We start from the raw sequence: 111,008 nt of genomic DNA on the forward strand, positions 1-111,008 counted from the left end.
CTTGAGAACCCGCCTTGTCTCTCTCGGTCTTACTGGTCGCGAGTGTGTGAACGGCGACTTTACGCACAAAGGGATGTCACGCGCGTAATGCAGTGCCCACGCACACATACTTCAAAGAAAGCGTACAAGCTTATGGCTGTCGGCATTTTTGTGTTTCCGCCAGTGTTTATATACAATGTCAGAAAAGGCCTTTCCATCGGACCAGGTTGCCAGGTTGGCCGCGTGCTCCGGGATTTATATCTTAATTATGCGGCCGAGCCAATCCGCGAGGCTAAAACGCAACAAAGACCAAAGAACTTACTATCTGCTTCTCCTTGCCGAGCCTATACCCGAGTTACCTTGAACGTGATATAAACACGGAACTCTTAAACCGGCCAAGTGAGGAAACGTTCTCGCAAGAGCGTAAAAATGTGGGACACGTATCAGCCCCCCCCCCCCCCCCTCTTTACACGCACACACACATACAGACACTGCGCGTACCTCTGTATAATTTAGCAATCGAAAGATCAAGAAATGACGGCGTTTTAAAGGAAAGAAGTAAAAAAAAAAATATTTTTAGAGGTATATAATATCTAGTCTCCGCGCGTATGGGTCGTAAATGCTGTGTTTGGACAACTGACGTCACCGCTCGGTTTCGGCAACAATTAGAATAACAACCGTTTAAACTTTGTTTCTTTTTGTCTCTTTTGGTGCGAATTGCGCGAGTGCGTGTCTCGGAAAGCAACTTGGAAATAATATCAAGGGACGTCGCCCACGGGCGTAAACGGTGGAGGCCACACTGGCGCCATCCGTCGGGTAGTCCTGGAACGATTCCGATCTGCGTATAGCTAGACTGAGGGTTCAGCAGTATCTGCGAGATCGAGTCTACGGACTACGTATGAGAAATTGTCTCTTATAGGTTTCTTGCACGAGACCATGATGAAACGCTACTTCCGGTTCGGAAATCTGGTCGGAACCTACCGGAATCCATGTTGGAGGCACTCGTCGCTGTTATTCTATGTTTTGTCTGCTTTGGAGCCGTGTTCGCGCTTTGGTTGTCCGCTCATGCACTCGAGGTTTTAAGTGGTCAGTTGTGCCGTAATTAACTGTTCCAGCAGTACAAGTCGGCGTCATGAATGGCTCCGACGGATTAATCTAGTAACGTTGGTATCAAGTAAAGTCGTGGTGTCACGTGACCGGGGTTCGTATGAGATGGTCACGTGGCATCAATTTTCTCGCTAAATTTAGCTGGTAAATAGACGTCACGGTGTCAATTCGTGGTGCCACGTGACATCAACGTCCCCCGCTAAGTTTAGCGGGCAGATTGACGTCACATGATCTGGCGTGACGTGACGTGATGCGTAATGTGATGTCTGACATTACGATAAATGTATCGTAATGTGAGACATTGCCTGACATTACGGTAAATGTATCGTAATATCAGGCAATGTTACTAGATTACCTCAGTTGTGGAACTCCCGCAGGGGGGGGGCACCCCACCTCACTTCAGTCTGCCTCCCGTCGTTTGAAGAGCCATCTAGATTTTCGTTTCAAAACTGTGTGTTCCATAGAGTACGGTGGAACGCCATCTAGACGCTGTGCTTCGAAACGTGCGTGCTCTATAGAACACACTGCAACAGCCGTGTGTCGAGTCCAACCAACACCTCCTCGATAAGAAAGCCGATTGGACACGACTACGGCGTCAAGGAGTCATGCCAAATCAGCGAGAACACGACTCCTAGCCGAACGCTGACACCGTAGTCGGGTCCAGTTTGTGGCCTACGGGAACCTTCTTTAGTGACGCAGGAAAATTCAGCACTTGTGCTTTCTTATCTGGTGTTGCTCGAACGACGGAGGCGTACCGTGGTGAGAGAGAGGGTGCTGCTCGTGCAAGCAGCGCCTATGAGCAGTTCCGTAAATGAGCTGATCTAATAACGTTGGTGTCAGCTGACTTCACGTGATGCCCATTTCGCCGCTGTATTTAGCGAGTGAATTCACGGACGCGAACGGACATATTTATGGGATTAGGGGGTTCGGGTAAGAAATCATTCGATTTTTAATATACTCCGACGAGAATGTGCGAACTGCAGTGAATACGCATCAACACGCTGGTACAATGCCCACCCGTACCGTAACCACCTGGCCGTAAAACAACACACGTGTGGACAACATGTACTGCGAAAGCCAGGCTCCAGTCGCCAAACAGCTGACTCAGTTTCCGGCGAAATGTCGGTGTTTGTCAAGCTAGGGGGAATAGAAAAGTCGCCAGCGTTGACTGATTGCGGTCCGTGGCACGATATAGTGGACTCGGAAGTCGACCGTAGAAAGGGAGTCATAAGCCGAGATAGGGTATCCTTCTCCTCGAAAGAACAACCGGAAGTTACAGCACAAACAGAGCACGACTTATACGAGCTTTATATATATTTTTTTTCTTCAATAACCGAGAAAAATAAAGGAGCGAGACAGAGAGAGAGAGAAACAGGTTGCCGTTTTCGGCGGTGCCAGCTACTCATTTGCACCTGACAATTTGTGTACTTTCACTTAGAAGTTAGTTCACAGCCGTTACAGAAACCAAGCGCCCAGTGACATGCTCCGGAGTATAAAATGACACTACTTCCATTAGGGTGCAACAATGTATTACGCTTTTTGCATACAGTAGTATTTACATACAATATTGTACCAGCTAAAGACAAAAAAGAAATGCATCCATATAGATCGACAATCCACAAATCCAACCTTAGACCGACACACGACCCACCCAAGGAACCTTTACTGTCGGAATTGAAATTCCGACTGAAAAGGAAGGGGAGGATGGAGGAGAGGACGGTACGGAGGAGGAGGGGCACACCCTCCTCTCCGTGCCCTCCCTTCCTCCTCCTCAAGAGCTGCGCTCTAATTTGGCATTAAAAAAAAATTAAAACGCCTCTTTTTTTTTTTACTGGATGGCGTTGTTTTGAAGATAGAGTGAGCAGGCGAGCTGGTTGATGTTACACATTTTTGAAAAACCAGAGATGATGGACGAAAAAGAGGATAACACACAAAATGTCTCAACTCAATTGAGACGTTTTGTGTGTTGTCCCCTTTTCCATCCGTAGTCTCCGCTTTTTCAAAAAATGCGTTGTTTTCTATGGAGTTGCGAGTATTACAATAGAAGTGTTGGAACTCCCTCATTTCACCGAGGCACTTGCTAGACGCGTCGCATATAAAACGAAAAGTGGCCCCACCTCCCGCGCCCGCTTGCGAATAGACGTTCATTCGACGAATTCCCAACAATAAGCACGCCGCGAAGTCCAAGGAGACTTTAGCGCTCTCTACGCTCAACAACGAGCACGCACCACGATCATTCCCCGCGGAGAGCAGTATTTTGGCATCTCACCGGGAAGCTTGACACTCGAAAACGCATCGCCATAATGATGTAACGGATTCTTACATATATAAACAGAGCGACGACAGAGACGCCACTTCTCCCACGCGCGAAGCCTTTCGTGTGAACCGGCTCCGTTATAAAACACGTAAGCCGCATCAGTTCAAATTTGTGGCAGTTACCGTTGGCCTGTCAAAACTGAAGATGAATTACGAATAACGTATATACTGTTAAATAGTAATTCTCACAGCCCAGTAAGTACTAGCGTGGCCATAACAAGCCGCGCTCCTCAACCATTAAAAGATACTTTGAGCAGATCGTACTCTAGGGGTACCTTAGCTAGCATGGATTGAGCACGCGCACGCTGGGGGCTGCACCCTCTTTCCGCAGCGTACGGTCTACTAAAACTCTCTACTTAATTGACCGAGAGCGCGCTCGCGTCTCTTTGAGACGTTACAAATTTCACACCAGGTAATCGTCTTAACAAATTAAAGGAAACAACAAAAAAAAAAAAAGCGGGCGAAAGGTTTTAGCTTTACATCCATACATATGAAAAAAAAAAAAAAAAAAAAGAAGAAGGAGTGCACCGCACGCCCAAACCTGATGAACAAGAAACCTATACGATCCGCGCATGCTGGCGATAGGGGGTCGAAACTTTCTTTGTATTTTATTTCTTTGTTCTGTCCCAAACCAAAAAGCGACCGCCGCCAACCAATTCCGCCCCCGGCTTAAAAAAAAAGAAAAAAAAAAAAAAAGGAAATGAAAGAAGGCAAAACGAAGTATGGAGGAGGACACAGAGCGGGGTCGTTTCGGGGATGGGCGGAACGGCGCGTGCCAGCTGCACGAGCCGGCTGCTTTGTCGGCGCGGCGGCCTTTACTTGGCCGGTTCTTGTTTGGACTTGCGAGGACAGATGGGCTGCTACAGCGAGACCCGTAGGTCTGCGCAGAGGCCATTCTGTCGTTGCGGGCTTCCTCCTTCTTGTGAAGAGAATATCACCGTAGAAAGGTCAACGGGCAGCGACTCCGTCGGGGCAGTGAGATGCGGAGCTCGACCTATCATGGGCAATCCATGACGTGAAAATTTGATTAAAAAAATCATAGCGGGCGTTACAGGCCGATAACTGTCAACATCGTACACTGCTTCAAACTGGAACGAATCACGCAAAGAGCGCCCGTGAGGTTGATCCCTCCGCTCTGCGCCTGTGTTGCTTCGCGACGCTGACGTCAGCTCCGGTACAGACATCTAGGTCGTGGAGACAAGGGGCGCAGAGATCGACGTCACGTGTGTGCGCTCTTTGCTCGATTAGCTTAATTCGCTGATTAACCCGTTTCGCCTCTTCTGTACAAGGCACTCATGGCCACCACGCTAGACCCAGTGCTGAAAGAACTCTAACGAAAGTTTTTTTACAATCCCAAAACTCGCTTATAAGAACAAAACAAAAAACACCCTGTATATAAGCTGTGGAGGCTTAAAACACCATTAGGTGACGCAATACGCTCCCAGGTTTAAAGGGTTCAGTCAGGTTCAGTCGTCATACGGAGTACCCGCAGTTGGTTGCTCTGGTTGACTCTTCCAAAACGTTCCTGTGTATGCACTGAGCACACCTTCGGTGGGCGGACGCGCTTGTTTATAAACAAGTTACACAGTCGTTTACACACTTGCAACCGAGTACGACCGTGAGAGACAAGAAGCCTCTTGCGACGGTGGAGGACCGGATGCGCTGACGCGAAGCAGGTCTTACGCCGTCGCAAGCTTAAAAAATGGTATTGTCTCTCTCGGCCGTACTCGGTTGCAAGTGTGTGAACCCAGAGCTCACGCTGACGTCCATTCCCTCAACGCCGAAGTGGTCTCGTTGGCCGAAGTGGAGGCGGAGACGAAATAACAGGACGGAAGAAACTATTTTTTATTTTTTTTTACATTAATGGCAAATAGAGCATTCACAACGGGGCAGCGGACAGGACGTGCCGTTGGTCGGTTAGTCCCGCATTCCGAAGCTGGCCTTGACGTCAGCAACCCCCTCTCGGCGTTCATGCTCGGTTGTTGTTCTTGGGGATTGTCTTACATGAAGTCGATGCAGACTAAACACGCTGCACATCCGTTCAGGATCAGATATTGTCTGGCGTTCCCTTGGAATGCAGACCTCTCCGTCGTCAACGTTGGCGCCCATGCACTTGAACCGAGGCTGGAGAGAAACGCTTCTTCGGTTACAAGTCAGACAGGTCGAACGTGCGCAAAGGGTTCGGATAGCACGCCAACCGTCTCGACGTTCTCTTGGTCGCCATCCGCACAGGAGTACAACGTGAATCTCAGCAATGGCTAGACGCGAAGCTAGCAGTCTTTGTCTCCATCTACTCACTTTTCGAACGCGAACGCTGAACGCCGGCATTCGAAGAGTGAGTAGAAACAAAGACAGATAGCTTCGCATCTACCCACCAAACATTCCAGTCGAAGTCCGGCTCTCTGGCGTCTCGTCCCCGCAGGCTCTAGTCACCTCCTCCTCGCTGTCAGTGTCTGCCCGTATATTGCTAGAAGGGGAGATGTGACGATCACGCGGCCATGAGCGGTCCCGCGATTTGATCCCACAGAGCGGGCGAGAGCGCGTTGTGGAGAGCGGAAGGGCGATAGTATCATGCGGAGTGCAGCAATGGCGCTGTTGTCGACAGACAGATTGCACTCTACCGGACCCTGGAGGATGAATAGATATCTTGCATATCATGCAGCGCCGTCCGCGGCGCCGAAAGGAATGCCGGGAACACTAGGTATAACCGGCAAGCTTGCATGCTACATAGCCTTAAAGGGATTGTCCGGTCAGGTTTTGTATTCGAGAAAACAATTGAATATCATTGTTATTGCCTCGAGACACATCGTACGTGCAATATTTGAATTTTATATGCCCCTCTGAGTGAGTAATTGAATTTATACTGCTCCAATCGCATTCTAGCGTAAACGCTGCTTTCGTTGGCAACATTGAAGCTCTGACGTCACAAAACACAAAGCGAGCATTCCCGTCTCGTCGTTTGCCCAAGGTATATGTACATATGGTAGCGAAGCTTCCATAGAACCCCACGTGTCGAAAAAATGGCGGCTCATGGGGCTTCGCTAGCGCCATCTATGTGTCGTGATAGCATTTCCGGCGGAACAAAAAATAAACAGGAAGTTACGTCACTTCCGAAAAAAAAACCAAAAACGTGACGTCACTTTGATGTATTGTTTGGCGCGAAAATTAAATATAACAAGAAACCGAGACTGCAGGCTGCAGGCAAAAAGGACGATCGTCCTTTTTGCCTGCAATCCCGATTTCTAAAAAAAGCCTCAAAGCTTTCTGGTACTAAAAGATCTCAAACAAAGCTGTGCCAAGCTATGCTTGACTTCTTTTAGTGTGTTGCCCTTCTTGCCTGCAGTCTCGGTTTTTTTTATGTTGAATTTACCCCACCCCGTTTGGACTCAAATCTGCGCGAAAAAAATTTAATTTTTGTATGCGGCCGCCTTTTTTTAGGCAGCTCACTACGAGAATATTTTTTTTTCATCCCACAGAACTACTTTTGCTTTTTTCTTCAGCTTTTCAGAAATGTGGGAGCGGCTTTAAGGTGATTGACCTCACAAACAAAGTGAATAACAATAACGTTTCTCGAGTGTGTTAGCGTTGAAGATACGCAACAGTAACTCAAATGCAGTCCAATGTTGCACTAACATTTTATTCACTTAAAACTGCTTACAATCACTCAACCAGAACGCTCGTCAGAAGCATACAATCATACCTAGTTTTAAGGTGGAAGAAAACTAGATCAATACACAAGGTACATTATGACAGGATAGCACGTAACACACTGTACAATTGGTTGCCTGTTGTGTGGACATTGTCAATTTATAGACAGCCATCAATATAAAAAAAATTCAAAGTGTTTGGAGGAAAGCTGTGTTCAACAAAAATAACAGCCGATTTTGCCGTTCTTTGGCAAGGTACCATAATCCAGAAAACTTTCTAACATGAGTATGATGGTGCTGTGTACTCTGTAACCTCCCTTGTACGCGTAAATAATTTTGGTGCCCTCCAGTACGCTGCAGGTAATAGGCCAGTGTTTCGTCGGACCCTAAAACCACAGGTTTAATTCAGTGACAAAACGACATGAGCAGTCAGTAACCCAAAGCACAGCAAGCACCTTGACTTTCGCGATGACCTAATATTTAATAATTTCACAAGTTGAAAAACCTCGCGAAAAATGACTCAGTCCAATGATATGAAAGCAATAAATATTGTTCTAGATCGCGAAATTGTGCGCCCGCCAGATTTTTTCGAGACACGTTGCAAAATATCGAGCAAACAAAAATAGTCTTTTATACCGTACGAAAGGCTAGGAAAGCACATATACTACTTTTAAAATGTACGCTGTGTAGTCTCAAGAGCTTAGCCTTTGCACGTGCTGCCTAGTTTTACACCTTGCTGATGCATCAACAAGTTCAGTGTTTTTTTTTTTCGTGCAAACCAGTGTAGCCTGACTCTTGCAAACAGAGAAAACAAGTCGTCATACACATTGTTGTCACACACAACAAGAGACTTTTGGACCTCCTGATGAAAAAGTACACAAAGAGTGCGCCCTATGCCCTCCTTTGAAATAAGGTTGTTGATCCTCGCCTCGAAAACACGCTCACATGCCTCAACGAATGATGTGAAGGAAGGGGAGGGAACTGACAGGTTTCCAAAGTCCGAGTCAGCAGTGCCTTTCACACTCAAGTACAGTAAAACTTGGTTTCCTTCAGAAAAACATGCATTTTCTTTCTTCAGCTCACATCGCTGAGATGTCCCGACACAAGAATGACCCTTCAAAAATCTTGTCGCAAGCCACCCAGCAAAATAAAACATGTTGTTCGCTACCATGGCCGAAGGGTAGTTTAAGGGCGACTCGTCTGCTGCGCTAAGGAAAACTGAGCTTCCCAAGGGTAGAGAAGCAGAGGGTGCCGATAGGCCTACCGGAAGAGTAGCAAGGAGGGACATCATGTCCTCAGCACAGTTTGATTTTTCAGTCAGCTTGAACAAGTTGCTTACCAAAAGATGTCTGAACGCTGCCTGAAACTGACGAGAAGTAGAGTTTGCGTTTGCTCCAGACTTCGAACGTATAATAGCAAAGGTGTTTTCAAGCGTATCCTGGTTTAAGTGGCGGGTTAAAATGTAGGTGAAACCAAAATTAACTCTGAGGTGATTGCAGAGCATCATCAGAGACCTCATTGTTAAGCAAAAGCCACGAATGCAGTTTGGCTCCCGTCTACATCCGAGTACTTGCAGGGTTTCAAAAACTTCAATGCACTCTTTGAAAAACTCTTCATGGACAGAGCCATTATGCATCGCAGAGGCGAAGGGCGTTTTTGCCGATTTGTGGGAGCTATTAAGGCTGTCAAAGAGACGGTCGATTCTTTCAACGAATCTCGCTGTGTGAATAGCTGCAGCTGGCAATTGCTGGAACGTTACGAAGGCATACATTGCAGCAGCACAATGGTTGCTAAAAACTTGGGCCGCTAGTTTCACCGACATCTTTGAGCAGAACGTCAAATCAAAGTGCTTTGCGTTCAGCTTGGGCATCGAACGGATCTCAAGTTTCCGGTCCTTTTCATAAGCTTCCTTTATGTACGAGCTTTTTACTACTTGATCACAAACCTTGAAGTCATACTTAAATAGCATGTTTTTGAGGCACTTCAGGAGGTGCGGAGCATCAAAAAGGAAAAAAAGAGGTTTGCCGTTGACATCTATGTAAGGCTTCTCGGGGGTTATAAGGCTTGAAAAAAGGGAGATGTTTTGGCTCCCCTGATCACATACCACAGCTACTGGCTCCAGGCCAGCATCCACAAGGAGGCTGTAGCACTGGAAAAGAAGATCTTGTAGGACATTCGTAGGTGTGCCTTTATGAGCGAAAAAGTAGCCAAGTGGCTGCTTCCATGGTGTTCGAATTCCTTTTGCCATAAACACGAGAGCCTTGTTTGATAGGTTCGCACCTTGCACACCATTACTATACTCTTCAAGTCCTTCAAACCTGTCAGATGAGGGGTTGTATGAGAGCTCTTTTTTAATATGCATCTCATCAAACACTATGCTGCAGGCTCGATCGGCTCGTGAAAAAGAAGTCGCTCGCCTCTTTACCAGCTCGAAAATTTCGGGGTAAAATCCAACTCTCAGTGAAACACGCTGAAGCCACAGCTGCAGTGATCGGACTGATGGCAACCGAAGCAGTCGTCTACAATACTTATAGCCTTTTGGGCTATGAAAGTAGAGGCCCAAAGCCAAAGCCTTGTTCTGGCTGCACCACCGTCGACCAAACCGGCTCACATCCCTCATCCTAAGCTGGGCCTCAACGAGTGCAGCGACAGCTGGAGAAACATGAATGCGGACACTCTCAACAACTTCAGCAACAGTCCTCATCTGACGCTGTCGTTGCAGCCTTCTTTGCAGCCTCTTGTTTTGTTCTCGGACCTGTCGTACCTTGGACCTCAGTGCGTCCATCTTTCTCTTGTCAGTGCTGCGGGCCTTGCTTGATGCTGCAAGGTGACAAATCACCCAGATCAGTAAACTGTAAAAATGTTTATATATATGTAAATGGTGGCCAATAAGAACTTGCATTCCTTGTCAAGTTGCACAATTTTTTTTTAAAAACCAGGTACAGTGAAAAGTTTAATAACGTACTACATATGTGCAAATCAAATTTAAATAAGGTTAGCATCATGCACGTATGGCCCAGGCAGTTTTTAGCTAGCTATAATAAATGCTGCCTTACATGAGGCTTTGCGAAAAGATTATTGCGTTACCATTCAGTGAAACCCATTCAGGTGTTTTGGTGGTTCGTCTGTGAAAATTTATGAACATTTTGTATACATTGCTTTAAATATAATAATGTGAAGCACAAATAAATGGTGGATTTTCAACTGACTCCAGTTTGTAGCTGGCTGCCATCCGGCCTTGTGTTCTGTGACATAGTGCTATATGTACCCTTGTATGTACCGCCAACTTTCAGAATAAATTTTAGTATCTTCAAGTCATCTGATACCTATAACTAGCCTTGGTTGTTTATGTTCGGCGACTAATTTGTGCACTTTAACAATACAAAACAAAAAGGTGCAAGAGGTAAAATGAAAGAGCACTTACTTCTGTGAGAAAGTACACCGGCACTGCTAGAGAGAGAGAGTCCTCAGGTGACGGTCCATAAATCGACGGCGCCATGTCAGCCATGTCTCCGCTGGACTCGTGAGCAGGAACAGCATTTTGAGGAAGGGCGTAGCTATGATCAGCTTCAAAATAAATAGAAAAAATAGAAAGTGCTGTTACAATAACTGTAGTAAGAGCAAAAAACACAAAAAAGTCAGAGCAACAAGGCGCGCAGAAACGCCCTGCTCTCCCATCACTTACCATGAGCCTCCAGTGGACTGTTCTCTAGTGGGAGACAGGAATATGTGTGGTCCCATGAAGCTGACGAACATCCCTCTGCGAAGGTAATGTGAAAACAGTGAATTAGTGGTTGAATTTCAGATTCATTCTACTTCTTTAACATCTGAAAATGAAAAAAAAAAATTACCTTCTTCCAGGGACAGCCTGATTTCGGAAGACTGGTCGTCAGGAATGCCACAGGAACTCTGCGGGTCTGGGCGGCTGGAGTATGTGCAGGTCGATGAAGTTGGAGAACTCCTCCCTGCAAATTTAACACAAAGTTATTGAAGGAGTAGCGGTTGAATTTTTGGTTGATTCTCCTATTTTAAAATCTGAAAATAAAAATCACCTTCTTCTAAGGACAGTTCCATTTCGGAAGACTGGTCGTCAGGAATGCCACAGGAACTCTGGGAGTCCGAGCGGCCCGGGTATCGGTAGGTCGGTGGGGCTGGAGAACTCCTTCCTGCAAATTTAATATGAAATTAGTGAAAGAGTAGCGGTTGAATTTCTCCCCAATTCGCTTATATTTAACATCGGAAAAGGGAAATAACCTTATTTCAAGGACAGCTTCATTTCCGAAAGCTGCTTGTCAACGTGGACAATGCAGGTCTGTGGGCCCATATTGGAGTCGCTTACTCACCTGAGGTTAAAAATGTAGTAAATGGGGCCTGGAATAAGACTCAATCAATGACTCCTATCTGATTCCCCACATTTGTCCAAGCACACTTTATTCTATAGCAAAATGCTCAAGTGATGAAGAACATGAACTAACGCAGTGGTGACGGCATTTGCTGCCTCTTTATGGTAGGTACAGCGAAAAAGCTCACCATTTGCCACTGCAGAAACTGTACAGCTCTCGCTTGAAACTTCGCCACGTGTCGTTTCTGTGAAATTGCATAAATGTTATAAGTCCACAAAAGCAATTTTTCGGGCCCATGTGCTAACTATTTCCCTAATCAGTGGGCCTTGACATGGTTATACTCAAAGCGCGTCGGAAGGTCTCGTGGTCTGGTCACCTTCAGGGGCAAGCACAGTCGGCACTGCATTGTGGCGTAGGTATCCAGGCCGCAGGAAAGCTGACGCCTTGAAATGTAAAGAGCAAACAACCATGTTTCGTAGCTGCCATGGAGTCTTCCCCTGTAGGCCCCGGTTGTTGGAGAACCGAACCCATGCTTCACGCCTGCGGATAAAGCGCGGTGCTATCTAAGTGTCTTGCGTACTTGCAAAGAGCAAATGTAGCCAATATGTGCACACACCAAAGCAAATCGGAGCGAGGACATTCACAGATTAGTGAGCAAAACTCTCTGTATGAACCACAAAAAGATAAACATGAGCCTTTAGTGCAGAGGCTTTTAAATGTATCTATGTCGTGTTGCATCCTTGATTAGAGCGTCGATGAGTATGACCCCATACTCCTGAGGGGCAAATCGGTTCAGGTAAATTCAAATATCCTGGGCGCTTTCGTAATGAGCGCGAACAACGCTGCAAAGTCAGCGAAAACTAACAACAGTTAAGAGAACATTTTACAAGGGGGGCATGGCCACAACACAGCAGGCACCTCACTGACAGGAACAAAATCTCACCTTCGAGTGTCGACAGGATACCGGTGCAGCGAGACGCCAGCCGTGCGGTTGTCACTTCGGCATTCTTCCACGGAGCAACGCCTCGTTTGCATAACGTGTTGAGCTCATTGTCACGAAGGACGTTGAGCCCGTCGGACGCAGTAGCGTCATACCGCACGAAGGTGACTGTTCCTATATCACGCTGATATTACGCTCCTGCGCACGTAACTTGCGTAATCAGGCTGAGCGAACGAAACTTTTCAAACTATTTGAAGTGACGGTAGAACGATTCAAAAAGCACGTGGAGACCTAAAAGAAGCAAGCGGACGGACAACAAGAACCTGCCTCTTCGTGCAGCACGATGCCTCTGCAATTTATCGCTATTAAAAGCCAGCCTTGTTGCTTGTGCAGTACAGAGGGCGCTAAGGGCAAGTTAGAATATCAGTAGTAATAAAAGCTATTTCAGCTTTCTCGAGCGTAATAAACCTTATTTAAAACCACTAATAACAACATACAAAGTTTAAAAATACAATTTAGTATAATTTAAATTAAAGTTATTTTATTTGTATATAGTTTGCCATAACGTCTCCTAGTCGCGCTTCAAACGCACCGTAACCACGTGACCCTCCTGGTTGATGTCGCTGGCAATTTGTTTTGTACCGTGTTTTGGCCCAAGTTTCGCTACCATCTGTACATATACCTTGGTTTGCCTGCGAGTGAATGCCTCAGCGTGCTTCGTTTTTGTTGTTGTGCTTGACTTGTTTCGTGGTTGGGTGAGATTTTTGTTGCGCGGTTGGGTGCCACAACCACCGGGCAGCACATGCGAGCCAAGACATGACAGTCCACGCTTTTCCGCGAGACGTGCTGTGACGAGCAAAATGGATCGTCGCCGTGTGTAGGCATGTGGGTTCCCGTCGAGATCGAGATCCCGCTTATGCAGCAATCATCTCACAGAAGGGAGCTACGAGCTGAGCTCTAGGCAGACAGAAGGCTCGTAAGCTGAGGTGTGATGCTGTGCCGACGATATTAAACTACGTCCACCCAGTCCTCGCCCAAATCGGATCAGTCAATTTGGGACAACTTTTGTTGGCAATGCAGTGGAAGGTACAGGCCCGCGTTTCCTCTCCCATTTTGAGTGTGCGCGGGCTCTCCTCCTCTCCCCGGAAATGGGGGAGGAGGAGAGCCTGCGTACACTCAAAATGGGAGAGGGGACGCGGGCCTGTACCTTCCACTGCATTGCCAAGAAAAGTTGTCGCGGAGTATAGTTCAGCAGTGCAGGAACTGGTGCATTCGATTCAACCGGCAGTTGCACGACTGCTGCACTGGCGCGTTCGATTCATCCCAGTTCTGAACGAGTTCTGGTCTCAGACCCAGTTTCTCAAAATCTTGCACCGGCTCCGCTGTTCAGCGTCCGTGCAGAAGCACACAAGAGCAGACGGCGATAGCAGACGACACTCCTCGTCCGTCTCTGCTCGCGGTGCCATTTTTCGCAGCTCTTGCTCAAATGTCTGCGATGTTTAACAATAACGCCGATACGGAGGTTGCATTTCCTCTCATTTATGATAATAACGTACCCGCGATGGACGCGGAATTAAGATCATAACCGAGGGTAGGAGTTTGCTTGATTATGATATTCTGAAAGCGTTTTAGGCACCTGCTCGCGTAGGTTTGGCTCCATGTGTTGAGTGTTGAAATATTGGCTCACGTAAATGTTTTCTTTTTGATGCTATGTGGGGATCCACAGTGTTGATATTCTTACTTACAGACACGAGAAAGGTATTGCCCTCTTGATAGTCCCCGCCTTCAGTTGCTCTTGGATGCATACTGACGACTCCGATACATTGCAGAGGTCTTGGATTTAGTGCATTGGCACTCGCATGTCTCCGTAGCTGAGCATAATACTGCATGCTTTGTCCACTGGTATCTGTGGACGCCCACTAACGGGCCTGGGAAAAACGCCAAGAATCGGCATTTTTGCCGATTCTCGCTTCAAGTTGACGCCAAAGTTATGGTCGATAACTGTCTTGGCCAAGACTATCGTCAGGCCTTCATCTTCGAGGTGACCGGTATACCGACCGCGCGCTGTCGCCAGTGACTCCCGACGCAAAATCATCCTGATGCCGCGAACCTATCGTCGAAATACAAAGATTCCCTTTGAGGGGCATTTCCCGCTACGTTCTTGACTTGTAACCGACTATCGTTCAGCCTGGCCGAATCGAACAGACCTTGATTATGCAGCGAAACCGAAACCAACAGCTAGGCCATCTCGAAATGATACCAGAAGTTGTATTTAGCACGCGTGCAGTCCGATATCTGTTTGACCCGCGTGGGAAAATGAAGCGTGACTACGATTCACCAAGTTCGCCCAAGTCAAGTGACGACATGCATTTGAGCGGTTCGCCGTTTGCCATCGACTCGCGGACATCGCAGGGATTGACCCGCAGCCTCATCACCGATCCAGTGGATCCGCCGAAATGTGTACCCAGCTGCCGCTTCGTGTATAGGTGCCGCTTCAGAGGCGAAATCTGCATCCTGTGCTTTGCAAGCGCCCCTAGTTTGATCGGCGTCCTTCGCAGTTGTGTTTGCACGAAACGGCATACGTTTGCTCGAAGCTTATGGCTGTCTGCGAGTAATATCCTGCTACAAGGCGTGACTTTTTTTTTTGCACGTGCTTGGGAACTGCATTAAAATAACCGTATTTCAGTAGGGTACTGCCTAGGAGACTATATAATTCGCAACAAAATACAAGACGTCCGTCGACCAACGCTTGTTATCCCGACCATCCGACAAAATCTTTGCGTTTTGTGACGTCACGCAGCACCTACGGGTGTCAGCCATTGACACTGGCGGAATTCGGGGTGCAGTTTCGTACATAGGCTCATGAAAGGTTTAATTAATAACGAGAGATCATATATCAAAATAAAAATGACGTTTGTCTATATGAAGGCTCCCTCGACGTAACGAGCGCAAGTACTTCCGGTTTCAACCGGACAATCCCTTTAACCCCTTCATTTCGAGCATGAACACTCCATTTTTACTTGGTTCGTGCTGTCCCTTCATAGGGACACCATGAAACAGTGCATATCAATGTTCTACGCTCACCTTCAAGTTTGGCTACACTGCAAAGCCTATACAGTTGCAAAAAAAAAAAAAAAAGAAAAAACAGGCTCAAAGGGCAAACACAGAAATGACAAGGGCATCGTTGTGTCAAGCCAACACCAGACATTGTACCAGCTATCAGGGTATGCTATTCTGCGAGGCGCTCTCTGTGACACCAGAAAAATCGAGACACATACCGTATTTCCGGTCTATAAGTCGCACCTTTGTATAAAAGTGGTCGTTTTCATGAAAAAAGTACAGGTCGCACCTTTGTATAAGTCACACTTTTTGTACAGTCGGTGCGGCATTCCTAATCCCGTGTCACCTGTATTGTGATCGCGACACATACGGAAGCGGGAGCCGATTTCGCCAATGAATCAAACGAGAAAAATAACTGGCGCGACAAACGCGGTTCGATACGCCGGCGCTCGCGTCTACAAGCCACCGATATTGCCGGACGCGGATAATGAGGGAAAGCCGACCCTCGGTAACCGAAGGCTACCCCGGACGGATTCAGACCTGTTACGATGAAGCAAACAATAAATATACTATCGAAAATAAGACGCGAGTAGATGCATGTTAAAAAAATTAAGAACAGACCCACCTGTGGTCGAACTATGCGATGTCAACTGAGCTCCAGCCTATTGTATCCATTCCGTTCATTACGGTGAAACAAAACCATCAAAGTCCTCTTCCTCCGCGTCGGTAAGGAATAGTTCAGCGATCTCGGGGTCTAGCATCGTTGGTGTGTCTTCAGCGTCGTCCTTAGACTCACTGCTGATGCTTGCTTCGTCGGCGTCGCTCCCAGGCACAGACTCAATGAGGCCGGCTTTCTTGAAGCCGGCTACCACCGTGCCCACCCATTTGGCCACCTCGCCAAAAGACGCGTGTCTCATGCGTCCCGTTTTGGTGAAGCTATGGTCTTCGTCGGTAATCCACGTCTCCCATATACGTCTCAGAACAGCTTTGAAACTGCGGTTGACGGAAATGTCCAGTGGCTGAAGCATCTTGGTCATACCGCCTGGGATTATCGTTGGAACGCAGCTTTTGGATTTGATCTTTTTCTTAATCAAATCGGTTAAATAGGCCATGCTGTCCATTACCAAAAGGCCCTTGTGTGTGTGAAAAAATCCACCAGGTCGCTGGGAAAAGCATCTATCTAGCCACACACCCATCATTTTTTCATCCATCCACCCTTTGATGTTGCACTGTACGATGACTGGGCGGAAACGGATCCTTTGGCACTGTTCTTCTTTTGAATATTAGCATTGGCGGGAGTTTCGTCCCGTCGGCGCAGCAAGCCAGTACCACAGTAAAATGGGACTTCTCACGGCCGGTCGTCCGGACCGTAACGGTCTTCTCGCCTTTTTCGTTCACGCTCCTTCCCATAGGGATGTCAAATGTCAATGGAACTTCATCCATGTTCACAATGTTGCAAGCAGCTACATCGTGCTCCTGAATTTCCTTCAGCACAAATTCCCGAAAGCTGTCGAGCTTCTGCTGAAAATCATCCAGCAGTTCTTGGCACATTGTTGCTGGGGCCTTGATGGATAGGTGGTTGCGTCTCATGAAACGAAAACACCAAGACGGGCCGCCTGTAAAGTTGACCACGTTCATGTCTTTCGCAACTGTCACGGCTTTTAGGCGCACTTGCACTGTCGAAAGTCCTCGGCCTTCAGCTCGCTTTCCAATATCCACATACGAAGACAATCCTCAAGCTGCAGCCAGCGCACCTTTTTACCATGATGAGCTTTCTTGGTTCCTTTCATTGAATGCAGCAAGTTCCCAGCTTTCCGCCAGTCCCCGACGATTTTTTTACTCACATTGAATTCTTGCCCGGCAGCCTGGTTTCCATCTTCGGTGGTGTATGCAACAACGCTAAGCTTGAACTTTGCTGTGTAGCTTTATCACGTCCTGGACGGTGCTCGACACAGGTGAAAACACAGTAGGCACGTTCCGGGATGGCAGGGCACAAAGAAAAAAAACAGATATGGCGACTGGAAGTTGACGCCGGAAACGCCGGGACGCCAGGAACTGCGTGGCCCCCAATGGTGGCTGCACTCCCTCCGAACCCGTGCGAACTCCGAAACGCTTGGCCTGCCGGAACTGAGAAAAGTTGTACGTCGAGGGTAGCGTTTCCTGATCCTTTTTGTTTAAAAAGAGTCGCGCGTCAGCACTTGAGATGCAAGAGATTCCACCGCCGATGTCGGAGGAATCTCGTCCGTCGACGTCCATTGTCGACGTCGACGGACGAGATGCACGAGATTGCATTGTCGACGCATATAAGTCGCACCACTGTATAAAACGCACCGCCAGAAATTTTTGAAAAAAAACCGCGACTTACTCCAGAAAATACGGTAATGGAAATACCCAAATAGCAAGAGCGTTGTTGTGTCACACCAAAATCAGACATTACACCAGCTATTTAAAGAACTTAGTTTTAATCATCTTAACGTCGGTATGTACAGAGCACAGCCTTTGACCCAGGGGCTGCTGTCAGTGTATTTGTGACTTCTAACTGCCTAGAAATCAAGTGGTCGATATAAAAAGCAGAGGCTCCTGACCCAGCCACTCAAAGTAAAGCCCAAGAATTGTGTTTGTGTGCCTGCATACCCCCTGCCACTCATCACAAGCTTACTTCTCAGTTCTCACTGTGTGTAGAGGTCTGAATGAACTAAAAATAATCATGGCATAGATACAAAAAAGGAAATAGGAGGGAAGGGAGGCTAGAATTATTTATCAAACACAACAAGGTAAGTATGTTTCTGTGGCATATAAATTAAAACTGCATCATCCTTCCTGTGCCAAGGTTAAACAAATGGACCTCACTGAGGCTGTTGTGTAGAAGCTATGCCAGTGCTAGTTGCGTGTGAATGTCCGGCCCCTGCAATAGAGATAAAGGAAGAGGACATGAAATAGGGAAGACATTTGATTTATGCTGGGAATGATAGGTTCATGTACAACAAAGACTGATGTCACCAGAAGCCTTACCAAATGCTGGGCAGGCAACACGCTGTATAAATTGTTAAGAATTTTTTTGCATGTCCTCAAAATGTGCACTCAAGTATTGCATGAGAACCTAGTTGAGCGATAAACATTTTTAGACGAATTGCAGGAATCACAAGAAACAGTGGCCAGAGAAATTATGATATGACGATGTCATGCATGCTCATCGCTATTAGTTGAACATGTTTGTTGTAGGTATGTCACCTGGGTCACCCTTAGAATCAGCGCACCCCAGGTGACATTTTTTCTATCATTATCTAAACGATACCAAATGTCCCAAGTCAAGAACTCGTGTCATTTCAGGAACCAATGACTTGGGATTCCCAATTATAAAACTGCTTGGTCCAATCTGATCTTCCTTTATTTCACTATGTGTACGAAGACTGCACAACTTTGAAGAGTGATACTCATAAGGCCATTTTTTTCTTCTCGTCATTCACTTTTCCATTTTCGGAGGAGTAAGCACCATTGGTGATGCGGAGAATGTGCTCGGTGCTAGCCAGTTACGGTTTCATAAATGGTAGGCTTGCCTCTCATCACACATTTATTGGGTCTGCTGTTTGTTTGACATTAAGCTTTTGGCCGATTTCTCCACTGCAACACTAGGACTGCAGAGCCTAGGATGCCCTACTATACTCCCTTCCACAATAACTTGGCGAACTGTGGAGGATGCGGCTCCCGCGACCCGATAAGTGCGTCGGAGAAAGGCACGTGATAACACTCCATGGCCGAGACAACCGGGGCCTCGTTACCGCCACAGCAACAGAGCCCTCCACGACAAAAAGTAGTCCTAAACTTCTTTTTCATCTAATAATTGAACTCGCATAATTCCATCTATAACGAAAAGATATGAAAAATAAAGATTAAATAATCCCAAATTTATGAGTTTCAATTATATATACAGTAAAACCTCGTTATAACAAAATGGGATATAACAAACTGATGGATGTAACAAAGCAATCATAATTCCCCTTGCTTGCTAATAGTGGGAAGAAATGGACATTGGCTATAACAAACTAATGGTTATAACGAAATAATTACGACCGCTCCTTCAACTTTGTTATAACGAGGTTTTACTGTAAACCAAAAAAGTGACACCACATCCGTATCCGCTCGATTTTTTTCGCTTTCTAGCATCGTGGCTGTTGGCAATCGCCAGCGATCGCAGCCGTGTAATCGGCAGTTTCTGCTCAAAACATTGCACTGTGCCCTGGCATTAGCACCCATCACAGATATGCAGCTAAATTGAGCATCTGGTTGTCTCATGAACTGTTCCCGAAGTGCTCGCTATTCTAGCGGACGGACATGTAGCTGTGGTGGATGTCCATCCAAAGTTAGTTGGTTTCGGAGCAGATGACTCTTGACTAGCAGACAACAGCCGTTGTTGGGTGTTGTCTGCTAATGACAAAAATGCTCCGAGACATCGGGTCACTTGCCTTGCTCCAACGCTCTTATTGGGTCGCAGGGCCCTAGCCTCTACAGTTCGCCAAGTTATCGTGAAACAGAGTATAATGATGGGTGCCATCTTGCTTCAAAAGTCATTGACGTGACGTGAGTGACTTTTGCAAAAGCGGTTGGGAGGAGTGAGTCCCAAAGCAATTGGCAAAAATGCGGCTCAACCAAGTGATCCCAGCCGCTTTGCAGATGAAAATGTTCAGATCCTGTGGTTGTGGAACCACTTCTAGTGTGAATTTGCCATAAGACATTTTTTGGCTCTCAATTTACAACTGCCGAGACAATAATATGAACTTGTAGCACATTTTAATCCTTGCCACCAAGCCAGCAGCGAACCTCTGTACCACTTGTATTGTTTCATAAAAAAAAATAAGGTTAATCTCTTTTGATTGACATATTATAATATCAAAATTTATACCGCATGAAAAAAAACAAAACAGTCATGTCTCACATAAACCTCAACCGTATGAAACTAAGAAAAAGGCACTGAACTCACGTGATTGTCTTTTTCTCTACGGATTTCAGTTCGGGTCGAGCCCGGTTGAGCACCTTCAGGAAGTCCGAGGTCTTGGCTCGCATCCGAGAGTGGATGTATGCCTGAAAGCATGACGTATGCCAGATGTGAGAAATTAACATTAAACTGCTGTTTCACACCCAACTTTGAGAGAAGAGACAAGAAATGCTGGTTGCTCAACCGTAATTCCTTCTCAAAAGCCCACAAACCGAGACTTGCACCTCAAGATCCCAAGCACACCAAGCCACATGCTACTACAATGCTTTCCCCGACACAGATGCCCCACCACAAAAGAAGGCCATGTTGACCAGTGTAGTGATCAGTTGAACGTTGACAGGGACTGAAGAAGTTTGATACGGTTGGTGTGTACAATCTGTGGACCACGATCGGGTGAAGGGGCGATCGATGATTGAGCAAAAGCATGGTCAGTTCAACGACATAGTTAACAGAAGTCTGCCAGACAATTCAGCATGGCCCCTTCTTTATTGGAAATTTTTCACACAATCCAACTTGGCAGAGCGAGGTACGTACGGGGACAAGTCACTGCACCAGAAGGAAGTGTCTCTGTGGTGGGCGTCGCAACGAAGTTTAGAGGCTGTTGGTGCGCCGCGGTACGGGCACGCTAATCGTCGGAAAGCTTCCAAAAGTGCTGCGTGTTCAGCCACGTTGGCATCCTCATCATATTCATTAGGAGAGGGAACAATGGTGTCCAAGGTGGAAAATGCACGATAGAGGAGGGTCATCCAACGTCCTTGGCATTGCAGGTGCATATTGGAAGCGTGTGTGTGACGAGACAGTGTGGCGCCACAGTGTGGCTCCCAGCAGAAGCGTTTGCAAAAACATTGTGCGTAGCAGTCGAGCTTAGTTTCTAATCAATGTCGGCTTACCCGAGCACACGTTACAAAACGTCCGGAGTCACAGTTGGCGCAAACTTCTTTTACGCTAGAAATCGAAGCTGACCACACAGATCCCCTCCATGCGCCGGCATAGACAGCCACGTTCACTTCAATCCCAGTATGTCAACTCGATCGGCCGGCAAGTCAAAAGCAATCCGATATTACGAGGGGCGATAAATACTTCTCGTGTAGACTTGGTCAGTCACCGACACCGGTGAATGTCGCCCCGTAGCGATTTCTAGACCCCCGAGCACACAAGCGCTTCGCAGAAGCGCATTCCGGCGTGGATAACCAAAAACCATGGTGGTGTGTTGCCGTCATTGCTGCTTACGACAACGGGCGACATAATGCCCCTGGGCCCTGAGGGTATTGAAATAAATAAATAAATAAACTGTACCCGAGCTCCGAGCAACTCCTGCGAGTCGAATGACGCAAGAGCATGTACAGAGCAACGCTGGACACGGGTAGGTTTTCAAATAAATAAATAAATAAATAAACTGTACCCGAGCTCCGAGCAACTCCTGCGAGTCGAATGACGCGAGAGCACGTACAGAGCAATGCTGGACGCGGGTAGGTTTTCAAATGTCAAGGTGCAAAACCTTTGCTGCGCAGCCACATTGAAAAACACGGCCGCAGGAAGGCACAGATGCAGTCAAGACGCTGCAGGCACATTAAAAGAGGGGGGAGTGGGCAGCGCTTCACTATGCAACGCAGCGCAGACGCCGTCATTGGTGGCGCTGCCAACCAGCTCCCAACGCGGTTCGAACAATAGAACCTCCGCAGTTCGAGTTAAAAAATGATGTCCGCATTCACTCATGAGGACTCGCCGGGCTCCATGACGTAGAACTAGGTTATAGGGTAGAAATAACGCAATTGGTCAAGCTATCGCATCTTGGAGAGGAGCAGTTTTGACGTAGGAAGTAGCGTGTATGATGGCATCAATTATCTATCGCAGTTATGGATAAAACAATGATCTATCGCAACCACCGATGGTTTGGGGACCCCTTCTAGATCAGCGGAAGTTATGGGGGACCCCGAAGGTCCGCGGACCTCCATTTGAGAACCACTGATCTACCCAGTGGACACAGGAAGGGGCCCAAGGGTGTCTGCACTGATCACCTCTAAAGGCTTTGGTGGTGGGGTAAGGAGTTAACATAAATCCCCATGGAGGGATGACGAGTGCTTGCGGCACTGGCACTACAGGCATGACCAAAGGCTTTTGCAAACACTGCGATACACGCCGGGCCAGAAGAAGCAGTGACGAATTCCGGCGTAGGGCCTGAAAGAGATCTACCATAATATTCCGAGAAATAGCTTACCTGAAATCGAGAGCAAATTGGGTGAAAATTAAGGGTGTGCTAACTTTCGGCGTGCAATCAAGAAAAGTTTAATAAATGCTATTTGTAGGTTATCTGTCCCTGCCAAACTTCTTATTGCAGCAAAAGACAATGAAGCAAAGAGGATTGTACTTTCCAGACAGTAATGTTCGCTTATATCTCACCATAGCTAACTCGTCACATTTACGCCGAGGCCATCATTGTGAATACTAGTATGATAAGTAGAAGTGGGCTATCTTTCGATGTTAAAAAAATGATAGCAAATCAAGCCAAAAATAGGGGAGGGTTATTTTTCGGGGTGTGGGGCATTTCTCGGGATATTACGGTAGGTGACCCGCAGTCAAGATCGCGAGTGCAACTGGAACGTCCTGCCGCATACTGCCATGATGCTTTCCTCACCGCAGTATTCAGTGCCGTTCACAACGACCGAGTAGCAGGATTGCAGTAAATGCATTTGCCACTGTTTATGAACAAGTGTCGCACATATTTTACACAAAGAATGATTACAGTCAACCTCAACCACCCTTGAAATAAGACTTAAAAATGTTTGTTTCCAAAAATTGAATTGCAATAGCTTCTAAGCTGAGCGGTGCAGCGGCTACCTCGACAGCAACTCACACAGACGCATTGCCGCAACACTCTTTCTGGCACAATGCCTTTGTGTAATTTGTACACGCTTTCCAAAATTATCTTGGAAGTTTTAAATACTAATGTCTAAATTACAAGACTAATCTTACATTGAGAATATGGAGCACGGTTTCTATGGGAGAACACAGTCTTTCAATGCAACCAAACCGAAGGTCGCAGGAAAGCCCGCTTACCTTGGAACACTTGATGTGGTAGTGTAGATAGTCCCTAAAGATGTGGATCAGGTTTATCGTGTTGTCCCTCGCCTGGCGGTTGGTGTGCCTCGGGAAGAGCACTGCGAGACGGGGGTAACGGACACCACTCAGATTGCACCTCGGGTCACGGCAAGAACAAGAGCCACTGTAAGTGTGCCCAACAGTGTTTCAAATCTGGGAGAGAATTTTTTTTTTTTTCTGCTTCTTTATTTTTGTCGTGTGATTTCACATTTATATTTCACAGAAATCTTGTGGAGGCGAAAATTTGAGTCCTTTTCACGACAGGGCCCGTTATGTTTGAATAAGAACAATCGAGATGACCTAAGACGTGTTCTCAGCTACACAGTCTGATCAGATAAAATGCATACTCGAAGAAACCATCAAACAATTCTGAGACAGTGTGGGACTTGAAGTGCATCTTGCATTAAGTGAATAAAGAACACTAAAACCTGATAGCCTGTGCTTTATTGTGGCTTTTTCACCGCCGGCGTTGCCGGCTGTGGTTGCCGGCGTCCCAGCTTCCTTTCTCGCTCAAAACTTTGTTCAGGCCACATAGTCCCGCAAATGAGGCGAGTGTACTTTCTGACCCAACAACTCTTCTGGTGCATCTGATGCTTAGAGCAACAATACTTTGTTTCATACATAGTGTCCAACACTGTTAAAGCTACTGGTATAAGCATGTGTCTCATTTGCATACGCTTCCATACAAAGGATATACTAGACGAAGTCAAGCCCTCACACCAGTAGTTTTGACAGTGCTGTAGACTACCGAAAGATATAGATTCAATAATCTCCCCCAACCCCGCCTGGAATTTGTGAAAAAAGCAGGATGGATGATATTTTAGTGTCCGAGCGTAAACAGTGTAGAAAAAGTCAGAAAACATAATTTTCTGCAAGGACATCAGCACGGATAGACAGAGGACACACTGACTCAAAGACTATGCTATTTTTTTACCTGAAGCATTCATGGAATGAAGTGCTACTGTTGGGAAAACTACACTGTCGTCTGTCACTTGCATACATATGAAAAAGAGTGGCAGCCTTTCTCATACCGTAACGATTGGTGACGGCCCAAAAATGGCTGTCACTGAAAGCTGGACAGCTGCTGAATTGTGCATTTATGCATCGATTGCCATGGCACTCTTGTAGTAGTGCTTATATTTGCAGTCCCACTTATGTACACACTTCAATTTACAACAAAGCAATGTGTATGCGCACTCTTTCGATTTATGCTATCAGTGCCGTTCAACCGCCTCACCTTCCTTGTTCACTGTGTTTTTAGACCTCATCATGTTCAGACATCTAGCAGCAGTAGTGAGTGACAGGCAGACAGTGAGTAACAAATCGCAATTGGGAATCGAAGCCTAAAAAGGTGCTGATTGGATGAGCATATCTGAAACTATGGAGGTGAATACAATTGTTTGTTAGCAAAACAAGTATTTTTGCAGTTATAGCCTTTGCTTATCTTTCCGACGGACACAGTCCCACCTAGCAACTCGTGGTCATGACATTCCGGAAAAATGGGCCTTTACTATCTACGTGATTCGTGGATGAAGGTGTTGTAGAGGTTGCCAATATTTCTATTCCGCAAGCAGAGAGGGACTTCCCTTTGTTTCTGGACAGAAGAAAGATTTTTTTTTTTAGAGTGCAGCTCTTAGGCACCCGTTAGCCCCCACCCCCCCCCCCCTCCAAGGACCTCGGGAGGACCTCGGGTACCTTCAATGGCCCCCGACACCCCCCCCCCCCCCCCCCTCAGTACCCTTCCCTCCTCCTCCTCAAGAGCTGCGCTTTAATTCGGCGTTACAGGGAGTTGTAAACGGCTTTCACATTTTTCTCCTGATTTTACGCTTCTACTTTTTTTCCGTCCTCTGACGTTGTGTGCCACAATTGCAACATTCAGGCAGAAAGCATGTTCACTCAACTCACAGTCTACAATTGGAATGTTTGAGAAAAGGGCCATCTGCCAATGCCTTCCAGGAAAAAGAATATTTCCTAAAAACAAACAGCACAGGTTTGATAAGGGAGCTGAATCTAGATATTACAGTAAATGTGGTAAAAGTCCAATCATCACTCCCACAATCATGCTACTGACAATGATGCAAAGTGTCAGGCACGTAGCCAGGATTTTGTTTCGGGGGGGGGGGGGGGGGGGGGGGGGGGGGGGGGGGCCCATGACAAAATGCTGTATGAGGGGGAGAAGGAGGTCCCAGCAAAACGGAAGATTTTGGGACGGGGCCCGGGCCCCATGGGCCACTCCCCTGCTTACGTGCCTGCAGAGTGCACTTGTAAGCCTGTCGGTGAAACGCCGGCGACCATTCCAAGGTTCGCCACCTGACACTCTTCTCGAACGTGACAGGAAAGTCCCACAGGACGGACACGGTGCAAGGTTACTCACCAAAGGTGATGTAGCCAATGTTGTTCCCCACACGTGCATCCGTGTTCTCCAGCTCCTTGGGGGGTTCGCGGTGGCTGAACAACACCTGCGGAGAGGTGTGGCTCGCTTTCCTTCCCTCCTTGAACTCCTAAACGGGGAAAATCAAAGGAGAGCAAGATCAACAACCTGCTCCAACATTTTTGTAGATGCAGCTTTTACGGGTGAACACGCGGTCACCAGGGGCCCAAGCTGAGGCAAATCGGCAATGAGCACAAGCTGGAGTCCAGGCATTCAGAAGAGATGCCCTGTCGTTCTCATCCTGTCGACAACTACCGTATTTACTCGCATAATGAACGCACCCCCCACAACGGCAATCAATACCTCAACTTTTTTTTCTTTCTTGCGTCATGAATACACTTTTTTATTTTCAGCTCCGAGAGCCTTGAACTGCGTCCAACTTGGCTAGCCACCAAGCCCGCCAATCTTCTTTTGCTGCCAAGAGGCCAGGCCAAGTCAAGCAAAGCAAGGCCAAGCAAAGCCAAGCCGCTCTCGTAATGCTGCAATTGCGTGGCTAAGGAAGTGATCAACCATGAAACCAAGCAGCGTGCACGCCTAGCGAAGCTGGGGTGGAGGGATTGCCCAGACCCGGACGTGCTTCGTCCGTCGGATGCATTGATGTCAACAAACACATTGCCGTCTGTGATCCGATTTCGAACAGTGATATTGTGAAAGCGGTTAGGCCTAAGAACGGTAGCGTCGCTCTCCGTGCTAAATGAGCTTTGCTGGGCGCTTTTTCTTTGGCAAAAGGCATGCCAAAAGCACCCTACAAAAGTTTTGCCATTTATAGAGCATGATTACTGTGGTGCGCCCACAACCAGCCATGGGTGCACCTCCATCAGTGGAAACGTGCTACAGTACCCTGCCATGTCATATTGGCACCTAAAATGACATTTGCACAAAATGTGTAACTGCAAAAATCTCCCCCAAATATGGGTCAATTTTTCGGAAAAAAAAGTGTGTTCATTATGCAAGTAAATACAGTATATTAAAGGGGCGGTGCAACAATATTCAATTAGAATGTTTTTCACTTTACACGAGCTCACTGGCACTAGTGGCCGGGACTCAAGAATACTCCCACGCAACGCCACTGACCAAGAAACTCCTTTGTTGCGCTGTAATTTTGAGGACAAAACAGAGTATTTTCATTCAACCTCTCCTTCGCAAAACCTGATGACATAGGGTAGCAGTACCGCCCAGTGACGATATTTGAATACGGCTCATAGATTGGACCCGAGCATGGCGTGGACACTCGATTTGGGCTTGTGATAATCGATAGCTCGACAAGCATTGGGGTAGTGTCCTGTGTCCAATCGCTGCAATGACGATAACAGCCAAACCCTAACAATGCCTAGAACTCAGCGCGTGTCCTGCGCCTAGCCAACCCCAGCGCATGGCTATGATCAACGTTGGCGGCATATAATCGGCTCCAAATCACGTGGCCGTTTGTTCTGGCTGCGAGTTGAGGGGGTGAACTCTGCTCGTTTTTCTTTGTTTTTTTCTGCGACTTCGATGCGACGTCAGGAATTCATTCTCAGCGGTATTTGCACAAAATACAATAATCGTTGCATCGCCCCTTTAAAGATGACTAACCCGCGCTACCAGATGTCAACAATAGATTTACAATAACAATCAAAATAATAAACAACCAAAAATGCACAAACACAGAGGTGTGTTTATGCAAAGAACTACCATATTTTCAAGACAGTAGATGTCCAAGGTCGACAGTTAACTGAAGCAGGACACATATAGTGTATTTTCTTGAGTAATAGCCGCACTTCTTATGAACAAGGCCTACGGGTCTGCTTTCCTGCAGAGCACGGGTATAGCAGATCACAGTGGTTGACAGAAAAATGGCAACAATTTACGGGACAGAGATAACGTCTTTGCACGAAATTGCTATCTGCTCGGATCGCGCTTTTACAAAGAAGCGTGTTCTCGGCCTCAACATTCGTTGCAATTTGTATGCAAAACACAATGATTGGCTGTATGTCTGCTCTGCAGGAAAGTAGATGCAAGGGCCTTGTTCGCAAGAAGTGCGGCTATTACTCGAGCAAATACAGCAGAACATATTCAAGGATTGCACCAGTGATCATGCTCCTAAGCAGACAAGCCTGTATACATGCATGTCTAAAATCTGCACAAAGTACCAATGTCATTAGGTGTACCACGAGACGATGTTGTTGACAAAGTGAGAAGCTAAATCTTCTCAACTCTACTAGTTTTATTTTGTGTAGAGCTCAGAGTTAGCATTACGGCGCTGTGCACGAGTCAAGCTTTGCTATTTTGCACCGGTGTGCACATTCTGAGCTCTGTTGCTTTACACCAGTGTGTTGGGAGCAGCAACTGGGCTGGCTTCTTGGGCTCTGAAATTTTGCACACTGTTATAGGTAGACATTCCTTGGTTACAATCATAGTCAGACCTCTAATACTAAAAAAAAGTAAAAAAAAAAAAAGAGAAAAGTAGCCTCTATTTGAATAAATATGATAGATCTCCACAGCCGCAAAAGTCTACGCAAAATAAATTTGAATGGAAGTTGCTTTCTTTTCTACAGGCCCTCAAAAGCGCTATCAATTGTTACATTACCCTGGATTACACATTTTTTTTCTGGCTGTCCCCTGAAAAACATATCAATGAGGTTCTATTGTACTTGCTTCCTTGTACTGTAGTGGGAAGCGGTTCTGTGATGTAAAGGGGGCACTGTTTTTACACCAGACCAATGACCATGCTTGCTTTCCAACCAAAGCTAGACACTAACACCCGTATTCACCAGGCGCGACTAACCAGCACCGTTTTAAGGTTAGTAGCACGACTAAGTAGTCGCGAGCTAAACGAGAAATCCATGACTAACGAGCGATTATGTTCTGCGGTATTCACGAGCATGAAGCGAGCGGGTGACTATCTAGTCAGAACTAACAAGCGGAAGTGACGTAAAAAGATAGGTCACGCATATGCATACTTAAACGCCACTGCATAAATGGGTATTTTTTCGTATAAAAACTAAACTTTAAATGTTTATCGGGAAGAAAGTTACAACGAGAGACATATTGTTCGAGACAGTTTTACAAAAAAAAAAAAGTTTAAAACAATGCCAGGCAGAAACACGGAAGCCGCATTGCCAGCAACATAAACAAAAATGGAAGCGCCCGTAAATGCATTTTTTCGCGCCGTCCACCGCCCTGCTGAGATTGCTTTAGCAATATCTCTGGCCGTTGAACATGGCTATTGACACAATATTTGCTCCTCCGATTCTTTCTAGATATGTCCCCCAGCGTTCCGAGACAGTAAGTGCTTTGTTATAGCGATGGCGGTCAGCGGTGATACGAGTCGGCCATAGCGCTGAGCCGCTAATCCCCCGCTGAACACCGGCTAAACTAGCCCTACCCCATGACTAAGATTTGTTAGTCGACTTCTTAGTTGCACGGGGCGATTAGGCCCTAAACATGCCCGGTGAATACCAAGCCCTCACTTAGCGGCGACTATCGCTTGCCACGTGATCATTTTAGTCGATGACGCCGCTAGTCAGTGGTTAAACAGTCGCTACTCGCGCCTGGTGAATACGGGTGTAAAGCTTGGAGGACAGCACAACATGTTGGCTGTCATCATACTATCCAATTATCAATAGCTAGAGCACTTCAAGCAATCTTTTAACCAAAAATTATCTATTGCTAGATGACAAGTAAGTAAAACACACTTTCTTAGTGGCAAATGTGTATCAGCAACCATATGCCGGTTAATTAGCAACGTCCACTTTCACTATAGCTGTTTACGTCTTCTTCAATTTGGCCACCATAGGACAATAAATCAGTGTAGTAAAACATTTTTGGAACTTCTAGGCAGCCCTGTACCAATGCAGTTTTTCTTTATTTCTGTGTCTTTTTCTTAAACAGTCAATACTCGAATCCACGTTAAAATCCACTTGCAATTGCAAAGGGTATTTACCTGCATAAAGACCTTTCCCAGGACAACGTCTCCCTCATCCTTGAAGATAGTGCTGAAAACGACTGTGACTCTGTCTGGCTTGGCTTCGACATACCTGGAAGACACCACACCCCTAACGATCAAGCATAGAGCATGCGTGACAACAATGCAGACAACACCAACCGATCTTCCACTTTTTACCTCATGTACTAAAATATGGGTGAACTTTTCAAAATCAAAGTGTGTGCTTTTACCCTCTTGCACTTTGCAGGAGTCCAACAAAAGATAAAACCATGACAATGTTTAGACCCATTCGTTTCTAGTGGAAGGTAGGCAAAGCCATGTGCTCCTTTCTTCGTCTCTTCTGCAAGACAGAAGATACAAGCAGATCTTCTGCGTCATAGGAGAGGAACTGCAAGTCTTTTGCAGTGCAGATCTGCTTGCCTCTTCTGGTTTTGCAGATCTTCTGCAAACTACGAGACTTGCAAATCTCTTTCTGCGAGGCAGAATACTTGCAGATCTTCGTCTGCAAGGCAGATTGTCTCCTGCCTTGCAGAGCATCGGTGTTATATATCAGCTTTCAAGAGTACCTTCGACCGCTCGAGCAGGGCACAAATGAAGGGCTGAGAAACTGACATCTTGCCATTGCCGCCTGATGAGCGGGCAAAAAGAAGAAAAGTCCCTCACATGGTCTCGTCATCCCTGTAGTGGATCACAGCCCGCTTGTCCCCGACCTCTCCGCGCTCTTGGAAGTCGAAGTACTTCTCAAAGACGGATGCGAAGCAGTTCCTCTTGAGGTGGCTCGCCTTGCGGATGATTTCGTCCACGTTGTCAGGGATGTCCTCCAGGTCAAAGAGCAGCGACACATTGTAGCCTGCGAGAGGTCACCACATAAGAGAAAACGAAATGAAGTGGAATGAATGCAAAGGTCCCTTAAAGACCGATGTACAGCCTTGGTTGTCTGTAGGGAAGATAATCCTCTTAGTGCTCCCTTCTCCTAAGCTGCGAGGGAAGCCAAGTTGGGGCAAGGTAAAAAGTGGAGAGGATATAGGAAAATTGGGAGACAGGCAAAAAGTGAAAAGCACAAAGTGTATGTCAACCTTTAAAGGGCCAAATGACATGCAAAAACTGAATGTTTTCATAGGCAAATTAGAATGATAATGCAAGTGAAGTTTTGAAAACAACCCAATACTTACGTTGTAAGAGCCAGCTTAAATTTGACACCCCCCACTGCTGTGAATGACAATTTCCAAAAATCCCCACTTACAAGAGTAGCACTGCAGGCATTCCATTGGCTTATTAGAAACATCGCCTGCAACGTTACTGACAGAAGTAACATTGCAGGCAGTCATTCGAATGATTGAAGCGAGCCAGAGAGATACATTTAAAGATGCTTTCAGGCCGCTGTGCATGGGTGCCGCCATAACAGACCTTCAGTTTTTGTTCCCTCTTATTCCGTTCGCTCCACTTCATCATTGCCGGAGCAGGGCAGGTTACTCCCATCTTAAAATTCTATTGTGTCCTTCTCTCCAGCATAGGCCCTTGTGAAGACTCGTCAACGCCCGCTTCAGTGGCTCGGCATTTCGTTAAGACAAGACAAGGTCGGCAATGGCGACTCAATTTGGCGAGCGCTGAAAGCGTCTATAGTGCCTTGATGACTTTCAGTGCCAATTAATCAATCTCTCCTGTAGCCAACGACAGGCCTGCAAATTCTTATTCTCGAGACTCCGGAATCGCCATTCTCAATGGTGGGCAGGTATATCAGTTTGCTCTCACAACAAAAATATTTAGTTATTTTGAACTGTTTATGCCATATTTTTTTTCCTATAAAGATTTTATAGAGCAAGTTAAAGAAAAAGGGTTATATTTTTTTCCCATCAGTGGTCTTTTAATAAAACCCATGCATGGCCAGCTGTGATTCCCAGAATAAAGTCATCTGCTCAAACGACGAGTAATTGAGTGCCAGAGCACTAGGTAATGTGAGCCTGCATTTTCTCCATGCAGTATGCCAAGCAGTGTAACACTGACCGTATCTGATCCACTTTAAGTATTTTTCCTGGCTGACCTAAGAGTTTCTTCATCATGATAGCAGATTCTAGAGAACAATATGTTTGGATAGCATTTTGCACCTGGTTGGAGAAAATGGCAGCTGAGTAATGCCCAACCAGGTTTTAAAAGTCCAGGCTATGGGGAAACACATGCCGACATGTAATTTTCACACTTCGAGAGGTGAAAAACAAATTGGACCAGGAGTGCTTACAAATACTATCACTGTCACGCACAGCCCCAGCTACACTTAGGAATATCCAAAACCGCACTTAAAGGCCGACAAGCAGCCAGAAAAGAAGAAACTCCTCCCTCAATTCCTCCTCTCCATTCGAGAAAGAGGGACACCCTCCTGCTTTCTGCGGTAGGCTGCTCAGAGGCCCACACCAGGGGGGAGACGAGGAGAGCAGTGTGCAGAAGGGAGTGGAGAAAAGGACACTGGGAACTGGTTTTCTTCCCGGCAGCAGACAATTTTGTAGGTCGGCCCTTAAGCACCCCTTGCAAAACGTTTCTTCCACCCACAAACGAGAGGCACCTCAAAAGTGGCGCCTCTTGTTTGCTTACATCCAGAACTTCCGAGAAGCAACCAACATGCCCGTCCAACACATCGGTTCACGGTAACGGCTTTGCACTGCTGCGGCTCCGGTTCAGTGCTATAAAAGAATACCCATTTCTTTCTAAAAGCGGCACCCTTATTTGAACGAGCACCCGAAAAAGAACTCCGCCTGGCAGCAAACCCGTGCCGCTTTTGACTCAACAGGTATGTACTGCAGCACAGTAGCTGAGCGAGAGCACGCCCCTGTAGCGATCGTGCTTCATGATGGGGAATCAGCGTCAGCATTTATTGCCCCGGTGCATGCAGCTGTCTTTAGTTTGGATGGTCGCGGTTCGGACTGGACTGGGTTGGACTGGTTTTGTGAGGCCGCGGCATGGTTCCCGCCATGCTCTTTCGCTTCGTTTGCTCGCTTGTCACGTCCCTTTTTCCTCTTACGTAAGAGGGAAAGAATATTCTCACACGCTGTCAATGACGCGCCGCAGGAGCAAGAGAGGAGGAGATCGAGCGGCTGTGGCACAACTTACATGACAATGTGAAACTGAGGCACAGCGACACCGTTTCCGCGGAACCACCGACACCCGGGAAGAAATATTGGCTCTTCGAAAACAACCGTGTGCGAACCATAGGCGGTGATCGAGGGAAGCTGTGGTGGCTGCATCGGAAATCACCAAAGCTCAGGAGGATAGACTGGCTCTCCAAAGACAATAGTATGCAACCCGTTGCGAGGTTGGAACCCTCTTCTTCGCTGAGTCTAAACCCTTGCACTAAATCCTGATGAATTTCGTCAAAATCAGCGGAGTGACAGCAGCGATTTCAGCATGTATTTTTTTCATACGGCAACGACGACGCGTATGTAGCTGCGGGACAACGAAAATGGGAAAGCGGTGAAACACGAACCCGAGCTGTAGCAGGAAATACGGAATTGACAACGGCACCCAAGAGCTTTCGAGGAGCGACTCGTCGAGCACCGGCAGTGTGAACGTCTGTGGTCGCTTGTCGCATGTCGGCTCAACTGCTGCCACTCGCATGTGTGAACGCGCCTTTACTGCATCAACATAAGTTCAAGCCGGGCGCTGATGAAGCACTCACATCCAGTCTGTGACTTATGAGGACCTCCGATGGGGCAGAAAATCCAGCACTACTGCCTAGTTATGTAGTAGGTGTTGAGCATACTAACTAGGCCTTGGACCATGCCATTTGCACCTGTAAACCTTCTCTACTTAACTGTCATCTCTACTGGTACCCTTGTCAGACTCCCAGCTTCTCATAAACACACTACCACCCTGCTATTTATTATTGTGTCAAGACACTACGAATCAATATTTTGCTGCAAAATCACACACTACCTTTTTGAAAAAGTAAAAAGCTCAACTACTCCGAAACCAAAACAGGAGCACAGAGACTCATGGCTGACTAGCTGAGCAAAGAGGAGGGGGAAATGTAAAGGAGAGAGTTGCCAGAAGTCACATGGCTGTCGTTCCCTACCCGACTGTAAATTTTTTTTCTTCAGTCCTCCACCTCCCCGGCACAGGAAGCAGACGACGATGTTGCGAGCACCGTTGTCGTGCGATCGCTTTGCACTTATATCCATTCCGCTCGTCGTTCTGCACTTGGAGGATTGATTGGCTGGTACCGCAAACCAGTTCTGAAGCAGCGATCCTACGTCCGTAGCGACGTTGGTCTGTCTTCGCCGCCATTGTGTCATCCAGCCCACGATACGTTGCCACATTGAGAAGGACATAGTACTGTCGAGACCGGTTATAACAAAGTCAACGGCAATCGGAAATCACTTCGCTGTACGTATCCGCTTCATTATATCTAAACCTGAAAAAGTAACATGCAAAAAAAAAAAAAGAACATGCAGGTTGTTACAGGCACATGTTTATTGTGCCTGCAGAAAGCGGTGGAGGCTTTCCTGCACGCGTCTCTGCTAGATCGGAGTCGTCTCTCACCAACCGCGAGAAGCTCCGATCGAAAAAAGATCCTGCGAGCTACGTATGGAATGTGTTGACAGCTGCAACGGCCGCAGCAGAGGACACGGCGGTGGACGGCGATCTTTACGTTTATATGCACTTCGTCAAGGATGGCACGCTTTGGTTTCAAAGAGATTGTCTTCGCCTTCTTCGTCAAGGTGCCAGCAGTGTCGGAACTCTCCATCATTGAGTACGATGATTCGACGAGCGACCACACCGACCAGCGACGTTGACACAGAACATGAGACGGAAAAAGAAGCGCGTAGGGCCCCGAGTACAGAGTTCGCGCTCAAGCTCATCTTTTGTCGGTATAGGGAGCCTAGATTTAAGAGACGGGGCAACTGGTCGATCAGTCACGTGGTTTGTGAGCCGCATCTGCAAAATGAGCTGCAGCATGCAAGAAGTCAAAACTCAAAAGCGTTCATATTTTGCAAATGTGTGTGCCTCTCTGCTCAGTTTCCTCGCCACACCGGCCAAGCGACAACCAAATGTAGGCATACTTGCGCCAATCTGCCCAGGAGGCGTCTGCCATTAAATTCCAAATGCTCTCAGTGGTTGGAGTTGCTTCCCCTTAAAGGGGCACTGACACATCAAAATCATATTTTTTTTCATTATCCGAAACGATTGAAAACGATGCCGGGACATTAACCTTAAAATTTGAAACCTGGGAATTCAGTATTTGTGAAGTAAAAAAACAATTTCGAAATGCCGAATTCGAAGTTCCCGCGCGATCTGCGCCGGTGCGTTGATGTCAAGTATAGCGGAGTCCTGAGAGTCCACTTTTTTTTCACAACTCCGTGCTGTTGCCATCGCGACCCAAAGCGAGGAGGAAAGGAGCAAGCGCCAGCGAATTGGTTTTGAGCGGCGTCACCTGTTTTCCGTGGGAGGATACAAATCCAGGAGGTGGCACCACAACGGACTCCGATTTTTGGTAATACAAAAAGAAAAGCCGTAGTGCGTTCGCAATTGCAATAAAAAACATGTTTTACGATTGCCGTTATTAAATGTTATAGAAATGTCGCCTACAAAGCTTCTAAATTTCATGATTCTTAGTGTCACAAATCAAAAGAAGCGAGGAGGCGAAAAGTAGGAGGGGAGGGTGCCAAAAATAAAAAAATGCATGCACGTGGGAAATTTTTTTTTTTTTCAATGCGTTGTTTTTGCGTGTTTATGACTACAATGTGCATCGTTTCAGACAAAAAAAAAAATAAAAAATACGACCCTTGGGGTGTCAGTGCCCCTTTAAATATAGGCTCCCTCCATTACCTCTGCCGGTACACTGTCACGACGGCTTCTCCGTGTGTGATGTGGAAAAGCCGCTCCCCAGATAGGGAGAGGGGAGCGGATGACGGTGCAGAGGCTGCCGGCGGCGGCATTTATAGCATTGTCTGCAGGCCGCTCTGGGTGGCTGCTCGGCTGCGGCAGCTCAGTGCGGCCACCTGAGACTTGGTAATCTTTCCGAATATCGTTTTTAAATTATCACAAACTTTCTCTTGCACCCGCGGGAGCCGCCCAATTTTTTTTGCTAAAATCAGACACAAATGCATTGAAAGAGTGCAAATGGGAATGGGAAATCGTGATCGCTTCGCTGTAGCCGCTATTTAGTTATAACCAACTTCGTTATAGCCAGTCTCTACAGTGCATGTATTTCCAGTAATATGTGCAACATTTTTTTTTTTTTTTAATCAATGTTGCATCTTTTTGGAAGCCACGAAAGATGGGTTTGATATTTGGTTTTATTTTTAACGTATGTGTGCCTGGGGTGACTTACAACTTTTAATATATTTGGTATGCTAGTGTTATTGGCACGTGACCATGAAAAAAAGAGGGAGCACGCCTCGAACCGGCCGATTCTCAACCGACAATATCAGACAAAAAAAAAAAAAAGATGTTTTTGAGCTTCAAATTGTATCATGAGTAGCTGGGCTCTCAATAAAAGCCTCTGAGAGCATGAATACTGTCGGTGTCCCCTTATAATAAATTACTGAGTCAGAGTGAGGAGTATATGTCTAATATGAATCATGGAAAATTTGTGTGCAGTGGTGCTAAAAGGCTGCATGCAATCATTTAGTTTTGCCATCAGTCTATGATGGCACCAGCAAAAATCACTCGTAAAACATTTAGAACTCTTGTTCTTCAGTAAATGCTTAGTGACTTGACCCCAACCACATCAACTATTTTTATGAAAATCCTTCTGCACAAGCATGAGTCACTTGTCGGCCATCATCAGACGTCACTGACACAAAAACAACAAACCGTGCAATAATATTGAGACTAACTCACCAGGTTCAGGTGTGGTCAGCAAGGCACCATATTCTCTCTTTAAAAGCTGCGAAATAGTAAAACAAGAAAAAAGAGGTTGATACTGTAAGACCAGCCTAGGAAAATTTTTATGTCAATCATACAAGATTTAGAAGAACCCAATATAGGTGAACAGCCACTGTTTTCTCTACGACATGCCCTTTCCCTGAAAAACGTCCAAATACAACACATTGACACATTTTATGCAGCAATCAGTTGTACTTGGACCTCTTTGGGGAAGGGCAAGTTTGATTACTACATTTCATTACGATTAAAAGTTGACAATAGAAACACATCTAATGCACATAAAGTACAAAATTATTTAACACAATGAGCAAAAACTTGGTGAAATAAAACTGAAAACCTTTCATGGATCAGTTACTACCATAAGCTACTACATGGATAGTTCATGTTGCATTCTTAACCCCTGAATTCAGAGTTTTTTCAACATAGAAAAACAGCGTCATACAAGAAAAGACTAACACAACTAGGGACATAAAGTGGCATGAAAGAGACGTCATCAGTGTCACATGACCACGTGACTCGGTCCACATGACGTCAGACTCATGCTGCATCACGTCATCTGATGAGATGGAGCAGGAGTCAACAAGGTTACTATAAACATGGTCCAAATGACGTTAACGACCCCAGAACATGTCGTATGTGCAAGAATTTTCTCAGGGATGACCAAACTAGGCTGCAGATTTTCTTCAAAAAGTCAATAAAACTCCCCAAGCAGCTCGCCCTCGTTTTTACATTCTTTGCAGTTGCACAAGGAACGAGAATACGCTCTTCTCAAAAGTGGCTTCATCAACCCTGCCTGGGGGTAAACTTGACAAACTAATGTCACAGATTCTTCACACCAGTGGGACTGCACGTCTGTAAAAGCATAGAGTAGGCGGCGAGAACCGACTTCCACAAATTCAAGGTGTTGGGTGAAGCACTTCTAAAAAAGTACTTAAAGTACAAAGTAAACGAGAGGTCATGTACTTCAAGTAAACTAGGAAGTACACCAGGCACAATGTACTTGAAATAAAGTACTAAAAGTACAATGTACTTCTAAAATAAAAGTACTTTCCTTCGAAGTACAATCTTTCATGATGCCCTTTCATCCCCCTATACCATAATATCCCGAGGGATAGCCCACCAAAAATTGAAAGCAAATCGGGTGAAAATAAGGACTAATAAAACTTTCAATGTGCAATACAAGAAAAAGTGGAAAAAATGCTAGTTTTAGATTTTATGGCCTGCAAAACTTGTGATTGCAGTGAGGGGCGATGAACCAAAAACAACTGTCCTTCCCAGCCAGCAAGGTGTGCTTATCCCTCGCCGTGGCTAAGTGATACCATTTCTGCCGAGGTCAATTGGCCAGGGCACCGCAATTATTAAGTGGGATATCTTTCGGTGTTTCCGAAAAAAAATGGCAAATTACACCAAGCACTGAGGTGGGTTATCTTTTAGGGGTAGGGCATCTATCAGGATATCATGGTAGGTAGTTTTTAACTAATATGCTGCCAGTTAAAACCGGTGCAACCCCAGGGGTAGTCGGGGGTGCATCAGTTATTTTCAGAAATGGCGGCGAATATTAGATAAAGTCACGTGGCCATAGAGTAGTTGTTTTACCCTCGCTGACAAACTATCTGACACAACCAACTTGTAAGGCATTTATTTGTTGACAGAGCATCATTTTGTGATATAAATTTAGCAAGATCAAGTTGGGGAAATTTACTTTGAACATGGGAGTTGTACGTTCCTTGGAATGTACCAGAAAAAAATACTTTAAAGGCCGACGACCAGACTCGAGATTCTGCAAGGCAGAAGATCCTCCTCACCCTGGGAGAGGAGGAAACAGGCACCGGTGGACAGGGTAGAAAGGGGGAGAGGAGGAAGCGGGGAAAGTGCGAACTGGTCGTCGGTCTTTAAGTAAAGTACAAGTACACACGCGGAGAGTACATACTTATAGGCTGTACTTCAAGTAAAGTACAAGTTTTCTAAATCTATTAGTAGTGCCTTAAAGGCTGACATACACTCCACACTTTCCATTTTTTCCCACCTCCTCCCTTCCTATATCCTCTCCACTTTTTACCTTACCCCAACTTGGCTTCCCTCGCAGCTTACAAGAGGGGAACGCTAAGAGGACTATCTTTCCTGTAGAAAACCAAGGTTGTATGTCTGCCTTTAAGTACAATGTACTTTAAGTAGTTCCCAGCATTGCAAATCCACACATCTGTATCGTCCTTGATTAAAGAAGCTGTAAGAACATTTAGATAACTCTTCTTCTTCTATTACAGCCACTAAAGCAGAAATGTGGCAGCTTTCGTGACTGTCACCAGATGGCAGTGACCTCTGAAGAGGGTCTACTGAATGTGTGTCCCCTTAAACCAATATGGGATGCATCGTAAAACTTGAGAGAGTGATCTTATGTGCCAGGCTCTGTCAGGTAGTTTAGCTAAGCATTAACTAGCAGCCTAGCTAAGTGTTGCAGGTGCCCCCCAGACTACTTAAGGGACTGTGACACAAGGCCTACCTCATCCGCTCCGTGTTCCTGGAGGTCCTTGTAGAACTTCAAGGAAATGCTCACCTGCAGTTCAAAGTGAAAACACTGCTCTCAGCAATCACGAAGACTTTTTTTTTTTTTTCTTTTTTTTGGGGGGGGTGTCTTTTAGTACATTTTTGCCAGTGTATTTCCTGGCACTGAACAGATTGGAAAATATTTCGACGCAACTTATCAGAAATTTCAAGTCATTTATACCGTAAAATTTCCTAGCTTTAAACATTATCACTGGTGGTAACATGGAGACCCCCCCCAACCAATTCTTTGAGGCCAGGGAACTTAAACAAAGTTCAATCCATGGAACACAACCAAAGTTAGTGAATTTGATATGTGTAACCTCTCAAGTCAAAGATCTCTTTCGGCCAGACAGAACTTCATAAAAATGACAAACTAACTCACCCTTATTTTTGTTTTATCGTTGTTGGGGTTTGAGATGTGGTACAGAACACCATCAAAGTCAGCAATTGTGATCTCCAGGGCCTCGGGTTTATTCCTGAAAAAGCGTGAAATAGAAACCCACCTTAAAGAAGACCCAAGAGGAGTGACTTCTTTTCTCATGTCTTCCAGTACTGTTGCTCCACAAACCAATGCAGATGCCAAAAAACTTAATGGAATACTTAATGGACCATTTCTTAAGGCAGGGGTTCTCAAACTGTGTTCCGGGGAACACAGGGGTTCCACTAGCTGGTCTCGGGTTCTGCGAACACCCAAATTGCGACCCCCCCCCCCATGCCACAGGCGGCGTGGCAGGACCATGCAAAGCACCCTCATCTAACTTTGTACTGACATTGCGATTGATATGGTGGGGATATATGGGAAGCAACATAAGCAAAAATGCCTACAATTGTGCATCTGTTGTTTCTCAGTCGGCAAATATGGAGGGTTGGGGGGGAGGGTTCCGCGGCAGTTTTTGAGGCTTACTGGGGTTCCGTGAGGCCCAAAAGTTTGAGAACCCCTGTTTTAAGGCATTGCTTGGTTTAAAGGATATGACCAACCACTGTCTTGTAATCTATATCCCTGGAAAGTCTAGTTACATGCAACAATTTGGAATTAACACATTCTGTTCAAGAAATAGCTTGTGACCCGGACAGATTTTTTTTTTTTTTTTTTTATGTTTGTAGGGAGAAAGATTACCCAATCTTTTTCGGAGTTTGTTCAGTTTAGCAAGATTGGTAGATTTCTGTTGCTTGGCTAAGAAGAATGAAAAGTATTAGTGCAAAATATATTTGAGACAACTTGAGAATACAATAAAACAAGACAATTTCCTGCACTATGTAAAGTCTCATATTTATGGTACCACACAACTCAGAATGGTGCATAACAGCATATACGCACCGAAGACAGCTATATTGTCGACTGTTCCTACTTGGCGGCAAGCAGAAGAAATCTAACGCATTGCGATTTAGAACTACTTTATAGCTCCACCAGGAAATGCTTATTGACATGCTTCAGTTCAAATCAAAATGCCTGCCGCCTGTTCATAACACTATCCTAGCAGCAAAAATTACTGCAACTACAAAATAGTCGTAATGACACTTACTATATGCATGAGCGGCATTTGCAACATTTGCTCACTGTTGTGGAAAGGAAAATTTTGCCAGTGAAGCAGGATTGGACACCCAGAACAACAAAAGCTGTCCAGTAGGACACTCGTCCAAACTGGAGCAGCGAGGGGTGCAATTCTATATTGCTGCTTTCAGGCCTGCAGTACGAGCCACATTTGGGTTGCATTACCTCCACGCACCGAAACAGTGTCCTCACTCTTTACAATGGCATGCAAAGTTGTGACGAGTCAACGTGCCACCCATTTTATGTTTCTCCTAACTTCTCCTCTCCCCCAAGTAAAGGAAATGCAACGTCACGGGTCTGGGCGTGTCAATTCTTGCAAAGTACGCTTCAATGAACCCTATTTATGCAAGGGACCCGCAATCTTCTACCTGTACTTGTGGACAAAGAACTGTTAGTTACAAGCAGCCTCGCGAACGATGAAGTTTCCATTGATCCCGATGACCCCCCAGTGTGCGAGAAGCTTTGCACGAGCAATTCTACGCTCTGAATAGCTCGCGTTGAAATGAATTCTCGACGGTTTGCTTTACCAGCGTCTGTACGCCGAACGTGCTCTATCCTTTGAGCAGCACATTTTGTGGCAGCACCGCTGGTCCGCGCAGCTTAGGACGATAAAGTCTTCGATACATCGCGGTCAACTGAACCCTGCTAGTTAGAATATCCGCCGCTGCGGCAAGTGTGGTTTGTTAAGCCACCCATTTTAGTTCTAACGTTTTGGTGACTGGCATTGGACTGCATAGGGCTGACCAGCACAGATATAGAAAGAGAAACCAAGTAAAACAAAGTAACTCTGACTCTCTCACTTTCTCGTCGGAAACAAATCGATTTGTGCCAAGAATGGTTTGGTGAGTAACTAAATGATGCCATGATTCACACCTTGAGCGTAGTGGGTAGGGCAGGAAATGGACAAATGCACGGCTCTGAAACACAAACTACCCCCTTGAACATAGGTCCACGACTACGCTCCGGGACCGTGTAAGTGGTTTTAGTTGCAACAAGCGGAGGTAGAGTTGAACCGAATCATCTCACGGTGGGTATTATTTTTATTTTTATTTTAAGAAACCGTTCAACGCAGGCACCGACCGACAATCTCTTATCAGCAATGGACGATCACCGATGCAGTGGACTACCTTTCGAGGTAAATCGGTAGACCACTCGGAAAGAATATGAGAACACTCACCCCGCCTGCGCATTCTTGAACTTCAATTTGAGCGTTTCTTCGATTATTCGGTTGTTTATTTCCAATAATATCATTTTAACCGGCAAAAAATAAACTTCAGAGAAGAGCCCGAACTACTACACCGGAAGCCCACTGGGCGGACGCGAGTTCGTGTAAATAAAGCCGCGAAAGCGTGAGTAGTTTCGTAGAAGCGCAAGGTGCGCAAGATACCGCGATGAATAATATACACAGTAGTAATACAAATCTTTTGTAACAATTTAACTACAGTTAACTTAACTTTACCATTTTGTTTTACAGCGGCTTGAATAAAACGGCAGCAGCTATGCAGCTAATATATAAATGTGACCCTTACCTACTCCGGCTCACTCTAGTTACTCAAAAATATAACGTGGTCACACCTTACAATCTGTGACGTCAGACAATGTTCTCAGTCACAAAAGGTTTGCATTCTTCATTCTAAAGTTTGGAGTGAAAAGCTGAACGAACGCACCCTTTGTATCAGCTTGTTTCCGTCGCTTCTGCGGGCCTTCGTGTGTTGTGTAGAGGTAGGAGATTTGCACAAGGCTAAAAAGATTCTAAAAGAAATAACATATCGAAACCGGCGCTCTGCCTTCTTGTTTACCATCAACGGGGGCAGGTCCAATACATCAGAGCAGTCGTTCACACTGTCCTGACCTCGGTAAGTGGTCAATTTGTGTTTGAATAAGTGGGCGTCAGTTAGTTCGTGTTTTCATCTCTTGAGCGGGTTCGGTGATACTGCTGACGTGTAGCTTTTCTCGACTTAACTAATCATCTTCTATTCCTACAATCGCAGATGTCCGGAAACTGGTAAGCGCAAACAAAAACGGACACGAAGAACGCTGGTCTGGGTCCCCTTTTTCGTGTTCGTCTTTGTTTGCGCTTACAAATTTCTTGAGCAACGTGCACCGATTCGCCCAAGAAGTCTCGTTAAATCACAGACGTGTAGAGGTTTTGTATACGCGATTATTGACATCGTAGGCCCCGGCTTCAAGGGCCTCAAATTTCTATCGTTACAGGCGCCAGTCATGGAAACCTCAACACAGGACCTCTACTCCCACATCAAAACGAACTCGTCGCGCGTGCTCATCTACGAGAGGGTAGACCTACAGCGCAAAGCGCTAGATTGCATACCCGTGTCGGAACTCTACCTCAAAGCACAGCTCGCATTGACCGACTACTCCGATCAGAACACAAACCGTGACGAGAGCCACCCCGGCCCAAGCCTCCATGACTTTCTCCTCCTCGAGCTGCTTCATTGGTTCAAGAAGTCCTTCTTCCACTGGGTAGACACACTCGACTGCAGCTACTGTCACGCACCTACCAAGATGGCCGGCCGCGCGGAGCCGACGCCAGAGGAACGCCAAGGTGACGCTTCCCGCGTGGAACTGCACGCCTGCTCGCGCTGTCCAAACCAAGAGAGATTTCCGAGGTACAACCATCCTGGAAAGCTCCTGGAGACCCGGCGAGGCCGCTGCGGCGAATGGGCCAACTGCTTCACCCTCTGCTGCCGAGCGCTGGACTTTGACGCGCGCTACGTGCTCGACTGGACCGACCACGTCTGGACCGAGGTGTTTTCATACTCGCAGAAGCGCTGGCTCCACTGTGACCCCTGCGAGGCGGTTTGCGACGTGCCACTCATCTACGAAGCCGGCTGGGGCAAGAAGCTCTCGTACGTCATCGCCTTCTCCAAGGACGAGGTGCAAGACGTCACGTGGAGGTACACGTCCAGGTTTGCAGAGACGCTGAGTCGGAGGACGCTCTACGCCGAGGGAGAGCTCATTCGGGTGCTGCTGACGGTCACCAGACAGTTGCAGGCACACCTGCCGGAGGGACTCAGGAACAGAATGATGCTGAAGAGAATACTGGAGCTGTCGGAATTTCTGATCCCGGCAAAGGCCACCGACAGCGAACATCACGGGAGGACTTCGGGTTCGCTGCAGTGGAGGCTGCAACGTGGGGAGATGGGAGCTTCCTCGAGCAGTGTTGAGCCCTTTGTTTACAGACTTACAAACTCGAGGTGCAGGAACGTGGTGTTCAGGTACTCTGCGTCGAGGGACGAGTACTTTATACTTGAAGACGGAGTGCAAATGATGCACTTTTCGGGCTGGGCAAAAGGTGCCTTTAGCGCATTCAGGATGTTTCGAAAGGTTGGCAAATTTTTTCTGCTTTGAGGGGTTGGCATCCTGCTGATTGTCAGGACAAGGGTTAAGTAGGTGAAAGACAGTTGCACTATTCGGTACTGTTAGTGCAAACATTACATTGGCATTTTTTAACATTTTAATTTCAAAGGACATGGCAAGCACCAATTCTTTTTGCCGAGGTTATGTCTCTAATGAGCACTTCCCATGACACAAGTAGTTTTGGTGACAGCCTTTGGATTCTAAAAGCAAAACAGAGGAAATATGCTGATTGCTTTTTTGCACTATTACTGTCTCGCTATGAACATGGCACTATAGCAACATGGCACTTGCTATGAACAAGGAAAAGTTAACCGCACATAATAATCATATAAGGGGTCATCTGAAAACTGCTTATTCAAGCTGACTCTGAGGCAGCAAAATAGCAAGTATTGACTTAAAGCTGATCTACGAAATATAGGGACCTACTTTTCCGCAGGGTGGGAAAATCTTCCCCACCCTTTCCATTTCCCCTCTTCCACTGCTATTTGGGTGGGACTCTTTTTGTCACTGCATCTTGGGGCTGGATGATTCACTGCTTATCCAACCCCAAGATGCAGCAACAAAAGGAGTGTCCCCACTGTCAAGAGGGCAGTGGGAGGGGGGAAATGGGGAAGAGTATTTTCTACCCTGAGAAAATGGTTTTGTTGGTTGGGCTTAAAAATTTAAGGCCTAGGAGAAAGCATGGCAATCAACAGACCATGCCACATTATAAAGACACTTGTAGCATTGTTGATTATATAAAAAAGAGCAATGAACACCGTTGGTAGCATCTACTAATCGCAATATTATTTTGGGATAAAAAAAACAATGTTACTCGCTGTGTACTTAGCAGGGGCACCTTAAAATAGAGATGTAATGCCTAAAAAACAAGTTTACAAGAAGGCAACATTTTTTTTTTAGTAATTTAAAACGAAGCTTTCAAAATTTTCAGGCATATTTTTTCTCTGCTGTTTTGCAGTTTTGGTCTTGGTTTAGTTTTCTGAAGACAAACTATTGCAGGGCTTTCCTATTGCCACAGACCTTACTGAGGCATCTGTTGTCCCTAAGCAAGCGTGCACCAAAAAGCACAACCAAGAAAAAAAAAAAAAAAAGGCTTCCAGAAAGAAGCTGATCTTTTTTTCTGGACATTTAAAATCTCCCAAGAATTTTACGTCCCTACTTGGAACGTGGATAACCTAGTGCATCTGAACTTAGACGTGTCCTGCTAATGTTAATTTCCTCCCATTTAAACAAGTAATCATCCTTGTGTCATTTTCTGGTATCTCAGAAAGGTAAAGCAGAACTGCAAGGTCACCTCAAATGTAAAGTGATGTAAAATTCCCAGAAATTTAACATTTTTCCAGATGTGTAAGATATTACAATTTTCCTGAAACTTTGCTTTTCTCCAGAAATACACAATTTTGCATTTTACAAGAGCTGTCAGTTTTTACAATTTTTGAGAAATGTACAGTTCCACAATTTTTTAGAGATGTAAAACCTTGCAATTTTCCCTATATCGAAGTTCCAGTAATCTTACATTTTTCAAGCTCTGCAAGATTTCAGTTTTCTAGAGATGCAATATTTCCTGAAGTACAACAATCTTCCAGACAAAAGCAGACAACCTAGCGCGTCTTGCAAACTGGGACATGTCCTGCTAATATTGATTTCTTCCCGACTAGAGAGGTGATAATCCTTGTATCCTTCTCTGGAATCTCTGTGGCAGGAAGAGCAGGACTGGAAGATGACGTACCTGGCGAGGAGGGAAGACGCCGCGGAAGGCTCCATCTCCTGGAAGCTGGACTTCTCCCCCGGGAATGCCGTCAAGAAGCTGGAGGTGAAGTGCGAGAGCACAACCTACGAGGACGGCAAGGTGGAGTGGCACCTGGCGAGCGAGAGCAAAACCATTCTCCTCGATGATGGTATGTTTCCTGATAAATTCTTTTTGCCTGCCGTCTACAAAATCCAAACCAAATTTGACCTTCGTGTTTATACCGCATAAGGTTGCGCGTCTGCCTTCGAGGTGCGGTGATGCTGGTTTACGTCGTAGATGAGAAATTGAGGCAGCGCAGTATGACTGCTCGCCTGGTGTCTTTAACGTGCTTACGCAATAGTGATACGCGACCGCACGCTGATACAATCCTCATCCGGATTGAACCGGGCAGGGGTGGAGACTAAACTTGGGTTCTGCAGCCGGAGCTACAAACCCTTTTTTCTGCTTGCAAACGCAAGTCATCTCTTGGCTCCCAAGAGACTCCCAGAAGCTCCGTTTCAGCAGGCCTTCCAAGCCTGTTGATGGGAAAGTTCCTGGGACGACGAAGCTCTGTGGAAATCATGAAGTTGGGAATTTAGCGAGGTCCTCGTGTTGTGCTATTCAACATGTAAGAGGAGATCGGTCCTCTTACAGGTGTAGTAAAAAAATCTCGTGACAAATGTCCCGCCAACCGGTCCTTTAACCACTCGGAGAACCGGGCGTAAAGTATTCCATGAATGTTAAAGAAGCGGTGCTATGGTGGAGATTGTTCTCCCTCTGATTTGGCTGGAAGTTTGCGGGGAGCTAAACTGCCAAAAATGCATCTTTCCGGCGCTTTTTTTAAAAAAACGGTCTACAGTGACTGACGGGATGAGAACAGCAGGGAGTTCCTTCGGGGCACTAATCTACACGGCGGGACGAACAGACCAGGACATTGCCGCCTGCTGCGATTGGCCAGCTCCGCACCGCTGATTAATCGCAGCAGGCGGCAATGACTCGGTCCCGCTGCATAGGCTACGGCCACTGTTGTGCCGCATCCAGTGCAAGCTTCCTACATTCGATAATGCTTTGGCATTTTGCACGATTGTTGAGTGCGCATGCACAGCCAAAGCACAATGGGAGGCGACAAGCGTGTGCTGGAAGCCGGGCATTTGAAAGAGACGCCCTGCTGTTCTCGTTTTGTCAGTTACTATGCGGAGCGCAAGGTCCCCTGCTTCCTTTGCAAGGGCTGCGGTGACATCAGAATGCCGAGCTCTACTTGAATCAGATTGAAGGATAGTGGGTCGACCTCAGGCAGCCTACTTTGAGGTCTGCCCACTATCATTCAATCTAACCCAGTCAGAGCTCGGTGTTCTGAAGTCACCACAAACCTTGCAAAAGAAGCAGACGAACTTGCTCTTTGCATATCTCACGGTTTGATCTTGCAGTACAAATTTCTGGGGTACAAGAAAACAGCAGACTTCAAGTCACATTTGTTTGTTTGCATCTAAGTTTCAGTTACCCTCACAGGTATTTGTATAAAACACATTGAGGAGTGTAGGGGAGTTACATACCTTTGCTTCCGGGAACCAGTGCTCAAAGGGAACCCAATGCCCGTCCCACCACGCAGCCAACGGCTACCAGCAAGGACGGTCCCCACGCTGAGTTTGCCAACGCCATACCAACAATGATGATCCTGGTATCCAACAGTGTTTATTGGGAAACGGGAGTCCCCAACGAGACACCGCGGTCAAGCAAGCTGTGGACTGGATCCACAGCGCCCGCCGACTTGAGAGCCAAAGGGGATCGCGAGCGGAGTCATCACCAGTGGGCCGAGCTCATGCCGCTACCCGTCGTCGCAGGAGTTTTGGTCATATATCTCAGCAGACGGGCGTCCACTCGCAGGAAGGGACGCCGACCGTAAGGGCCATGGGAAACACTAGCGTTCAGTCATCACCGATCGGACGAGCTTGCGCCTCAACTCGACCCATCGCTCGGAGCAGGCACGTAGCCAGGGCCCGGCCCCCCCTCCCCGAAATCTTCCATTTTGCTGGGACCTCATCTCCCCCCTCCCCCTCATAAAGCATTTTGTCACGGGCAGCCCCCCCCCCCCTCCCCCCCGAAACAAAATCCTGGCTACGTGCCTGGCTCGGAGTCCAATCCAGGACTCCACGACCAGTCGGGCGTTCCTTCCTCTGAGTGAACGGCCGTCTGCCGGAAGCTCTGGCCCAAACTCCTGCGGCGACTGGTAGCGGTGTGAGCTCGGCACACCGGCGATGACTCAGCTCGCTGTTGGAAACCGGGATCATCACTGTTGGCAAACCCAGCACGGCAACCGCCCTTGCTGGCAGCCGTCGGTATGTAATTCCCACAGGAGATGAAGGGTGCAGAACAGGACGTGGATGTGATATCCTTAGTATGGATTTTAGTTGAGCTAGTTGGTACATACTGCTGGCAATCGGGTCAGCTGAACACTGAAATACAACACAGAGAAAAGGACTGGACAAACACACTGCTGACTAACAACTGACTTTTACTTGATCCTCTTCCCAGCCTAGGCATTTTCTTCTTCCTCCGACGGCACATTAAACACAATCCAAAAATCTTTGGCCTACCACTCAAAGGGGTATGGCAAACCGCAGATATTGTCGGTCTTTTTTGTGAGCCGTAATCGACGAGGTGCTCACGCAATCTTCTGTTTCTTCACTGGCCAAGGCCTCCAGTACTTCATGTGCGAAGGAGTTCTTGTTCCTATGAAGGACGGTTATGCTGGTGAGCTCTGCATCAAATCCATAGGTCCGGCATTGAGCTGACTGATGTCTTGCTGACGTACTCTTTACAGACACTGCATGCTCTCTTGCTCTTTCGTTTATACATCAGCCAGTTTGGCTGATGTAGCCCCTTCTGCAAGAGAGGGGAATATGATACACGACCCTTGTTTCGCATGGTGCATAATGTGTTCTATGGGCTGTGTCAGATATCTTGCTGGTCACATCCTTTGTTGACCCTGCGGCACACGGAGAGCGTCACATGGACAAAATCTTTCATTTTTAATTTTTTTTATTTTTTGTGTTTGTCAACAGACCAATGGTGCTTTTTCCCAATTGACCTTTTTCAAGAGTCAATCTATCCACCCTGTCCAGAGCCAAACCTGATGCTCTAATGGCCAACATTACTAGATCAGAGTTAGTTTACAAGCTTCCTAGAATGCCTGATGTCGTTTCGTGGCCATCTACTCGGTGGTGCTCACTAAGCTATCAGCCCGCCCTACGGACAGAAGTGGCAGAAATGGTGGAAAGTTGGCTTCACATTACCTGTGGCGGAAAGTAATTTTATTGTGGTTTTTATGGTTAATGTAAAGTTTGTGCAAAAAAAGCCATGCGTAAACTCCTCCTTTGCCCGTGGAGGCATTGTCGCTAAGGGCGCTATAAGGCCATACCGTATCGCGTGCAGGCAGCAGAGAAGAACCGTTTTCGAATGTCACTCTTCTGTGGAGCTTTTCAACTGATAGATCTAGAAATGTGGCTGATGGCAGCATTACACAGCCTCTGTACACCGGGCAAGGTGAACGTCTTTGAAAGCATAATGCCAAAAGAGGAAATTTATTCTAACTTGGTCCTTATCGTCCCCTAAGATTCACGAAGTCAAGGGTGCTTGATTTGGGTGATCTTAAAAATATTAGAGCTTTTGAGACTGAAATTTAGGGATAATGAATGATTTCACATTAGAAACCACTAATAAATGGCACTGCATCATTTTCTTTGCGAAAAATGGGATGTATATATTGTTAAATCTTACTTTAAACATGAGCAGAAATCAAAATTGAAACTCGGGCTCCGTTTGGAAAGATTGGCCTCGGGCCGCCAAGAACATGGCCGTCATGTTATACGAGATGTCACGTGATCCTCTGTGCAATGACGGGCGGGATTGGGGCGGGCACGTGCCAGGCGCAAGTGTCTTCTGCACCACACTCTTCACCAAGTTTTGGTGTCTACGACATTCGACGACGTCTGCACAACTGCCGCATCAGTTTGCTCGCATAAGGTGAACAAAACTCCGAGAGACAATATAATCACAAACGGTGAGGCGACGATGGCAGTTCTGATGCAGAAAACGGCGGTAACTGCCGGACGGCTCCCAAGAAGCACGCTGAGCAGGCACATTACGCTGAGCGCCAAGAGGAAGCGTTGCTGACGTCACCCGTCGCGCTTGCCCGGAAAAATAAAAACAAACAAAAAGGGGAAATGGTGATGACGCTTAGCTCAATGTTGACTACGCCAACGCATTAGCCTTGACCGCGCTGTAGGTTGCGCCTCAATTCGTCCGATAGCGTCAGCCAACTTTGGCAACTTGGCGCATTCCAAAGCTTGCCGGATTGTTTAAGAAACATTTAGAAAGAAAAGAACTAGGTCATAATATTTGACGTGTGGCTTTGCTAGGTGATACGGAAGAGGTCTGCATTGTATTTTAAGAACAAAATGAAGTGGAGTTGCCCTTTAACTGGGGACTTCCATGATCAGAAAATATTGGCAAAACGGGGATTTTTTTTGGTCCCCATTTTGCCAATGTTTTTTGGTATCGTACGCTTTTGCCCGTGTGATAAAAAGAGTATGCGTTTGAAGACGCGCTCCCAAAGACCAACTGAAGAGCGACGCGTCTGTGGATGCGCGCCTTCCAAGCTGCTGCGAACATTGATGTGTTCTAAAGGTGTGCTCCCCAGTCAATGTGTTACGAAGGGTCAATTCAGTTTAATCAAGTAAAGGGTTTATACACTTTGGTGAAACCATAACTTGGCTGATGATGAGGATAATTTAATATATGCCTGTTTAGATCATGCTCATTGCCTTCTCTTTTCCAGGAAAGAAGACGCATACCGTGACATGCCTGAAAGGGGCCCAGGCACTCTGCCTCAAGGCACGGGTTAGCGGCGGACGAGGTTCCAACGCCTGGCAGCATGCACAGCTCTTTAGGCAGCCATTGGATGGCCAGCAGTTTGCCTTGGAGTTGGCTGTCACACTCACAAGTGAACACCTGCACTTAGAAGAGTGAACTCTTGTTAGGATGTGGCGAATTTCTGGGTGTCATCTATCAAAGAACTTTAGATTGTCTTATGATATGATCGTCAAAAGTGGCAGTATGTCTGTGAGTTGTCATAGCTTCTTTGGCATGCAACATCAGTGGTGGCCAAAAAAAGAATTTTAAGCATTGGCCACCATTTCTTTTTTTTTCATACTATCTTCCTGTTAATCTTAAGAGCCATCACAAGCATCTTACATGACTAAAAATTTTGGATAGATGGTGTCATATCTAAGTAGTAAGGTGTATTGCTCAAAGCAAGCTATGCTTTTTTACGCACTCATTATTTTGTGAAGGTGATGAAAATGGAACTTTTTATAAGAAAACAAATATGGAGGGGACTCCAAAGCAAGCCTGTGCCTTTTCACAGCTATTTGACCCCCTTGGTGCTGTAAAAAGCCACATTTGTACATGTTCCAATCAGCAGCTTGCGAAAGCTCTGAATTCAAGCTGAAAAGTCTCGAAGATTAAACCAATGGGCCTGCGTTCGCTTGTTCAATAACAGTTGCTGTGAAAACGACATGCTGGTGGTTGCAACTTTTGGAGAAACTCCAAAGTGCCTATGTGCAGGAATGAACCAAGCTTTTTTATGGCACTAAGAGTGTTGCTTTCCTCTCAGGTTTTGATGTCCTAATAATGATACTGATATAATAATTTATATGGGAAGTCCCCTGCTTTTTGAGTTTTTGGGTGAATGAGTCAAACTCATGGTGAAAATGTTACTGTAGTATTTTTCTTAGGTTGCACGAAGTGGTTTGTCTAAAACTAAGGGGTCAACCACTGACGCAGATTATTCTTACTCATTTGTAGTATTTTTAAATACTTGCTTTCCTTTGTCATGTTTTTATTACATTTAGAGTTGACACACTGCACTTTCGTCAACGAGCACAGATGCAGATTGCTTTGCTGAGACAAATTGCTCTCCAAGGTCAATCCTGTCCTGCTCACATGCATGATTTGGTTTCAATCAGTACTTCTAGATTGGTCTGCAAAAGTGATTAATCAAAGTAGTACTGCTTTTTTTAAAATCTTCCATTAACTTTTATGCACATATGCCAGTTTTTGTGATTATTTGGAAGCAACCCATGTGTAAACAGGGCAATTATAGTATTGAACTACTGCAGCATTCAGGTTATTGCAGAGACCATTTTGCATTTCTAAGTTGTACTTTCCCTTTGTTTCGTACATATTCATTTACTCTTTTTTTTTTTACATTGGGCTTTCACAAATTTATTACTATGGAGTAACAAAACCACAATCACCTGAAGCCTGATGCATGACAGTCAGACATGATAAGTTTTTCTGAGCTCTTAAAATCCTAGCACCCGAATGAGCTTTCGAATTCAACTCCAAGAAACAAAACAAAAAACTAAAAGCATTTTTTAGCTTATTAAATTAGACAAAGAATTAAGGCCTTGAAAAAGTGGAAATCTACAGAATGATAAATTATTGTACTGTGCTTGGAATATAATCCGCTTTCAGTTGCAAACATGGTGCTCTTGGCCGTCATTCACTGACAAGCAGCTTTCTGATTATTCAGGACATGTTGAGCAGCATGCATATTTGTGCCGAGAAGTGGCAGCATGTGGCCAATTCATTTCGATGTGAACGCTAATATAGAAGCTTGGAAGTCTGCATACTCTGCAAGTGTCTTGCAATTCTGGGATGAGCCAAATAGCAGATGCTTAGTAGAAAACATTCTGCTGATTGTTTGCTACAAACACTGCAATACCCTCATGGTGTAATACGCCAAAACAACAGGGACAGACAAAACGAAGGTAGAACTAGACAGGACGCGGCGTAACTTTCAACTGAATTGTTTATTTAGAAGACAGAATTTAGGAAAAATATAATATAAAAGCAGGCACACGTGGCAGAACAACAGATAAGGTCCAAAAACACACCCCCCTCAAATGCCAGTGTCATTGGTTCTTCAAATAGTAGAATTCTTTATCAGTCAATGACAAAGAGGGAGCGCTTATGCAAGTATTGTCGTGGTGGGACCTAATCCGGAAAGCTTCATGAATTTCTCTTGCCGTTTTTGTTTTATAATGGCCCATGACACAGGTGTCACCAAAGATGGGGCTGCACTTTTCAGAGTTGGGCCCGCAATCGCAACGGTCACAATGAACCGCTAAGTGGCCAGACGGGGACTGTCTGATCGCCAACGCATGCTCTCTGACCCTATCATTAATGCATCTCCCCGTCTGGCCCACGTACACCTTACCACATGACAAGGGGATTTTATATGTGACACTGGTAGCGCACTCGCGGAACTTGGTGACATGTCGTTTTTTGCATGACTCTCGTGTCACATCCGATTCGTCTCCTAATCGGCTTATCCTCTTACAGAGCGAAGAAAGTTTGTTCGGTGCTGAAAAAACGACTGGTACGTCAAAGCGATGGGCCACCTTCTTCAGATTGTGGGACATCTTATGTATGTACGGTAGGACAACAGGCCTACCTACTCTCTTAGGAGCCCTTTCGCACACTGCTTCCTTCGAGGGAGAGCTGTTTGTGCAGAAACGTGGTATCTGCATCGGTTCCGCTGTAGCACCGGTACTGTGTGACATTTTTCTTGCAAATTGCGACAAGCGTATCTCTGAAAAAATTCAGCAAAAGGAACATGTAAAATTTTTTCGTTACGTAGACGATTATTTGGTGTGTGTTTCCCGCCCTGTAATTGCGGATGATCAAGCAATCACCGGTTTCTTAAAATTGTTCGCAAGCTGCGCTTTCGGCTTAAAATTCACCCACGAGACGTCGGTCTGTGGTCGGCTGCAGTTTTTGGATCTTGGGATATATTTCGGAGCGGAGCACACCTGCTGGGCGTATGAGCCCCGTTCCAAGAAAGGAATGCTTCCATTCAGCTCGGCGCATTCCAAGTTAGTGAAGAGGGGCATTGCTTCATCTTGCCTAAGGGCTGCGCTATAGAAATCATGCCCCCACAGGATGAACAACAGTTTTCATTCTCAACTCAGCAGACTTGAAGCGGCAGGGTACCCCCGTCATGTTCTTCGAGATGTTTCAGAGACCTTAGCAAAAAAGATGAGAAAAGACAACAGCGCAGTGTGCGAAAGGGCTCCTAAGAGAGTAGGTAGGCCTGTTGTCCTACCGTACATACATAAGATGTCCCACAATCTGAAGAAGGTGGCCCATCGCTTTGACGTACCAGTCGTTTTTTCAGCACCGAACAAACTTTCTTCGCTCTGTAAGAGGATAAGCCGATTAGGAGACGAATCGGATGTGACACGAGAGTCATGCAAAAAACGACATGTCACCAAGTTCCGCGAGTGCGCTACCAGTGTCACGTATAAAATCCCCTTGTCATGTGGTAAGGTGTACGTGGGCCAGACGGGGAGATGCATTAATGATAGGGTCAGAGAGCATGCGTTGGCGATCAGACAGTCCCCGTCTGGCCACTTAGCGGTTCATTGTGACCGTTGCGATTGCGGGCCCAACTCTGAAAAGTGCAGCCCCATCTTTGGTGACACCTGTGTCATGGGCCATTATAAAACAAAAACGGCAAGAGAAATTCATGAAGCTTTCCGGATTAGGTCCCACCACGACAATACTTGCATAAGCGCTCCCTCTTTGTCATTGACTGATAAAGAATTCTACTATTTGAAGAACCAATGACACTGGCATTTGAGGGGGGTGTGTTTTTGGACCTTATCTGTTGTTCTGCCACGTGTGCCTGCTTTTATATTATATTTTTCCTAAATTCTGTCTTCTAAATAAACAATTCAGTTGAAAGTTACGCCGCGTCCTGTCTAGTTCTACCTTCGTTGTGTCTGTCCCTGTTGTTTTGGCGTATTACACCATGATGCAAAACCAACTAGCCCAACTAGCCATCCTCATGCAATACCCTGTTGAATAAAGGGGGCACTTAGTGATAATCTTGCAAGCCTTCTGTATCGGAGTTTGCCATCAAAAGGCTTCCAATAAAAGGGGTGCATGCTTCTGAAGTAATGAAATGTGTGGAATTTACATGTGATTGTTGCCTTATAAATTACCATTTTATAAGGACGACTTTCTGGGGTGCTCCCCAATAGAGGAGGGCACCTGCCGGTGTTTTTTCGGTGCTCAAGATGTGCGCATGCACACGCTGCTGTACCTTTGATTGCATCGCCATGGAAGTTTTCGAGTAGCATACCCAGACATTGGTATCTGTTGTTCCTTCCAAGATCCAAAACAATTTTTATGGAACTTAATTAAATGAATGTTATAATAAAGTGCAGAAATTGCCTCTGGAAGCTAGGTTGTTCCTCATTCAAAAGTTCAAAATGCTGAACCAAGAGGGTAGACATTCCCTTGGCACTCCCCCGGTCATCTTTCCTGTATTAAAACTATGCTTTAGAAGATATTTTTACTTGAATAAAAGACTTTGATCGAAAACGAAACCAAAATAAATGACTGGTATCGCTTTATTGGCACGAAATATGATCCCAGCCGAAATATTATTGTCAAAGTGAAGCCGCTTACTCCATTAAAACTGATTTTAAAGATACAACCAGCTGCTCTTTAGTGGGCAACAAGCGGGTTAGCTTTTAATCAAGCAACACTGGCGTAGCACCCCTGTGACGTCACGTCGCAGTGGGGCTGCGGTTGATTGGTTGTACCGTGTACCGCAGCACCAAGTAGACATCACGTCGCGGCTGCACGGCTGATGATCAGTGTTCCCATCCCTCTAGCAGATAATTTCGGTTTTGCCGTAGACGCCTGAAACCAAACTTTCAAGCCGTGATATTTATAAAAACTATGCACAGTATCAAAAAAAAAAAAAAAAGTTATACATTGTAATTCAGGGACACTGCTTCAGCAGTGAAAACAGTTGTAATCCCAAACTAAAAAAATATTACCGGAGTCGCCCTTTAAGGAACTGAGTCCGTTACAAAATGTTGAAACAAGATAATATTGTAAGGAAAAAAAAAGAAAGGTATCCAGTGGGCCTCTGGGGCACTCTGGCATCCGAGCGCAATTCCTGCAAGATTTAAACAAATGAGACAGCTTGTGACGAGTCGATGTCACTTTGCAGTGTGACAAAAATCTAGCAGAGTAAAAACTGTGTTGATACTACTCTTTGAAAGTTAGCTTGCATTCTGTATCTTTCTCAAATGTGGCAAACAAACATTACTTGAGCCTCTGAACTGTTGAATTTATGCAAAGCACTGATGCATACAGGAACACAGGAAAAGGGCACCAACAAAACGTTTTAGATGTCTGCGAGTGCCGAGCTTGTTATACTAATATAACTCGGCACTTGCTCCAATTTAAAACATATTTGGCTGTTTCTGTTGAGGTCTGACTAGGGCTAGGGTGGTTTGGCTGGTGGTCAGATTGAAATTATGCGACTTGCTAGATTCCAAGCCTTAAGGCCCAATCACACACTTGCAACCTCTTAGAACCGAGTGCCTTGGAACCTCTTAATGTCTCTTACGACGAGAGGACACACTGGTGCCATCCATTGGGTAGCAGTGTAAACTTGGCAGTATGGGATATTTTCTATTTCTCTTGGGCATCCTTCTTTCTTTTTTGGCTCAAAAAACTTTTGTCTACGTTATAAACGAGCCTTTCTCATAGGTATTATGCACATTTGACCTCGGAAATCCCGTTAAACCTTTGCTCTTGTGAAATGCAGTTCCAGGGCTACCACATGAATGGTGCCAGCGTGCCAATGTGTTCTCTCGTCCTAAGAAATTTTAAGAGGTTTCAATAGATTTTGTCTCTCTCTGTCGTACTCAGTTACCAAGTGTGTGAAGGGCCTTTACACTTTTGCAAATGCCACTAAAGTTAAGGCATTGGACACAGCTAAAGTGTGGCTAGTCTTGGCTCTTCGTGCTAAGCTCCATGGAGGCTTACGATTTTATTAACCCTTTGAGTGACAGGTTTTTTAGGGGCAAAGCTCCTTAGGGGCTAGGCATTTTATTTATTTATTTATTTATTTTCAAAATACTGCCAATCCCCATTGAGGGATTATAGCAGGTATGGTACAAATAAAAATAACGTAGGCATGTCCGTATGTCCGTCGGGTGCTCGTGAGCACGTGCTTTCGTGCTCGTGTAGGGAAAAAAAAAAACCGCATCTCCACGTGGTGAATGGTGTTGATTGGGGCGAAGCTCTGGTGGTGCTTGTCTGCGTAGACGCTGAGCCGCAGCATGCCGAGCCTTTCGTTCGTTTTCATCCATGTCAGAAAGAGGATGTGTGGTATGGAACGTGGTTATATACGCATTTGACCGCAGCGCGACATGGATGAAAACGAACGAAAGGCTCGGCATGTTGCGGCTCAGCGTCTACGCAAACAAGCACCACCAGAGCTTCGCCCTAATCAACATCATTCACCACGTGGAGATGCGTTTTTTTTTTGGGGGGGGGGGTGTTTTTTTCCCCCACATGCCGGATGCAGATCGTGGTCTCAGTAACACGATAGCATGCTCCGTGAAGAATGTTTTTTTTTACAAACGATGTGATTTTATAGACAAAAAGGTAATTGATGTCTGCATGCCTCCAAGCTGATATATTTCTCGTATTGTACTTTTTGACCCAAGTTACAATGCAAAAGTAACCAGACATTTCACTCCGAGGTCACTCTTTTGAGTGACTTACTGTGTCTGTTTATTCAAAAGTGTAACCCTGTTTTCGCAGTTGTCAAACACTGAGTTCATTAGTAATATTTAGATCTTGGCGTTCGCCACAAAGCGAGAGGTTGGACGACATAGATGAGCTGTTCCGTAAAAACGAAGGAGCTTGCAAAAACAAGTTGCCTAAACAACAAAAAAAGATATTACACGGCATCAAAAAGTTACACTACATTATAAAACATTGTTTTCATCGCTTGCCATTACATGCCACATGTTTCGAAAGGGAACAGCCCAGTTAGGATGGGCAGAGAGCAAACCGAAGCTGCAACTGTATGGGAATGTGTCCGGGCATGGCACTTGGAAGGTTAATAAATATGCACGGCATGAGTATTTAGTATGAAGTGCAACTCACTTGGCACAAAGCGATTCCTTTCTTTCTGTTACAAGTGAAAATCTGTCATCAAAACTAGGTACCAATGTGAAAGAGTGCTCACTTGAGGCAGCAACTGAAGTGGTAAGCTTTTAGGCTCATCGACGCCTTGTACAGGGAAAGCTTAAAAATGTGCAGATGTGCTATGTGCCATTGCTGACACATGGCACGACCACGACATAGGCACATTTTTGTACTATGTGCCATCCCTGGCGGTGGGAAAAGAGAAAACTTTCAATGTCATGGTGCATGGTTCGTTGCTGCAAGCCTAACCGCTTATTTATTGGCTCTATTAAACAGTGTTATACTGTGTACTCAATAAACACCCATGTCCTTTTCTAAAAGTAACTATGGAAAAGAAAACGGTCCAGCTGTCAGTTTTCAATCTCCTTTATTTTTGTTAAAAGTGTCATTGTTTCAAGTGACAGATCTCACTTCACAATGAAGCGCTTGAAGTACTTCCAGCACTTCGTGCTCGAAGCACTTTGACGTAGGTAGCTTTCTTTTGTAGCACAAAAAAGGCTCAGGCGCAATAGTCGCAAGTGTAGCGCTCGTTTTTCGAGAAAACCCTATGGACACTAGGCATGCAAATTTCAAGGTCTAATGCCGAAGGACTTTCCTCCATTCAAATTCTACGGTGGAACGCGAAGAGGAGACTGGCAGAAAGACCCGCAGATGGCTCGTGCCAAATTGGCTTTATAACTTCGAGGCAGAAAAGAAGCTGACAGTAGCTGTCAGATCTTGTAGACTATCCATTTCTTGTACCCACGTTTTTAAGCAAATGCTTCAGAAAAAAGTTAATCTTCATGAGGTCATTCGCACAGAAACAGATCGCGAAATTATTACCAAGTCAAAGACGTGCAGCGATATGTGTATGCATCCTTGCTTTGGTGTGGCTTTCATCTCGAGTGTACAAAAGAAAACATTCAACAAATTGTTTACTTGTGGAAACGGTGTAAGGTCTCCGTGATACAAGGAAAGCAATCTGGAGGTGTACTAAAACATATCCCTTTAAATCCAAGTAGAGTCGTATATTGGGAGAGTGTGGCGACGAAGGCGCTGGAGAGGAGAAAAGTGAAGGAAAGGGAGGAGTGCCGAAGAAGCGAGAGGAAGGAGGAAGCTAAGACGAGACGACCGCCGTTTTAATGCCACGGGCTGTCAGCACCGAGCACTGTTGAGGCTATGCGTCGTCTGCTACAATCTTATTTCTTTTTCGCTGAATAAAAGTTTGCGCTGAAACTTGCCGAAACTTCACTCATTAGCTTTTCAAGTCACCGAGGAATAACACTACATCATTTTCTTGCCAGAGCCTGCCAAATAAAAGGAAAGAACCTAAATTTGGGTGCCGATCCTACGCATTCCACTGGGCGAATGAATGAAAATGGCGGCCCTCCCCGCTTGGGTGAGAGCAGCCGGGAGTTAACGCGCATGCGCTCACGCCTCTCGCTCTGGGCCGCAGGCCGATTGGCTCACTCGGGAAGGGGGCATTATGGCGGCGAGATCAGACTGGCCAAACTCTCCCGATATACGGCTCTGAATCAAAGCACTAGCAGGTGAGTCAGCTTTGCAGCAATGGAAACTGGGAGTGACTGAACACAGAATGCACTGTGATAGCCATAGTTCTGGTTTCTGTTTTCTCTAGTAGTTTTGCATTGTAACTATGCGACGCCGGAGACTGTGAAAGTCGTATAAGAAAGCGTCCTTCTACGTGCTCGCTGAAATTGTTCCCTGGTACCGAGCCAAATTTGCCTCGTGAAAGAGTGAAATGCACTGCCTTGATGCTGCAGGCATGCTAGTGCTTGCTTTGTGTCATCAAAAACTAAAAAGAAAATGCTAGGCTCTAATACAGTTAGTGTGATTGCAGTCATTCAAAGAAAACGTTCCAATCTTCATGCAGCATGCATTTTAAAAGTTCCTATCACTTAGTGCACCCCTACATTCGGGCAATGCCACTGGACACAATGTCGCGGATTATTGTCACAATAACAAAACAGTTCTAAAATCACAGTTACCTTCACACACACAAAAATGGGATTTGTACATTCTAACGAAGAAGCGGCCTTCCAATTAATATTCTCGGTAGACCCAATTTCAGCTGCTGTTTGGTGCACAAACAAGCACGGCAGCCAATCGGAGATCAGTTTTTGCGCACGCTTAAGTAAATCATTTGACACAACGTACAGATAAATACACTTCACAGCACCGATGACACCGATGAACTTATAAACTGAAAGCGGAACAAACCGGCACATTCCGATTGTGACAGTTGGAATTAAACTTATACGAAACTGGCCGCCTGCACAATAAATACCGTAATCGCCACCATTTCCACTGTTTACTGGTAATGCGTTTCCCATGCTCCTTTTGTGTCCTACACACCTTGTTCTTCCTTCAAACGGGCAAACGCAGAACCGACGAGTAGCTACTGCCGCAATGCCCAAAAAACATTGTAGCAAAGTCTTCGAAAAGATTAATCTATACCATCACTATGGTGCTTGGAAAGCGTCTCCGACCGGTCTGTTCACCATGACCTAAAACGCAGTCCCTCGATTTCCGCCGGATGACATTGTAGATGTGTCACGTTGTCACCAGCCGTGATCCTGGTAGTGTCGCAGCGGGTTGGTGAATGTGGCAGGTGCCCGTTCTGCAGCACGTTGCTCGGCAGCTTGGCAGCCAGGAGATGGGACGCCACGACGACGGCGACACTTGCGTTCACTCGTGCTTTTCGCAAGCATTTCTAGGGCCAACAGCGTGACATTCCGTTTGTTGCCACATCGGAACCACTTTTGATGTACGGGCGAGATGGGGTACTAAACGCACTTAGTCGGAGACGCATTGCAGGCACTACAATTATCACATTCTCGATCTGCATTAAAAAAAAGAGCCACCTTTTTCATTTTTTACGCTTTCTTAACCCGTGGATTTCGGACGCACGTACAAGGCACGACACGGATGGCACGAACGCACAATTGTCGGTTGCTCGGCTCTCTCTCGCCTGCCATCCGGTTCGTTAGCGTGGTGGTGTATGCGAATGAACCGAACCGACTGGGGCGGTAAAGTTTGGTGTTCAAGGCCGAGCTGTACGAGCAAACAAGTGAACACGTCGACGGTGTCGCATTCGGGCTAACCGTGTCATGTGACGTAACTGCAGCGATGCCGGCCATTTGTTGAGTTCAACATAAAGCACTGTAATGAAAATGAGGCTTACTGTAATGTGAAACGGCAAATAAAAAAGAGGTCGGGGCAATGTTTATGAACTGCCAGACACGTTGACTAACCCCTCCCACCCCCTACTTCCATATTCGCCTTGCCCCAACATATGACGCGAGTGATGCACGGCTGATCGTCCCCTCCTCTATAGTCTGTTTCGTCCGCCGACGCACTTTCCGCCGTCACTCCTCTTCGTCCAGCTCGAGTTCGAGCTCTTCGATCTGGGCTTCGACCTCGCCGCGTCTCGCCAGCTTCTCTAGCTGTTCCTTCTCCGGATTGGCCAGCTCTCCCGACTCGATCTTCAGCTTGAGCGCGTCTATGTCCCGCAGTTTCTTGCGCAGGTTCCGCAGCCTCTTGGCTGGGTCCGTCACGGCCGCCGCCGGCGCGGTGGCAGCGCTTTTCTGCGTTTCCTCCAGCTTCACCTTGGATTCGAGTGAGGATGCGAGCCGGTCTAGACTCGCGTTGTTGGCTCCGTCGCCCTCGCCCTCGGTGCCCGCTTTTTTCTTCTTCTTCTTCTTTTTCTTTTTGGCAGCGGCGTCTGGGTCGTTGCGCGCCGCCTCGCGAGCCTTCAGCTCCTCAATCTCGGCCTGGGACAGCCCCACGGGGTAAGAGAGGCCGGGTGTCTGACTCTTGGCCCACAGCTTGCCCTTGCTCTCGTACCTACGAGAGAAAAGGAAATGCGCACGGTCCGTTATATATTCCACCAAAAAAGTCTGCGAAGTAAATTAATTTTATTCTAATTGCACCGTATTTGCCACATTGTTCTCATCTCTTTGTCCCATCGTATTTTTTAAGGTATTTGTGCTCTTACAAGAAGAGCACGGCAGTACAACTAATATGCATCCTCCCCCTTTTTAAAAAAAGTATAGTTGTAATAGAGTTTTAAAAAGGCATTTCCAGAGTATTGCAATGCATTTGTAAGCAATTTATTTTTTACCTCGACCTTTCGCAAACTGCAGTACTGCAATTACTTTTGCAAAAGGTCATTCGACACTGACAATTTGATTATCATAAGACAGTAGGCGAGCTGGTAGGTGCTTGCGGCAAAGACTTGCGACTAAACTAAAAGGACAAACAACATAACGTTGCAACTTGTACGCTCTACCACGAAAAAAGGGGGCAAAATTTAGATGCTTTAAGGAAAGCTGCAAAGCATGCAGTGATGTGATTGCTGTGCCATTTGCACCAAACTGCGCCGAAGAACTTGCCCTGCAACATCCTGCTACATTTAGCCCAAATGTGAGGAACTTGCAACAACATTGCGCCAAAACTTGATTTCACTCCATTAAATACTGAAATATATTGGCTCAGACCCCGCTACACGTGTGGATCGTTATGGTAGGCTTGTGCGAATTTTCAAAACTTTAGATTTTAGCTGCAAATGACATACTATACTATTTGATCTCTCTATCAATGTTAAACCCTGACAGTACTCGGAATTTTCGTAATATCTCGTGTTCCTTGTCTGCTCTGGCATGTCAGTTATCTTTGTTGAGTGCGCTTTTCACCGCGCTCTTGTGTACTGCAGTGAAGCGATAAACGCAAAGTAAGCATCGCAATTTTGCCTATCTCGCTTCACCGCAGTGCATACGAGGGCTGAAGGGAAAGCATTCCCCCAGAGCGGGACATTAAACACGCAAACGTCACATATATTTTAAAAAAAGGAACTTTTTGAATATTATTATAACAGCTCTTAGTTGTAGTAAAAATTTCTGAATTATACTGAGGCTATTGCTTATGATAGACTGCAGCATTCTTGCAATATCTTTTTTCAAGTTCGTGATTTAGCGAAGGTAAAAATTTATATGAACTGCTCTAGGTTTATTTTTATTTGAACTCCGTTGTTTAGTTGTCACCTTTATAGATGCTTTATTCATTCGAGCTACAATCAATGCAGAGCACAAGTTCGTCTGCCTCTTTTGCAGGGGTTGTGACATCAGAATGCCCAACTCTGATTGAAGGATAGTCTGCAGACGTTAAAACAAGCTGCCCTGGTCTACCCACTGTCCTTCAATCGGAGCTTGGCATCTTTTTGACGTCAGCACAACTCCTGCGCAAGAAGCAGACGACTCGCTTTCAGCATAGAATAAAAGAGTGCCACTAAATAAGCTACGCTTCAGAGTAACGACACTTGGCCATATTGTGTCTTAAAATCATGGTTGCCAGTTATCTGAAGCTTTATCTGAAATCACAGGAAACGTCTTTCCGCCCTCCACAAATGTTTAAACAGTTTGTGACAGAGCAAAGCAATATTGCGTGACCTTCTTAACAACGAATCTAAATCTGAGGAAGTCGCACTTGTGAATCATGACGATCGGCAGTTGCGTCTGCTCTGCATACGAGCCAAAATGGCGGCGCCCACAACAATGCCGGGGAACGGAGTGCCGATACTCTAAGCGCAGCTCATTTAGTGACTCTAGAATAAACAAACCAAGTTAGGTGAAACAGTAGGAGGAAGCTTGGGAATAACCTGAACAGCTTTGGCTGGATCTCTGTTATTATAAGGTTCTACGTAACAAATGTCATTAATTTTCATAATTTATGACAAAAGCCTTCTTTTTTAATCTGACTTAAGAATTTTCGTTTTATAACAACCTTTAAACTTAATTGAGACAATTTGTGGGCTCAAGATTATTCTAACAATATTTTAGTGAAATATACGATCTGGTTTACATTTTATTGTGCCTAAAATGATCATTCACAGCAGTCCATACTGTCCTTCGTCGATCAGCATCTTGTTGCTGTGCCTAGTGCTTCTATTTGCAACTAAACAACTAGGTCTGTGTAATCAAGTTTGCCATTGCACAGAAGTGTGCATGCACGTTTTTTAGTTGGATAGGCCAACACACGAATCTTAACATAATATTCACAGTGGTATAAATAAAAATGGAGTGTGTGCTTGTGCTCCAAAAGTACTTTTTGCTGCTCCATACCAGAATTTCGGCTGCTAAAAAATGACTCAGGTCGATCGCATCACTGAGCATGAAAAAACAAATGTGTTCAAACTGAACATTATTCTCCAAGTTGGCCAATAGCAGAGGTGATAAAGGAGATGGGTAGGAAATACTGGATGAGCCAGGTCAAAACACACCCAGTATTTCCTATGGTATCGCCTCTGGAATAATACTATAAAAAAAAATATATCTCTAATGCAACAAAGATGGTTATATACAAGGCATGTGTAAAAGAATATCAAGAAAATGTGAAAATATGTACACCCAGAGTTTGACATCAATCTGTCCTACGCTCTGGGTACAAGACTGATAGATGCTTAAGAGGGAGCACACCCTGGAAACCCCACAAAGAATACATGTAGTTTGTGAAACATTCTCACACGATAACCGTTGCACAGATTTCTTGTATTACTTTAAAGACACTGACACATTATTGAGAAATTAAACAGCACGAATATGAAATTACAATTTCTTTTATACTTATAAGAAAATGATGAAATTGGTCAAAATCAGTTGTTTTGGCACTTTTCACATTTAAAGGCAGTTTATAAAGTCCTCTTAAAGGACCCATGAAACGAATTTTGGGCTGGAGTAAATCAATTTATATTGGGATTTTACTAATAGCACATCGTTCAGTGGACCAAAAGAACAAAGGTAGAAAGTCAGAAGCCTGACTTTCGCTACAAAAATTTGCAAAACATAACGGACTATTTCGTACCTCCTTCCCTTCGTAAACTCTCCGCCTTTTCACTGTGATACATCCGCGGGCCCCGCAGCGCGTCACCGAGCTACTAGCCACCATAACCGGGCCCCCGCAGCGCGTCACCAGGGCCCAAGCGCACGTCACACGGCACCGGACCTCACTTAATCTCTTTACCCCTAAGCTGACATTGCGGTGGAAGCTACGCGCTTGCCGGACCAATCAGCCGCCTCCCTTTCATCACCTGACCTCATTCTCTGCGGGTCGGTATGCGCGAGAGGGCGTGATCACGTGGAAAATGTGTGGCTGGCCCAACGAGCACGTAGCTTCCACAGCACTGTCAGCTTCGGGGTGAACGGGGTGGGGAAAGCAACTAGTCGGAATTTTGAGCGACGGGCTAATCTTCTAGGGGGACAATGGCTGTGTCCGGGCTACACAAGCGAGATTCTGAGCAAGAGGGGACGCCCTTCTTTCCGACTTCTTGAACTGTTTGGTACAATGCGCGATTTATGAGTTGAGGAGGAAAGCTAAACAAAAAAAAGTTGAAAAAGCGTTTCATGACTCCTTTAATTACATGTAAAAACGTCTCCCGTTCTGTGTCTTTTAAATTTATTGCAGAACCGAATGACATAAAAATTACTGACTTAAGTCCATCCGTTTTGTAACAACAACGAATTACAAGAACCAAGAGATTTGTGCTTGTTTTCTTTATTTTCATGTTTCTGTTTCCCCCGAGATGGCGCTCGCTGTCCGTGAAGAGTATAAAGGGGCCGTAATGTAGTTCGGCAGCTCGGCTTTGTTCTCAATGTTCCTCCACGCGTGCATGTGCCATTTCAGTATTCAATCTGCATGGCGGACGCACCTGTAATGTGTTACCTCGCTTTCCCGGAGGGTGCCCCTCCTCCCTCGAGCGACACCAACACCTCTTAGACTAAGAATGCGTCAACGCTTGTGAGTCGGAATGCAAAGGTGGCGGAGAGGGAAGGCCATGACCCCAACAACCGGTGGCAGTGGCCGGCACCGCCACGAGTCGGCCTGTGCTATGAAATGTGTTACGTTTTAGTGTGAACATTTTGTTTAAGAACATCTTTCAACGCAGTTCTTAGGGTGGACCTACTCGTAAACAATGACTTCCAGACGTTTGTGAAGATGGACGTACGAGCGTACACGTGCCAAGATATGTAGTACATTTCAATCATAACTTTTGTGCCGTCTTCCAACTGTTATGTTTGTGCTTTAACAACCAATCGACATGCCGTCTTCCAACTGTTATGTTTGTGCTTTAACACCCAATCGACATGCCGTGCATGCGGTGCAGTGGTGGAACTGCTGCGCCAGAACGAAAACCCTGCTATATGCTGCTCCAAAGATTGTATTTGTGCACAATTTGCGCCATGTCTGTGCCAAAAGGGAGCTGCTCTCAAAAAGAAAACTGAAAGTGTCTGGCACGTGGCATTCTTGGCAATGCCACTGAAAATTAAGAAAGTATAGTTGTTTTTTCGGATGCATAACTACTTTGTGCAAAGAGTGGGGCTGCGCGAATATTCGAATTACCAAATACTAGTTTCAAATTATACGCTACTTGATATTCGCTTCAAAATCAACTGTAATATTCGTACTTTCCGAAGTGTTGATAGCAGCGGGTTAGCCCCCTTGAGTGCGCTTCTCCTCAAGCCCCGACGTACTGCGCAGAAGCAATACCCGCGAAGCTGACACCGCGATCTCGCGAATCGCTTCACCGCAGCGCAACTGCGCACTTAAGTAAGCCTGAACTCCATGGAGCGAATTATGCGACGAATATCTGACGAACGTCGCCCCAAGGCGCGCTCGCTTTGCATGCGATGTAGCAGCCACTGTGCTGGTTCCACGTGCAGAGCAAAAACCGCCGGGCGAAATTCACCGCTTTTTTGCAGCATATTCGTCCCATGGAGCTCAGCCTTTAGGCGAAAAACACACCTTCAAAGTGATATAGCACACGTGCGCACCTGGTTTAATAAAAAAGAAAACATTGTGATTGCCGATATTTATATCGCAGAAAAATCTTCAAAATTTAACTGTGGCTTTTATGCAAAAATGTATGCTAGGCAGCGATGTTTTAACAACCTGTGTTCATTACTTGTACTTGTTCTGTGTTAATTCAGATTTAAAGAAAATATTTTCATATACAGGGCTGGAAGCAAGCTGCAACCTTTTGGAGCATGTCTGGGAGCAGCAAAGATGCCACTTTGGAGCAGTGACAGTTCTGCTCTGGAGCAGCTCAGGAGCAACAAAAGTCAAGTTTCGCAGCAGTATAAGCAAATCTTGGAGCTGGTCACCCAGGTCAAACATGGGACCATAAGCACAAATGTAATTTTCTAAATACAAGAAAAAAAAAATATATATAAATGAAACATTTAAAGGGGGCCGAGGGCCCCACAAGCTGCGTTTGTAGCTTTTTTCCTCGGCCTCCTCCATTCTGTATGAAATGGAAAACCAATAAAGAAAGAAAGAAAGAAAAAGCATCTCCATGTGACGTTCCAGAACCATTCCCAAACATTACCTTTCCTTAAATATATTCCACCAATAGCATAAAAAATATTTGAATGGCAGCTATTGAGAATTGTCCTGGTAGCCGGTTGGCTCCTCTCATGGATTTACAATAGAAGGCACAGTCAACAAAAGAAGCTCAACTTAAGCCTTATGAAAACAAAACATTGTGCTCATTTAACAACCTAACTCACATGTTCCATAAGTTAAAAACAAAACCATTTCAAGCTGCAATAGTATGGTATGAAATAAAGTCCAGTACTGACCACAGTTCATTATTAGGAAATACAAATGTTTCAAGTCCCTGTTTAGAAAACAAAAGCATCCCAATACTCAACAGAGTACAAATCTACTTTGATAAAAGTACAAATGCAAAATGTCGAAAACTTCATGATACCACCTATATCATCCCTGCTCACACTCGATTAACCCTTACTAAAACAAACATGACTTACTAAAAGAAAAAAGAAAAGGGTTGTTTGGGAGTTTAATGGAAAAAAAGTCAGACAAACTACCAAGTAAGACCATAAAAGTTTTCCTGACAAGTCAATGCTGAGAGCAAGTGTGTCTGCTTCTTGCTCAGTGGTTGCGTGACGTAGGAACACCGCGCTCGTGACGTCAGAATGCCGACATCTTATTGGCTGATTGAAAAAAATAGTGGGTAGACCTTAAAGGCTCGTTCACACTCTTGCAACCGAGTACGACCGAGAAGGACCAAACCGGTTTTTAAGCCTTTTGCGACTTCTTAGGACCGGATGCGATGCAGCGGAGCTGGTCCTAAGAGATCGCAAGAGGCTTAAAAACTGGTTTGGTCTCTCTCGGTCGAACTGGGTTGCAAGAGTGTGAACGGGCCTTAAGGCACCTAGCATTGAGGTCGACTCACTATCACTTCGATCAGAGCCAATCGGAGCTCGGCGTCGTTCTGAAATCACCGCACCTCCTGCACAAGAAACAGACGACTTGCTCTCCGCATTGCTTGGATGCGTTCTAGCGCAACCGGTTTAGAATTTGCTTCGCTCGGCAGGACATTTCCACTGTTTTCCTCGTCCTCTCACCGGATTGCTGTTTGTGTGCCAGCACCTGTATTCGCCACGTACGTCGTTTACAAGAAAGTCTACAGAAGATCGAGGCAACCAATTATCGCTTTTATATGTTACGCTTACGACAAAAACGAGGAGCGCGGAAGCGGTCTCAGCAAAAGGACACACCCCAAACACGCAAAAAAGTAGAAAATATTATGCCAAATGTTTGTTTAATTTTGTAGAGTAGTTTCACTTTCCCCAGAGATTAGATGATAGGTGAACACACGCGAGCAGGCTCTAATGTATGTTTATATACCACAAAGTCCTGAAAGAACACCCACCCAAGAAGAAAAGGTTAATGGTGTGTGTGTGTGTGTTACATTTACTCTCCTATCTGACTTTCCACAACGCTGAAGCGTCCGTTCTTTTTTGGCAGCATTGTTTCGTCTGAAAGTCTCGATTGATTCAATAAATTTAGAAGACTTGACCACAAGTTATGCTAGTTTAAGTATTATATAAAGATAAGTTTCACGTGTTACAACGTCGGACGATTAAAAATGTCCGATCACATCCTTCGTACATTCATTACCTTCATAACATTGTGACACCTTGTATCTTATTCTTTCCTCATTGATATTTCCTTTACTGTGAATTACAGCTGATGTGGTACAAGTATGACAGCATTCCCGAATTTGAGCGTGAGCTCAGTGCACAGACGAAGCACTTGAAACCAGGAAAATATCAATGAGATTTAATTTTTGAACCCTGTGCTCACTTATTCTCACCAAGTACACAAAATGTTTGGCTTTTGTCACAATCATGCGGGGTTTGTATTAAATTGATGGACACCATAACATAAGAATTTTTCTCCCAGGAAAAGATGAGGCAAAAGTCTGTGATGCACTGAAACAGTCCGTCATTTCAAACAACAGAAAACAGCTTTTGTAACTCGCTTTGCGTTTCAAATTAGTACTAATGATGAAAGGTGATTTTCAAATTGGTTAACAAAATTGATTTTCAGTTGGAGAAATGAAGAAAGGTGGTTAAAAAACTACTACACTTATGTCTAGTAATTCATAATCGTGCGATCAGCCAGAAAACAGCAAGTTTTCGACGAGTATTTGTCCTTATACACACGCGGATCTGTTGAGTGGTAACATTTTACAGCTCGATAATTTTCTTCTTCGCAAAGTGCCACTTGACGCAAAAAAGGATGTCTCCACACTGTCACAGACAGAATTCTCGGCACACTGTCTCCGAGCAACTACAAGTGCCACTTGCAGAAGCGCGCAGCGCAGAGGTCGATCTCGGCCCCTGTGCAATACGCGCAGTGGTCGACGAGCATGTCTTTCCGAGTCTTTCCTGTGCCAGAGCTCTGCCCCGCACGTGCGTGCCAGTGTGCTGCCACGCGCACTCAGGAGGGGCAACGCACGCCGAATTCGAATCCCCAAACAGCAGACGTGCGAGAAAGAGGGGGACTGTTCCTCTGCACAACACTGACCACACAACATGTTTGGGTCTACTTTTTTTTTGTAAGAAACGTGGCGGAGTTGAGTTAGCGACTTATTGATGGTGCAACGCGACGATGACTGAGCCACAACTTGCGCGACATCTGTATTCTGAAAAGAGAGAAATGAAGCAGACTCTGTGCGCTCTTAGAGAAACGATGAAGACGATTTGGAAGTTCAATTTAGCGATTGAAATAGATGTCAGGTGTCTTCCAGTTCCAGGTAATGTTGATGATGTTTTAGCCAAAAGTTGAGCTTGCGCGTTGCACAAATTAATTTAACAGATCCAGCAATAATCATGCCGGGACCCCAATGACAGCGACACCCGAAATTCAGAAGAAATTCAGCTTTAGAGTCGAGTGGACTGTGACATCGATTGAGGCTTGTTAGGCGTTGGTTCGAAGTAAACGAAATCCGCTCGTTTTCGATTTCAATCGCAAGTTGTTAAAAAAAAAGAAACATGCTTTTGGAAATGCAATATTGAAAACCATATATTTTTTGGACGAAAGGTGTACTGCAATAGAAATAGAATACCATTTCAGTCTGCTGTCGCGGGAATTCAAATAGCCGAGCGCTTTTCACTCGTGAATATTGGGCGTGGACTGACTTGAAAAGCATTCAGTGTGGCAACAACAACATATGTTGTTTTTTTTCTTAAGAAAAAAAAATGGTGCATCATAGTTGTGTATGTTTTGTCACACGACTCTTGGTTCCACGTGTGGAGGGAGCTGCAGAAACTGTTCCAGGCTGATGCGCTGCGGTTCCCGGTACTCCTCCAGGTCCATGTCAAAAAACCTCTGTCCGACCTCGTCTACCCCATCTTTCTTGCACATCCATCCAGCCTTTCATCCAGCGAGACCTTTCTGCGCCTGTGGTGTACTGAAGTGTTGTGCGGGAACAAAGACATTGGTAACCTCCCCTGTGCAATCCCAAGACTCCATCACTTACACGCCGAGCTTCCTCGAGCAGGACGCACATTTGTGTCGTATCTTGGGTTAGCAAAGCTGATGCCGTCCGCGTTAAGCCTGTTATGGTGTTTTGTCTCACTTGATACTTACCAGCGACATGCAACAATTTTTGTTTTTCGTAATGCGGTAGCACTGCTCGCAACTCAATTGGCAATAAACTTGTCGACCAAATATGGCTGCTTGTAGTCTCTAATTACTGATAATATTTGCCTGGTTTCTCAAATTTAGTCTTCGTTTCCCTAGCCCATTCTCTCACTTTCCTCTTCAACAAGTCCCAAAAAGGCCACCAGCAAAGGCAGGATTAATTTCTGTTCTTGTATGTTCCCAGATTTCCCTCAAAGCAGCATAACCCCCCCTCCTACTTTGGGTTTAACCTTAGGTGCTCGTTTTGACACCGAGCATTGTGGACTCACAGCGGGACCTCCTCCTGGGGCACATAGCCATCCTTGACGCGTCTCGCTTTCCTCCAAGTGCCGTCCGGACGCTGCGTGGCAGGGATGTACGACCCTGCAAGGGAGCCGCACTTACTTTAGCGGTGCTTCGGTGGCACACTATACTCGGCGTCAGCTTTCTTGTGCTACGCTGTCAAGGCTAGCTTAGTTTCCACAATGCTGCAGCCCTGCACTGCATGCTGCCCGAACAGTTGGCTATGCCTTGCGTCTTATTTGCGCGCGCCCGCGCAAGTGCTTTGGCAGCGCTGCGGAAATTACTTGGGCTTGACAACGTAGCACAAAAAAAAAAAAAAAAAATTAATGTGGGGAGATTTTTTTTAAACATCATTGAGAATTTTGTGACGCCAACTCATTTTCAAAAAACCCGCGCATGTTTTTTTTTTTTTTCTCTGAGTTTGATTTTTGTTTGCTCGTGCATCTAGTGAGTAGTGTAGTGACGCTAAACTTCCATACGTTAAGCTTCATCCCATAACGTTAAGTTTCACAGAACGATACGAAGTAACCACACAGGCTGCAGACTTTCGTTTTGCCTCCATCATCTGGTGCGCTCTACTTGGAAGTGTCGCACCGCGAAGGCAATATCCATCGACACCGATACCTGCCAGTTTCCGAACCTGAACGCTATCCAGCGCTTGACTTCGATCAGCAGAATGACAAAACGAAAGGACCAAAAAGCCCTATCTCATTCGACAAGTTGCAAATAATCCCTAAAGCGCTTGATTCATGGAAACAATCTGGCAATTCAGGGTGCAGATTACAGCAAAGCCGGCAGTAGCCGAGCTATCTACGGCGCTAGTGAATTTGAAACGGCTTTATTTTTTTTTTTTTTTTTACCTACTTAATAAGAGCCCGCTTGCATAGATGCATACAAGATTGCGCAAAGCCTATGTGGTGCACACGCCCGGCCAAAGGGAGATTAAACGAATGGATCGTTATTCAAAGCGCCGGTTCCCTCAGATGCGAACCTCCTGCTACAAAGCATGTTTTCTGGACATCCACAGCGACCAGAAGCCGGCCATGCGGCATGGTCGCTGCTCGATATGCTGAACTTGCTGAAGCTACGGAATATATACTGCAAGACTGAAGGCACGCGGAAATAAATGCAAAGCTTGAATAAGACGCGAGATCTCCGGTGATGAGAAAAGAAATACCTTTTTCGTCGGTCGCGTACAAAGCAGCCGCATCTCCGGACGCCATTTTGCTATCGCGTCCCTCTAGCGGGCAAACTAATTTATTAAATATTTAGACTAAAAAAAACAACACAAAAAGTAACCGGTAAATCTTTATAGTTAGGTAAATTCTATCCTCGCCCATGAATAATTACAAAATTAGATTTAATTTTTGTAAACATTGCGCGTTCATAAACCATTAGGCATAGCCATGGTCACTGCAAACGAAACGAAACTGAACACCGCTCCGACTCGCTCCGACTGCAAGCGCGTGTAAACGCGCGAAGCATCCGAAAAAATTACTAAGTTTCTCTGAAACCACCTGAAACAAACATTTGTACCTTCTCACATATTTCGCTTTGGCTCGAAACACGTGTTCGCTTCTCAATATATATCTGAAAAAAACTTTGGAGGACGCCTAGAGTCGTATTTTTCGTCATTTTTCGTATAATCGAAATATCGCTTTGATCAGTGGGGCAGCACAAACGGTACGAATATCTCTAAATCTTTTACCTGACGTTTCATAGTACAAAAGCGGGAACTTCAGAAACAACGGCGGCCCTAGTTTGAGATTTTGGGAGAGGAAAAGACCATATACCTGCCCGTCCAGCTTGAACTTTTCAAACTTTAGTCCCGCAAATAATAATAATGTTTATTTGCTCGCGAGAGCCGCCGTACCGCAGAAATTCATCAGCCCGTATCATGGAGGCCCGCGGTGCCGCGTGTACTGATGGTGATTATGTGATGATGTAATATACAAGATGAAAATGATGGTGATTGATATTGTGACGTCGTCCGAGGTGGAGGGTGGAGACGACAGCGGGGCGCGAGCAAGTCCGGACGTGCGCAGTTGGGGGTGACACACGGGAGCGGGGAGTGCACGGACGGGTTTACTGCGGTTGATCGAATGCCAATTCATCGAAGCACGTTTTAGAGAATGTGTATGAAGGCAGAGCCTCAGTTTAGAGAAATGCCGTTTATCGAAAAGGGGACGTTATTTAAAAAGGCTTTCCTACTTCGCGCGCGGAGGCATGCGGTTTAGAGAAGCTCGCTTTAGCGAACGCCGTTTTACCGACCCCGGTTGATCGAATGCCTTTATACCCAGTTTAGAGAAAATGGCGACGAGCCTCCTTTTAGCGAATTCGGCCGCCGCGAAGCGGTGTGTACGGGTAAATCATGTGAGTTCACATTTTTGTAATGAGCCGCCGCAGACTGCCGCCGCAAAGCGGCGGGAGCGCAGCGGGAACTTCAGAAACCACGGCGGCAATCATATTTAAGCGTCTACCTTTTATGCGGTTTCTACGTCTCTTGGGGTTCGGGCAAGCCAGCGGGCACGGAAAGAGTAGCTAAATATCAGTGCGCCATATTTTAAACGGACGACACGGAAACCTCCTCCACCGACGAGGGCGACCCGCGGTACCGAAAGCGCGCAAAATGTGACGTCTTTGGTCCTGGGCTTACTACTGGTCAGAGCCACTAAAAACTTCTTTTTGGTCGAAATACAAAATATAAGTAGCGCGAACCGTTTCAATTATTTATAAAAGTAGTTTTTGTTCACTATTATAGATGAAAAAAAAAGAAAGAAATGCAGTTTATAAAGTACGGAAACAAAAAAATGACCCGTCGACATACCCGCCGCCAAGCGGTGGAAAAGGCGGCGCATACTAGAAAGGAGTAGTGGGATAAGGCGCCGACACGGAAAATTCCCGGACGTACGCGGTGGCGCTGCATTCGTATGGACAGAAGGATCCGACCGGCTCCGAGCGTTCCGAAGGCTTTCGGCCAGAGGCTTTGTCTTGCGGTTTGGCCGTTTCGCGGTATGGCAGCGCGAAGTGGCTCCCATTTTGAACTGATCTTTACTTCGTGTTTGCTTTCGTTTGTGGCCAATGAAGTGTCATGCCGAATTAGTGTTTAATCGCGCCACAAACGCAATGAAAGCCGCTTTGGCTGCCCGCTGCATACAGCCTATCCAGAACATGCTTTAGTGGCGCCCTCTGGCGCCGTCGACACGTAGTGCGGCGGCCGTGAGCGCTTGATGAGCTCACTATTCCTCCCCTAGTTCACGGCCACTCAAGGCAGGACCTGCGACGTCATGAAGGAGGTTATTTTTTACTTGTTTTTGTAATTCTAAATTGCCTATAACTTTTAAAATAAGGCGAATTTCGCGAAAAGAAAAGTTTCACTAAGTTACTACGTTCAATGCGCTCAGGTTCGGTGCAAATTAAAAAACAGTAAAAAGTCCTTGCAGGGCCCCTTTACGCGCAGCAGTGATACACGCGAAAAGTACGAAAGCCTTTTTTTTTTTTTTTTTTTTTTAAGCGTCTACTTTTTGATAAACGGCGTCTCTCTAAACTGAGGCTCTGCTTTCTCTAAACCATGCTTTGATAAAGCGTGCCCATTCTCCAAAACGTGCTTCGATGGAATTAGAGCACTATATAGCTCCTACGGAGCAGAGTAGCGCAATCCTTTGAACTCCGTGTTTTGCCGACAACATGGCCGACAGAGCGGCTCGGCGCGAGTCACGTGGTACTCAGGGTTCCAGGAGGCGGCCTGCCCTATGGGAGAATACATGGAGATCGACACAACACGGCTGATTAAAAGATGAACGGCGAGTTCACACTTTTCAAAACTAGTCTGTCGTGAAGTTAGTAAAGCACTAAACCATTTATAAAAGTTTTAATAATATCGGATGCATGTGCAAATTTTGAGAAGGCAATTTCCAACGCAATGGCGTTTGAAGCAGACGATTTTTTCTCGCAGCGGAGATGGGCTTTTCGGGTTAGCCGGAGCGGGTCACGTGAATGGTGTGACGTCGCCGTGTCGTCTGCTGCATGATGCCGCTCAGGCAATTTTTTAAAAAAAGTCACGTCCTTGCGGGGCACAAAACTTAGCGCAAATTATTCTAAAATGTTCCATTATTATGTCAAAAACAATTGCCATTCCGTACGACCCCACAATACTGAAGAAACAACGATTTTCTCACGTTCTCCATGCATTTCTGACCACAGTTGGAACCTCCGGGCGTTCGCCGCTAGTCGCCGAGAGGCGGCGTTCTAGATTGCGCTACTCCAGAGCCGTATATTGGGAGAGTTTGGCCAGTGGGTGTGGCGACGAAGGCGCCGGAGAGGAGAAAAGTAAATGAAAGGGAGGAGAGCGCCGAAGGAGCGAGAGAGAAAGATGGGAGCAGAGAGGAGACGACCGCCATTTTTTAGCAACGCTGTCGGAGTCTGGTCGGAAAAGAGCACTGCTGAGGCTACGCGTCGTCTGCTACGGGTCGACTTCTTTTTCGCCTGAATAAAAGTTTGTGGCCATACGCCGAAAAATCTTCATTTATTAGCTTTTTAACCCACCGAGGAATAACAGAATGTCATTTTCTTGCCAGAGCCAGCGATATAAAAGGCAATAATCTAGATTTAGATGCTGATTCCACGCATTCCGCCGGGAGAATGATTGAATATGGCGGCCCTCCCCACTCAGGTAGGAGCAGCCGGGAGTTCACGCGCATGCGCTCATGCCTCTCGCGCTACGCCGCGTGCTGATTGGCTCACTCGGGAGGAGAGCGTTACGGCGGCGAGATCATAGACTGACCAAACTCTCCCCATATATGGCTCTGCGCTACTCCAGAGCCGTATATGGGGAGAGTTTGGTCGCTTCTCCTTCTGCTTCTTCGGCGCTCTCCTCCCTTTTATTTACTTTTCTCCTCTCCGGCGCCTTCGTCGCCTGGCCATACCCACTGGCCAAACTCTCCCAATATACGGCTCTGCGCTACTCTGCTCCGAAGGAGCTATATAGTGCTCTAGATGGAATGGCATTCGATCAACCGTAGTAAACCCCTTCGCGCGTGTATCACTGGTGAGACAGGTGGGGAAACGAGAGCCAAATGAGCGACCGGATTGTGTCCCCCTCGGTTTTTTCTTTCTCTGTGGCGCCATCTTTGTGAAGCATCGCGAACTCTCACTCCGGGTGGGCGACCGGAGGCGACCGGCTAAACTGACGGAGATGGTTTCTCGTAAATTTTCAATGCAGGACTGTCGTGCTCTTGGTTCATTTTGCGCACTCTCCCATAGAGTTACACGAAAATCCGATTCCGATTTTTTTTTCCTCTCGCCGCAGCGCCATCTGTCGCTAATCGGGGATGCCCGCAAGCAGACGACTACACAATCCGGTCACGGCGCTGCGGTAGGCTTCTATGGGTAGGGAGCAGGGTGTAAGATAGACAGGTGGGGAAACGGCCCATAGAAACCTACCGCAGCGCCGTGACCGGATTGTGTACTCGTCTGCTTGCGGGTGGCTTGCGGGTACCCCCGATTTGCGACAGATGGCGCTGCGGCGAGAAGAAAAAAATTGGAATCGAATTTGCATGGAACTCTATGGGAGAGTGCGCAAAATAAACTGAGAGCACGACAGTCCTCCATTGAAAATCCACGAGAAACCTTCTCCATCAGTTTAACCGGTCGCCAGCGTTCGCCCTCCTGGACTGAGAGTTCGCGGTGCTCAACATAGATGGCGCCACAGAGAAAGAGAAAACCGAGGGGGACACAATGCGGTCACTCATTTGGCTCTCGTTTCCCCACCTGTCTATCTTACACCCTGGTAGGAAGGCTCTAGTGAGGGTGGGCGAAACTCAAAACCTGGAGAGCGTTTGCAATTTAATGGCGGCGCCTGAGGGAGAGGATTCGAGAAGGATATGCACCAATGTTGCCTGCATGAGAGCAGGCGCCCGCTGTGTTGCAACTCTGTTGCTCCATGCTCCTTTCCTCCTCTCTCCTCCCATTGCAAGCAACGAACGCCTTGGCGCAGCCTCTTTCGCTTCCTTCTCGCTCCGAGAATTGCAAACGTCGAGAGGAGAAAGCAGGGTTGCCAGACAAGCAGCAACGTCCAAGATGGCGGAATTTACCATTTTTCGCGTTTAAAAAATACTTAACCTATCGCAACAAATCTGATGGCTATGAAAAAGTAATCATTTATACATTTTGTAAATTATTCAAGCACCTTAATGGGCGTCTATAACCTGAGTCAGGAAAGAAAACGACCCTTTGCCCCATAGACTCCCAGCAAAATTTAGCAATTAAATGGCGTCCATGTCCCGTGATCCCCGATCTAGGAGTTGCACCCACCCTCACTTGAGCCTCCCTATCTATGGGCCGTTTCCCCACCTGTCTATCTTAAGGCCCATACGCACATTCGCGTTTGAGCGCGGTGCGTTCCGTAGCGGCAAGCGGACGCGTTGCGTTGCGAAGACCGCTTGCGCCAAACTTGTACGCACAGTTGCGTTGACACGCAGTCAACCGCAGTCAAGAGCCAATAAGAACGCGCTATCGTCGCTAGTGGCTCACCAATAGTAAGCGAAATCCAAGGCAACATGGCGGCGCACGGCGACAGCGTCGAAGCGTTCGATCTTGGGACAATCTCGCCGGCTTCCCCGACGTTTTGTAAAGCTTGAACCATCGCAGCCTTGGAAAATACAGTCTCCACCGCTCCCCAAAACGAGAAAGCAAGCACTGCCAGTCTGCGACCGGCGAACCGGATACGTCTCGCCGAGTCGGCCGGGTGGGGCGAGCGAACACGTCACCCCTCTCCTCTTTCGGCTTCTGATTGGTCGAACGCGCCCGAACGCACCACAACGCTTCGGAAAGTTGAACGAGTCTCTACTCGCTTGCGTCGCGCTACCGAGCGTTGCGGGAAGGCGCGCGTCGGTCCGCGAGCGACTGCGCCTGGCCGCAAGGACTCCGCAACGCACTCAAACGCGTTCAAACGCGAATGTGCGTATGGCGCTTTACACCCTGCACTGGTGCGAGCGTTAACCCAGGCCACTCGCTGCGCTCCCCGCCGCTTCGCGGCGGCAGTCTGCGGCGGCTCACTACAAAAACTTTAACTTACCCGTACACGCCGCTTCGCGGCGGCCGGATTCGCTAAAAGGAGCCTCACCGCCATTTTCTCTAAACTGGGTTTCTCTATGAAGGGATTCGACAAACTGGGGTCGGTAAAACGGCTTTCGATAAAACGATCGCTTCTCTAAACCGCATGCCTTCGGCACGGGGTTAGGAAATGGGGAAGAGGGAATAAAAATTTGGTTGGGGCTAGTTAGTTCATATCGATTAAAAGGCTAACAGGCGCGAACAAACAGGACGAAAAAAGACACAGGTACGACACGGACAGGGCCTGGGAAAACTGGAAACCGGTCGAGGACGTGGAGAGAGGGAGGCGAGCCAGGCCGGGAAATTGGGAAAAGACGAGTCTCTTCGAGGGGGAGGGGGGAAGCGAGTCGAAGGGTGAGGACGGGTTTTTGGGAGGCCAGGAGAGGAAAGGCGGGAATGTGATCGCGACGTGCGCTGTGAAACGAGAGAGCCGAGGCAGGAACGCAAGCTGAAGGCGTGCATCGACGGACATCCGCGAAAGACCGATTAGCCGCATCCTGAGCCTCCTCGGTAGAACCTGCCCGTCGAACCAGAGCTACGTCGATGACCGGCCCTTGCAGATCCCCTCTCCAGAGACCCCTACGACGGGACACCGAGAACATGCCGGGCGAGAGGTGAGCAACAGGCGGCCCCTGCACCGATATTAGCATGCGGATTATTCCGCTAAGACTAAATATAGTTTCATGTTCAAGGCCACACCTACAGATAAAGAATACCTAGTCTATTCCACCGTGAATTCATGTTTCTCGCTTCTCCTCTCCTCAGCGTGGACGCACCACGCAGTATTTGTGCTGCCTCTACTGGGGTCGTCACAATAGGGAGTTTTCGTAGACCGCGTTTCCCCCTCCGCTAAGCCCTCCGCAACGAAGATGCCGCTACTGCGCCTGCGCGCCAATGGCCTTGACTGTAGAGTTCCGGGTATCGTAGCGGGTTGCGGAGAGCGTGACGGCGAAAACGGATCTACGAAAACTCCCTAATATGTGCGTTAGGCCTAGCAGCGGTTTTCGCGGGTATGCCATGGGCTGCTTACTTTTAGCAGGCCGGTCTCGGCGAGCGCCTGGAGAGGGCTGCTCGCGTGTCCGACTTGCAGACGAGCCGGCCGAGTTACCGGCGACGCAGGGAGTCCAACACCCCTGTGGGGCGGCTCCAGGGGTTGGCGCCGGTGTTGGCCGGGCGGCTGTCTTTACGAAAGCGAGTCTTGACGTGCCCCAGCTTGAGGTCCAGCTTGCAACCGAGCAGAGTGAGCACCCTGTCGATCGAAGACATGATGGTCTGTGCCGCTAGTCTGGCTCAATCTCTGACGATGGTACACGTAGCAGAGCGCGTTGAAAACTACAGAATACACAGAAAGAATAAAACACATGAAGGACGAACACAGACGCACACAGTTCTTTCAATGAGCAACGAACATTTATATAATGCCCATGTCACTACGACCGTGAACTTCAAAGAATTGAAGGAAAGAGAGCAAAAAATTAAACGTAAATGCTCAAATTTAAATTAAAATAAAATAAAACTAAATTGCTTGAAAATTTTAAAAGTCCAAATTAAAACGATAGGACATTTATGGAAATTAACCCTTGAATAAGGAGGAAAAGGACGAACAAAAAATGAAATTGACCCTTGAATAAAGGGGAAAAGGAAGAAGAAAAGAAAGGAAATTAGCCCCCGAAAACGGGGAAAAGGAAGAAGAAAAGAAAGGTTAATAATTGATCAAAACTGCCTTTTCGATAACTTTGGCGCGAGGAACTCCAGCTCTTTTGACGATAACACCAGAGAAGGCTCAGAAACATTGTTCGCGGCGTATTTGATCTTAAACGCCTCAATGATTTCTCGCCCACACTTATCTCTGGGTGTTTCAAGCACAGTGGTGTTTTCAAAGTTTTGGGTGCATTCGTGGCAGGTACGGGCATGCACGACTATGGGGTGAAATGAGTCCGATGATGCCTTGGTGACTTCTAAATGGTACTCCCTGAGGCGAACATTTAGGGATCTTCCAGTTTGGCCGATGTATTGACCTCCGCAGATCAGTGGAATTGAATAGATTGGCTTCTCTTTACATTTTACATATTTGTTGAAGTGCTTGATGGCGCATTGGGGTGGTCGACTCTCGTTGTTCACCCTCTGGCACATTTGCTTTAACCTCATTCTGCAAGTGAAGACCACCTTCGTGTCAAACCGAGCAGCAAGAGTCTTCAGCCGGTGGGCGGTGTTGTGCACGTATGGAATGCATACTCGTGAATGATCATTTTGTTTCAATGGAAGACGGATGGGGCCCGTGATGAGGCGCTGAAGAGTTGTACGGAGGAGGTCGGCTGGATAACCTGCTTGGAGCAGGCGGTCATGCTGTCGCAGGACACTTTCTGATGAGAAGTGTGAACAGGATTTCGAGCGAGAAGAGGCAAATAAGGTTCGAATGATTCTAAGCTTTACCGACTTAGAATGGTTACTGCCAAACGGAAGAACGGGTTTTTTGGATCGTTGCTGGAAACTCCAGCATAGACCTTGAGGATGAAGATGAAGTTTTAAATCCAGATACTGTAGACCTTCATCTGTTGGTTGAAACTGCTTGAAACACACAGAGATAAGTGTGGGCGAGAAATCATTGAGGCGTTTAAGGTCAAATACGCCACTAACAATGTTTCTGAGCCTTCTCTGGTGTTATCGCCAAAAGAGCTGGAGTTCCTCGCGCCAGAGTTATCGAAAAGCCAGTTTTGATCAGAGAGAGAAAATAGATCTTTATTAAAATAAAACGTTCAATCAATTATCAACCTTTCTTTTTTTCTTCCTTTTCCCCGTTTTCAGGGGCTAATTTTCTTTCTTTTCTTCTTCCTTTTCCCCTTTATTCAGGGGTCAATTTTCTTTTTGTTCTTTTTTTTCCCATTTATTCAGGGGTTAATTTCCATAAATGTCCTATCGTTTTAATTTGGTCTTTTGAAATTTTCGAGCAATTTAGTTTTATTTTATTTTATTTTAAATTTGAGCATTTACGTTTAATTTTTTGCTCTCTTTCTTTCAATTCTTTGAAGTTCACGGTCGTAGTGTCATAGGCATTTCATAAATGTTAGTTGCTCATTGAAGAACTGTGTGCGTCTGTGTTCGTCCTTCATGTGTTTTATTCTTTCTGTGTATTCTGAAGATGGTAAAGACAGGTCTTACGCCCAGCTGGCTTCTTCCTTTTTTCGACGAAACATACATAAAAAAAAAAAAATATCGTGACGTGTTTTCTGAAGTTACTGAAAAGTTGGGGTGAAATTATAGTAACTTGAGCATGTGCGAGTGCCCAATGTACCTCAACTTGTTAAACCTACAAACAGCGCTATGTTTCTATACTTCGTCTTCTTGTCCTCCGTTTTCTTTTTAAACTATGTTAAGATTACGGCTTGTGTCTGTTTTGATATTCAAAATAAGTTTACCATTTTCTTTGTGACAACTTGCATTCGCATTTTCTCTTACGTAGATCAGTGGCGTCACTAGGGTCAACAGAACCCGGGGCGATGGACCGCCGCTACTTCCCCCCCCCCCCCCCCCCCCCTTCTCCCCGCTCTCGTGGCCCGCCGCAACACCCCCCTGAGCGCAGCACCCAGTGCGGACCCCCCCCCCCCCCCCCTCCTATACTCCGACTCACTAAAACCGTGCAGTACAGCCAAAGGTACAGGGAGAGAGCGGATGCCAATTTGTTTAAGAGGAGGGAAAGGTGGAACAAAAAAGAAGGGCTGGGATTCTCTCGCTCCTCCTTTTCCTCCTCTTGAACAGGTCGGGATACACAATCTCCTCTGTAGCTTTGGCTGTACTGCAAGGTTTGGTGAGACGGATGCCATGTTCCAAAATTTACTCGATCCTACTCCAGAATAAGGGTTTTGAACCTTGGCAATCTAAAACCTACCCGCGTGCAGCGTTTTTCAATCTGTGTTGTCACGTGACACCAGGGCCGTAACCAGGGGGGGGGGGGTTAGGGGGTTCTGACCCCCCCCCCCCCCCCCCCCCCCCGAAATTTTTTTCTGGGTACGGCCCTGGTCGGTGCACTTGCAGCCAGCCGATTTTAGTCTCCACCTCTGCGCACACGAGGTGGCGCCGGTCGGCTACCGGATACCAAACCGGGACCAGTTCTCCGGTTTGCTATAACTCTCCATTATACACTCCGCGCGACGCGACTGGCGCGCCGCCGCGCGGCCGCTACCGAAGGTAGGCAGTGAGAACCCCAGAGAAAACGAAACCGAAACCACGCCGCGTACGTTGGTACGCGTTGAAGTCGGATCGGTGCGGTTGCGCTGGGTTCACAGCATGAAGAGCTGCCTGTGCTGCGTCATTAAGTGCTTCAATAGTTATGCGTCGTATCTCGTGGGGACAAAGTTTCACAGTTTTTCATCTTGCCGATGTTTTGTGGGACAGCGACAACGATGGAGCCGTGCCGTACGACGCGAGAAATTTGGTCTCTCGATCATGTCTGCCACTGTGTCGGCACGGCTGACATATTCTACACTGCCGCTTTGCGCTCTGCGTTTGTTTTCGTACCAGTAACGCCTACATGTGTCAGCGCCGATGGGACGAACTGAAATGCCATCCCACACTCGCGGGTATGCAGTGCCAATTTCGTTGGAGGAATGCCCTCCAAAGAAGTTTCGTCCCCATCGTACGTGTCGATGATATTTCCGGACAAGTATGGCACGCAATCTGTACTTCATGAAGAAAGATTCGAACGGTAAAAAAGTGACAAATATAAATCTAAAGAAAACAACAATGAAACTCGAAATCACTGGAGAATTGACGTTTGAGTATGGAAGTGTATGTGGTGTGCTTTCTTTCTTGATCAGCCTCCTTTTGGATGATGAAACGCTGACATCCCGAGTTCTGTAGACAACAATTTTTTTTTCCAGGCTTTAGAGCCAACTATCGCAAAGTGGTTCGAACTGGGAGTACCGTCCACTGGTCCCTTCCTACCTGTAAAGTGTGCACCTCCCACGATGAGTGATATTATATGACAGCCTTTGACGGTCAAAGCCAGTTCCCATTTAGTTACGCCGCCACAGGTTTCGCTATGCCAACTCTTTTTGTTATAATAAGTGTTGTGCCAAGTGACGGTTATGTCAAAGTACCTGTGCGCCGAAAATCAGCACCTCGCACAACAGGTTATTACACAACAGCTGACCGCAAAAGCCCTTGGCGGCCAAACCCTCTGTTGGCCGACAACTTTGTTTTCCTCGGCTTTGGAACCACCTTTCGTAAAGTTGCTTCAATTGGGAGTACAGTCCACTAGCCCCTTCCTACCGGTAAAGTCTCCACCTCCCACGACGAATGGTATTCTCTTGACAGACCTTTCATGGTCAAAACCGGTTACCATTGAGTTACGCCGCCCAAACCAAATTTCCACCTGGTTTCCCTTTGCCACCTTTTTTTGGTATAATAAGTGCTGTATCATGTTACTGTCAAGTCCGAGCACCTGCGTGCCCAAATCTGCACTTCCCAGAGCCCGGTTATAACACAACATTTTGGGTCCAATATTGAATATCCCGTACAGCTTTATTTCTTTATTCGTTAGAAACATAACTTTCACACCTGCTGTCTTAATGAAACTTGGCACACTTCGTGCACAAACTTAGTGAACATCTCACTCGCCTCCAATATTATCGTTCCAACAGTCCTACGTTTACAGCGACGAGCGGAATTTCCCACTCAGAGCAATTATGGTGGCGCCGTCTTGCTTTTCGAGAAATTGCTCCAACTTCTTTTTCGGCCGCCAGCTGGAGAAATTACCCCTATATAAGTGGAGACCATCTAGATGCCCTTCTACCCCAGCACTGATGCAACGTCACCCGCAACGTGTCGGCTCAAAAAGCAAAAGTTTCGTCCGTGCGCGCTTCCGCCGCCACAGCTTAGCATGCGAAAAGGCGCCGCAGACTGCTGAACGCGCCTCACTGTCGAACGCCAGCTCCTCCGCTAGCGGCGCTGCGCGCGTTTTTCAAAGCGCCCCCTATAGTTCCCGCACGGAGTGTATATGCAACCGATGCACATGATTCATAGGCGAAAATAAGACAATATACATTTTCAAAATGGCCGCCGTTGTCCCCGAAACCCCCCCCCCCCCCCCCCCCCCCCCCCAAATTTTTTTCTGGGTACGGCCCTGCGTGACACGACCTGTCGGATTAATTAGGGCCAATTTGAGTAAGATTTGGAACACAGCCGGAGTGGAAGCGGATCCGCGTTCGCAAAGCGGCGGCGAACGCCGGTTGCATAAAAATCCAGCACAATTTCACGCGCACTCGAACCGCTTTGCGAACGCGGATTCGCTTCCAGTGTGAACGAGCGGTTAGTGACATCACTGACGTAGATACCAGGGCGCATTTCCAACAGCGATGAAAAGCTGTCTCAAAATCATAAGACCTCCCCCCCCCCCCCCCCCCCGCACACACACACACGTTCACACATTTTTTTGTTTTTTTTTTTGTTTGAAGTTTGGAATTTGAATGCAGATAATGTTAGGCGATCTGCGAGTTCAGAAACGCAGATCTTCATTGGAACTTGGGCTCCCCATAGTGACACTCACCAGCCTGTTCACAAGTATGTAATTGTATCGTTATGTGTGAAGATGTAGTGACATGTTATTCACGCAGAGAGAGTTCATTTGAACCAAGAAGAACAATGGCGACCTCTACGCTGGGCGCCATTCTTGAAGCGGACTATGTGAACACATTTCCTACATTTTGTCTAAATTAGAGTAACTTCAAGAAAACTAACCTCGGCTACAAGATTGCACAGAAAAGAAAAAAAAAAAAAGTAGGATCGTCCGCACTACAATAAAGGGGAGAACACTTCTAAAGTCGCGTGCATACTATCGCGCAGGTGCATGCGAATGGGCGACCTTCCTTTCCCAAGACCCTGTCAGAGAAGCCCTCGCGCGAGCACCGGGAGTTAAACAATCGCGCGCGCCCAGAATACATCCCACCGCGTGATGAAGCGTGTTGGGTCCGAGCCAAGGGTTTCAGACCCGAGCTCAGATCTACGCTGGTTTCCCGGGCAATGCGCGCTCCATTCTCACCGAGGAGCCCCCGGTGACGGTTGCGCGATGATCGGGCTTTCCCGCAATTCCCAAAGGGGTGCCATTTATTTCGAGGAAGCACCCTCAAGGTGCCAGACAAAGCAGACGGCACGAGAGGTCGAGGGACGAGGCACGTGACGTCACTTCTTCGCCATTGGTCCCCGCGTTTGACAGATGCCGTTGCGCAAACCGTTGCCTCAGCACGCCCCGCCTTCGCACACGCTCCAGAAAGTAGTCTGTCGCATATAACTTCCTAAATCTGTGATGATGATGTTCGGGGCGTGTAATATTACCGTTATTTTTTAACTCAAATCCGTTTCCTTCCCTTCGAAAAGAAAAAAAGAAAAAAAAGAAACGAGTTTAACGAATTTGTGGATGATGTTTTATTGACTTGACATCGCGGCGGAAGAACACCTTTTAAGTTACCGCCTGCGTTTGTGCGGGCATGCGCAGTGATCTTCTGAGGTTGGACTTGGATGTGAGAAAAAAGTGTTGAGCAACTGTCACGTGAATGGACGTCACCGACACGGGTGTGCCTGGTTAGCTTGGAACTTCTCAGGCAAGAAGGAAGTCGACGGAGTTGTTTAGCCGTGTGTCCGGGTTAGTGGTGAGAAGCTTTCTTCCCAGAAAGGCCAAAGGTCTTACGGTGGCTTCGACGTCGGTCACGTGAATTGCTTACGACACTGCGTCATGAATCTAAACATCGACCGCCTGCGCTTCTGCGTCGGCGGCAGCGTCTTCGCTCACGGGCTCTATTGGATACTAAGGTGAGTTTTTCCTGCGTTGAGCAGGGAAGATTTATTCATATTAAAATTTTATATGTTCACATAACTGCGTGGTTTGTATACTACATAGGTTAATGAAGTGAGCTAAACTATATCCCGACTCTTTTGCGGCCATTTGTTCATTGGATCGTCATCTTCCCACATACTCTGTCATTATATTAGCAGCCTGTTGTTCGTGTATAAGCCGCACTTTCCGAAGTGTCTGTAGTTCGTGTATAAGCCGCACTTTCCAAAGTGAATGAATGATACAAATAAACGATGCCTAAGCCGTTCCTACGGGCTTCACATGTGCACACATTAAAAACAACAACAACAAGTGATGGCTATTTGATATGAACTGAAATGTCTGCTATGAGCCACCTCAATTTTTATTTCAACGAGTCTTCGTATACGCTACTTATATATATATTAAAAAAAAAAAAAAAAAAAAAAAAAAAACGCGAGTGTTTTAAACGTTGTAAACATTTTTTTTTTATTGTTTTGAGATTAATTGACATTCGTTTTTAATTTGTCGTACTTTCCAACGTAGACGAGCCAATATTGGAAGTTCCTGTGGATAAGTTAAAAAAATATATATATTAGTTCCGGCAAATGAATCACTATTAAGCGCATATTAAAACATAAACACAGGTGCACACACACACTTTCTCGCGCGTACGCTCTCTCAACTTCCGAAAAAAAAAACAAACAAACTTAAATGCCTTTATAAAAGCTTCTTTTTTTCTTTTTACATTTTAGTGAGATTGATGGACAAATTTGTAATTTCACATGCTATAAATATGACATATTTTACAGCGTAAACGAACCAACATGAGGTGTGAATGGTTTCGACAAACTAAACTTGGCATTAAAAGCCTTCGAAATGAAGAACACTAATTTAACAGCGCGCATAACGCAACATGTCGGTGCTATTTCCATGTGAGTTTATAACTCACGCTAAGCAAAATCTATGTTACCACCTGACGACAGCCAGCAAAAGAGCAGATCACGCACGCTACCTCCAGGCCAGAGGCGTTGTTGCATATGGTGTTGCCTCAGATATATGCAGCTTGCCAAATAGCGGCAGTGGGCAAACGTTCGAAATGAGATGGTAACGCAACACGTCAAGAGCATAAAGATGTTCAGCGCCTGTGGTTGCGTTAGCGCACCGAACATTTCGAAATTTCATGCTCCACTGACACATGCAGTAACAAAAGTTCTGAGCGCGCGGTGGAACAAAAAGAACATTCTCACGCGATTTTGCGTGAAACTTTCTTTGTCCTCAGGCGTAAATACACAAGTACTTGCGTAGAACGTACAATTGTACTTCTTCCTGCAATCGCGTGGACGAACGTGCCACACACGACGTTATCATTTCGTCAGATCCCAACAGTAAACATGATTGCCGTTTCTTCCGTGTTGTCGCTTTTTTTTTTTTTTCGGCCAAGATTTGTTGCCGATGAGACAAGAAAAACAAATATCGGCGCAACAAAAGAAGCGGGTGGCGAGCGCGTAACGGCGCATATTTTTCCGGTATGCGCTCCCTCGTTTGGTGCCAACAGCAACAGAGTCAGGTGACGCCATGATCATATGGTGCTAGTGACGTCAGACGACGTCACGCGAAAGGGGATGAAAATAAACATGGCGGCCGCTGCGAGCCAGGCGCGCAAGCTATTCGCTTGGTCTCGCAATTTCTTGCATGGTGCGTTCGCGAAGGTGGCCGATACGACGCAGCGACACGACCACGAGAGGGACTCGACCTTCCTGCGTCTGTTCGGACCTTTCGAGGCCTACCTGGTGTCCATTCAAAGCCTACTCATCTGGGAGAGACCCTACCTGAGCGCCGTAGCTTTAGTGGCAGTCAACATCTTTTTCTGGTGAGTGACGACAAGTGCGCGAGATACTGACGGCGCTTGCGTGCTCGGTTCTTCGACCATTCGGCTCGAGTTGTAACCTCGTAACGGTTCACCCAAAGTTTTCTGTTTCCGAAACAATTTTTTTTTTCGTTCAGATGAGCCGCGCGGCGGTCGAAGGTATCTATCGCTCGGACAAAAGGTATTGTCAATGACAAAGCGATGCAAGATGTCTTCGAGACAGCGAGGCTCGTAGTTTTGCGAGGGATTGTTGGACTCCGTGGTGGAACCACAGCCTCTATGGTTTTTTCGCATACCCTGATTCGCGTCAATTTCGGAGCCCGTTTTTGCTTTCACCGCCTTTATCATGGAGCCTCGATCGATTGGTCGATCGCATTGCTCTTTTCCGTGATATCGGACATCTGTAAGTGGGTAAGCTTTGAATGTAGCTGTAGTTCAGCTTGATTGCTTTTTCTCTCTCTTTTTTTTTTTCCCCTGCTAAGTTGCAGCGCGCCTCCCGCGAAACTCGTCGCGATGTCTGCCTCCGTGCGCTGCCGTGCGCGAACGGATGATGGCACAAACTCCCCCAACAAAGGCGCTCGGCGCGGTCCGTAACCTTCAGCGAGTGTATCCCACTTGGCGTAGGTAGGGGTAATTCCCACACCGGCCTTGAATGACAATGCGACCGCCCTCTCGACCTGACACCGAATTTTGGCCTTCTCGGCGGCACGATCCCCGGGTCGGTTGTCTCCAATGGGATGCTTGGTTTTTGGTGTAGCATATTTCGCGCTTTGAATGCGGTTGGCTTCGGCTGCCACTGTCGGGGATAAATGCCATTCGCTACTGACATGTAGGAACGGCCAACAAGCAAACCGATGCAGGGTGTACAGAATCAACACATAATCAAATATTTAAACTTTGATCTTCAGGGCAGTGTTACTCAAAATAAACAAAATCTCTCCCTCTCCCCTTCTTCCTTTCTTTTTTTTCTTTTTTTTTTTTTGCTAAGACAAGTTTTTTTTAGATAGCAATGAGGTTTTGAAAATGAATGAGCATCTGAGGATAAAGCACCCTTATTTTTAGGTGCAGAAGAAGACTCTGAAATGAATGATAGGTTCTTTTGCTCCACTCACCTTACCCAACATTAAAATTGCCCATCACAAACAACTTTATTTTTCATTGTTGGATTGCCGAATGTTTTGAAATATCTGGCCTCCTCGATAATGATCAGAGCATGACAAGTCTTCTAATATCATCTCGAGATGTATAATGCCAAATGTACAAGCATGCTAATATTATTGTAATTGTTGAATAGCTGGAGTGCCTACAGTATATTGTGTGACATTCAGACAAGATTGTGGGTTGCATTTTGAATCCTGCGGCCTAAAGTCTGTTTCAGGTTAAGAAGAGTGGGGTAAGCACCTTTTACAAAGCACTCTACTCTTTCCACCTTAGCAAGATGAACGCCGGAGAGAATGAAACCATTGAGCGTGGCGAGCAGAGAAGTTTGTGCGAGCGACTCGTCCTGCTTTCCTTAACCCGCAGCAAACGATAGCGCAAAATGGCCTCTTCTTCCCGCAGGCTTGTGGTGTCGTGCAGCAAGCGGCTCTACTCCTTCCTTGCCATTGTGGCCGCAGTCGTCTTTATGTACCGCACCTGGGTCGACAGCATCTGGCCCGAGATTCGTGTTCCACCACCCGAAGGAGAGGAGGATCCGGAACAGTAGGCTGGCTTGTTCCTTGTCGAGCTTGTCTTTTGTGCACAGAATGCTGGGGGAACGCTGCATAGTCGCATATTCTGTAGTATGTATCAAGGAACACTGACAGAGTATTTACGCTCGCCAATGTGTTTTTTTTTTATTTTTTTGTACATGACATATGAGAGTCAAACTACCCAGAAAACAATTTGCGGCTTGAAATTCGTTTTCTTTCTGCTCAGAAACCGCCAATAGAGTACTGGCTGGCTTGAGTCGCGCTCACTCTGTTCTTTGTGTTCACGTGCCGTTTTCTATGGTTTTGTAACAACCACCAAATATAATCAAAGTCGTGGCTCATCGAAGGCACAAACAGAATATTAAAAATAGAAAAGAAATATGATACCCATTTTTTATGGCTTCTAAAAAGCTGTAAATATGTTGATTGGAAAAAAAAAAAAAAAAAAGGTTGCACAGCCACGTGACTTTTGCCGACTCTCTCCTCCTCTATATTTCTTCCTCCCCTGTCCAGTTTCGCTTTCAAGCAGTTGTGTTTTTTTACTTTATTAAAAGTATATTTGACTCTAGCAATATATTGATTGGGTAGTCTTCTGACACCATAATGAATTGCCTGGCAAAAAAATAAATTTTGGTGTGTGTCAGTGTCCCTTTAACTCAATGGAAGAAGGGGGGAAGCAGTGTTTGCTAGTGTGGGCACTAAATCAAACCAGCTATAGACAAGGAGATAGAACTGTAGGGGATGCTTTTGTCCTGCCTGTTTTTCACATGGCTCAGCGTTTGCCTAATGCAATGCCTGAAGTCCAGTTTAGCCGACGCAGCGCTGCGTTGGCCAAACATTCTGTCGGAAACAAGCAAATAATTAATGTTCGTTGTCCTCTCAGCTGAACTGGACTGGTAGGATGTGACTGTTCTATATCCTGCTCAATCTGCATGTAGCATGTTTAAGCATGCACTGATTTGACAAGAAATGTCATGTCAGACATGCATTTGTACCAATTATTAATTAGAGAATAATCACTAAAGACGAAGTTTCCACATCCACCACATTCTCACGGGGTAACTGCCCAGCACATGTCACCGTGGTCGCGCCCCTTTTGGTGTAGTTGAATAGGTTTGTACGTACCGTAATATCTTGGGAGATGCCCCACTCCCGAAAGGTAACCCACCCCTATTTTTGGCAGGGTTTGCTATTTGTCAGAAACACCAAAAGATAGTCCACTTCTAGTATTGCAGGGCTTTGGCCAATGGTGACCTCGGCAGGAATGGTGTAACTTAGCCCCGACATGAGGTAAGCGAACATTGCTGACTGGGAAGGTTCATAGCCCCTCCCTGCAATCGCAAGTTTCGCAGGTCACAGTATCTAAAACTAGCATTTTTCAAACTTTCTTTGATCGCACACCGGAAGTTATCCCACTCTATATTTTCACCCGATTTGCTTTCCCTTTGGCTGGGCTATCTTTCGGGAATTAACGGTAGATGGAAAGTATCTTTGTAGTGATTGGTAACCAGAGAATTCTATATCATTGTATGAAGACATTGACATAGGGGTGCAATTTCACCTTACTCTTAAAGCCCGACCTACAAAAAGGTTTTCTGCGAAATCCTTTTCACCGCCCTTCCCGTTTCCCCCTCTTGCACTGCTGTGTTGACAGCGGGGAGCCTCCTTTTGTTGCTGCATCTTGGGGCTGGATAGAAGCTCCAGGCTCATCCGGCCCCAAGGTGCAGCAGCAAAAGTCCCCCCGCCATCAAGATAGCAGTGAGAGAGGGGGCCTCAGGGAAAAACCAATCAAACAGGCCAGTGTCATGTGATATTTAACAGGTGGTGTGGTACAGTTCTGCTAAACCCACAAATATGTCTCATGGTTGGTAATGGATACTCACCGCCATGTTTCTTCTTGTTCTAATTATATCTAGGGTTTCGGTTTCTATTTTTTCACAATTCGGCATACTTTTTTCAGTGTATATTTATGCCGACAAAAGTTTACAGATTTTTTTTTTTCAATGAATATGAAAGAAACACCACCGGATCGGATGATCTTTTTAACTCTGATGTTTGTGATCCCTCAAGGAATGACGGCACAGATACATTGAAAATAAAACAAAAAAAACATCGACACTTTATTTAGCAAATGTGTGCAACTGTAAAAAAAAGAACAAAAAACACAGAAGTACAAACAAGTCAGTGCCCAGAAAAACATGGAACTTCACCTTCTGTACATCAGGATTATGCGATCTTATTATAGTAAACACATAGGTACTTTCCCAGGTTCTTCTCGTTGATTCACGCTCATTCTTTCCTGTTAATGACCCTGGGCTTCGAGAATGCCCTCTCACCGTTAACACTGGACACTGGCAGGCTGAGCAGATGAAGTGCTGCATGATCCAAAATCGGCCATTCAACCAAATGTGACTATCAAAAGAGACACGCTGCGACATTTGGAAGCACAACATATTTCGTGCACTCACTAAACTCTGTCTGCAGATCTTGCATGAACCTAAAAACCTTATACGAGCCCACACATAAACTTTTTTTTTTTTAGGACCGGGAACTTGACACATTAAGCCCGATCACAGAAAGGACACAGATGTCCCACGAAGGACAACCCATGACCTCTTTTGTCACACGTTGAACCTTGGAAGAGGGCAATCACAAAAAGGTCACACAGTGTCGAACCTTGCAACGCCTCTCTCCCCTCCCCCCTCCCCAACCCTCCCCCCACCCATCTCGAGGCGACCTTAAAGAAACTGACCATTTTCGGTTAAAACAGAATTTTAGAGAATGGATTCGGCTTACTTTTATCGGTTTTTATCGGTTTAAACTGCAAACGCTGAACCAAAAAAATTGACCTTTTTCGGTTCAAACCGAATTTCCGAAAATGGATTTGGCGTACTTTTATTGATTTTTATCGGTTGCAACCGAAAACTCCGAACCTTAATTATAACCTACCTTTTGTTTTTTTCAGATGGACTCCAATTCATCCTCAGGTTCTCAGTGTCCCTGAGTTGAACCGCTACTTCACCGACTGGACCACAAGCGTGAAGAGGTGGGCACAGAACGTGGCAGCCCTCAGGAAGACGCATCCAGGATTGGTTAGTCCTCACCTGGTTGTGTTGTAGACATTTTTGCTGTTAGCCTTTAGATTCTGTGTTTGATTCTCCACTTGTAGGTGGACAATTTGGCCACTATAGTGCAACTGTTAATCTAGTGTCTTTAATAAATTTCTTTTGATTGGCGTAAAGCTCATCTGAATTGAACGTGGTGAAGGTGAGGTCCAGTCCCAGGCTCTTTAGATATGCAGTGTGAGGCACTTCCAAGAGCTCTAAGCTTGTGTGCCTTGACCATCTTATACCACTATTTGGTTCTTCAAAAAGTCTGGTAATGAGGCCTTCTTATTCAGTGAGCATGGCTTAAAGAGTAACAGCATCTCATTCTTGATAAGCCACACTAGCTAATAGTAGAAAAAAAAAATTATATTTTATGTGCTTGACCCTTTGGGTGCCGATTTGGAGATTAACATCTTAACGATGACCACTGGTTACATTCATAGTTTTTGTGCCGGCTTTCAGGAGAACATAGCTGTGCACAGCCACCCCTTACTCTTTCTCAAGGTTTTGGGGGGCATGTATTATATGCGGATGATGCAAGAGAAGACCATCTCGCAACTCTTAGCTGTATGAAGAGTGAATGTGGACACCTGTAACCATTGCCCCTGAATGTGCTTCCAATGTGAGCAAAGTAGTGCATTCTTTTGACCTGCAAACTGTGCCGACAAACTGAGCCCTGGGAATGACGGAGTGGGTTTAAAAAGGCTTTAGATTCCTTCTTGCTAGGGCACATTGAAATGGAAGAATGTGTGGAGACTGGCAAGATATCGGAAGAATGGTCTATTCAAAATAGAAAGCAGACCATACACTTTTTGCAATAGCACTAACACTGCAAGCCAGTAAGTGGGTGCTTAATACTCGTGAAGGGTTTCCAGAGGAATACAAGGCACCTGTAGTAGCCCATACAGACATTTAAAAAAAGGGTCACATTGAGTTTGTTGGCGACGGTCACATAAACAGACTCTTGCCACTTTTGGTGCAACTTCTAAAGTGCTTCAAAGTGTGATGGTGTCCTCTACACTGCTTGCTATGTGACCTCTTAAGTCATTCGAACTCAAAATGAGACTTTTGTGCTTGTTAAAAAAAACAAATTGATGCACATAGTGCACACAAAGTTTGTTCATTGTCCAGTAGCCAAGAAAAATGGAGTTTGAAACCTCGAAGGCGTTGGTCACTAGTAGCCAAAAGATAGCGCTCGAGTTTGTGGCTCTAGAATAGTTATGACAGGAGTTTTGTTTTGTATGTGCCACGTTATTGTCAGTTGGCTGCACCACATGAAAGGCAAACCTTTGGATGTGCTTTTGTTTCTTAAAGGACACATGCAAAGGAAAAAAACATTTTTTTTAAACGGCTTAGATGGAAAAAGGATGCCATAAAACAATTTTACAACGAAGAAAAAAAATTTTTAGAGCTATATTTACGGCGCAAAACGAATTTGTAGTTGGCGCCCGCGGGCACCGCGGAAAAGTGGTCGGTATTTATCACGTGACTGGTCTTTATTTATCACGTGGTGCTTGCGCTCTTTCGGAAGCTTCCTATTGCCTCTAAAAGTAACTTATTCATCTTTATTTGAAGTATAACAAAAAACCAAGACGAATAAGTAACTTTTAGAGCCCAAAGGAAACTCCTGAAAAAGCGCAAGCAGACGTGATAGACCTGTGCGCCGGTCAGACGACGGCGGCGGTGCCCCGAAGCAGACGAACTTGTGCGGCGGCGGCGACGGCGGCTTGGAGAAACGCGTTGAAGCGGCGTTCGCACAACGCTCAGCGTGCGGCGGCGACGCAGTGCGTCGGCGCGCGGGCCTACCACGTGACCAGCAGCGGCTCCCGCGGGCGCCAACTACAAATTCGTATAGCGCCGTAAATATAGCTCTAAAAATTTTGTTTCTTCGTTGTAAAATCGTTTTATGACATCCTTTTTCGATATAAGCTGTCTAAAAAAAATGTTTTTTTCCTTTGCATGTGTCCTTTAATGAGTACGACATTTCTCTCTCCCCATAGTTCTGCATCTTGTCTTCCTCCACTTTCGCCATGACTGCGGTGCTGGGACGCATGGTCTCGGGAGTGCTGATCCTCTACAGCTTGCGTGAGTTATGCTTGTAGCTCTCATCGCAGGCCATTCAAATTAGTCGGCTGTTTCTGAGGACTGTGACGAAATACACATATTAATTGTGCCTTTGGAAGAAATTTATTTTTGTGAAAAGCGTGGGAAAGGAGTAATGATTAGAGTTCCACGTTTCAAGCACACATCGTTAGACCCGGAAAATTAGGCCTTTAGCCTGTCACTTCCAAGCTTGAAGAAAAATAAGCCCTAAAATCACTGAACCCTAGCAATGAGGCAACCCAAAAGGACTGGATTAGGGTGCGTGGTTGTTTTATTGATTTTATGCATATGCTTACCTGAAGCCACAGCCGACACGAAGGAAGGGCACAGCTCGTAACATTTACCCATAGTTATTTTAAAGGCTCCATATAGGTGCTACAAGTCGTGGAAATGGTTTATTGCATTGCGGAAGAAACGCTAGGCATCTAATTTCGGTCGTCCTGCTTTACAGTGATGGCGGTGACCCTTGGTCCGGGTATTGCCCTCTACGTCATACCGGAAACGTGGTACGAACAGATTGAAGCACTCCTCAGAGTTGCCTCTGGGAAGTCTCCGAGGGAAACAGGCTCAGGTGGGTGTGTTGTGTTTGCATTAGGCCGAGCGAGGGCGAGGGTGAAGCGGCATTTTGCTGGCTCTTTTCCTTATCAGATAGCATTCCTCGTTCAGGCAGACCAGCTGGCTGCCTCCGTTATCGGGCTTGTGCTATCGAAGCGGGTGACGCGAGGCGGACCGGAGCTCCTGCTTTCAAGCTAACAGCATGCTCTCTCTTTGTGCTTGCTTCTTACGTTTAAAGTGATCTGCAAATGACTCTTAGTATCAGCGTGCCTGCTGATTGTGTGGCACAGATCGACTGAAATGACCGGATTAGTGATGATTAACTGATGGCAAAGGTTTCTCATTGTCAGTAAGTACTGATAAGCCTCTAAAAGTAAACCCCGAAACCATTCGATCGAAATCGGGGAAAACCGGAAAGCGCATAAATATAGCTTTCCTTGGATAAGGAGAACACATACTTTGTGGAAAGGAATTTTTATCTACGGCTTTATTTTGTGTTGATCCGTAACACAGCTCCCGCCAAATTGTCCACGAGGCTGCGGCTTTCTTTGGGAACTGCTCCATTTATCTCCTTCCTTTCTCTTATATGTGCACCTGTGCACATGTTTAAGTATTGGGGTCACACAAGCTCGGCGCCAAAAATTGATGCCGAAATACACCAAATCTGTGGGCAAAAATAAACCCTCCGAAATACACCCCCCAGATTCAGGAAAAGGTAATTCCCCAAAACACTGAACCCTGCCAGTGACCGACGACGGTTCTCCAGCCTGGCTCGTCGGGGAACATTCATAGCTTGGAGAATGATTCACGAAACCACCCCGTGGAATCTTGCAGGAACGACTGCCCGACGTTGGAGCTAGTGCCACTAAATAAGCTACACTTCAGAGTTACACCACCTCAGCCACTTTGGTGCTACAAATCATTGTTGCCCGTTATCCGAAATCGCTGGAAATGGCTTTCTGTCCTCCAGAAATGCTAAAACAGCCCGCGACAAAGCAAACCAATGTCACCCGAGCTTTCTGGCGTCACATCCAAAGCTCAGGAAGTCTCATTTTCGAATCTTGGTGGTTGCCGATCGTGCCTGCACTATGCAAAATGCCAAAGCGGCGGCGCCCACAAAATAATCGTGGGACAGAGTGCAGTTTCTCTGAGCGCAGCTTAACTACACTTCCTTTCACCTCGCGGCGGTTGCTACGAGCCATCGGAGCCAATAGGGAGTATTCACTGGACGCCATATCTGAGGGCGCTGTTTAGAGCACAAGCTCAGAAGGAGCTCACATTGTGCTAAGACCAGCAACCTTGATGGTGTGACATGCACATTTGAAAAGAACTGTGGAAGCTCGCCATCAGCACGCACTCAGCAGTCGTGCAGACAGCTATGGCTGCCAATGAATCCTTCCATTTCAATGTCGTGCGAATGTCACGTGATCTTCGAGGGGGGCGCTGCAACGCGCGAGATGCGTAGTCGTGCAACACTTTTGCAGCGCTGGATTGGCTGGGATGACTCGTGGCATCTGCTGAGGTCCGTCGTAAGGTGAAACAGAGCAGAGTAGCTCTACCGTAAAATCTCAAAAGATGCCTCACCCTCAAATTGTAACCTGGCCCCTATTTTCGGCTCGATTTGCAATTCTTTTAAACACCGAAAGATAGCCCACTCCTAGTAATCATAGTGTTTGGGTCAATAATGACGTCGGCGTAAATGCGTCTAGTTAACTATGGTGGGATATAAGCGAACATTACTGACTGGGAAGTAGTCATCTTTGCTTTATTTGCTCCTCACCGCGATAAACACAATCTAAAAATAGCTTTTCTTTTTTTTTATTTTTTTTTTCAGCTTTTTTTGATTGCACATTGAAAGTTAACCCACTCCTTATTTTCATTCAATTTGCTCTCGATTTTAGGGGGGGCGAGACGTTTGGAAAAACATTTCTGCGCCATGCTTCCAAACCGGCATGCACGCTTGCCTTACCACACGCTTCTCTCCTCTCTATCACAAACTCAGGTGACGGTGGCGGCAATAACGCGACTAACCCGGACGATGGACTGGACGAGTTCCTGCCGGAGGTCGACGAGGGCGAGCTTTCTCGGCAGCTCAGCCTCTCCCTGGAGTCCGACTTTGCACCGCCGAGCTCGCGCGGCCTACAGGCCGCCGTGGCCAGGGAACTGGGCACCACGCACCTCGCTTCTCTCGGTTCGTGCTACATCGCAATCCAAACTACGGCATTCGAAACGCGTCCTCTACCGTCGCGTTTGCCATCCTGCCCCACCTGGCCTTCCAAAGCAGTCTTGAAGGGGACGGTCGCAGAAGCCAGCGTGTCACGTTGTCGGACGCCGCGGTCTCGGCGGTTGGTCGTATAAATTCCGACAAAAAGGGGGAGGGGATGCGAGGGTCACCGTCGTCATGGCGTCCCAGCTTGCGTCTGCTTTGGTGTTTGTCGACTGACTGGGCCCGTATGCTCGAAGCAAGTTATCTTTAACTGCGGCAAAAAGTTAACTGCCCTTCCCTTTTTAGGTACCTACAGGTACCTAGTCAAGTCTGACGAGGGCTAGATGAGCGATAGCTCTACGTTTTGTTATGGGGTGGTAGCTGGTGTCACCTGCTAGTTTTAGCAAATATAAGTGGCTTTTGTGGAAAAGTTTCTGAAAGGGGGGGGGGGGGGGGGGGGGGACCCAAGAATGCGCGCCACTGGGTTTTCGCGACGCAGTGTGGCGTATATTTGAGCTTAAGAAACACTTTTAGTTGTTTGGGGTACAGATAACGGGTAAGGTCAAACTAAATTAACTCTTGTTTAAAAAATTACTCATAGGTTGGCTGTCAGAAGTGGAGACGAGCCTCATTGAAATTTCCTTCCAAGTTTGAAAGAGGATGACGAAGTTCAGTCGGTTCAGTCTTCAAAACAACGAGGAAGAAGTGAGCAGTAAAAGGCGGGCTGCACACCGGCAGCACGGTTAGCCAGCATGCAAGAACTCTATATAAAACCTTCATAAATTAAAAACAGTGTAATTCAGCTCCAGTCAAAATAGACCTATTACTAAATTACTCGAGCATCGAGGAGAATGCCCTAGATGTAATTCTATGCGCTTGTATAAAATGTTAGAAGTAAATAACCATAGTAAGGCTTCAACGAACGAGCGTGCCAGATAAAATTTGTTTGAGCCTTTTGCTTTAGAACAGTTACTACTGGAGACACTAGCACAAGCAGCGCGTGTAACTACACTCTTAGCATGCTCCTTAGTGCTTGGGTAATTTAGCAAAAGGTCTGCTTTTGCGTGCTATCAATGCCAGGCCGATTGAGTCAAGGCAATCCACTAGTATTCCAAACAAGTCGCCACGTCAACAATTACGGCATTCGTTCAGGCTTAGGAATGGCCAGAATCGAAAGTCTATCTGAAAAATGGGGCGAAATCATTGCTCATGCTTTGTGATCTAAAGGTAAGGCAAAGCGAAAGTCTCGTGCACCATTCATTGCTGACTAACGTGCCCGATATTGCAGCTACTAAGACCTATACGCCTCGCAAGTGGGCTCATTTTCGTCTTCTGCGCATAAGAAAGGAAGTAGCGGTGACGTCAGAACGCCGAACTCTGATTGGCTGATTGCGGCCCCCTATCTCAGCGTCGTCTGCTCCTTTGCAACGTCGTCTGCTCTCAACGTCGTCTGCGTCTGTCTTACCTTTCCTGCGACTTTCGGAGCGAACTCGGCCTCGCCTTTAAAGGGGCACTGACACATCAAAATCATATTTTTTTTTATTATCCGAAACGATTGAAAACGATGCCGGGACATTACCCTCAAAATTTGAGATTTGGGAATTCAGTATTCGTGAAGTAAAAAAACAATTTCCAAATGCCGAATTCGAAGTTCCCGCGCGATCGGCGCCGGTGCCTTGACGTCAAAAATCGCGGAGACCTGAGAGTCCCCTTTCCTGTCACCACTCCCTGCTGTTGCCATGGCGACCCAAAGCGAGGAGGAAAGGAGCGAGCGCCCGGCGTTGCGGCGGACCGGTTTTGAGCGGTGTCGCCTGTTTTCCGTTGGAGGATACAAATCCAGGAGACGGCACCACAACGAACTCCCGATTTTTGGTATTTCAAAAAGAAGGGCCGTAGTGCGTTCGCAATTGCGTTAAAAAACATGTTTTAGGATTGCCGTCATTAAATGTTATAGAGATGTCGCCTACAAAGCTTCTAAATTTCCTGATTTTTGACGTCACCGATCAAAAGAAGCGAGGAGGCGAGACGCGGGAAAATCAAACGCCAAAAATAAAAAGGCGCGCGCGCGCGCGGAAAAATTTTTTTTCGCGATGCGGTTTTTTTTTACGTGTCTATGTCTGCAACTTGCATCGTTTTAGACAATAAAAATAAATACGACCTTTGGGGTGTCAGTGCCCCTTTAAGAGAGGGCAAACGAAATAGCTCGAGCGGTACGTTGTTTTTGTCTAACAACTAGCAGACGCGCATCAAGGAGGGAAGTCAAAGGACTCCCTGGCGAGGTGTCCCGGGGCGCCGAGGTTTTTTTGCTTAGAACCGAGGCAAGTTCCCTCCCAAATACTTTTTCCCTCCATTCGTGTGCGGCGAGACCCCTCACTCTTTAACGGCGTCGGCGGGTTGGCGCAGTTAACGTCGTCGGCTTTACGTCTGCTAGTCAAAGCGGTCAAAGCGATGGCTGCTTTACCTTTGCTGCGTCTGTCGGAGATTCACCGCTTTTTCATCGGCGAGAGTCAGGGCTCATTCACACTGGAAGCGGATCCGCGTTCGCAAAGCGGTTGCGAACGCGGTTGTATAAGGATTCAGTACAATTGCACGCGCACACGATGACATCAAATGCGCGTGCAATTGCACTGGATCTTTATACAACCGCTTTCGCAACCGCTTCGCGAACGCGGATCCGCTTCCAGTGTGAATGGGGGGTCACCGTTGCCTCGGGAAACAAGGAGATAACAAGAGGAAGAAATTGACCCCTTAATCTAAAATTGAGGTCAGCAATCAAAATATTATACGGGAAGGGTTCACAAGGGTCGCGCGGGCATACTCCACTCAGCACGCCAGCCGGTCGTGGGCAGACGGTCGCCGAGTCGCGGAGAGCCTGCTAGGCCTAACTGCCCAGCTCGTTTCGTCGCGTTCGGTGGGATCGTGGCCGTGGGAGCTTTTCCCGGGTGTTTGTGGATCCAGCGTTCTTGTTCGTCGTGGTCTGTTTCAAGTACTTTCTTCTTTTTTCTTGCTGCTTGAAGTCGGGACGCGTCAGAACCGCACGTAAAAAAATAAACGTCCGTGGGTCGTCGCGACCGCGACGTTGTCGGCCATGCTGATTTGATCGTAAGAAGTGCGTAAGACAGCTTCGGAGCTGTCGTAGGATTTTGTCGTAACCTGCGCAAAACTTAAGAAAATTTCGTTTCGTGAATACGAATTTGTTCTTAGGTTTTGTCTTACGCACATTTTTGGCGTAAGATCGTTTCGTGAATCTGGCCTCTGCACTTCCGAAAGTCGCAGGAAAGGTAAGACAGACGCAGACGATGTTGCGAGCAGACGACGTTGCAAAGGAGCAGACGACGCTCAGATAGGGGGGCGCGATCAGCCAATCAGGGCTCGGCATTCTGACGTCACCGCTACCCCCTGCGCGAGAAGCAGACGAACTTGCCCTCCGCATTAGTTCTAAAGCGAGCGACGCTCGCTTTAGAACTGCAAGGCACCGCCATGCTTCCCTGCCGTTCTTACTTTGCCAATCACGTGACCTAAAATTCCTCCTTGAAGGGAAGTGCACGTAACTTTCTGCTGCGGTTAAAGTTGACCAGCTTTGAGCAAACTGGTCCTGGCTGCAGCGCAACCTGCTGCAGGACGGGGGTGCGCCGCATCTACCTCTGCTTCTGTGCTGCCACCAGGTTCGCAACAGACAACGGCGTGACACTTAATGACTTCATCAGGCGGAAATCGAAGAACCACTTTTGAGGATGTAGCAAACATGCCGGTTGGAGATGCGCTCCAGGTACCATCATCCGAACCCTGGTCTGCAGCCAAGCATGTTCACCGGTATCTGACGTTCCCTTTTCGGTTGCCAAAGCCGACATGTTTACTTGGCCGAGTGGCTTGCAGAGAGAAAATTGGCGTGATTTCCAGAAGAGGTCGAGAATGAGTTCTGCACTGGAATTTAGAGCCCCCTTTGACGTAGGGTTTGGAATCCCCGTATAGGTCGCCGTTTTGAGTCCAGGGGTAATCCGTGCCTCCTTGTTCGCTGCTGTCCTTCCAAAAATTGCGGCAATTGAGTTTGCACAAGTTGTGCAAAAAGAAATACTAGCATTGGTTGGAAGAGACAAAGTTATATTAGTATATTTGAGTTCAATATGATTATATGCCTTTATAGAATAAAGGTGTGCGCATAGCAGAAACAAGTTGAAACTTGGATGGGTTATCTCAAGAGTACAGGTGTGCATGTGGTGAAGACTTGGAAGTTAGGATGGGTTAACTCGTGCAAGGTGTTATAGTGAGCATCAGCTCTGGTTGTGGAGCTCAATTTAATGTGAACCTGCAGAAGCTAGAAGATTCGAGCTAGATGTGTTGTACATTGTATGGTGTACAAGATTTTATTGCCTGCATCATGTCCAAAATTTCTTCCGCAGTTTTAGGGTTAATTTTTTCAGCTACATGGTGTTGCAAAGACAATAGACCTGTTGCAAAACATACAGCGCCATGACGGCAGGAAGTTTCGGGAACCCTCGGTCCAGATCACGCACTTTCTCGTTGCGCCTCCGCGAATGCGCGCACGTCGCGGCAGCTACCGTTAGCAGTTGTCGCAGCCATCCGCCATCCTGCCCATCCGCTGGAATGTCGTACGTTGTTGGCGGCGTGCCGCATCAGCGGCAGCGTAAGTGCATTGCGAAAGGTGATTTGAATACGTTATTGGTCGTAACTTACCTTCACGTTTTGCACCGTCGGGTGGTGCAGGTTGAGAGAAACAGTTTATTTTCTTTATTTTTAACTCTCACTTAGAAATTGAGTGTAACAGAATCCATTTATTTTGCACCGCGACTGTGGCAGGGTTAGACCTTGGTTAGACAAAGCGTTGGCACAGCAGACGACAGAGGTGGTGCGGTACAAAGGAGAGGGATAAAAAAAGGAGCAGACCCTCTTCCCCCTGCGCTTGTCCGACGATCCGACTCGACTACTCGGTTCTGGGGTGCTTGAATGTTGTTACTATGGTAACCTGCGCCTGCTCGCGTATGCCACGTGGTAGCAGAAGGAAAGACGATAGGAGGAGCATACCGAGTACTCCCATTATTCGTCGCGCGGCACGCACAGGATTTTGGGATTTTTGCAAAGGGTCTATTGGTGCTCTGCCTGTTCATGATACTGATTACGTATGTTGCACAGAAAACTTATCTAGGTCCTGTGACTTTGTACACAGCCTTTGAAAAAATTTGTGTATCAGGAACAAATTGTTTTTGTAATGCAGCGTTTCATACAAATTAGGTTTATAATGTTAACATTAGCGTGGTAAGAATTTTGTTGGGTAAGCCGACTTCGACTAATCAAGATTAACTGTAGTATTGCAGAGATTTACTAGATTTAATGGCTACCCCTTCGTGGCCCTTTTCCAACAAAGGGAGCGGAGGCCTTCAATACAAAAACTAACGAAATGAGGAACACTACGGAATTTTGATTGTCGCAAAATACATGAGGGAAAAGTCACAAAAGTAGGCTAGATTAATTCCAGATATGCCATTTGGAGGGCTGTTTCAGTCAACAATGGCTGTGGTTGCCAAAAGACCTAAAAAGATTTATGGTGCACTGAGAGAACGCTCCTGACCTGTCCTCCACGAGCTTGTTTCACTCGCGTCGTACACCGCATACGCAGCACGAAACCCCGCTTCCCATTCGCACACCTAAAAGCCTTCCCTCGACGCTTCCCGCAGAAGAAGAAACCCGGCTGTCGGAGGGCCTGGGCAGCTTTCCGGACTTCGACGAAGACAGCATGGACAGTTTCCTCCCCGACATGAGCACCATGCCTTCGTTGACCGACACCCTCCCTCCTGCGCCCGCAAACAACAACGAGAACGCCTTGGCAAACGTCATTAATGGCATCCACTTTGTGGCCTCGCACTTCCGCCAGTCAAGCTCTGACTCAGAAGCGTCGGAAGAGGCCGCCACGATCGGAGCCGACTTTGGGAGGCGCGTCACGCGCTCCCGCGGACGTCCAGAGGCGTCCCAATCCAGGCCGCTGGCCGTGGGGCCGCCCCAGCGTCCCTCCCGGCACAGCTCGCAAGGTAGTGACATCGACATTGACGAATACGAGGTGGTGGACACGCGCGACTTACCGTCAACATGATGACGTGTCTCGTTCAAAGTCGCCCATCTTTTCGAGTCTGCCCTCAGCATGGGAGAGGGGTTGGGTTCTCGAGGGGCAAAAGGGGAAGTGTCTTGTGGTCTGTGTCTGTTTGACGGTGTCGGTGAGGAGTCGGGACAGTTGTTGTGTGCTCGTGATTCGAAGGTGTTTGTTTTGCACCTTTCGGGTGTTTTCTCGTGACGGATTTGCATTAGGACGCTCATTTTAAATCCTTCGTTCCCGATTTTTTTTACGTTTTTGCATTGCATGTTTAACATGCCTTAGCCCTACCTCGCTAGGTGCGAGATTTTTTATCCGTTCCGTCGCGCTTGTGTAGGAGTTTTGTCGAAAGGACGAGATAAAACTGTGTAGCCTGGAAAGATTTTACCGGGTGGAAAGTCTTGTATGATTCGTATCTTCGCAGTGACACGTAGCCCAAGCGTAACGCAATGAATTAGTAGTTAGTTTGAAGTTTTGTGGCGTATCTGCATTGCATTAATGCTGGGAGAGACCTGACTTTATGTTTCATCGCATCTTTAAAACTTTTTAACGAGACCTGCACCCTCATCCCTCCCTTCTTGACAAACAAGAGTGCTCTGTCTAAAACTTGGCTTGCGGCAGGTGTGGGCACCTCTTTAGGTGTACAGCTAGAACATGAAAGACACTGCTTTTTCACCGCGGTGCAAACCCTGGCACAACTGCACCTTGCAAGCATGACCTGTCGTTTCGTATTGGTTGTTTGAACAACGGTCTTTTACCATCCCCACTAACATTCAACAAACATCTATGAAGAAGGGCCAGTGTTTCTACCACTCTCGCAGATTGAGAGGAGCTTTACCTGGGGAGACCCATCTTTCTGGCTACTTTGGCGAGCATCAAAGGGGTCGGACTTGTCTTGGCCTTGTGAGAATGGAAACTTTCACCTGCACTGTACTTCACTGCACATGGAGAGGGCCACGTCTGCCTGAGCAGACTTTTGTACATGGTGTGCCGTTGCCCGTAATGTGCGCTGCTCTCTAGGCCCGAGTTGTGGGCAGCAGTACAAGTGGACCAGTAATGTGCTGGTTCTCACGTTGCCTCCACTTGTACCTAAGTTAAGTTCCATCGAGTCATCTGTGTATATTTATTCGACTTACACGCGTTACAAGACGTCAGTATTTTGAAGGGGAAGAGACTGCATTTTAGGTTTGCATAGTCCCTAGTGAAGTGGCCTAGGGATAGTTTTGTGACTGTTTTTCTCCCATAGAGTTGTGTGGCTGTTTTTTTTTGTTTTTTAAATTCATGCTGGCTTAAGGAGCCCATGTAGAGCATCTGTGATTTTTGTTTTGCCTTGTTTTTCTCGGTACATTTGTTGGTCCCTTTGGACGATGTTGCGAGAAATTTTATTAATTTTAAACATACGTATATGTTTATATAGTTGCAGTTGCTTTTTTCTTGGGGGGGGGGGGGGGGGGGGGGAAGGGGAGGGGAGGGGGGGGGACACATTATTATAATCATTTGAAGTTTCTTTCTGAGAAATCGTGAACGTGAGAAAGTTTTATGGAATGTCATTAATGCTCACCTTTTTTTATTTTATTTCTATTGTTTGTGGCCTATTCCTGGAAGCAACTGAGTCAGCCTTCTGCGCTAACTTTTTGTTAGATGTGCAGATAATCAAAATTTTACAAAGAATAAAACTATCTGACTGGGTTTGACCCTGGCCTGAGGTACTGGTCCTTTATGCTCTTATGGGTGAATTTACGTATGTTCTCTACTTCCGATTTCTTTTCCTACCAATATTTTTATGCTTTAGGATGCTTACTGCTCTTTTTTTCCTAACTTGCCTGCCCTCATCTTAGCTTTCAGATTACAAGCAAAGTTCCTCCACAAGTTGCTCGATTAGATATTAGCTCCTAAATTTCACTTTTTTTTTCTGTAGTGCTTAATTGCACAATGCCCAAAACACAAAGTTGCTTGTGATTGCCAGCCGCTTGCGACTGCTTCAGCACACCCGACTTTTGAAACACTACTGTAGAATTCTTTTTGCTAAATGGCACATAGATTGTAGGGTGTTCTGACATTCCTTCTTACAATCTACAATATGTGACTCACTCTAACTTGCATGCTCAAATCAGGTTTTCAGCAAACTGCACAGCAGTGTGATGCTGTTCTTGTAATCCTTTCTGAGCATACTGCAACATACTTTGTTCAGGTAAAAGCTTGAAAAAATGCATTGATACCAAGACTTTGGAAGAATGAGATGAGTACCTTACTTATTTGAGTAACAGATGCACTGTTTGTAGACAAGACCTGCACGTCTACTTTTCTGCAGAGCACACATAGTCATTGATCGTGTTCTACATAAAAAACAGTAAATAATGTGGTCGAAACAATGGCTCTCCGCGCAAGTGTCCTGCAAGTCTGTAGAATGTGATGATTGGCTATCCATGTACTCCGTGGGAAAGTGTAGGTGCTGGCTTTGTTCATAAGCTGTGTGTCTATTACTCTACTGAAAGCGGTACTTCATGGAGTGTAGTGTTTAGGGAAATTCCGTGTTCGCTTGTTTTATGGAGGAGAGCATAGTGCTGATGGCATCGCCTAGTCTAGCGCTGTAACACAGTTTTGTTCTGTTTTTCTGCGTCTTTCCAAAGTGTCGCAAAATGAGAAAGTGTTGCCAGGCGTGGCAGACTCCTGCTCACAAGACTTCCAATAGACAGGCAGACTCCTGTAAGTGGTGTTTTTTTGTCTGGAATGGCACGCACGGCTTGGTGGCATCTGTGACCCGGAAACACTGCACGTTTTTGTCCTGCAAGTCTAAAAATCTCAAACGAGCACCTCTGGAGACATGTCGGGTTGCCAACTCACGCTATAAAAGATCACAGCTGTACAGGCAAATGTTTCCCTATGCAACACAATTTCCTCGAGATAACTTAATTTCTCTTTCAGTTGTTTGACTCCATCGTTTTGTTGCCATTTCCTAGTGCACACTAGTCAGAACAAAACTGTATTAACTATGGCCACATTGTCAGTTGTGCACATTCTATTTTTTATTTTTTGTCTGAAAGTCACCAAATATTTTTTTTTAAAGCCTTTGTGTAGCGTCAGGAGCATTTCCAGAGAATCTCAATTACGATTTGTCGGTGTGTGCAGCACTATTTTCCAGCGGGTGTGTTTCACAGGGACGTCTGTGTGATTCTAGAAACACCATTTGGAACATTGGTGGAGCCTGCAAACTGTGTCGAAAAGCAAGTTCTTCGGAAAAGTCCCTTTTTTTGTCATGCAAGTCTGGTTGGGCAACAGGACACTTAAATCATGTAGTAATCCTCAAATCGACCCCATTTTTCAGTGCCTTGTACATAAATCGAGAATAAAATGAAAGACTTTCATCGTTCACTTTTTCATTGTCAAGACTCGTTGGCTGCCGGACAGTGCGTTGCAGTAATATAGTGTCCGAATGATATGTGGTGTTTATAAAAAAAAAAGCTGCTGTTGGGTGCTGCATGCTAAATGAAGCATAGAAGTCACCTGTGGCTTTTGGTGAAGTTTTATGATGGGCGACAAACTTTCTACCGTGCAATATAATTTGCCGAAAACCTGCCAGGTTGGGAATCCTCGCAAAAAAGTTTTTCAGGAAGTGCACGCAGCTCTTTATGCAAGTACAGCCTAACGTAGCACTGTTCCGAGCCATTATTCATGCACTCTCAAATCTTGGAGTAGAAGGGCTGCGCATGCGGCTCGCTGTTGGGCCTCGACTACCGTAAAGTACCGGAGGAGCGCCCACCCAACTTTCAGCGAAAACTGGGTTAACCTAGACATGGCGACGAATGCAGTGACAGTGTACTTTTAGGGCTGCTTGGTCCATCGAATCGTAGTGTTGACTGCTGTCAGACTTAAAGTGCAGTAGAGTATACAGGTAAGGTACGTTCGATTTATGTACACTAGGCCACACCTGTGCGGAAAAGTACTTGCAGTATGCGCCTCCAAATGCGTCGCTTTCGTAAATCTAATCGGACGGTGTACACCAAGTGCAGGCTGGGGCGCAGAAATTAAACAAATGAGCATCTCTGGAATTACTATGACGGGCGTGGGAGTTCCCACTAGTACTTTTTAATGCATCGGCCGTTTCACCGTCGTTTCCTAAGAAGGCCCGTTTGCACGGTGGCGTCCGACTGCATTGCGGTGCAGCAGGAGGTTACCATGGCAACAAATCGTTGCAGCTCGATGCAAGCTCCCGCGACGTAGACAAGGGCTACTTTGTGAACGGGCCTTTAGTCTGATACGTGTTAAAAGAATAGATGTGCACAAAAGTGACTGGCCCATCGCAGTCTCGTTGCGAGATGCTGCAAGATGCGCTTCAGCGATGCTGGCGGAAGGCGGTGCTGAATGAATCCGCTAGTCATTACATTTTGCGAGGGAAAGGTGCAGACTTTGCCTTCTACGTGGTACTGGCTCGGCTACATTTTTACTTGCAGCTGACATTGGGCACGGTATTCTTTTTCACCCCAAGGGAGGATTCACACAAGTTGAAAAGCGCCACTAAAAGGAAAAGAGAAAAAAAAAAAAAAGATGTAGCTATGTAAGATTGTTTTCAGAAAATATACAGATGGAATTTAGTGTTTGAGCCATTGGTGTAACTTAAATGCTCGGTAGTTTTGAAAATTATAGCCCTTGCAACCCTGCATATTCCACTCGGCAAATACTGCTCCACAAATTCTTCAGCTGCCTCCAGTCCACATTTAATTGAAAATGCCCCTGTTACAGGGGTTGTATATAGTTCAAATGACCACTTGCTAAATCCCAAATCCGTCTCGGCCCGCGGCTAGGGAATCATGGGACCGGTGTACCCTTACACATCTGGAGTCATCCTGAATATGTGTCGTGTACATTGCAGAGACCTGTAGTATCACTTAAAATTTCAAGTCAATGTCAGCATTTGTGATACTGTGTGCAATCCACCCTTCCATCTGGCCGAGCTGCAGAAATCTCTTCAAAATTATCATTCTCGTACAGCTGCAAAGACAGATAATGCTAAAATACCAGTCTTGGGTAGTAACGCGTTACTAGGAACGCGTTACTGTAACTTTGTTACTTTTTTGGTAACTTGTAACTGTAACGAGTTACTTTTTAAAAATGTAACTTGTAACTGTAGTTCTATTACTTTTTGTGAGGTAACGATGAAAGTAACGACGTTACTTTTTTCGTTACTTTCCAGTTTTTTATGAATAATATATCACTGAATGAGGGTACAATTTAGCCATTCTTTGCGCTTTCTAAATTGTCTTTTCCGACATTTCGAGTGTCAAGTTATTTTTTGCACAAACTTGTGAATACGTTCTTTCTCGCCAGTCACGACCCGAATATAGCCATGTGTAGATTTGGCGAAAAAAAAGTAATTATCTTTAGTACGTGCTTGTACTTGGTGACTAAAGACTTTCATCTTACTATCTTGAAAAACCATCTCTTTTGCGGTTTTTCTTTTTTCTGCGCAAACGCTTTTTAATCGGGTGAATCAAATGTAAAACAACAATACGCGCGGAGGGCACTGCAAAAGTTTCGTATTTTGATTTGCGCCACTACTCCGGTGTAGTGGCAACAGTCGAGGCAAAATTTACTGCTGTTTGCGCGGGGTTTGTTTCTGGCTTGCCGGGTATGAACTGAAATATGTCCAGGGAATCTATGGACCCAGCGCAACCGTCAATGAGCCAGCAATGTGCTAGTGCTACCAAGGACATGAATGTTGATAAGCACAAAGAACTACCATGGCCGGCATACAGAGAGTATTTTGCTGTGGTGGAGGTGGTTACTAACAACTTGACCACAGAAAACGGCACTCTGTTGCCTCAACGCCTACCCAGCAATCAAAAGCCTGTTCCGACGAAACAACACAGCAATCACACCCAGCGCATTAGACAAGCGCCTGTTCAGCAAGGGCAGGGACGTGTTCGTTATCAAACAAGGGAAACTTCCAGACACTAATTTCGAGAAGCAACTACTGCTAATTTACAATATGAAGTAAAAAGCACACTTTTTAATTTTATGCAAATAAACTTGGTGAAAAGCGTCTTTATAGTTTTTCCTAATTTTTTTGTGTTATAGAAAAGTAACTGAAAAGTAACGTCATTACTTTTTAAAAGTAAGTGTAACGAGTTACTTTTTTGTTTCAGTAACTGTGACGGTAACTTCGCTACTTTTTTCTGAAAGTAACTGTAACTGTAACAAATTACTTTTTAAAAGTAACTGACCCAAGACTAAAATACTATAAACAGTCCCGCTGATTTTTGCAACTCGGCCAAACTGAAGAGTGGAACTGCATGCAGCGTAAAAAGTGCAGACATTGACAAGAAATTTTAACTGATAAGACAGCTGTGTGCAATCTACACGATGCATATTCAGGATGACTCCAGATTGCAGTCAAGTGTGTAAGCATCGAATTGGTCAAAATTACAGATCACTAGGGAACTGTAGGAGCACCGTTCTTATGCGGGCCTGGGTGTTGGGGGATTCAGCATACAATCTACTATTCCGTCTAGCTGACAAGGTGCCAAAATCTTCAGATTTTCAGGTTTGTGTCTTCTAGTTTTGCTATTATTCTTACATAATGCATACCAGCCTCCAAGACAAATGTCGGGTGCAGAACATCTTTTAACCCTGGAGTGGGGAAACAAGACAGGACATGAATCTCCAAAAAGGGTTAAAAAATGTCACTCAACCAGCTCGCCTGCATCCTTGAATTAACTTCAGGCTGCAGAACTTTTTTCAGCACCGCCCAATGTTTGCCGAGCACAGTTGGCCTCAGACCAGGCACGTAGCCAGGATTTTGTTTCGGGAAGGGGGGGGGGGGGGGGGGCCGGGCCCCCCCCTGCCTACGTGCCTGCTCGAGACACCTGCACGGATCTGCAAGCATACAGAAACTTGCGTCTACCTAGCTGCAAGTATGTCTTTAATTGCAGATACAGTGCAAGGTCTGAACCGTCCCTGGAGGTCCTCACAATGGCATTTTGCCTCGCAGCCATTTCTTGCAGTGGCATCACAAAGACAAAGAGTATATTTGAATCTGCTCTCACTGTTAACATCTCCATTTAACTTCGTAGACTTATCTCCAGAAGATAGCACCAGCAACACCAAAATGGCACACAGGTAGACTTCCATGAAAAAGGGCTCCTGGCTAGTGCCAT

The 111,008-nt window shown here is 46.3% G+C and overlaps 4 protein-coding genes and 1 long non-coding RNA gene across 8 annotated transcripts; 2 read left to right on the forward strand and 3 right to left on the reverse strand.

Moving 5' to 3' along the window:
• Window positions 1-11,121: 11,121 nt before the first annotated feature.
• On the reverse strand, window positions 11,122-12,383 carry LOC121838068. Its single transcript, XR_006078414.1, has 4 exons — window positions 12,336-12,383; window positions 11,769-11,932; window positions 11,580-11,636; window positions 11,122-11,215 (listed from the first exon to the last, which is right to left on the reverse strand). It is a non-coding gene; the product is annotated as an uncharacterized LOC121838068 (long non-coding RNA).
• A 5,452-nt stretch (window positions 12,384-17,835) lies between these two features.
• On the reverse strand, window positions 17,836-42,336 carry LOC8040955 (actin-related protein 2/3 complex subunit 2). Its single transcript, XM_002399806.4, has 10 exons — window positions 41,993-42,336; window positions 39,646-39,739; window positions 39,220-39,273; window positions 36,675-36,720; window positions 30,504-30,690; window positions 29,838-29,931; window positions 25,859-25,985; window positions 23,443-23,543; window positions 20,371-20,471; window positions 17,836-18,297 (listed from the first exon to the last, which is right to left on the reverse strand). Exons 1-10 carry the CDS (start codon window positions 42,064-42,066, stop codon window positions 18,273-18,275), a joined length of 903 nt encoding a protein of 300 aa, XP_002399849.2. The 5' UTR covers window positions 42,067-42,336; the 3' UTR covers window positions 17,836-18,272.
• A 153-nt stretch (window positions 42,337-42,489) lies between these two features.
• On the forward strand, window positions 42,490-52,747 carry LOC8040944 (peptide-N(4)-(N-acetyl-beta-glucosaminyl)asparagine amidase). 3 transcript variants are annotated; one of them, XM_042294069.1, is made up of 5 exons: window positions 42,510-42,671; window positions 43,030-44,160; window positions 45,896-46,091; window positions 48,617-48,673; window positions 50,760-52,747. In XM_042294069.1, exons 2-5 carry the CDS (start codon window positions 43,039-43,041, stop codon window positions 50,948-50,950), a joined length of 1,566 nt encoding a protein of 521 aa, XP_042150003.1. In that variant the 5' UTR covers window positions 42,510-42,671; window positions 43,030-43,038; the 3' UTR covers window positions 50,951-52,747. The 3 variants fall into 3 exon arrangements, with proteins under 3 accessions (XP_040063910.2, XP_042150003.1, XP_042150004.1); XM_042294070.1 differs by lacking the exon at window positions 42,510-42,671 and adding an exon at window positions 42,705-42,961; XM_040207976.3 differs by lacking the exon at window positions 48,617-48,673 and having other exon boundaries at window positions 42,490-42,671.
• Window positions 52,748-58,360: 5,613 nt separating this feature from the next.
• LOC115324954 (partner of Y14 and mago) lies at window positions 58,361-72,545 on the reverse strand. Its single transcript, XM_029985647.3, has 3 exons — window positions 72,480-72,545; window positions 71,290-71,383; window positions 58,361-61,858 (listed from the first exon to the last, which is right to left on the reverse strand). The coding sequence occupies exons 1-3, from the start codon at window positions 72,523-72,525 to the stop codon at window positions 61,381-61,383; spliced, it is 618 nt and encodes a 205-aa protein (XP_029841507.2). The 5' UTR covers window positions 72,526-72,545; the 3' UTR covers window positions 58,361-61,380.
• A 13,132-nt stretch (window positions 72,546-85,677) lies between these two features.
• Window positions 85,678-107,226, forward strand: LOC8040945 (reticulophagy regulator 3). 2 transcript variants are annotated; one of them, XM_029985646.4, is made up of 7 exons: window positions 85,678-86,218; window positions 89,650-89,790; window positions 92,746-92,872; window positions 94,888-94,972; window positions 95,442-95,561; window positions 97,548-97,736; window positions 103,445-107,226. In XM_029985646.4, exons 1-7 carry the CDS (start codon window positions 86,142-86,144, stop codon window positions 103,855-103,857), a joined length of 1,152 nt encoding a protein of 383 aa, XP_029841506.2. In that variant the 5' UTR covers window positions 85,678-86,141; the 3' UTR covers window positions 103,858-107,226. The 2 variants fall into 2 exon arrangements, with proteins under 2 accessions (XP_029841506.2, XP_029841505.4); XM_029985645.4 differs by lacking the exon at window positions 85,678-86,218 and adding an exon at window positions 87,833-88,092.
• The last annotated feature ends 3,782 nt before the right edge of the window (window positions 107,227-111,008 follow it).

This window comes from Ixodes scapularis, unplaced genomic scaffold (assembly GCF_016920785.2).
Source record: "Ixodes scapularis isolate PalLabHiFi unplaced genomic scaffold, ASM1692078v2 PGA_scaffold5__190_contigs__length_132052651, whole genome shotgun sequence".
NCBI lineage: Eukaryota > Metazoa > Arthropoda > Arachnida > Ixodida > Ixodidae > Ixodes > Ixodes scapularis.

Coding starts and splice junctions, on each gene's coding strand:
- LOC8040955 (XM_002399806.4), bottom strand. CDS start 42,066: ATGATATTATTGGAAATAAACAACCGAATAATCGAAGAAACGCTCAAA. Junction 39,274..39,645: donor ACGATAAAACAAAAATAAGG/GTGAGTTAGTTT, acceptor TTTGAACTGCAG/GTGAGCATTTCCTTGAAGTT. Junction 36,721..39,219: donor AGGAACACGGAGCGGATGAG/GTAGGCCTTGTG, acceptor ACTATTTCGCAG/CTTTTAAAGAGAGAATATGG.
- LOC8040945 (XM_029985645.4), top strand. CDS start 87,845: ATGAAAATAAACATGGCGGCCGCTGCGAGCCAGGCGCGCAAGCTATTC. Junction 94,973..95,441: donor GCTGATCCTCTACAGCTTGC/GTGAGTTATGCT, acceptor CCTGCTTTACAG/TGATGGCGGTGACCCTTGGT. Junction 95,562..97,547: donor TCCGAGGGAAACAGGCTCAG/GTGGGTGTGTTG, acceptor TCACAAACTCAG/GTGACGGTGGCGGCAATAAC.
- LOC115324954 (XM_029985647.3), bottom strand. CDS start 72,525: ATGGCGTCCGGAGATGCGGCTGCTTTGTACGCGACCGACGAAAAAG. Junction 71,384..72,479: donor GTACGCGACCGACGAAAAAG/GTATTTCTTTTC, acceptor GCTCCCTTGCAG/GGTCGTACATCCCTGCCACG. Junction 61,859..71,289: donor CCCCAGGAGGAGGTCCCGCT/GTGAGTCCACAA, acceptor TTTCTCTCGTAG/GTACGAGAGCAAGGGCAAGC.
- LOC8040944 (XM_042294069.1), top strand. CDS start 43,039: ATGGAAACCTCAACACAGGACCTCTACTCCCACATCAAAACGAACTCG. Junction 46,092..48,616: donor AACCATTCTCCTCGATGATG/GTATGTTTCCTG, acceptor TCACTGGCCAAG/GCCTCCAGTACTTCATGTGC. Junction 48,674..50,759: donor TATGAAGGACGGTTATGCTG/GTGAGCTCTGCA, acceptor TCTCTTTTCCAG/GAAAGAAGACGCATACCGTG.